The sequence below is a fragment of the Eleutherodactylus coqui genome, chromosome 11 (assembly GCF_035609145.1).
Source record: "Eleutherodactylus coqui strain aEleCoq1 chromosome 11, aEleCoq1.hap1, whole genome shotgun sequence".
Taxonomy (NCBI): domain Eukaryota; kingdom Metazoa; phylum Chordata; class Amphibia; order Anura; family Eleutherodactylidae; genus Eleutherodactylus; species Eleutherodactylus coqui.
In genome coordinates, this window is record NC_089847.1 from 39042278 (window position 1) to 39169101 (window position 126824).

At 45.8% G+C, this 126824-nt stretch overlaps 1 protein-coding gene and 1 pseudogene across 3 annotated transcripts; one reads left to right on the forward strand and one right to left on the reverse strand.

Moving 5' to 3' along the window:
- Positions 1-41192: 41192 nt before the first annotated feature.
- On the reverse strand, positions 41193-41276 carry LOC136582932 (small nucleolar RNA MBII-202; annotated as a pseudogene).
- Positions 41277-54653: 13377 nt separating this feature from the next.
- On the forward strand, positions 54654-121452 carry LPCAT2 (lysophosphatidylcholine acyltransferase 2). Of its 3 annotated transcripts, none has more exons than XM_066583889.1 (15): positions 54654-54750; positions 61840-61959; positions 64263-64402; positions 66890-67107; positions 67780-67892; positions 68141-68201; positions 68344-68402; positions 70914-70948; positions 73840-73894; positions 74346-74428; positions 75687-75812; positions 77810-77963; positions 94037-94135; positions 111649-111790; positions 118317-121452. In XM_066583889.1, the coding sequence occupies exons 2-15, from the start codon at positions 61846-61848 to the stop codon at positions 118517-118519; spliced, it is 1602 nt and encodes a 533-aa protein (XP_066439986.1). In that variant the 5' UTR covers positions 54654-54750; positions 61840-61845; the 3' UTR covers positions 118520-121452. The 3 variants fall into 3 exon arrangements, with proteins under 3 accessions (XP_066439986.1, XP_066439984.1, XP_066439987.1); XM_066583887.1 differs by lacking the exon at positions 54654-54750 and adding an exon at positions 55368-55458; XM_066583890.1 differs by lacking the exon at positions 54654-54750 and adding an exon at positions 57083-57101.
- The last annotated feature ends 5372 nt before the right edge of the window (positions 121453-126824 follow it).

The window sequence follows — 126824 nt, forward strand, 5'->3', positions numbered from 1 at the left end:
CGGCGGCTCTCCTGCTGTTCTGTAACCGCAGTGTGATGGGAGTTACATATCACAGACCACTTTATGTAGTAGTACAAGTATATTGTTAGGGTTTTATATAAATTAAGCTTCAATGATATAAAACCCTAACAATGTACTTGTACTACTACATAAAGTGGACTGTGATATGTAACTCCCATCACACTGCGGTTAAAGAACAGCAGGAGAGCCGCCGGCTGCAGATGGCTGATCCACCATGTTATTGGTGACTGCGAGTGACATTATATTTCCTGCCCACCTCTGATCTCTTTCCTTTGGGTTTCTTCGCATTTTTGATGTTTTGTAGCATGCGACATTGCGAGTCAAGAACCTTGCGGGCTTCGCGAAATGCCCGCAACTTGTGATGTTTTGCAGCCCATGTTTTCCTAAGGAGCCTTCCTCTCTGTTGCATCGTATGAAAATGTGCGGTGTGATGAACCTTTTACAGTAGGAAATCCTATTGGAAGAGCCCTAAACTAAGCCCTAGCTGCAGAAAACAAAAACACTTACATCACCTAAGAAGCGCTGTCAGCTCCACTGCATCTTCTCCCCGATCCCCGACACTTGTCTTCAGGCAAGTCTTCTGGCTGGGGATTGGAAATTCCCCGCCTCCAGGAAACGCTGGCTCTGATTGGCTTAGCACCACACAGCAAATTATCTTCCTATGTATAATATGACCAAACGGACTGGGACAGAAGACCTCTTGGGAGCGGTGGGTTTGCGTGGAAGATGACCACTTTGCTGTCTCTGTACGTTGGTCTGCAGGGATTCTGTAGACTTGTTGCATCAATGATGATCTCTGATGAAAACAAGTGTAAGATTGACTCCAACAACCATCAGAATAAAGGATTCAAGGAGGCAGTCATCACAAAAAAGCAGAGATTCGGGACAATGTGCCAGCACGCTGCTGTCAGGAGCTGCACACCAACTGTGGACAATATAAGGACCATTATCTGCTTTGCAACCAGTGATTACGACTGCGGAGAAGACAAATACATTGAAGGAGCAGAGCTGAATTCACTGAACACACCAACGTGTTGTGCGATTAAGGCTAGGGCCACGTGGCGGCACGGGTGGCAAGTTGCTGCGAGCCGCAGATCGACAAAAGTTCCAGTCTTGGTGTCTATTGTTTTGCGAGCTGCAAGTGGCAAGAACTTGTGAGATGTGCTGCAACCGCATTGGCACTAATGAGAGACTGAAGTGGAAGGGTTACACAAAGATCTTTGGTCATGTGACCCATGCTGCCGTGTAACCATAGCCTTAATATTGATAACTCGCTTGGCTCTGCTACATCTCTACACAATAATCACGTTTTGAAACCTTGGAGACCATGACGACTTATTCCCTAAGAGGAAAATCCCTTAGTAGGCAGCCATATGTGTTTTCACGACCCCCAATACTATTTCTGTACGCAGCCCACTGTGTGTGTATAAAGCCTAGGGCTCCAGTGGCCATCTATATCGTTAACTGCTGAGCATGCAGCAAGACGTGACAGCTCTCACCTCCCAAGTAAAGAACTTTTACACGGCTTGTCCCACAATTGGGCAGTGTAAGAAGTACAACCATCAGCCAACAAACAAGTCAACGCTCATTTGTCCGCTGATCCTTGACTTTCAACAAGCATAAAATTGCTGACTGGTCATCTGTATGTCTCCCTGTGTGAGCGGGTTTGGTACACAAAATGGCCCTGGAATAAAACTATAAAGTGGGCCCATATTGTAGCTGGGGCCAAATTAGCAGCAAGTGGGATGAACACAAGTAGGCAGGCGTCAGCAAACCGCCAGCTGCAGCACTGCTGACTGTAGGAGGGGAGAAATCTATGCGGCGTGGATAGCTCACTGCAGCAGATCTTCTACGAAGCACAGAACATGTTAGAGCTGCAGGTATATATTAAGGTGCCGCCTATTTCTACCCTTTAGGCCTCCACCACATCAATGATCATCATCGGCTGGCTTCTCTTAACCCCTTATTGTTTTCATGTCCTGGGTGTTTGGGCTTCATTCTGCAGGGCCGTGAAAACACACTGGCCCTGTAGAGCAAAGCCCCGGGGTTGGGATTGTGACAGCTCCCGCCTCTAAGCTACCGGAGGTACTGAATAAAACCACTACAAGGATTAATATAACTAATAACAATATATGACAGCCAAAAAATACCTACAGACTGTGACCACATAATACCCCTAAAGTGTTACTGAAAAAAAGTATACAAGGACCAATGTTACACCCATACTGTGGCCATAGAGAGGTAGATACCAGTTCACAGCACCAGTATAATGGATCTCGACAGGCTGTGTAAGTGATTATAGTATATTAGCTCCCTTAATCACTGGTGATGTCCCCTTTAATTGGGGTGTTTCACTTTTCCTTTTCTTCTCCATCCCGCTCAGACCACAATCATGATTTCTCCTTCACACATATTTGTCTCTGCAGAATTTGACAGACAACTTTAACTCTAATTTTACCTTTCCATATCTCTACACAATGCCACCATTCATGTTGCTCCAGACAGTAATAATGCCATATCTGCCACTTAGCAATTTAAGCTCCTTTTTGTGCTCATTGTAATCCCCACATAGTAGTGCCAATATTAATGCTCCCCACACAGAATTTGTTCCCCCTGTTATGCCACCACTCAGTAATAATGCCCCTCCTGGTGTCCGTTTAGTAATAATGACTCTCCCGGCCCCCTTTCAAAGGGTTTGTCTGCCCATTTTTTCACTGATGGCCTATGCTCTGTATAGATCAGTAGCAGTTGATGGACGGGGTCTGCCGCTAGGGAACCCCGTCCATCAGCCCTCTGCTCAGTATAGCAGGCCGGATGCTGTAATAAGAGCACAGGGAGGTAGTACTGGCAGAAGAGAAGCAGGAAGTGAAGCCTCAGTGTGGCTCTCACATTGATTTCAATAAATAAAGCCAGCGTTCGCACTTTCTTCCCCATCATCTTATGACAACATTTGGCCCGCTGCACTGGACAACAGGCGGGATGAATAGCTGATGGACAGCAGTAGACCCTATCTATCTACTATGGATGACTTGTCCAGAGCAAACTTCAACAGTAAAAAAATGGGCAAATAATCCCTATAAGTAATAATGACCCTGGCCCGTATTTATTAATAATACTCCTCCTGGTGTTGTTATAGTAATAATGTCGTTTGTGTCCCTTTTGTGGTAATAAGAATGCCTATTAGCCCCCTTGCAGTGCTGCCCGTTATATACATTAAAAAAAACAACACAATTACTTACCTGCGTCCCCCTCCTCCGGCCTCTGCTGTCTGCATCTGTCTGCAAATCTCACAGTTTGGCCGCACCGAAAAACTGCAAGATTTCTGTGGGAGAGCCGCAGCTCCAATGCCTGCGGCATTTTGCCCTGGCTGCTGGCATTCCGCTGCGGCTTTTTCTCCCCATAGAGAGGAGTGAGGCTGCAGTGGGGGAAAAAAAAAAAGAATTGAGATGCTGCGGCTGTCAATTTTGCCCCGCATCTCCAGTTCGGCCCGGTTTTGCCGCAACGGATTGGCTGCCCCATGTGGACGAGATTTTTGCACAATCTCGTACAGATGGCTGGCTAATCCTGGGATTAGGTGCCGCAGGCGGACTTGTCGCACAGAATTTCCGCATGGAATTTCTATGGCAAATCCGTCTCTTGTGAACCCAGTCTTACAGCACAATTACCTCCAGGGATCACAGGTGATGTCATATCTGATTAGTGTTGTTCACTTTTGGTTTTCATCTGTAGTCGGCCCAGAACAATTTGACAATTTCTTCCAGCCATCATTTGTTTCTGCAGAATTTGCAACAGACCTCTTTAGCTCCACGCTTCCCCAGCACATGCGCAACATATGCGCAAACCCCAAATTCTGCTGCCCCCTTTTAACAGTGCCAACCAGCGGCTAACCCTAATAAATAATCTCACACACTGTTCACCAGCCTCTCCTACCACAGACCACTGCATGTACCACGCTTTCTCACAGACTGCTGAAACCCCTTAGGGTTCTGTCCCCTCCACATCACACAGCACTCTCATGGTACCCCACTTATCACATAATGCAGAAAGGAACAGAACAAAAAAGGGTCTCGGCGCTCCAGCAGGAAAGACCCGATGTAATCCTCCGAATCAGCAGTAATGGTCCTTATTCCATAATAACACAGCACAACGTGTTTCGTTGCAAGAACCGCGACTTTCTCAAGTACAATGAACTTACACTTCTTTCATCTATTTAAACAACATTTAGAAACTCATATATCCATAAATATTGTTTGTGGCAAATAATAAGGATCTTGAAGGAATCTATGTGACATCTATCCTCCATGTGTTTGAGGGCGATTTAGGATGGACTATTGAAACTTCTGGCTCATCCTTACCCAAGGAAGCCTATTCTCTGAAAGGCTCTGTATATGATACATGGAGGCATACATTGGATTGGATATTTCTTAAGGTTTATAGAGAGAATCATTTGACCCCTAGAGGCTTGAGAGTGCCTATAGGGTCAGATTTCCCAGGGATGAAGAATTCTCTGGTGAATGGAGTCTAATGTTGGGCACTTTTTCATCATTAATGTTAGATAAGTCGATTGCAAAAAGAATAGACTTGTCTATTTCTGGTTTTAAATCAGTCCTAGATTTTGGGATGCGCAGCAGTAGAGAAGAAATACTGTATGCTATTAACCATATGTATAGAACTGAAAAGAATATATGTATGTGTAAGATGAAAAAACTAATCCGTGATTTGAGAGATTTCAATACCAAATCTGGACTCTCTAAGGATTTTACAAAGAAAAAAGTACAAAGTAGCCGACCTCAGAGGTCACATAGATCTAGAGATATGATTATTGAAGATCCTAATGAAAGGAGAACTTCTGCATTCTTTCCCCTGCATTTGGTTAGGGTAAACTCGGGTATATACTAATTATAATCACTCCAATAGGAATCCATACTGGAAAAGGAAAGACAAAAGGTATGATCATGTAGGAAGGACTGAGAATAATAGAGAGAATGAAAGAGAAGTAGATTATGGTAAAGATAAAAATCTAAATTTTTCCATAGAGAACAAGGTAGTAGATTTAGATTAAGACAAATAGATAAATTACCCAAAGGTAACAATAGGACAAATAGAGATAATATGACACAAACGGGGTGGAGTAACTTTAGAATATCAGAAGAACCTATAGCTAAACGTAACTTATCACAAACTGTGGACAATTCTTTATGCAATCCAGAGGTTAATTTCCATTCTATGGTTACCATTGACACCATTGTGTGTAGTACTATTATTAATGAGAGCCCTATCCCTATACCTGAAACTATAAGAAGTCCTTTAAGAACCCCCCAAAGACAAAATAGTGATTATATATATTCTACTCTGGAACTTATATCTTACCCGATAGAAAGAGCTCTTCTAAAGGGCGGCCGATATGGGAGTCTCTAAATTTTGTATAAATAGATGAAAGAAGTGTAAGTTCATTGTACTTGAGAAAGTCGCGGTTCTTGTGACGAAACGCTTTGTACTGTGTTATTATGGAATAAAGACCATTACTGCTGATTCGGAGGATTACATCGGGTCCTTCCTGCTGGAGCGCCGAGCTCCTTTTTTGTTCTGTTCCTTTCTGCATTATCCCACAGGTTGACCTTCTCGAGGAGGAGGGACGACTGGCCAGGCGGCTCTCCTGTTTTTTCAGGATATAAGGAAAGGATTTGTGGATCTTTTTGTGCATTTTTCATATGCTATAAAGGACGTGGAGGGGTCAGTGGGGGACCTAGTGTATGGTCATCACACTGACACCGGGTAAGTCCTGTTCCCTTTTCTATACATTTGGTGTGGAGATTGTTGGAGCGCTGTCCCTCATATATGGTTTCCTTCCACTTATCACATAGGATGCCCCTTCATGGCCTTCCCCCTCGTGACAAAGAACGCCACTTATGGTTTTCCTCCCTCTCATAACACATGATGGCCCTTATGGTTCTGCACTCCCCTATTTGTCTCACAGAATGCCCCTCACGGTTCGTTCTCACATAGCAGAAATAATGCAAATTTTAAACAGGGAAAAATCTGCGTAATTTCTGTGTTAAAAACCACATCACAAGTGGCGTGGCCAAACCACCATACTGCGTAGACGCACAGAGAGCGAGCTCCGCAGGAAACGGCACAACCAGAGAATTTAGCACGCTTCCCTACACAATTACAGTTAACTTGTCCCTTACAAGCTCTCTCAGCAGAACCATCACCAGCCGGAAGCAGGCACTGCCGGCCGGAGGGAGCAAGAGGAGAGCTGGTGCAGTAACAGCTGCGGGAACCAGGCGGTGGAGTCTGATCCTGCTAACAACATGGAGACTTCTGTCTAACTGCCAGCGCAGACCGCAAACAGCGCCCCATGCTAAACAAAGAGCATCAGATACACTCCGGGGCTGAATACCTCCACACATCGCAGTCGAGCGTTCTCACCTAGGGAGAAAGAAAATACAACCATAATGAGTAAAAATCCTATCAAAGACAAGAGAACAGAAGTCGGAGGCACCAATATCAGGATCGAGGGTCCACCTGAGTCTCATGCTCCAGACGGGTGCTCATGCTCCTTTCCTTAAATGATACACAAGCAATATTACTGGAGACAAAGACCCATTAAACTACCAAGGATCGACTATCCAGCTGTATCAAGACTTAGTCCCTTTTACATTAGCTAAAAGAAGGCAAATGAGACCGCTTCTGAAAGCCCTCAGGGCCAAAAATCTACAACATGCATGGATGTTCCCATTTGGGCTAACATTTCACAAAGATGGCAAAAGCATCATCATACACACCCCGGCCGATCTGGAAAGGGCTTGGCCTATCCCGGGCCTAACACCGATCCACATTGCCTCCTGGATGTCGCTGAGAGAAAAGGAAGCCTGCCCAAAAACAGTAATGGAGACGCCTTGGAAGGAGATATCTTGCTCCAAATCTCCCAAAAAATAGGAGATCAGCCTGTCTTGTATTCGTCACCACATGCCACTTGAAGCTCCTCAACCTTCCACCCATACTGGCGACGGGGCATCATTACCATCTTTACTGCAGGACCTGATCTTTAACAAGACTTCCCAAGGATAGCAACGTTGCTGTCAACTTTTATTGTCATGGGGGAATAAAGAACATTTTCTACTTTGCTAAACTTGGATGCTGCCGCCTCTTCTTGCTCTTTGGAATACGTCTTGGGAATAAGTTCAGATCCCTAGCGGCTCTTGCAATCAGTAAGTCCTACCACTGATGTGGACAAAAGTGACGCTGTTGGTACTCTGTTACTATTGATTATATATAACAGTCCTCATCATAATATTTCTTGTTTACGTTTTATATTTGAATGACCACTGCTATGTCATACTGGAGTTTATCTTATGTACTTTGCTGTCTGCTTTGATCTCAACTAATTGAAGGGATGTTGCCTGGATCTGGCCTCCCCCTTATACGCATTATAGGTCAATGGATCAATCTGCTAGTACTATTCTAGTAGTTATGTTCATAGTTTGTTTATGGTTGGCAGACACACGACCCTTGCGCGTATGATTGCCATAGATGGTTTAAGCGTGCGGAGGTGGGGCTGAATACCACCCCCCCTGCACTCCCCAGCCCTTGCTGGTATGCCCTGCCCCTGTGGCCGAGATGCACCTAGTCTCTCTTCCCTCAATATCAATCGTTAAACTTCTAAGTACACTTGACCTGCTTAATACAATAGATTAGAATAAATACAGCATTACTAACAATAAAATACAATAAAAGTGTCTTAAGTTAGGGTAGTGGCTGGTTGCATCAAGCTGGTGCGCACCACCATGGTTCCAACTTTAACCCATCGTTCTGACTGTGTTACTGTGAGTAAACGTTGCAGTCCGTCAGACTTTTAAAATTGTCTCGAGTTTATAACGGTTTTACCCTTCTTCCCCGTTTAACCCCCAACTAAACCCCTGATTTCCTGAAGAGAGGTAAGCAGGCTGGGCTGTCCCGGCCCGACATACTCATCCGACTCATCCTACGCCGGCGCTAGTCTTCACCTGAAAACTAAAATGATAAATGGACTTACCGTCACAGCCATAAACACTAAAGGTCTAAATACCCCACAAAAACGAAGCCGAGTAATATGCCTCCTAAAGAAGCTAAAAACGTCTATTGTGTTTCTCCAGGAAACCCTCTGGAATGCAACGGCCCTTTGTTAGGTGGTATTTTAGCAACCACCCTACCAGCGCAGCTAAAGGGGGTGGCTGTAGCGCTGCACTCCTCCGTCCCATCTGTATTAGATGGCCATCTGTCTGATAAAGGGGATAAAGGCTTTTCTTAAAAGGCAAAATTTTAACAGAAACTGTCACATTGGTAAACCTAGATGTCCCGAACAAAAATCAGGTGGCCCGGCTTACAGACGCCCTGAAGAAACTTTCACTCTTTGCAGAAGGCAAAATAGTAGCAGGTTCAGACCTTAATCTCACCCTAAACCTCATATTGGACTCTTCCTTGGAGAAGTCTCAGAACTTACAAGAAGCATGTAGAAAACTCCATAAAATGCTGCAGAACCTACAGCTCTCTGATGGTTGGAGACAGAGGCGTAACTTAAAGCTCCTGGGCCCCAATGCAAAATGTGTAGCAGGGCCCCTAATTATAATGTTTTATTAATAGTACTGGGCTACCTATATGGAGAACAGAGGCCTTATGGGCCCCCTAAGGCTCCTGGGCTCGGGTGCAACCGCATCCCCTGCACCCACTATAGTTACGCCCCTGGTTGGAGAACATCAAACCCTTTAGATAGGGACTTCTCTTTATATTCCCCCCCGTACACGATACATACCACAGAATAGACTACATTCTTATTTCCTCCTCATTGATTTAGCAAATTAAAAAATCTACTATGGGAAACTTAACGGTCCCTGACCATGTCCGGTTACAGTCCACAAGGCCTGGAGCTGGAGGCTGAACAAGTCTCTTCTAGACAATCAAAAAGCAATTAAAAACATAACCAACCAACTAAAAAACTTTTAAGGAAAACACACAGACTCCAGATAAACACCCATTAGTGTGGGGAACGCACAATGCATGTATCAGGGGCATATTCATAGCTATAGGAGCCGCACAGAAAAAACAAAAAAACAAGCAGAAAGAAGTCATTCTGACTGAAATCTCTCATTTAGAACAGCTGTCGAAACAAAAAAAGGTGAAATTACCTGAATTAAGAGAAAAGCTTAAAGATATTTTAAACAGTAGATTTACAAAATCTCTTCTGTACTACAAACACCAACTTCATGTACGCGGTAACAAAGGAGGTTGGCTTATGTCCTCCTTAATAAAGGAAGCTAGAGGAAAAACACATATCCCAGAAATAAATGACCCGATGGGAAAGACCCACAAGGAAACGACGATGATAGCTCAAATCTTCAAAGCTGAACAACTTGACCTCACCAGACACTTGGAAGAAATGAAATACAAAAAACTGGAGTATGTTGGCTTTGCTTGATCTCCCTTTGAGTCACGATGAGGCGGCCTCTCTGGCCTCTCCAATCTCCCTGGAAGAGTCAACATCCATACTAAATAGCTTCCCACTACACAAGAGTCCGGGACCGGAGGGACTTCCCTCAGCACATTACTAAAAATTCCAGGAAACAATCCTTCCATATCTGGCTCTGTCACTTAATGCTTTGCTGCAATGTGCACAGCTACCCAGACAGGGGTCAGAAACGCTATCTTTTCTCCTTAGGGAGAGCACCCAGACAGAGAGTGAGGAGACTCAAAAGGCCATTCATGCTAACTTTGGCTTGAAGGAATGCTGGCTACCCAGACAAACACAGGAAGCCTTCATCACCCTCATACACAAAGAAGGGAAAGATTCGCTCCTATGTGGAAGTTATAGACCCATTTCCCTCTTAAATTTAGGCATCAAAATATGAGCGAAACTTCTCTCAAGGCGGATTAACATCTTCATACCCAAATGGATTAACGATGAACAATTGGGTTTCCTCACTGGTAGAAAGGAAAAAAGATAACTCTGCACAGCTCCTTCACGTAATAAGATACGCACAAAACAACAAAATCCCACTAATCTTACTGAAATTGATGCTGAAAAAGCGTTCAATAGAGTAGATTGGAACTTCATGCGGTCAGTCCTGGAAAAATTCAGATTCCCACCATCTCTAATTAAAGCCATTTTTACATTATACTCCAACCCCTACGCTAAAATGAACGACTCCTTTTCACCTCCCTTCTCCATCACTAAAGGAACACGTCAACGATGCCCTCTTTCCCCGACCCGATTCATCCTCTCATTAGAAATTCTTCTCCAACTACTACGGCGGAGTAGGGGTATTGAGGGAATTAGTCTAAATCACCTTTCGCTTAACTCTGAGGCCTTTGTGGATGACACTTTATTCTAACTAACTCAGAAGAAGGCCTTCTGAATCTCAATAGCATTCTACAAACCTATGGCTCTGTGTCACATTTCAAAGTAAATATCTCAAAGTCAACTGCGCTCAACATAACTCTACCCCCAGATACTGCAAAAAAAAACGTCAAACATCAACTTAATACACCTGGGGTGAAACTTGCATTGACTACTTGGGGATCAAGATTGCTAAAAATCTAGCACACCTTTATGACAAAAATTTTCCACCCCTCCTCAAAGAAATAGCCTCACTTTTACAAATTTATAATCTACCGGTGCTCTTCTGGTTTGAGAAGATCCTTCTACAAACCTACATGGTCCCCAAAATTCTTCATAAATTACAAATGCTCCCGATATATCTCCCAGAATCCCAAGTCAAGCTTTTCTAGGTTCACATGGAAGCATAAAAGACCGTGTATAGCTCACCGTCTCCTGACAGAGTGGGAGAATAAACTTACCCGATGTGTCCCAATATTATAAGTCAATCCAGCCAATCAGATTGATGGAATTAACTATTTCTTCGCAAAATTGAATCGTAAGTCATTTAGCTCAAGCCTCTTATGGAACATCCCTGCTCAGGGACCTATGGCTCCTATCACAAAAAAAAAATTCAGAAAGTCATCCTTTGATCTCCTTTGGGAGGAGCATGCGAGGTCTGGGATGCCCTTCGAGGGCAGTTTGCCCCACATCCGTCACCTGTTGCCCCTCTGATCTTAATACTGGACTACTTAGGATTAAAACTGGACGATCATTCAAAACAACTGAGGCATAGCAGAGTATTAGAAGAATTTGAAAAAAAAAATTATGCAAGTCCCCTAAAGGGACAAAAAAAATAGTAAAAAAAATAAAATAATAAAAACACCACAACCCCACCTTTCTCCCTTTACTTTGTAAAAAATAAAGAATTAAAAATAAAATTACACATATGGTATTCTTGCATTCGAATGACCCAAACTGGGTGGGTGCTGTGTCCCCCAATGAACAAGACGAAAAAGAGATTTCACGCTAAGTTATTACAAAAATCTCGTTTTCTCGTCTGTATCATTGGGGGACACAGCAAAGACCTTGGGACCTTTTAGTACCCAAGGTGGGGGGGGGGATATAAGAAGGCGCAGGTGTAAAGCAGCGTATCAGCGCTTAAACTGCTACTAGCGTTAATGGATGCCTAGACATCCAGCATGCTCAGAGAAGGAGCATGAAGGGGCCTGAGTAAGGGTCCCATCCATTCTCCGGGAGGAAAAAAAGACTCCTGTTAAGGAGCTTCCGACGAGGCACCCGCCGCCCGAGTAATATGAGCCGTAACACGGCCTGCGAGTGTAACTTTCCTGGCACTGTAACCCTGTACTGCCACGAAGCAGAGCCATTGCAAGTAGTCCACCTTGGAAAAGCAGGAATCCACTTGGAGTTGCCAGGATTACCAGCAGTGAGCCAGCGCGACTGAAGAATGCTACCTGAAAGAGTTACTTTTGCGTAGTCAGACCGAGCCCCCTTGCCACCGGAGCATTCCTCGGGACGCAGCACTACAGAGAAAGGTGCCCACCGAATACTTCACTGAAGTGGATCCCAATACCATCGGCAGTGAGAGAATATACAGGTTGATAACGACAGTCTCCTGATGACAACCTTCGGTACAAATAGACATCCAAAACAGAGCTGTGGAGCCATCAGCTCCAAAACTTCAGGCAGTTGGGTGCCTTCCAACAGTCGACCTAGTTGTCGATATACCCCAGGTTGTCAATATCACCTTCACAGTCCTGCCACGAGGAAGCAAGCGGGTCGATTCCAGATGCCAATAAAGAAGTCACTCGTTGCAATTTACAACGGCTTTCCGTGTTGACCAAGGCTGAAAGGCTTGCGGCGTGAAGGTCCCGGTTCAATTATCTTGAAGAAGTCGTATACGCAGCGGACTATCCCCAGAATGTGGGAGGATCCAGGACTGATCTCTGGCCCCAGGACGCATAGCTGAAGCGCAGCATGACCCTGATGCTGGGTAACCCAACAACCCCCGTTCGTGATGGCGACTGATAGCTGAAAAGCCAAAAGAGACCTGCCTGAAGAGATCCTTCAGCTCCGTGATCCTGAGACAACATCCACAGCATCCACTTTCAGCATGAAACCATAGACTTTCGAAAACGTCTATCCTTTGGAATGGTTTCATTGCAACCGCCTGACTCCACTAGGCACCAAAGGATTAGCTGCCTAGCAGCAAGGCTACAAGGGTACACTGGTATGGGACTCTCGCTGGTCCCTTTTAGGAAACAGCAGCAGTAGAGAGGGACGAACCCTAAGAATTTACAGACAGTACCGACATAGACTGTTTCACAGTCTCCTGCAAGCAATACTGCAGGGAGAACAATGAAGGAGGATCGCAGTGTGCTTCTGGATCTGTCCGCCTGAACTCCACTGACCGTGGTAACTTAACTATACGATTCGTCTCACAAGGGAATAGGATGAACTAGTTTTGCTGAGGATCAGCTCCCTAAACCTGATCCGCAATTAGAGACTGCTCTGGTTCCAAGTACTCCTTACGGCCACCATCTCTCCGTCGGCAATATAGGAAAAAACCTGACCTGTTCTGCACCCATCAGGGTCAGCAAGAGACTCTGTCTCAACCGGTATCTTGCCTGTAGTCCAGACGACAAGCTACCCACGTCCGTACGGACACGGCTGATAGAACTAGCAGTCCAGGTTCCTAGAAACACAAGATGTCTTGTAGTTCCGAGACTGCCCGAGAGGGAGCGGACTCACAGTGGGTCGGCATGGAAAAGAGCTGACTGGAGGGGCGCCCCATAGACATACCTATAACCCCCATCTCCCCTTCGGAGTTGGGACCCAGAAACACCACTAGATGCCAACAAGTCTGGACTGTGTGGAAAAACAAGATGCTCTCTGGCTGCACGTCACTCTCGTCTGTGGGGGGAGCAATATAGTAATAATAATAATCTTTATTTGTATTGCGCCAACATATTCCGCAGCACTTACATAGACAGGGGGAATACAAAGAGACAAAAGTACAAAAGTTACAGAACCATGGTTGCATAGTAATCAGTTGATGGAGACAGTAGGGGTGAGGGTCCTGCTCCAACGAGCTTACATACTACTAGTAAAGGGGGGATACAGAAGGTAAAGGGCTGGACATGTGCACAGTATGGCGGGGTGGAGAGTGAGGGATGCTATACACAGACAATGGTCAGACATTTAGCCGTGTGACGGCAGAATCGTTATGACTGCAGGAGCGGTTTATGACGCCTAGCAGGGATTGCAGTCAGTAGGTCAGGGAGCATGTTATCAGGTGGCGTACAGAGGAGTTTGTTTAGGGAATGCGGTATGCCTCCCTGAACAGGTACGTTTTTAGAGCATACTTGAAGTTTTTCGAGTCCTGGATTGCCCGGGTAGCCTTTGATAGTGCGTTCCAGAGGACTGGTGCTGCTTTGGAGAAGTCTTGGAGGCGGGAGTGAGAAGTTCGAATTAGAGGGATGCACAGTCTAGTTTCGTTAGCAGAGCGGAAAGCCCAGGCTGGTTGATGGATTAAGATGAGGGAGGCAATATAGGGGGAAGCTGTGCTGTGGAGGGCTTTGTGGATGAAGGTAGTAAGGTTAAATTGAAATCTGTATTTAACGGGCAGCCAGTGCAGTGACCGGCACAGGGCAGAGGCATCTCAGTAGCGGCTGGACAAGAATATGAGCCTGGCTGCTGCATTCAGGATGGATTGGAGGGGCTAGAGTCTGGTGCAAGGGAGGCCGATCAGCAACGAGTTGCAATAATCAAGCCGAGAGTGGATGAGGGCAACAATAAGCGCTTTTAGCGTGTCCACAGTGAGAAAAGAGCGGATTCTTGTGATGTTCCTGAGGTGCAGTTGACATGTTCGGGCGAGAGATTGGATTTAGGGGGTAAATGAGAGATCGGCGTCGAATATGACCCCAAGGCAGCGGGCATGCTGTCTGGGAGTTATGGTGGCGCCACACACTGAGATAGAGATGTCAGGATGAGGTCGGTTAGTGGAGGGTGGAAACACCAGTAAGTCAGTTTTAGAGAGGTTTAGTTTTAGGAAGAGAGAGGATATGGTGTTAGAGACAGCAGACAGACAGTTGGTGATGTTTTGGAGGAAAGGTGCAGAGATAGCTGGGTGTCGTCAGCATACAGGTGGTATTGGAGGCCAAATCTCCTGATGGTTTGTCCAATAGAGGCTGTGTAGATAGAGAAAAGGAGGGGGCCGAGGACCCAGCCTTGTCCTTTAGGCCGATGGAGCGAAGCATACTGAGTAGGAGTTTGTAGTCGACAGTGTCAAATGCTGCGGAGAGGTTGAGGAGGATCAGTAGGGAGTAATCGCCCCCGATTTGGCTGTCAGTAGGTATACTGCTTCAGCCTGCGGCTCTCCTGTAATCGGAGGTCGCCCTAAAGTTGCCTGCAGGGAGCTGCAGGTGGTCATCTCAGGGGGGCTAGCCGTTAGGTAAATGCCCGTTGCACGAGCTTACCCGCTGCAGAGCAGAGATGAGGAGCGATGAGTCCAGAGACTCCCTGTGGAAGAGATCGCATACTGTCGTCCGTAAGACGAGATCTTCTCTGTTGGATGTACATCTCGTATGTAGCGAGAGCGCACTTGGTATGTGACTCTGGCCGTCCCCATGTTATCCTGGATACTGACACTGTGGTATGCCTGGCTGCAGGAAACTGCAGGAAGGTCAACAGGGGAGGAGGTGCTGGGCGCATATGGAGTGGTCAGCATAGCCATGAACAACCGCAGCATACAGGCGAAACGGGCCGTACAGTAGCAATACACACCAGTCGGCGTGAGAGCTGCCTCTGGTCACAGCGCTCAGCCAATCAGAGGCAGCCCATTCAGCTGAATACTACTGAAAGGAGTTCAGAAGAGCCGGCTGGATGCGGCTGAGCCAAGGCAGCTGCAAAAAGGTAAGTATAGATTTTTTAACTATTTTTTAGGTCTGTTTTCAGGGAAGGGCTTATATTTGAAGCCCTTTCCCCAAAATTAATACAGCGCTTGCCGGCAGTCCATTGCCATACAGCCGGCTCCATTGAATTCAATGGGAGAGCATCGTTCTCCTCTGTCACAGCTGTGGCAGAGGATAGCAGGCAGCGCTCTTTTTGAGCGTAAAAAAGCCCGTGTGACCAAGTCCTTTGGGCGGATAAACATTGCTAGCAGCATTTTTTTCTGCCATGCCGCTGGTTTCTGTCACATGAATTTTTGAGCGCATCCGTTATGCGCACAAAAAAATCGTGTGAAAAACGCCCGTGTGACTGGGCCCTCAATGTACAAAAATAACAAAACATAAAAAAACTGTATAAACTTGTTATCACCGGAATCGTGCTGACTCAGAGAATAATGTTATCACATGATTTATTCTGCACGCTGATCGCCGTAAAACTGAAAACCAAAAATCAAATGGCAGAATTTCCTTTTTTGTTCCCAATCCCCCCACAAATTTTTTTACAAACGTTATGCAATACATTATATATATACCCAAAAAATCATGCCATAAAAGAGTTCCCTCCCTTATCACACAGTATGACCCTAATAGTTCTCCCCCCCTTACTTATCACACAGGATGCCTCTTTATCATTCTCCAGTCCATTCCTTACTTGGAATGTAACTGTTGCCACCACCCACCTCTCATCCCACTTTATGGCGCTCCGCCTTCCCTCATGCTACCCTTCTACTGCAGTGTCTGGAGCTGGCAAGGCATCCTCTCTTTTGCTATGGCTGAGTTATGCGAGCGCTGTGCCATGATTGAACCTAACAAGTCATTGCAGAGCGCAGACTAATGAGGAACACAATGAAAGTAAATTCTTTGACTGACTGCACTATGACCAGATCCTTGGCGCGGCGCGGGTACCTTCAGCTGCTTGGTGATAAGACAGTGCTTCATCATCGGCCCGGCTCAGTCTCCCATCTTTGATGTTCTGAGTGGAGGAAATCAAAAAAAGGCAGGAGACTGAGTTGTGATGAGAAGTGGGCGCTATCTATCAACAAGCAGGAGAAGCCGCCCATACTGAGGACCTGATCATAACGTTGAACTATGTGGTCATTGAGTATTAGTATGCGACACCTACTACTACACCACTGTATGACTATATACCGGCTGTACATATATAATTATATACAGAAAATACCTAGGTTACACCAGCATGGTCCATATCGCCTCCCGCATACTGCAACCCCGGGCTGTTATCTGTATGGAAGTTGTGACATCTTCAAGTTCTGGGCCTTACTGTCTCACGCTGTAGCTAAGCGCCCGACTTCTCTACTAGTTCCTCCTGCACTGAAAATGCACTGCTGAAGGATGATTCGGGTGCTTAGCAGTAATAGACTGGAGTTGGGTGGTCGAATGCTGGGGGGGGGGGGGGGCGGGGGGCTTTCCCCTCGGTGCTGCGCTACAGTGGCAAGGAACATAAAAGGCTTGAAAAAGACATGTAGTCGAAACGTTGCCGGATGATAATAACCTAGCACAGTGGTGGCGAACCTATGGCACGCGTGCCAGAGGCGGCACGTAGAGCCCTCCCTGCTGGCACGCGCCGCCATCGGCCGATCACCACCTTAGTGAATGCCTGCAGGGGCCGCGGCTCCCCTGCTGACATTCACTCAGCGCTGCTTTCTGTGCTGATCCCGGCGCACACTGTGAGTCAGTGTGCAGCTAGGATCATTCTCCCCCGTCCCCCGACGTCTCCTACTTTGGTTCCGCAAGAGCAGGGGGAGAAGGCATCCAACAGCAGCACACTGCCTTCAGTATGCACCTGGGACCAGGCATGAGAGGAGCGGCGCTCCCGCGAGGAGGAGGGGTACGTATGTGGGGGAGGGGGTGGGCATTCTGACAGCTGGGAGAATCGCTGGGGGGAGGGGAGGGGGGCATTCTGACAGCTGGGAGAATCGCTGGGGGGAGGGGAGGGGGGGCATTCTGACAGCTGGGAGAATCGCTGGGGGGAGGGGAGGGGGGGCATTCTGACAGCTGGGAGAATCGCTGGGGGGAGGGAGGGGGAGCATTCTGACTGCTGGGAAAATCGCTGGGGGGGGGGCATTCTGACAGCTGGGAGAATCGCTGGGGGGGAGGGGGAGCATTCTGACTGCTGGGAAAATCGCTGGGGGGGGGCGTTCTGACAGCTGGGAGAATCGCTGGGGGGGGGGAGCATTCTGACTGCTGGGAAAATCGCTGGGGGGGGGAGGGGCATTCTGACAGCTGGGAGAATCGCTGGGGGGGAGGGGGAGCATTCTGACTGCTGGGAAAATCGCTGGGGGGGAGGGGGGGCATTCTGACTGCTGGGAAAATCGCTGGGGGGGGGCATTCTGACTGCTGGGAAAATCGCTGGGGGGGGCATTGTGACTGCTGGGAAAATCGCTGGGGGGGGAGGGGGGGCATTGTGACTGCTGGGAAAATCGCTGGGGGGGAGGGGGGGCATTCTGTCTGCTGGGAAAATCGCTGGGGGGGAAGACTTTAGGACTGCTGGGGGAACTGTTGGGGGGTGAGGCATTAGTACTGCTGGGGGAACCGCTGGGGGAAGGCATTATGACTGCTGAGGGGGGCGCATTATCATTTCTGGGGGAACCGCTTGAGGGGAGGGGGGCATTATTGCTGGCAGACAGCTGGGGGTGGCATTGTGACTGCTGGTGGACCACTGGGGGGGGGGGGTAATATGACTGCTGTGGGAACCGCTGGGGGGGAAGCGGGCATTATTACTGCTGGGGGACCGCTGGGGTATGTCACTATTACCACTGGGGGGGGGTGTCACTATTATCGCTAGGAGGGCCACTATTACCACTGGGGTATGTTTACATGTGGCAGAAACTGGCAGGGCTGTTTCAAAATAGACAGGGTGCAGATTTTGACTGCTTTTTGGATGCAGAAATGCTGCAGAATTTTCCACATCCAAAAAGCAGTCAGAATCTGCACCCTGTCTATTTTTAAGCAGCCCTGTCCTTTTTAGAATGACGGGGGTAAAATCATGTCGTGATAAGCCCCGCCCCCTGACATGTTGGCACTTTGCGATACATAAGTTGGTTTTGGGTTGCAGTTTGGGCACTCGGTCTCTGAAAGGTTCGCCATCACTGACCTAGCATATTGTACATGAGATGAGCGACCGACAGCCATCACAGTGAGGACAGTAATAGGAGCAATCATCGCTTAGTGAATGGTGGCCGAGTGGGAGGGGACCACTCCGACCCATCTGCCTCCATCTACAGTATACAGGCGGTTGTTCATAGATGAAAGACTGCCTGTTCACATGGCCAATGCAGCGGCAGACCAACAATGATTTCTTGGCCTGCATGAAAGATACGATCAGTGATTTATGGCTGATTGGTCTTTCACTGCACAATTATACTGCAAACTGCTTGATCTAATGAGCAGTTAGTAGGATTATGATGCCATGTAAAAGGGCCTTTAGTTGACTGAAGATAACAGACATTAAGGCTGGTTTCACACAGGCGACAAAATCATGCGGGATATGTGTGGTACAAGACGCAGAAATATGAACTCCATTCATTTGAATGGGGGAATACACATGAGCGATGTTTTCCTGCATAGCACCGCGATGAGATGCTATGAGAGAAACACATCGCAGCATGTTCTATCTTCCTGCTATATCTCCCTCTGCTTGCAATGGGGGTGATGGCAGCAGCGCCGGCCCCATTGAGATCAATAGGACAACTCTGAAGTGGCAGGGAATCCCTTCATCCTTGTGGGGAAATCCCTTTAAGCACGTTGGGGGTGAAGGGATTACCCACGAGGATGAAGGAATCCCCTGCTGCTACTATGACAGAGGATTGCAGAGTTCTCTCTCCCATTGCTTTATAATGGGGCAGGCGCTGCTGCCGCACCTAGGATGCAGTTTCGGAGCAGCCACGCTGCGGACTTACTTCAGATGTGTAAAATTTAGCCATTAGTAATTTTGCTATATATGTACACTGTGTCCTTTGTCAGTTACCCCTTAGGAAGCCCTCCCAATGTGAGCTGGTGATATACGAGGGGTTTCTCTACCTCTATCCCCCTTCTTTGCTTCTCCGTAGATTCTATAGACTTTTTGCTGATATGTCCTCTGGCATTGTGCACTGCTGCTAGTTTTGTGGTTCTCTCTCCCCCTCTTGATGATATATGATGTTATACATAAAATATATAGTATGTTAGGCTGAATGAAGACCATGTCCCTCTAGTTCAGTCTGTTTCAACCCCCCCCCTCCCTTTTGGTCAAAAAAGGCAAAAAAAAAACAGCCATTTAGCTCACTTAGAGGAAAAAATGTCCTTCCTGACTCCATGAATTATCGTGTCCGTAAGTGGACATATATAAAGATATACTGGAGGGGTTTGTGGCTTCTTCTGCATCTGGTTACTGATGATATACTGATACAATTGCAGCTATCATACATCCAGATTGCGGATGTGGACACCCAGAACGTGTGTGCGCCAACTACAAGAAGATCTATTGAGGCACCTTGTAAAGAGACATTATCATTAATCACCATATCTATACAAGAGTCCCGGCCTGGATTTCAGGTATCCCCATGTCATATGGGGGAAATGGCGACATAACAGGAAATCTGCCAAACAAGGACACCACCGCAAAGCGGATTATTACAGGTGTTCATCTCTATGAGAAGCTTAATATGGTGGACGGATTGAAGTTTTTGTACAATGAAATGATGTTGTAGAAAATAATAGTAAATGGCAGAAAGAAAGACAACCTGTATGTATGTGAATGTCGCCCCCAAATATCACCCCCCACCAAGTCCTAGACGGCTTCAGCACACGGATATGACGAGCTCCCATTTTACTAATAAAGATTGTCATTAGTTTGAGGAAAACAGTGATAATATTCCTGTAAATGTCCTTCCTCCCATCTCAGGACCGGCGGACATACGCTTTCAAACTTATCATGGTTGGCTGTGATTGGTCAGTTACTGATCACATGACTGCTGCCATGGTTACAGTCAGGGCAATTGTGTTGTCACGGCAGTGGGCAGTTGAGAGTGTTGGAGACTGGCGATGGAGAAGGAGGCGATGTCTGCTGGACCAGGGCAGAGCGATTTTATGGAGCAAATTCGGAGGGAGAAAGGAGAGAAAAGACCAAGACGTGTCTTGGACTCAGAGATGGCTTCAACCAAAGGCCAAAGGAGGAAGAAGAGGAAGACAACATCAAGGGCCATGAAGTCCATCGTTCCACCGACTGATTCGGTGAAGAAAGGCCTCAGAGGGAAGCAGAAACCCAAGAAGAGGCATCTGGATTCTTCAGAGGAAGAAAAGGATCCACCTGTAAAGATACAGAAAGAAGACCCGGGAGGCTCAGGTACCGCTGGAGGTCTGGGAAGCGTTCACATGTGGCAGATATTGGTGCAGATGCGCTACAAAATATGTGTCCAAATCCATGTAAACGGTACAGATTGTGAGGCGGATTTTGGCATGAGGTTTGACACAGATTTTGGTGTGGTTTTCGGCACCAAATCTGCTGGTTGTGAACGCACCCTCAGGGTCCCACACACTGTACCCGCCATGTCTGAGGATTTATATGTTGTCTGCCAGGGAGAAAGAGGGGAAAGTGATACAAATGTTACATTGTATTATACTGTATTTATGTACATTGTATTATACTGTATTTATGTACACTGTATTATGGAAAATACCAGATATTACTGTGATTTATTAATCTGCTTCTGAAATGTACAGTTTTTGGTCAGTTGTCTTCTTCCAGTTCATGTTTAGATGACGTGTTTTTATGGTGTGTTCACACGTTGCGGATTAGCTGCGGATTTTCTTGCAGATCTGCCGCAGAATTCACCCATGCGATTTGAAGGCAATTAAAAGGATGAAATCTGCTGCAGATCCACACAGAAATCTGTGACAAAATCTTCACCAAATCAGCGACTTGTGAACGCAGCCTTACTGTGGGTATAAGGAAATGTGTATATCCATCCGTTGCTCCCCAACAGAGGTGATCACAGCGCCATCGCCGCCCGCCCACTGTGCTACTGGATACAACATGACAGCCACAGAGATTAGTGGAGTTTACAGACAAGTGATGACCCCGCTGTAAGTGCGGCAGAGGTCTGTGAATACCTCCACTAAGGAGCAATAGCAGAATACAGGCGGCCATTCGCCAAAACAACTACATGAACTCAAAAGACTGTAAAAATGAGAAAATGCGTCATTACTATAAATACAACATTTGTAAGTATTCTCCTACAGATAGGAGTATTACTACTACTGTTACTTTTAAAGGGGTTGTTTAGTTGCAAAATATTGATGGGCCTATCTGCAGAAAAGGCTACGAATTACAGATTAATGGGCTCCACCACCTGGGATCTCCACCAATCAGCTGTTTTTTTGAGCCGATGTGCACATGCATTTAGCAAGTTTCTGCAAAAAGCAGACAGCTACGTTCCCACTGCAGTGGCTGGACTTAGTATTACAGGCAAAGCTGCTATTTAATTTAATGGCAACTTAGCCACTGAAGTGGTAACGGAGCTGTCTGCTACCTCCAGAATTCAGCTCCGTGTATGAGTGAACTGACACAGAAGACAGCTGACCGGTAGAGATTTTGGGCAGCGGATCCCTGCTGATCTGCTATCCTGCAAATGGGTCTATCAATAGTTTGCAACTGGACAATTCCTTTAAGCACTGCGTCCAGGATTCATATCTACCGCCATGTGTTCATATAGATTGTGAGCCCCCACGGGGACAAAGTCCAATGTAAATGATAACTGTGTACAGCGCTGTGGAGTATGTATGTGCTATACAAATGAGTGAAATAAATACAACCATTTACTTCGGTGTGTTTTATCTAAAGTGCCCTTAATTTATGGACGTTAGTAATGTATGTTAAACAACAGCCTCCTCTGTCTGCTGGTCTGCCACTAAGGAAATCTATGTCTATAAGCTACATGATTGGTAATATATGGCATCAAACACAGGAGAGACTACAAGAACTACATTAACCCCTTGGCTTCTACCCATCACCCATTGCTTCGTTCTCCACCATACCGTCCCTTTTACCATTAATCTGTTTTTTGCTGTTAGTCAGGCAAACCCTCATTAAGACGATAGCTATCACTCCCAACTTCCCCATACATGTACACACTCGGCAGAGAGTGGAGGAGTTTCCATTGGGGAGAAGAAGAACTTTGGGCCCTTTTATGTGGAACGATTATTGTTCAGATTGTCGCTGGATCGGGGTAACCTGAAGATAATCGTTCGCTGTAAATGCTGCCGGCGACTGAACGACAAGCGATAATTCATTCGTTTATTGTTCGGTATTTGTAGGTATAAAAACTAACTGCAATCGGCCCGTGGAAACAGGCAGCTGCTCATCTATGAATGACTGTCTGTTTACTGTCAGTGGAGGGGGATGGAAGCGATCGCCGGCCCGCTCCGCCTTCAGTCACTAAGCCATCATCACTCCTGTGTAAAAGCAAAGGAACAATTATTGCTGGGACGAGTATAAGAACGCTTCATCACCTGAAAATTATCCCATGTAGAAGTACCATAGGCTGCTGCCAAACACCACTGGCAAGGCTTATCTCCAATGGGAACATACAACAACGGAAACAAGATTACTGTATAAATACAGTACCAGCACCAAGCTCATTGTATAGATGTCATAACAGAACTAATCTTACTCCATAAATACAAGACCAGAAGCAAGCTTATTATATAGACATTACCAGCACCAAACCTACTATATAGACACAGTACCAGAACCGAGCTTACTACATAGATACAATAACAGAAGTAAGCTTACTAAATAAATACCATACAAGAACCAAGATTATTACCTAGACCAGGGTTTCCCAAAGTGTGCTCCGCAGAGCCCCAAGAGCTTCTTAGCAGCTCCGATGGAGGGTCTAGGTCCCCGCTATACTCACCCCTGGAGCAGTGTCTGGGTAGACTGTACAGAGTAAATCAGCATGCAGGACCTGAAGTCGGCGTAGCAACACGTATCAATGAGCCGTCTCCGGTCATGTGATCCGTGTTGCTATGCCGACCACAGGTCCTGCATGCTGATTTCCTTAGTACAGGCTGTCGAGACACCGCTACAGGGGTAATTAGAGCTGGGATCAATGGCGGATTACAATAGGGGCGACCCGAGACTCCAAGGGAAGGGGGCCCATGGCTGTCCCAATCACTCCTATTGTAATCTACACTGCTAAACATATCCCTGCATCTAAAGAGCATAGCGGAAATGAGGAACCCTATTACTACTAGGGCCGCAATAGGGGACCCTATAACAATTCGGATGGCAATTGGGGACTCTATTACTACTGTGGTGACAATGTGGGGTGCTATCACTACTGGGGCCGCAATGGGGGAGCCTATTACTACTGGGATGGCAATGGGGAAACCTATCACTACGGGGGCCAAAACATAGGTCATTATTACTACTGGGGCCAATATAAGGGACGGTATTACTATTGGAGCCAATATAGGGGACACTATTACTACTGGGGCCAAAAGAGGGGATGATATTACTACTGGGATGGCAATGGGGCAACGTATCACTACGGGGGCCAAAATATAGATCACTATTACTACTGGGGCCAATATAAGAGACGCTATTACTATTGGAGCCAATATAGGGGACACTATTACTACTGGGGCCAAAAAAGGGGATGATATTACTACTGGGGTGGCAATGGGAGTCATTATTACTACTGGGGCCAATATAGGAGATGTTATTACTACTGGGGCTGCAACAGGTGGGCACTATTACTACTGAGACTGCATTGTGGGAGCCTATCACTATGGGGGCCGCAGTGGGGGTCACTATTACTACTGGGGCCAATATAGGAGACACTATTAGTACTAGGGCCAATATAGGGGACACTATTACTACTGGGTCCGCATTGAGGGTGCCTATTACTACTGGGGCCACAATGGGGGTCACTATTACCACTGTGGCCAATATAAGGGATGCTATTACTACTGGGGCCAGTATAGGGATTGCTATTATTACTGGGTCCACTAATATAGGGGATCACTATTACAATTGGTTCCGCAATGGGGCAGCCTATTAGTACTGGGGCCGCAATAGGGGACATTATTACTACTGGGTCTGCATTAGGGGATACTATTACTCCTGTGGCCAATATGGGGGAAGCTATTACTACTGGGTCAATATAGGGCATGCTGCTACCAGTACTACTGGGACCACCAATATAAGGAGTCACTATTACTACACGGGGCGGATTTGCTGCAGAATTTACAGTAGCAGCAAAGTGGATGACATTTTAAAAATCTCATCCACACACTGTGGAAAAAATGAGCACAAAACCCGTGTGGATATTGACATGCGGTGGGGGAGTTAATTCTGCAGCATATTAATTTTAAATATAATGTATATCAATAGCCCTTCCAGCACTCCAGCGTTCCTCCCTAGTTGTTTTTTTAAACCGCCTTTTATAATGTACTTTTTCTAATGATGGAGGTAAAAATCATATGTTGTAATAAGCCCCGCCCCCAACCCCTCCCCAGACCACACCTTGGGGCTCCACGAGAAATTTTTCATTCAAAAAGGGCTCCATGGCTAAAAAAGTTTGGGAACCACTGACCTAGACATTGCCAGCACCAAACTTACTATATAGCCACAGTCCCAGAACCAGGCTTACATTTGCCTCCTTCAGAAAAAATATTATCCACCATCATAAGCAGGCTTTTATAGTAACTAAAGTCACATGACCAGCGTGCAAGGAACAGATGAAATGCCTAGTTTTAAACCCATTAATATGACGGCCCAGCAGATGTACGCACACCAGAGAACAGCTGACGCACTTTGGACATCCTGAAGCTACGATTAAGGGATAATGCCCACGCCCGAATTTCTGCCGCGTTTTATGCGGCGGAAATCCGCGGTATTACCCCAGAGCTATTAGGTTCTATTGAACCTAATAGCTCAATGTTCACGATGCGGAATTCCACCGCGGAATTTCGCAGTGTGAAAGAAAACGTGGCATGCTCTATTTGCCGTCACGCTAGCACAGCGGAAGTATTGCGTGAATCTGCGACCCTAACCCCCATCACGTCATCCAGCCGATCATTGCTGATCTTTATTGCTACATAAATGATGAGCGATGAAGCTCATGACCCCATACAGTATCCCCAGTAGTAATAGAGCCGCCCCATATACTTACCTTCTCCTGGTCTTAAGAAAGCCACTGCTCCTCTTCTCAGTGCCCGCAGCAGCACCTCCTCCCCTCTCCTCTTCTCCTGCGGAACTAAGGAGAAGAGGTCAGGGGAGATGGGGACATAAGATCCTGGAAGCACACACTACAGTCAGTGGAATCCAGCAGCGGCACAGCAAAGTAATTACCAGCTGGGAAGCTGCGGCAACCCGGCTGGTAATCACTGTAATGGTGACCAGACGTCCCGAAAAATTGAAAAAGGCTGTCCCGCTGGGGTCCCGGGAAAAAGTGGGATACAGGGTCCCAGAGTGGGATTGTACTGCCTATATCGCGTTGTCTGGACAGCTTACCTAAACTGTGAAAATGCTGTGTTATTCACGGACTGAAGCTGAATACGCTGTGTGAATGACACCTGATATTTGTAACTGTAATCTGTTTATAAACGGGAAGGAAAGTCTCTAAGAAGTTCTAGAACAATAAGGAGCTGTGATGTTATTGGCTGCCGGTCTGTAGGACGTTTACACCGGGATATGCTTTACAGCGGAGAACCTTTGGAGGTTAAAATGTGTTTTAGGGTTCAGTCACACATCATGGAAATGGTGCAGAGTTTCTGTAGTGGGAAATCTGCACCAAAATTTGCATTAAAAACCACATGAAATTCTGCAGTGTTTTATGCAGATCTGATGCAGATTTCACCTTTTCAATCGAAGGGGTGAAGTCGGCTTTAGATCCGCACTGATGATACGCGGTTTAATGTGGATTTTGGTGATGGGGTTTTCATGGAAGTGCAATCCAGACAAAGTGCCGCTCCCTTCAGGTGCCTACAAGCATGTGTCCCGGCAGCGGTCACACCTCATATATCCCTCTATGGCAGAACATAATGTGCACAACACCGCTGTGTGTTATAGTCCTGCATCATCTACTATGTACATAGAATTATTATGCACTGGCTGCTCGTTAAATACAGAATACAATTTAAACTCGCTACCCTCATCCACAAAGCCCTCCACAGCGCAGCGCCCCCCTATATTGCCTCTCTCATCTCAATCCATCACCCAGCTCGGGCTCTCCCCTCTGCTAACGACCAGACTGAGCGCCCCCTTAAAGGGGTTGTCCCGCGAAACAAAGTGGGTCTATACACTTCTGTATGGCCATATTAATGCACTTTGTAATGTACATTGTGCATTAATTATGAGCCATACAGAAGTTATCAGAAATTTTTCACTTACCTGTTCCGTTGCTAGCGTCCTTGTTTCCATGGAGCCGTCTAATTTTCAGCGTCTAATCGCTAGATTAGACGCGCTTGCGCAGTCCGGGTCTTCTTCTTTTCTCAATGGGGCCGGAGACCGGCTCCTGGTAGCTCCGCCCCGTCACGTGCCGATTCCAGCCAATCAGGAGGCTGGAATCGGCAATGGACCGCACAGAAGCCCTGCGGTCCACCGAGGGAGAAGATCCCGGCGGCCATCTTCAGCAGGTAAGTAAGAAGTCACCGGAGCGCGGGGATTCAGGTAAGCGCTGTGCGGTGTTCTTGTTTAACCCCTGCATCGGGGTTGTCTCGCGCCGAATGGGGGGGCTGTTGAAAAAAAAAAAAACCCGTTTCGGCGCGGGACAACCCCTTTAATTTGAACTTCTCATTCCCGCTGTCCTCTGGAACGCACTACCAAAGGCTACCCGGGCAATCCAGGACTCGCAGAATTTCAGGCGTGCTCTAAAAACGCACCTCTTCAGGGAGGCATACCGCATACCCTAAACAAACCCCTTTGTACTCCGCCTGATAACATGCTCCCTGACCTACTGACTGCAATCCCTGCTAGCCATCATAAACCGTTCCTGCAGTCATACCGATTCTGCCGTTACACGGCCAAATGTCTGACCATTGTCTGTGTATAGAATCCCTCACTCTCCACCTCGCCATACCATGTACATCTCCGCCATACGGTGCACATCTCCTGCCCTTTACCTTCTGTATCACCCCATTATCTGTAGTATGTAAGCTCGTTGGAGCAGGACCCTCACCCCTATTGTTTCCATCAACTGATTACTATGTAACCGTGGTTCTGTAATTTTTGTACTTTTGTCTTTCTGTATTCCCCTTGTCTATGTAAGCGCTGCGGAATATGTTGGCGCTATACAAATAAAGATTATTATTATTATGTCTTGCTCTCATAGACAATATTTTATGAACTCAATATCGTGTATCTGAATATTATTCTGTTTTGTCTTCTTCTTCTCCTTTCCTTTTATGCAATTATAACTCTCCCACTTGTGGACCTATTCATGGAATTGTTAGTGCGCCCCCAGCTAAACTGAGGAAGGGGTCATTTACCCCAAAACGCGTTCTGTATGCTGGGCGGTCACCAATAAAGGAGAAGTTTGGACTAATTCTCTCTAGTCTAATATCAGTGTTTTGGCAGTTTGTGTCGCTACCAGTTTTTGTCTTTCCTTTCATGGTCCACCATTAACATCCAGACACTTCTGATTCGGTGAAGTTCTGCATGAACGACATTGGTTACAGTTTCCGCAGGGATTGATCTGCATGACGTCACAATTTCTCCCCAGAGTGCAGCCAGTGTAGCGGGTTTTCTATGATATATCACATACTTTAGGGTTTCCCACAGATTAACATCGAGGGGTGTTACATCACGGGAATGGGGAAGGAATTCAACAGCACCTCTCCATCCTACCCAGCATCCTGGCAGAGCGCCATGGAGATTGTCTCTCACAGCTCGGTGGTAGTGCGGTGGTGCGCCATCTTGCTGGACATAAAACTGCACAAAAAATTAGGCCCCTCTCTATCTTTGTTGCATCAAAGGTCCCCATAGAATTCCACAGGTGATGTGCAAAGACTCTAGACGATGCGTGAAACACAGTGCAAAACGTAACAAAAAGAACACATTTGGATCTCATTAGGCTAAATAGCTGGTTAATCCATGGAAGAGGGTGTAAGGAACGCATGTAAACTGGCACCACGTGCGCAATAAGTACAGTACTGTGCGCAGACACGCGTGTAAATCAACCTCAACAATCTTCTTCATGCAAAAATATGTTGTACTGGGGTGTTCGTTTTTGTACATACGGTCGTGTGAAGCCGCCCTTAAGGTAACAGTTGTTGCTTCTATATATATTCAAAACTATCTACACCACATATACATTACACGTGTGCATTATTCCGGTCAGTGTGAATAATGTGCAGCGCATGGTACATCATCACTTCTACTATTCTGCCCCCTGTTAGGAGGACCCAGTGGTGTTCGGCCAACAAGATCAGGAAGCACCACCTCTAAGACCATCCGAAAGAGACTACGATTCCACCATGTGCTCGGCCGGGGAGCCTACGGGGAAGTCGTGCTGGCAGAAGACACCGTTACGTGCCAGCAGTTTGCTGTAAAGGTCATCAAGAAGAGAGCCCTGCTAGCGGAAGTGGAGCTGGCGGATGTGATGGTGGAGCACCGCGTGTTGCAGCTGACGTCTGGGAGTCCCTTCCTCGTCCATGCAGAATTTGCATTTCAGACCAAGGTATAGTTATTATCACACATCTCCAAACTCCACCGCTATGTGCCCCGTAGATGTGGACATTGTAGTATATCTTCCTATTAACCAACCTCTTACATATCTCTTCTACATTACAGACACACGTTCTGCTTGGATTGGAGTACCTGAGCTGCGGGGACCTGGACCAACTCCTGCAGGTGAAGGGACGGCTTGATGTCAACAGCACCAGATTCTACGCTGCGGAGATGGTGTGCGGCATCCAGCACCTCCACACCATGGGGATCATCCACAGAGATCTGAAGCCCGAGAACATCCTGGTGGCTGAGACGGGCCACGTGAAGATCACCGATTTCGGTCTGGCCTTAGAGAACATGTATGGAGACCGAACGGCCAACGATTATGCTGGAACCGAAGACTATGTTGCTCCTGAGGTGAGAGGAATAGACTCTTCCTACCATTTTTTTTACATAAATGTAATCATGTTCTTGGGTTGTGGATCGTGGAGACAGCAGATGATGTAGAACGTATTTACCAGCTTACTAACTGTTTTCTGTTTATGGCAGATGGACGCCAGAGAGGAATATAACGCCGCCGTCGATTGGTTTTCATTTGGAGTCATCATGAATCAGATGATTACCGGTGAGCGTAAGTATCATCACAAACTCTTCAATGAGTCCACCTCCGGAGCGAAGAACATCATCTTACAGGTGAGCAGGTCACTTTTATTTATTCTTTTTGCTAATGGTGTTGGAATAATTTGTGATGCTTTTATTGTCTTTTCTAGTCAGATTCTTGTAATTATAGTCTGTAATCACAACTACATTTCTTATTTCAGCTCCTTAAGAAAAACCCAGCAAAGCGTCTTGGAGTCAACGGAGACATCCGAAAGCACCGCTTCTTCCAGCAAATCGACTGGATCTCTGTGGAATCCCTGAGGGTGCCCCCACCGCACATCCCTGAGGTAAGTAAATCAACAGAAATTGAACATCTAGAGCCATTCCATCTGGACGCCGTGGAAGCAGCAGAGGCCAAGGACTTCCATCCGTCATCTAAAGAACAGGCCATGTTCAGAGGGTTTTCATTCTCCACCTTGAAGACCCTCTTAGACACCGGCTCTACCACCACCAGAGCGAGCGGCCCTCCTGAGCCCCCGTGAGAACATCAAGAGGAAGGACGCCGAGGGACCCCTTAGGAGTGTGCCAGCAGTACCACCCAGCTGGCGGTAAGTACAGGCGCCACAACATCTGCGCCCTGTAGAATCATAGGCATGTGCATTATACTAAACACCTTAAAAAAATTGCTTTTGTTTTTTTACCAGTAGATGGATTTCCCCCAACCAATGACAGCAGCAGCTGATGGTGCTGCCACGGGTGAGGGGGAAACACATTGGTGTGCGATGGCCGGCTATTAAGGGGTGGAAGGAGGCCGGATTTTTTTTTTTTCTTAGTGACATCGTAGCACATGTCTATGATTATTTCACATTTACTGGTAATTGCATTTCCTCCCGTCCATCACAGTATTGTAATGAGCGATGGGGAAATGAGGTGAGTGATGGCCGGCTATTAAGGGGTGGAGGAGGCCGGATTTTTTTTTTTTTAAGTGATCCAATGATCACAAGTTCAAGTCTCCTGAGCGGCCTAAAAAAAAGATTTAAAAATAAGTGAAAAAGTATTTTTTAATAAAAATATATATATATATTTACTAAAAAAAATTATAAAAAGCAGTCAAAAAGTCGTTCATACTCCAAAATAGTAGAAATAGAAACCGTCGGTCAATGACAATAAACAAGCCTCCACACAGCTGCAGCAATAGAAAAATAAAAAAACTCAAAATTATTTTTAAAAAACTATTTCATTTTTTAAATGTCGCCCAACAAAAAGCTATTTAAATTTAGTATCACAATCATACCGACCCACAGAATAAAGTCATCATCTCATTTTTGATGCAATGTGTACATTGTAAAAAACAGACAAAAATAGTGTAATTGCTTTTTTTCCATTTAACTTCACTTAAAAATCTGCAGGAAGTTTTTCAATACATTTTATGGTCCACTAATTGAAAAATAAAAATCGTCCTGTAAAAAACAAGCCATCAGACATCTACACTGATGGAAAAATGGATTTCAACTTAGACCCCAAGCATCAGTTAGATCATAAGTTACCAAAAATATCAATATTGTAATGTGTTTTCCTCTCCCTGCCACAGTGAGAACTTGAAGGGGTTAGCCCAATAGGCCCAAAGAGAGGTTAGTGTAGTGTAGGTCCCATCTACAAGAGGTCGCCTTGTCGTGGCAGATGGGCTCACATGTTTTGATCAAAATGTGTGCTAAGAACCTCACGAGTTTATGTGTCAGTAGATATAACAATAATGTCATTTAAATTCAGATATTAATTACTTGCAGTAGTGCTGCAGCTGCTTGTATTGTCGCAGCCACGGCATATATGAACCTGCGCGTTCAATTTGTTGGTAGGAAGTGCAGAGTAAATCTGTTTTTTGATATATTTAAAGCGGTGGCTGCCTCCATATTTCTCATGCACCCTCTCCACCCATGTGTCCCACATCCTCATTAGAGAAAGTAACTGAACCCCACTTTCCTGAATGCATTTGGTCTATGCAGCATTTAATGTCTGTACAGTATATTTTTGGTTCATATTGGGTACTGGGTAAAGATTGGTGTAATTATTAGTCAGAAAAGCTTAAGTGGTTCGGGTTGTTTGCTCTTTTCTAACATGCTTAAGTTGGACAATCCCTTTAATGTCTTCCTATTAAGCCTTGCTACATGCAGGACTTTGAAAGGAAGAAATCCATAGCAATCCTGGGAGACCTTCACAAGGCCCAAAGCTATCCTGGTTACCGAACGGTACCCCATGATCTCATCACAGGGGCCATTCAGGATACAGAAGGAGCCTCCTCCCTATTTAGTAACAATGCCCCTCGTGACCCTCTTACAGTTATAATGCCCATTAGACCCCCTTGCAGTGCTATCTGTTATATGCATTTGGAAAAAAAAAAAGCACATACTGACGTGCGTCTCTTCTCCAATCTCTCGGCCTCTGCTGTCTGCGTCACACAAGACTCATTCCAACTTCTAAAAAAAAAAATATATACTCACCTTGTCCTGGCAGACACCCACTGCAGGCCGGCCACGCTGAACTCCGTCTGCCGGGACAAGGTGAGTATATATATTTTTTTTATTTTTACACATTTCTGGATGAATTGCAGGGAAGGGCTTATATATTTAAGCCCTTTCCGACAATTCATCCCGCGATCGCCCGCAGCGCATTGCTTTCAATGGAGCCGGCTGTATTGCCGGCTCCGTTGAATTCAATGCGCTGGACAGCTCCGGCCCGTTTCTATTGAAACGCGGCTAGGAGCAGTTTTTTTGGGTGATTTTTCGGCCCCGGTCACGTGATTTGCGGATGTGCATCCGTCATGCGATCCGCAAATCGCGGTAAAAAACGCCCGTGTTACTAAGGCCTAACAGAGATATTCGGCATGTGTAAAACAAAAGTATACAAATGCCAATCAACCTGCTTCGGGATCAGAACTTGTTACATCTGGTCAAAAATTTGGCCGAAGTAAAAGGACTCCAACCATCTAGGATTGGCAAAACCAGTTGGTTGGACGGTACTAAGCAACCAATGTACAAAATAATTCCCTAGTGGGGAACTTATTAACACTAGACATGTAATTCTGTATCCACCTGGATATTATAAGGGTAAATGTAGTTGTGGTCGGCACTCTGCTGTCGCACAGAGAAACCAAGCATAAGGAACATAAGTGTCAGCACTGACGCCTGGTGGGAACTTGATTATTCGCGCATATGGTAATTTCTCAAGGTTTAAAAAAAACAAACAAAAAAAAACAACAAGATTTTTGTAAGAACTTATCATAAAATCTCTTTTTTGTCTTTTTCTTTGGGGGATACAGCATGACCTTGGGTATAGCTTCTGCCACTAGGAGGCGACTCTAAGCATAAAAAGTGTTAACTCCTCCCACGAGCTATAACCCCCTCCAAGCATCATGCTAGCTCAGCTTGTATGCAAGCAGTAGGAGCGGCCAGTAGGATATGATAATAGATAATAAATAACAATAATCAATCTAACACCAAGTGCGACCGAACTGAGAACACTCCAACCAAGAGAAGCATACGTTACCGTTCTAATACCAGACTGGGTGGGTGCTGTGTCCCCCAATGAACAAGACGAGAAAGAGATTTTATGAGAAGTTCTTACAAAAATCTTGTTTTCTCATCTGTATCATTGGGGGACACAGCAAAGACTTTGGGATGTTCTAGAGCAGTACCCAAGGGGATGGGAAAATAAAAGAAGCCGCAGGTGTCAAGAAGCATAACCAGCTTCTTCACCGCGACCAGCGTTAACTGAAGCCTAAGCATCCAGCAAGCTCAGAGACTGAGCATAAAGGAGCCGGAGTAGCGGTCCCAACCCCCCACCGGGAGAAAGTTCTCAATGCAGAGTTTCAGACGAGGCACCTGCTGTCCGAGTAACATGTGCCGGAACACGGCTAGAATGTGCCTGACATGGTGATCCTGTACCGCCGCGGAGCGGAGTCAGTGTGAGGCGCCCACGAAGGGCACGACTTGAACTGACAAGAGGGCCAGACGAAAGCCAAGGCGACTCTGACACTGCGTCAGGGCTGCCTGCAGGGAGCTGCAGGAGGGGCAACGGGAGCTACCGACAGGTAATGCTCAACCCAGTCTGGAGCAGACGAGGGAAACTATGTGTCCATCCATAAGGAAGTTACCACAGGTCTCAACAAGGCCGGAGTAATGCCGGCAAATAGTTTGAACGTTCTTGTTCAGAAGACGAGATAATCTCTGCTGGATGTAATCTTGTACTGTAGACAGCGTACTTAGTAAGTGGCGCTCGCCGGCCGCTGTCCGCGTGTCATCCTGGGCTCGGACACTGCGGTACGTCTGCCTGCAGGCAACTGCAGGAGGGACAACAGGGAAGCTACTGACAGGCAAGGCTCACCCTGGTGTGGAGCAGACACGAGGAGCGATGTGTCCCAAGACTCCCTGTGCCAGTACTCTGTCCGTATGGAAGGTACCACAGGTCTCAGCAAGCCTGGAGTTAAGCTGACAACCAGTTCTAGCACTGTTGTCCGTGACACAAGATATTCTCCGTCTGGATGTAAATCTCGTATTGTAGCGAGAGCGTACTTGGACCGTGGCTCTGGCCCTCCCTGTCCATGTGTTATACTGGAATCCAACATCTGCGGTGCGGCTAGCTGCAGGGAACTGCAGGTATGGGAGGAACTACAGGCGACAGCAAGCCCAGAATCACGCTGAGGTTGGATTGGGCAGGGAGGAAACGAGACTATGGCGTAGTAGTAGGGGGCCATAGTGTTTGGGGTGGGGGAGGAGAAGCTACCTCAGAGCATTGCCCAACACTGGCGACTTTGGAACACACACAGGCTGCCTCCTGGTCTCCGCCATTGACAGCAAAAAAGACCGCAGGCGGCATTATACAGGAGACACGCGCGACCGAATATCAAGCTGCGCAGCAAAACCTATAGATAAGTCGCATGGTGGCAAAACACATCAGGCACACAGTATGGAATGCCAAATGGTAGCAAAATAACGCACGCTGCGCCACACAGCGGCATACCTCACAGGCTGCTTGGCGCTACGCCTACATGCCGCTTAATAAATAGGGCACATTGCAGCGGCAATATAAACAAAATGGACCGCAGCCATAGAAACATGTCGGCCCACGGCTATAGAACCTGGCGGCTGACTGTCAAATGAAATTTCCGTCTCGTGCAACCCAGGGTGCGAGGTGGCGGTAAAGGCAAGCGATTAAGGCATGCTGGAACGGCGGCGAAAAATTAAAAATGACCGCTGATGGAACACAGACCACGCAGTAGCGGCAAAACGGCTACTGCACAGAAGGCCCAACTAGGAGCCCCTTTTTTATTTATTTATTTATTTTAATTTAGTAACCGGCCACCCCTTACACCAGAGTGGGGGCGCCACTCATGAGGCCCACAGACCTGCCACGACAGCTAACCAGCCTGCCGCGGCTGCAGAAGTTTCAGTAGGCCCATAAAACTGAGCTAGCTTATGCCTGCAGGAGGGATGTAGCTAGTGGGAGGAGTTAATACTTTTTATGCTTAGTGTCCCCTCCTACTGGCAGAAGCTATGCCCAAGGTCTTTGCTGTATCCCCCAATGATACAGATGAGAAAGAAAGGTTTGGGATATTTGGGTTGGACTGCCTGGCGACAAATGGTTTCAATAAACTACTGGAAAAAAATTTGAATATTCTTTTTTGCAATTATATTGACTTTTTACTGAATTCTAAATTGTCCATTTTTTAAAATGTATTTTTATTAGCCATGCGTCATTTTGTGATCCTTCTATATCAGTCTATTAATTAGGTTTTTTGGTTAGGTTATAAATCCCAATAATATATACCTATCTAATAATATATGTAATTAGTTATGTGCAGTTTTCATATTCAATGGTTCTGTATGTTACAACTATTCATATTTAACCCCTTAATGATGCGCGGCCTTTGTTTCCCCCTATTTTCGTTTTATCATCCCTTTTAAAAAATATTAACTCCTTTTTGAATCCATTGACATAGCTGTATGAGGGCTTGTTTTTTACGGGGTGAGGTGCATTTTTTATTGGTACTATTTAATGTACCAAATAATGAACTGAAAAATGTAAAAAAAAATCCTTGGGTGTGTCCTGTTTCTACGGCGCAAAAACTGCAACAAAATGAGACGATACCTTTATTCTATGGCTCAGTACGATTACTATGATACCAAACTTGTATGGTTTTTTTTGCTGTACTACTTGTATTTTTATTCAAAGACATTTCATTTTTTGATATTATTTTCTTCTGAGTGCGATAACTTTTTTATTTTTCCGTCGACATAGTTGTGCGAGGGCTCATTTTTTGCTACTTCCTGTAGTTTACGTTGGTACCACTTGGGAACAGATACGACCTTTTAGTCGCTTTTTATTGCATTTTTTCTTGGAGACAGGGTGTCCAAAAAAGTACATTTCTCGCTTACTTTCTTTTTTTTCTTTTTCTTGGACGACGTTAACCATGCGGGGTAAATAATGCGTTACTTTGATAAATCACACTTTTACGAACACAGCGATACCAAATATGTAGTTTTATTTCATTATTTAGATTCTTTTATTGAAAATATGGCAGAAGGTGTTTTTTTTTAAAACTTATATTACTTGTTTTTAAAAAATTAGTAAAACTTTATTGTTATTTTTGCTTTTTTTATAGTCCCCACAGAGAACCACAACATGTGATGTTTCCATCGCTCCTGCAGTATGATGTAATGTAATAGCATTACATCATACTGCGATTGGGCAGGCAGTCTATCAAGCCCCCCCATGGGGATAGCTTGACAGGCATACTGCCAAGACAGTTACGGGGCCTTTCAGAAGGCCCCGGGCTGCCATGACACCCGCACGGCTCCCTGCGATCATTCGGCGGATTTAAATGCCTTTGTCAGAATTGACAGTGGCATTTAAATGGGTAACAGCCGGGATCGGCCACCTGGCTGATTGCAACTCTTGCCGCCGAGCGTCAGGTGTAATAAGCAGCCTGCATCTGAGATGTATTAAAAGAGATAGCCGTGCGATCTCTCTTCATACATACCCCGACGCCGCAGGACGTAACTGTACATCCTATAGCGGGAAAAGGTTAATGTTTCCCAAATCCTCAGCATTTTAACAATGTTATAGTTATTGGACCAGGAATGGACCATACCGGTATTAAACATATTGTTTTACTTATCAATGCTGTACAAACAACAACAGTACAAGTTTTAACTCTCAGGATGGCTAAATAGCTAAGAGATATACACACCCCGCTGGAACGCACCGTTTGGAGTTCATGACGCTCCAGGGACGCCAGTCAATGTTCAGTGGAATGCACGCTGGAACGCAGCATCATTCTAAGGCGCCGTGTGACGTGATCTAAGAGCGCCCACTCGGGATAATGTTCCATATGTCTGATATCAATAGTTACATCACAACTACATGCCGCGACAGTACCCAGGCGAGCGAGCTCGGGGAGACACCTCGTTCATATAAGGCTAGCAGTAACGGATGCCAGCGTCACCATGTTATGATGCGTGGCATCATCAATGTGGGACGTACCGCGAGAACAGCGCCAGTACACCACTCCCCTATGAAGGAAATACCAACTAGTATAAAAGTAAGTCCTGTTACCCTCTTTAGTATGCTTGATAAAGGGGCACATACCGCCCTGAACCACATTGCATCGTCTGTTTTATTACCTGTACCCAGTGATTTGTCTACCTACCTGTATTTATTGCTATTTGGTCAATTAAAATCCCCCTTTCTGGATGACAATTGTTTTGGATAAACTTACCTGGCCTGCAGTCCATTTGGAGAGGTCTCAAGGACATGAGAGCTCCCATCTAAGTAAGTTTTCCATTTATCGGACTGTTTTTATGTTATCCTTATGAGCGCCGGACAACCAAACTAAACTAAATTATAGAGCTTACAGGGCAGGTTCTGAGGAGTCCGGGGGTGTCGTTTTTAAACTCACCCGGCTTGTTTCTGCGCCATCATATGTGGAAGTGGCACAAGTAGACTCATGTCTGCAGACTGTGCAAGGAAATACATATTGCTCTCTATGGAAGTGGACACACAGCTGTAGAGATGAGTCCGCTGGTGCCGACTTCCATGGGGAACAGCAGGGGAACAGGGAGCTAGGTAATTATATCATTCTTGGGCCCCTCGGAACCTACCCTATGAGTAGTAGAACTTAGTTTATGGTGCTTTTAGGTGGTGACAGATTCCCTTTAAAATGTTCCCATACATATTATATGAAGGTCAATTTTAGCAGGACCAGACTACTATTTCATGTGTACGGGGATGTCCCAACTCTACCCTGACAAGGGTAAGTGCGATCAGGCATGATGGATCTCAACATAGCACTTCCTACGTGTGTCAGAAGGAATAGCTGTCACCCAGGCAACCATTTGGTCAACTACTGTCTAAGGTGTGAGACCAGCGATAGCCTTCATCATAAACACATGCAATACGTAATTGAATTGCAGACATGAAGAATATGCAAACTTTCCACAAGAAATAAAAGAACTCACCAAGCCATAGAAATCCGGGGATCCAGATAGTTCAGCTTGGAGGACGAGGCCATCTGTTTCTTGTCTTCTCTGTCAGTCTCCTGTACCTCCAAGTTCAGCAGCTGCTCTTCCATTCTCATGACAACTTTCTTCTTGCTTTCCAGAAGTCTAAGATGAAAGGAAGTCATCAGGTGCCGCATCCATAGAAAGATTTCTCCAAGTGACTGTTAGGGTAAAGCCGTACATTACGGATCTGACACTGATTTTCCGCAGTGGCAAAATCTGCACTAAGTAGTGCCAAGTTTTGTGAAGTCCCATCTACACTGCTTGTACTGTGACACACCGCAGATTTACCGCACACAATTCAGCAGCAGTAAATGCGTATTCTACGTCTGGCCTTACACTGAGGGTGGTTTGCCACACAGCGCTTTTTGGAATAACTCAACTGCAGTTCTTTGAGGCCAACCCAGTAATGGATTCCAGTAGAAAGGAGGAATCTAAGTCCTTCATTTAAAGGAATTGTATCAAGACCTAAAGTTATCCCGTGTCTCCTGGATAGGGAATAACCTTATAACTGCAGTGGTGGTCCAACCACTTGGACTCCCACCCAGCCCGAAAATAGAGTTTCTGAAAGTCCCTACATGAATGGGGAGGAGATTGCGCATGTGCAGCACCATTCTATTCATTCAATGACAATGCTGAAATTGTTAAACACCGAGCAATCTCCAGTGCTGTCATTTAAATGAATTGGTAGTAGACATGCAAGATCTCTGCTGTGGTGGGACCATAAGGACCCCAGTTCTTGAGATCAGTGGAGGTCCCAGTGGTTGGATCCCCACAGTCAAAGTTTTCACCTGCACCAGTTTTGATGAATTTTCCTCCCAGCATCACATGTCGTCATTACAGCTCGTATGAACTGATCATAATGGTAGCTGATATACGGAATCCTAAGGATTAATACACAGGGGGATCTGGAAGGAAAAATTCCATTAGAAATAGCTGCACGCTCATTTACATGGTGCACACCACAATCGTAACCCTATTATGATGACAATTAGGGCATCCTACATACTACACCAGCTTCTCCAGGCCGTTTTCTTCAGCATCTTTCAGCGCCTTCTTTGTTTATGAAATTTGTTCTTTTCTGGCCTCAATCTGTAGAAATAGAAGAGAAGACAAAGGGGTTGTCCAGTTGTAAACCACTGATGACCCGTCCTTAGGATAGACAATCAATAGTAGATCAGTGGGGTTTGCTGCCCAGACCCCCACCAATCTCCTGTTTGCTGGGACGGTATTCTTGTACACTAGCTAATCTCTACAAGAAGCAGACAGCTCTGTTTCCACAGCAGTGGCCCAACCTCATATTGCAGGCCAAGTTCCCATTGAAATGAATAGCCTGTAATACCAAACCTCACCACTGCAGTGGGAACAGAGCTGTCTGCTTCTTGCAGAAGTCATATGAGAACAGGTGAGCATCGGCCGCTGAATAGCTGATCAGTTGGAGCCCCATCAATCTACTACTGGTGGCCTAGCTCAAGGATAGGACAACAATAGTTTACTCATGGACAACCCCTTTAAGTAAATTGCACTACGTTATTGGTATAAATGATTGAAAACCAAAGGCTAAAACCCGTGCAAACGCAACATTTCCTACAGTTGAGGCTTCGCTACAGTTAAATTCAGTCTATACAATCCTCTGCAATCCAAGTCTGGACTCCAAGATGATACATTGTAGCAAACTGTCAGCACAGAAGATAGATTGATACTGACATTTAGGACACAGAGGATTGAGTAGACTGGATACACAGCTGTGGAAAGTATTACGTTTGTACATGCTTTTAGTCTTTGGATGTAAAGTAGGAAGATGGAACAATACCTCTGCAGCGCCACCTATTGGATGGCAGCATTCTTTTAAATGAATGCTTGACCCGTAATATATAGTTATATAAAGGGTTAAGCATTGATTTAAAGGAATGCTGCCATCCAATAGGTGACGCTGCAGAGGTATTGTTCCATCTTCCTTATGTACATATTACCCAGAGGAGCATGGATGGCCTTATGCATCTCCTCACTCACCTTTTTGGTGCTCTCTACCTAAGGAGTGATGTTACCCCTTCCGAACTGGATGTAAAGAAGAATGTTCCCCTTTGCTGACAGCAAAACGATGATCTGACACAATGAGTTAGTAAACAAATTGTAGAACTTTCATTACACAATGGTGGATCAGCAATCTGCAGCCGGCGGCTCTCCTGCTGTTCTGTAACCGCAGTGTGATGGGAGTTACATATCACAGACCACTTTATGTAGTAGTACAAGTATATTGTTAGGGTTTTATATAAATTAAGCTTCAATGATATAAAACCCTAACAATGTACTTGTACTACTACATAAAGTGGACTGTGATATGTAACTCCCATCACACTGCGGATACAGAACAGCAGGAGAGCCGCCGCCTACAGATGGCTGAGCCACCATGTTATTGGTGACTGCGAGTGACATTATATTTCCTGCCCACCTCTGATCTCTTTCCTTTGGGTTCCTTCGCATTTTTGATGTTTTGTAGCATGCGACATTGCGAGTCAAGAACCTTGCGGGCTTCGCAAAATGCGCACGACTTGTGATGTTTTGTAGACCATGTTTTCCTAAGGAGCCTTCCTCTCTGTTGCATCGTATGAAAATGTGCGGTGTGATGAACCTTTTACAGTAGGAAATCCTATTGGAAGAGCCCTAAACTAAGCCCTAGCTGCAGAAAACAAAAACACTTACATCACCTAAGAAGTGCTGTCAGCTCCACTGCATCTTCTCCCCGATCCCCGACACTTGTCTTCAGGCAAGTCTTCTGGCTGGGGATTGGAAATTCCCCGCCTCCAGGAAACGCTGGTTCTGATTGGCTGAGCGCCACACAGCAAATTATCTTCCTATGTATAATATGACCAAACGGACTGGGACAGAAGACCTCTTGGGAGCGATGGGTTTGCGTGGAAGATGACCACTTTGCAGTCTCTGTACGTTGGTCTGCAGGGATTCTGTAGACTTGTTGCATCAATGATGATCTCAATGATGATCTTGTTGGAGTGTAAGATTGACTCCAACAACCATCAGAATAAAGGATTCAAGGAGGCAGTCATCACAGAAAAGCAGAGATTCGGGACAATGTGCCATCACGCTGCTGTCAGGAGCTGGACACCAACTGTGGACAATATAAGGACCATTATCTGCTTTGCAACCAGTGATTACAACTCCGGAGAAGACAAATACATTGAAGGAGCAGAGCTGAATTCACTGAACACACCAACGTGTTGTGCGATTAAGGCTAGGGCCACGTGGCGGCACGGGTGGCAAGTTGCTGCGAGCCGCAGATCGACAAAAGTTCCAGTCTTGGTGTCTATTGTTTTGCGAGCTGCAAGTGGCAAGAACTTGTGAGATGTGCTGCAACCGCATTGGCACTAATGAGAGACTGAAGTGGAAGGGTTACACAAAGATCTTTGGTCATGTGACCCATGCTGCCGTGTAACCATAGCCTTAATATTGATAACTCGCTTGGCTCTGCTACATCTCTACACAATAATCACGTTTTGAAACCTTGGAGACCATGACGACTTATTCCCTAAGAGGAAAATCCCTTAGTAGGCAGCCATATGTGTTTTCACGACCCCCAATACTATTTCTGTACGCAGCCCACTGTGTGTGTATAAAGCCTAGGGCTCCAGTGGCCATCTATATCGTTAACTGCTGAGCATGCAGCAAGACGTGACAGCTCTCACCTCCCAAGTAAAGAACTTTTACACGGCTTGTCCCACAATTGGGCAGTGTAAGAAGTACAACCATCAGCCAACAAACAAGTCAACGCTCATTTGTCCGCTGATCCTTGACTTTCAACAAGCATAAAATTGCTGACTGGTCATCTGTATGTCTCCCTGTGTGAGCGGGTTTGGTACACAAAATGGCCCTGGAATAAAACTATAAAGTGGGCCCATATTGTAGCTGGGGCCAAATTAGCAGCAAGTGGGATGAACACAAGTAGGCAGGCGTCAGCAAACCGCCAGCTGCAGCACTGCTGACTGTAGGAGGGGAGAAATCTATGCGGCGTGGATAGCTCACTGCAGCAGATCTTCTACGAAGCACAGAACATGTTAGAGCTGCAGGTATATATTAAGGTGCCGCCTATTTCTACCCTTTAGGCCTCCACCACATCAATGATCATCATCGGCTGGCTTCTCTTAACCCCTTATTGTTTTCATGTCCTGGGTGTCTGGGCTTCATTCTGCAGGGCCGTAAAAACACACTGGCCCTGTAGAGCAAAGCCCCGGGGTTGGGATTGTGACAGCTCCCGCCTCTAAGCTACCGGAGGTACTGAATAAAACCACTACAAGGATTAATATAACTAATAACAATATATGACAGCCAAAAAATACCTACAGACTGTGACCACATAATACCCCTATAGTGTTACTGAAAAAAGTATACAAAGACCAATGTCACACCCATACTGTGGCCATAGAGAGGTAGATACCAGTTCACAGCACCAGTATAGTGGATCTCGACAGGCTGTGTAAGTGATTATAGTATATTAGCTCCATTAATCACTGGTGATGTCCCCTTTAATTGGGGTGTTTCACTTTTCCTTTTCTTCTCCATCCCGCTCAGACCACCATCATGATTTCTCCTTCACACATATTTGTCTCTGCAGAATTTGACAGACAACTTTAACTCTAATTTTACCTTTCCATATCTCTACACAATGCCACCATTCATGTTGCTCCAGACAGTAATAATGCCATATCTGCCACTTAGTAATATAAGCTCCTTTTTGTGCTCATTGTAATCCTCACATAGTAGTGCCAATATTAATGCTCCCCACACAGAATTTGTTCCCCCTGTTATGCCACCACTCAGTAATAATGCCCCTCCTGGTGTCCGTTTAGTAATAATGACTCTCCCGGCCCCCTTTCAAAGGGTTTGTCTGCCCATTTTTTCAGTGATGGCCTATGCTCTGTATAGATCAGTAGCAGTTGATGGACGGGGTCTGCCGCTAGGGAACCCCGTCCATCAGCCCTCTGCTCCGTATAGCAGGCCGGATGCTGTAATAAGAGCACAGGGAGGTAGTACTGGCAGAAGAGAAGCAGGAAGTGAAGCCTCAGTGTGGCTCTCACATTGATTTCAATGAATAAAGCCAGCGTTCGCACTTTCTTCCCCATCATCTTATGACAACATTTGGCCCGCTGCACTGGACAACAGGCTGGATGAATAGCTGATGGACAGCAGTAGACCCTATCTATTTACTATGGATGACTTGTCCAAAGCAAACTTCAACAGTAGAAAAATGGGCAAATAATCCCTATAAGTAATAATGCCCCTGGCCCGTATTTATTAATAATGCTTCTCCTGGTGTTTTTATAGTAATAATGTCACTTGTGTCCCTTTTGTGGTAATAAGAATGCCCATTAGCCCCCTTGCAGTGCTGCCCGTTATATACATTAAAAAAAACAACACAATTACTTACCTGCGTCCCCCTCCTCCGGCCTCTGCTGTCTGCATCTGTCTGCAAATCTCACAGTTTGGCCGCACCGAAAAACTGCAAGATTTCTGCGGGAGAGCCGCAGCTCCAATGCCTGCGGCATTTTGCCATGGGTTTTGGAGCGGTTTGGCTGCTGGCATTCCGCTGCGGCATTCTCTCCCCATAGAGAGGAGTGAGGCTGCAGTGGGGGGGGGGGGGGGGGGGGAGAATTGAGATGCTGCGGCTGTCAATTTTGCCCCGCATCTCCAGTTCGGCCCGGTTTTGCCACAACGGATTGGCTGCCCCATGTGGACGAGATTTTTGCACAATCTCGTACAGATGGCTGGCTAATCCTGGGATTAGGTGCCGCAGGCGGACTTGTCGCACAGAATTTCCGCATGGAATTTCTATGGCAAATCTGTCTCTTGTGAACCCAGTCTTACAGCACAATTACCTCCAGGGATCACAGGTGATGTCCTATCTGATTAGTGTTGTTCACTTTTGGTTTTCATCTGTAGTCGGCCCAGAACAATTTGACAATTTCTTCCAGTCATCATTTGTTTCTGCAGAATTTGCAACAGACCTCTTTAGCTCCACGCTTCCCCAGCACATGCGCAACATATGCGCAAACCCCAAATTCTGCTGCCCCCTTTTAACAGTGCCAACCAGCGGCTAACCCTAATAAATAATCTCACACACTGTTCACCAGCCTCTCCTACCACAGACCACTGCATGTACCACACACAGACTGCTGAAACCCCTTAGGGTTCTGTCCCCTCCACATCACACAGCACTCTCATGGTACCCCACTTATCACACAATGCAGAAAGAAACAGAACAAAAAAGGGTCTCGGCGCTCCAGCAGGAAAGACCTGATGTAATCCTCCGAATCAGCAGTAATGGTCTTTATTCCATAATAACACAGCACAACGTGTTTCGTTGCAAGAACCGCGACTTTCTCAATTACAATGAACTTACACTTCTTTCATCTATTTAAACAACATTTAGAAACGCATATATCCATAAATTGTTTGTGGCAAATAATAAGGATCTTGAAGGAATCTATGTGACATCTATCCCCCATGTGTTTGAGGGCGATATAGGATGGACTATTGAAACTTCTGGCTCATCCTTACCCAAGGAAGCCTATTCTCTGAAAGGCTCTGTATATGATACATGGAGGCATACATTGGATTGGATATTTCTTAAGGTTTATAGAGAGAATCATTTGACCCCTAGAGGCTTGAGAGTGCCTATAGGGTCAGATTTCCCAGGGATGAAGAATTCTCTGGTGAATGGAGTCTAATGTTGGGCACTTTTTCATCATTAATGTTAGATAAGTCGATTGCAAAAAGAATAGATTTGTCTATTTCTGGTTTTAAATCAGTCCTAGATTTTGGGATGCGCAGCAGTAGAGAAGAAATACTGTATGCTATTAACCATATGTATAGAACTGAAAAGAATATATGTATGTGTAAGATGAAAAAACTAATCCGTGATTTGAGAGATTTCAATACCAAATCTGGACTCTCTAAGGATTTTAGAAAGAAAAAAGTACAAAGTAGCCGACCTCAGAGGTCACATAGATCTAGAGATATGATTAGTGAAGATCCTAATGAAAGGAGAACTTCTGCTTTCCTTCCCCTGCGTTTGGTTAGGGTAAACTCGGGTATATACTAATTATAATCACTCCAATAGGAATCCATACTGGAAAAAGAAAGACAAAAGGTATGATCATGTAGGAAGGACTGAGAATAATAGGGAGAATGAAAGAGAAGTAGATTATGGTAAAGATAAAAATCTAAACTTTTTCCATAGAGAACAAGGTAGTAGATTTAGATTAAGACAAATAGATAAATTACCCAAAGGTAACAATAGGACAAATAGAGATAATATGACACAAACGGGGTGGAGTAACTTTAGAATATCAGAAGAACCTATAGCTAAACGTAACTTATCACAAACTGTGGACAATTCTTTATGCAATCCAGAGGTTAATTTCCATTCTATGGTTACCATTGACACCATTGTGTGTAGTACTATTATTAATGAGAGCCCTATCCCTATACCTGAAACTATAAGAAGTCCTTTAAGAACCCCCCAAAGACAAAATAGTGATTATATATAGTCTACTCTGGAATCTTACCCGATAGAAAGAGCTCTTCTAAAGGGCGGCCGATATGGGAGTCTCTAAATTTTGTATAAATAGATGAAAGAAGTGTAAGTTCATTGTAATTGAGAAAGTCGCGGTTCTTGTGACGGAACGCGTTGTACTGAGTTATTATGGAATAAAGACCATTACTGCTGATTCGGAGGATTACATCGGGTCTTTCCTGCTGGAGCGCCAAGCTCCCTTTTTGTTCTGTTCCTTTCTGCATTATCCCACAGGTTGACCTTCTCAAGGAGGAGGGACGACTGGCCAGGCGGCTCTCCTGTTTTTTCAGGATATAAGGAAAGGATTTGTGGATCTTTTTGTGCATTTTTCATATGCTATAAAGGACGTGGAGGGGTCAGTGGGGGACCTAGTGTATGGTCATCACACTGACACCGGGTAAGTCCTGTTCCCTTTTCTATACATTTGGTGTGGAGATTGTTGGAGCGCTGTCCCTCATATATGGTTTCCTTCCACTTATCACATAGGATGCCCCTTCATGGCCTTCCCCCTCGTGACAAAGAACGCCACTTATGGTTTTCCTCCCTCTCATTACACATGATGGCCCTTATGGTTCTGCACTTCCCCATTTGTCTCACAGAATGCCCCTCACGGTTCGTTCTCACATAGCAGAAATAATGCAAATTTTAAACAGGGAAAAACCACCATTCTGCGTAGACGCACAGAGAGCGAGCTCCGCGGGAAACGGCACAAACCAGAGAGTTTAGCAAGCTTCCCTACACAATTACAGCTCACCTGTCCCATACAAGCTCTCTCAGCAGAACCACCACCAGCCGGAAGCAGGCACTGCCCGCCGGAGGGAGCAAGAGGAGAGCTTCTGCAGTAACAGCTGTGGGAACCAGGCGGTGGAGTCTGATCCTGCTAACAACATGGAGACTTCTGTCTAACTGCCAGCGCAGATGGCAAACAGCGCCCCTTGCTAAACAAAGAGCATCAGATACACTCCGGGGCTGAATACCTCCACACAACGCAGTCGGGCGTTCTCACCTAGGAAGAAAGAAAATACAACCATAATGAGTAAAAATCCTATCAAAGACAAGAGAACAGAAGTCGGAGGCGCCAATATCAGGATCGAGGATCAGCCCCCATATACTGTCCTATCCCCCTCATCACATCCCTCATATACTGTCCTCTCCCCTCATCACATCCCCCATATACTGTCCTCTCCCCTCATCACAGCCCCCATATACTGTCCTCTCCCCTCATCACATCCTTCAAATACTGTCCTCTCCCCCTCATCACATGCCCCATATACTTTCCTCTCCGTTCTTCACATCCCCCCATATACTGTCCTCTCCCCTCATCACATCCTCCATATACCGTCCTATCCCCTCATCACATCCCCCATATACTGTCATCTCCCATCATCACATCTCCCATATACTGTCCTCTCCCCTCATCACATCCCCATATACTGTCCTCTCCCCTCATCACATCCCCCATATACTGTCCCCTCCCCTCATCACATCCCTCATATACTTTCCTCTCCCTCATCACATAACCCATATACTGTCCTCCCCCCTCATCACATCCCTCATATACTGTCCTATTCCTTCATCACATCCCTCATATACTGTCCTCCCTCCTCACATCCCCCACATAATCTCCTCACCCCCTCATCACATCCCCTATATACTGTCCTCTTTCTCATCACATCCCCCATATACTCTCCTCTCCCTCATCACACACCCCCATTTACTGTCCTCTCCCTCATCACATCCCCCATATACTGTCCTCTCCCCTCATCACAGCCCCCATATACTGTCCTCTCCCCTCATCACAGCCCCCATATACTGTCCTCTCCCTTCATCACAGCCCCCATATACTGTCCTCTCCCCTTATCACAGCCCCCATATACTGTCCTCTCCCCTCATCACATCCCCCATATACTGTCCTCCCTCATCACATCCCCTATATACTGTCCTCTCCCTCATCACATCCCCCCATATACTGTCCTCTTCCTCATCACATCCCGCATATGCTGCCCTCTCATCAGATTCCCCATATACTGTCCTCTCCCTGATCACATCCCCCATATACTGTCCTCTCCTCCACAACACATCCGCCATATATATTGTCCTCTTCCCCTCATCACAGCCCCCATATACTGTCCTCTTCCCCTCATCACATCCCGCATATGCTGCCCTCTCCTCATCACATCCCCCATATAGTGTCCTTTCCCTCATCACATCCCCCATATACTGTCCTCTCCTCAACACATCCGCCATATATTGTTCTCTCTCATCACATCCCCCATATACAGACCTCTCCTCCATCACAGCCCCCATATCCTGTCCTCTCCCCTCATCACATCCCCCATATACTGTCCTCTCCCCTCATTACATCCCCCATATACTGTCCTCTCCCCTCATTACATCCCCCATATACTGTCCTCTCCCCTCATCACATCCCTCATATACTGTCCTCTCCCCTCATCACAGCCCCCATATACTGTCCTCTCCCCTCATCACATCCCCCATATACAGTCCTTCCTCATCACATCCCCTATATACTGTCCTCTCCCTCATCACATCCCCCCATATACTGTCCTCTTACCCTCATCACATCCCACATATGCTGCCCTCTCCTCATCAGATTCCCCATATACTGTCCTCTCCCTGATCACATCCCCCATACACTGTCCTCTCCTCAACACATCCACCACATATTGTTCTCTCTCATCACATCCCCCATATACAGACCTCTCCTCCATCACAGCCCCCATATACTGTCCTCTCCCCTCATCACATCTTTCAAATACTGTTCTCTCCCCCTCACCACATCCCCCATATACTGTCCTCTCCCCTCATCACATCCCCCATATACTGTCCCCTCCCGAATCACATCTCCCATATACTGTCCTCTCCCCTCATCACAGCCCCCATATACTGTCCTCTCCCCTCATCACATCCCCCATATACTGTCCTTCCTCATCACATCCCCTATATACTGTCCTCTCCCTCATCACATCCCCCCATATACTGCCCTCTCCCTCATCACATCCCCCCATATACTGTCCTCTTTCCCTCATCACATCCCGCATATGCTGCCCTCTCCTCATCAGATTCCCCATATACTGTCCTCTCCCTGATCACATCCCCCATATACTGTCCTCTCCGCTCATCACATCCCCCATATACTGTCCTCTCCCCTCATCACATCCCCCATATACTGTCCTTCCTCATCCCATCCCCTATATACTGTCCTCTCCCTCATCACAGCCCCCATATACTGTCCTCTTCCCCTCATCACATCCTGCATATGCTGCCCTCTCCTCATCACATCCCCCATATAGTGTCCTCTCCCTCATCACATCCCCCATATACTGTCCTCTCCTCAACACATCCGCCATATATTGTTCTCTCCCATCACATCCCCCATATACAGACCTCTCCTCCATCACAGCCCCCATATACTGTCCTCTCCCCTCATCACATCCCCCATATACTCTGCTCTCCCCTCATCACATCCTTCAAATACTGTCCTCTCCCCCTCACCACATCCGCCATATACTGTCCCCTCCCCTCATCACATCCCCCATATACTGTCCCCTCCCCTCATCACATCCCCAATATACTGCCCCCCCTCATCTCAACCCCATATATTGTTGTCTCCCCCTCATAACATCCTTTATATACTGCCCTCTTCCTCCTCATCATAGCCCTCATATACTGTCCTCTCCCTCCTTATTATAGCCCTTATATACTGTCCTCTCCCCCCTCATCACATCTCCCATATACTGTCCCCTCCCCTCATCACATCCCTATATACTGTTCCCTCTCCTCATCCCATCCCCCATATGCTGCCCTCTCCCTCATCACATCCCCCAACTACTGTTCTCACCCCCCTCATCACATCCTCCATACACGGTCCTCTCCTACCCTTATCAAGACCCCCATATACTATCCTCTCCACTCATAATAACCTCTATACTGTCCTCTCTCCCCTTATCACATCCCCCATGTACTTTACTTTCTTTCTTATCACATCCCCACATACTAACCTCTTCCTTTATCACATCCCCCATATAGTATCCTCTCTCCCCTTATCACATCCCCTATATACTGTCCCCTCCCCTTATCATATCCCCCATATACTATCCTCTCCCCTCATTATATCCCCTATACATCACAATTATCATATACTGTCTTCTCCTTTCCCATCACATTTCGCATATACTGTCATCTCCCCCCAATTACAGACCCCATGTAGTCCTCTCTCCCTTTATCACATCCTGCATATACTGTCTGGTACTGAATTACCTTGACGCCACTGGAAGTGGTGGATGTACACCACTGCTAGGCTGCTTGAAAGCCTTATCACATCTCCCATATACTGTCCTCTCCCCTCATCACAGCCCCCATATACTGTCCTCTCCCCTTCATCACATCCCCTAAATACTGTCCTCTCCCCCTCATCACATCCCCCATATACTGTCCTCTCCCCTCATCACATCCCCAATATACTGTCCTCTCCCCTCATCACATCCCCAATATACTGTCCTCTCCCCTCATCACAGCCCCCTTATACTGTTCTCTCCCCCTCATCACATCCCCCAAATACTGTCCTCTCCCCTCATCACATCCCCCAAATACTGTCCTCTCCCCTCATCACATCCCCCATATACTGTACTCCCTCATCACATCCCCCCGTATACTGTCCTCCCTCATCACATCCCCCCATATACTGTCCTCTTCCTTCATCACATCCCTCATATACTGTCCTCCCTCATCACATACCCCATATAATGTCCTCTCCCCCTCATCACATCCCCCATATACTGTCCTCTCCCCTCATCACATCCCCCATATACTGTACTCCCTCATCACATCCCCCCGTATACTGTCCTCCCTCATCACATCCCCCATATACTGTCCTCTCCCCCTCATCACATCCCCCATATACTGTCCTCCCTCATCACATCTCCCATATACTGTCCTCTCCTCCTCCTCACATCCCTACATATACTGTCCTCTCCCTCATCACATCCTCCATATACTGTCCTCTCTCTCATCACATCCCCATATACTGCCCTCTCCCTCATCACAATTGCCCCTATATACTGTCCTCTTCCCCTCATCACATCCCACATATGCTTCCCTCTCCTCATTACATCCCCCAATATGCTGTCCTCTCCCTGATCACATCCCCCATATACTGTCCTCTCCTCAACACATCCGCCATATATTGTCCTCTTCCCCTCATCACATCCCCCATATACTGCCCTCTCCCTCATCACAATTCCCCCTATATACTGTCCTCTTCCCCTCATCACATCCCGGATATGCTGCCCTCTCCTCATCACATCCCCCATATAGTGTCCTCTCCCTCATCACATCCCCCATATACTGTCCTCTCCTCCTCAACACATCCGCCATATACTGAACTCTCTCATCACATCTCCCATATACAGCCCTCTCCTCCATCACAGCCCCATATACTGTCCTGTCCCCCACATCACATCCCCCCATATACTGTCCTCTTCCCCATCACAGCCCCGTGTACTTCCTCCTCCCGCGCTTCACCGCCCTGCGCTCTTGTCCTCTGCGGCCTGATAAAGCGGGAAAACACCACAAGAACAAGCAAAGCACCAATTACAGAGCCTCCAGTCAGCGCTTCCCATGTACTGAAGGAGCTAAGCAGTGATTGGCTAGCCTCCTGTCAGCTCTCCCCCATGTACTGTACAAGCTGAGCAGTGATTGGCCAGCTCCTGTCAGCGCTTCCCTTATACTGCAGGAGTTGAGCAGTGATTGAGGATGAGTTGTATTTTTCAATGGCGCGATTTATGGTACCATATAATGTACTGAAGAACTTTTAAAAAATTCAAAGTGGAGTAAAATGAAAGAAAAATTATATTGCACCATCCTTCGGTGCGTTTTGTTTCTACGGCGTAGAAACTGCAACAAAAATGACATGATAACTTTATTCTAGGGGTCAGTGCGATTACTACAATACCAAACGTGTATAGTTTTTTTTGCTGTAGTATTTTTTTTTCAAAGACATTTAATTTTTTAAAATTATTTTCTGCTGCATCTTCTGCGCACAATAACTTTTTTATTTTTCTATCGACATATTTGAGCAATGGCTCTTTTTTTGCGTGACATCCTGTAGTTAAAGAGGTTGTCCCGCGGCGAAATCAAAATTATTATTTTTTCAATAGACCCCTGCATTATGCCCTGTTAAAAATAATGCATTTGTTAATTTTTAAAAATAACATTTCGCTTACCTGCATCCCCGTTCTGCAGCTTCTTCTTTTAAAGATGGCGCCGCTGGTCTTCTCCCACAGTGCACCGCGGGTCTTCTCCCATGGTGCACCGTGGATTTTCTTCTCCTCTCTTGCGTTCCACTGCCGATACAGCCACCTCGTTGGCTGATCAGCACCACGTGACGGAGGCGGAGCTACGATGACGACGCGCAGACCAGCTCTCCGGCGCGAGCGAGCCGGAGCGGCCCCTTTCACCAGGCAGAAGACCGCACAGCGCAAGCGCGTCTAAAGCAGCCAGAAGACACAGAAATTAGACGGCACCATGGAGACGGGGACGCCAGCAACGGAGTGGGTAAGTGAATAACTTCTGTATGGCTCATAGTTAATGCACGATGTACATTACAAAGTGCATTAATATGGCCATACAGAAGTGTATAACCCCACTTGCTGCCGCGGGACAACCCCTTTAACGTTGGTACCATTTTGGAATACATACAACTTTTTGTTCACTTTTTATTGCATTTTTTCTGGGAGACAGGGCGACTGATGAAATAAAATGAATACGGCTCTTGGAATGTGGAGACACAACAGCAAAGCTTTAAGAAAAAAAATGTTTTAAATGTACAAAAATAGCAAAACATAAAAACTGTATAAACTTGTTATCACCGGAATCGTGCTGACTCAGAGAATAATGACATCACATGATTTATTCTGCACGCTGAACGCCGTAAAAATGAAATCGAAAAAACAAAATGGCAGGATTTCTTTTTTATCCCCCAATCTCCCTACAAATTTTTTACCAAAAGTTATGCAATACACTATATATACCCAAAAATGATGCCATCAAAAAATACAACTTGTCCCGCAAAAAACAAGCCCTCATATGGCTGTGTCAATGGAATAATGAAAAAGTTATGGCTCTTGGAACGCGACTGGAAAATTATATGAAATTAAATGATTGGCCCATTTGAAAAACCTGCCCTGGTGGGTACGACAGAGTGGTAGGAAACCCACCACTCAAGGGGTTAAGGAGGCCAGATTTATTTTTTTAAACCCAGATGTTGCCAGGAGGATAAAAAAAAATCTAAGGGTGGATTGTATGCAGTGGGCTTTAGTGCTTAATCCCATGAGCGTACATTGGCCGGCATTTTCACAGCCGTCCGATATACACTTTCATCTAAGCAGTCCCCTCTTCCCTCCTCCTCACCGACTCTCTGCCCCTCTCCTCTACTCCAGCTGTTTGCAATGGGAGGGGGCTCTCCATCCTGCTTACTCCCATTGCTGGCTGTGGACAAGGAGCAGGGAGGGGACCGAATCTTGGCTCCGCCCCTGTCCCACCCACTCCCATTGCAAACAGCCAGAGGGGAGGAGAGATGCAGAGAGCTAGTGAGGGTTAGGGAAGAGGCTGCTCAAATGGTAGTGTATATCATCCGGGCTGTGAAAACGCCGGCCGATATACGCTCGTGGGAATAAGCTATTTGGCTGCTTTCACACGAGCTACAAAACCGCGTGATTTTACGTCGATGCGACATCGCTACAAAACGCATGTATGTGAAGCCCATGGTTTCCAGTGGTTTCCTTTACATTAGCTAAGTTTTGTCTGATGCTATGTTGCTAAAAAAAATATGCAGTATGCTCTATACATTCGTGGTTTACAATGTTTTGTAGCCCATTTTTCCCTATGGAGCCTCTTGTTTATTGCATCGCATAGTGCGAAATATTTTTAGCATTAGAAACTCCTATTAAGTTTCTCAAAAAGCATCAGATGCTACAAAACCGCATGTACAAATATCGCAGCGTTTTTGTAGCGCCGATATCGCTGTTGCCTGTGTGAAAGAGGCCTTAGCGCCAAGCCTATGGATACATGGCGGGTGTCACCTTGTTTGACAGCTCAAACCTTCAAAAATTCTATCTACTGCAACACTGAAGTATTGCAGCACATTGTATAAGTGATCAAACAATTGCAGCTTCAAGTTCAATTAAAAAAAATTAATTGCAAAAATTACCAAAAAAAACCCAAAACAATTTCTTATATTTATTAAAAAAAACCACATTATTTATCCCGCACAGTGAATGTCTTCAGAATAAAATATACAAACCATCAGAATGGAGCCATTTGGTTTGCCCACGAAACAACTTAATAAACAGTCATTAAAAAGTTGCATGCACCCCGAATCATACTAATAGTAACCACCAGTCATCATGTGAAAAACAAGCTTGCACACAGCTGTTGCATTGACAGACAATGTAAAACGTTCTTGTGGTCAGAAGAGGGCGACACAGGGCTACTTTTTTTTAAAGATATTTAATTTTTTTAAAGTAGTTCAGCAAAAAACGACATAAATTGCGTATTGTCATAATAGTACCGATCCACAGAATCAGGCTCCCACGTCGTTATCACAGTGAGTACGGCGTAAAACAAGACATCAAAAATGGAGCAAAAACTGCAAGTGAGATTCCAGACTGAAATTTTAAAAAAAGCCCGGCGGAAGCTAATACACAGGCAGCATCATTTTTACTAATGTTGATCTATAAATCCCTTCTGACGATGTATTTATATCTGAGCGCGCCATCAGGAAAGAGCTGGAGTATCTGGGGGATAAAGCCTGGGCTTAGGAGGTAAGGAGCAGGTTAAGGGGAGGAGAGAGCCAGTGCTTAGAGGAAGTAGAAGGAGGAGGAGAGCGATACCAGGAGAATGCTTGTACTGTTACCAACAAACTCACACTTGGGTTATTCGCTTCGTTGCAGGAGATATCTCTGTCCGTAAGTGCCGTACAATGTGCTTTGTATCATACGTTGCTTCATTTGTCTTGAGACTCGGGTTGTATTACTAGCTTGTCTATATCTGCTTTGGGTGTGTCTGTGATTGACCAATTTTAAGGACTGTGAGGCACACTCTGTGTCGCTCAGTACTTGTCTGTCCCACGCAGGGACATAATCACACGAGTGCAACTACATTCTTAGAGAGTCACAGTGTAAAAATAAAATGTGTCGGATTTGGATGCCTCTAATTATACAGATTGTATCCCAAACGAACGGCCCTGACCCATGACGTAGTATAATTTTGCACGTCCAATTCATTTGTTACACTCCATAATGATAATGATTTATGTTTTCCCTAATAAGATGTTTTGATCAGTTAGACGAATCTATGTGAAAACAGGATCTGACATGTTGGACTTGTTCTGCTTGTTGTCAGAGGAGGTCATTACACACATTGTTCATTCCAGCGTCAAGCTGTGATTCCCGGAGCCTCATCAGAGGAAGTGATTGATGGTTTCCGTCTTTCTAGAACGCAGGCACATTCGCTTTTAATTCTATCGCAGATTTTTTTCGTTCTCGTTCTTATCTAGGGACATTATTAATGAGGCCTACGGCTCCTTTTACACGGAATGATTTATCATTCGCATGAGTGAACGACGACAGTTTGTTCTGCTTATACAGACAGATGAATCTTTCGCTCGTTCGCTGGTAAGTCGTTCAGTCGCTCGCACTGAGTCTACCTGTGAATGTCTAAATGATCGCTGTCCACATGCAGCAACGTATAAACGAGCGAACAATGTTTTGTGCTTGCATATAACGAAGGAGAAGCGAATGAATTCCCGTTCAGTGTTCAATCGTTGGCCATGTTTACACTGAACAATTAGCATTCAAATTCGCACGATCCGGCGATTATTTTGAACGACAATCATTTCGTGTAAAAGGGCCCTAATGGATTTATTTGTGACCCATACCGTAAGAACTTAACGCGAGTGACAGGTGAATTGCTTCAGACTCCTCTCCGAATGGGGTTGTCTTCTATCGACCTCCTAGTTCTATTATTATATCGGGCCCACCGGAGCATCGTCTGATACTCTAGCAATGCAAAAAGGAAAACATTTAACACTTGACTGTGGGTTAACAAATAATTCTTTATCTAATGAAAAACCTTTACAATTAGACATTAGTGGGCCAGTCCGACACTGCATGCACCATGTCAATAGAATCCTGAGCTCCGCTTACTGACCAGTCCAGTATGCCATGACGCCGCAGCAATCCCCCTACACTGAGGCAGGGGCTCTGCTGCCTCAGTGCTCCGATGTCTCCTGCCGACCCTTGTCGCTGCTGTAGGGGGATTAGGAATGCCTCAGAGTCTCCTGCCACGGATGGGTGTGCATATGCTGCCGGTGCTGCTGGCGCTGTGAAATACGCCTTAGTGGGCTGTCAGGACCTGCAGGGCACCTTGCTTGGTAGCCAATTAGCTACAGGAGGCGTAACTGGCCTGTTACAGTGACTCCACCAGGACGTCCTGGTGGTGACAAGATACAATAATACCTAGAAGCCTAACCACAGATACAGGTAAAGGTGGAGATTGATCGTTTATCGTGTTATCGGTCGCAGACTAACCATGAAGGACAAGGACCACAGAACTCTCTAGTGTAGGACTAGTGTAAACTATTTCTAGACCGTATTTAATTAAAGAGGACCTGTTCGCTCCGGTTTCATAAATACTTGCATTCCCCATGAAATAACAATTGTGGAGCATCTTTGGTTGGATCTCAGTGTTGTGCCGTTTCTGTTATTCCTCTTAGAAATTTATGAAAAAATTGACAATTGGGTTTACCGTTACACCTGTAAAAAGGGGTGTGCCCCTACAGAATTGGACACTGGCACATCCCCAACTGCTAATACCCAGTTATCACTTTATTCATACATTTCTAACGGAAATAACAGGGGAATCTCAAAACACAGAGTTCTAAGAAAAAAATGCTCCAGTATAAAAATCTGTTGTGTCCATGTGATGGCCACGCAGGACTGAGCTTGTTACAGACAGGATGTGTATCAGGACCTGACTAGAAGCCCTGGACAAGCATGGACAGGACTACCGCTGGTTAGTGGTGCAGCTCTGGCCCCTAGAAATACATCTTAGTAACAGCTGCATGATGAACTCTTCGGTCACACAGTAAAACTCTTCTATTTTTGGACTCCTGCTTTAAAGGGTAACTCAGCTTTTAAGAAAAGTTTTTGACGTGTTATAAGGACATGTTAGTGGTTTTGGTGGGGATCCAGATGCTGAGCCCTCCATTAATCATTGAAAGGTATCTGTCAGGTGTAACAGGCTGTCCAAGCTGCAGGTATGATGGTATAGAGCGGGAGGAGCTGAGCGCATTGATATCTAGTTTTATGGGATTCAGCAGAACGTGTATTTTATACATTGATATCTCTCCCCATTTGGTGCTGAACAGTCTGGTGGGCGGTCCTATCAGTGATTGACAGCTGTGTAGGACTGTACTTACTGGGTAGCTGTCAATAGTGTGTGTGTGTGTGTGTGTGTGTGTGTGTATGTGCGCGTGTGCGCGCTTATTACTACCGGGGGCCGCTGGGGGATGTCGTTATTACTACCGGAGGCCGCTGGGGGATGTCGTTATTACTACCGGGGGCCGCTGGGGGATGTCGTTATTACTACCGGGGGCCGCTGGGGGATGTCGTTATTACTACCGGGGGCCGCTGGGGGATGTCGTTATTACTACCGGGGGCCGCTGGGGGATGTCGTTATTACTACCGGGGGCCGCTGGGGGATGTCGTTATTACTACCGGGGGCCGCTGGGGGATGTCGGTATTACTACCGGGGGCCGCTGGGGGATGTCGGTATTACTACCGGGGGCCGCTGGGGGATGTCGGTATTACTACCGGGGGCCGCTGGGGGATGTCGGTATTACTACCGGGGGCCGCTGGGGGATGTCGGTATTACTACCGGGGGCCGCTGGGGGATGTCGGTATTACTACCGGGGGCCGCTGGGCGATGTCGGTATTACTACCGGGGGCCGCTGGGCGATGTCGGTATTACTACCGGGGGCCCGCTGGGCGATGTCGGTATTACTACTGGGGCCCGCTGGGCGATGTCGGTATTACTACTGGGGCCCGCTGGGCGATGTCGGTATTACTACTGGGGCCCGCTGGGCGATGTCGGTATTACTACTGGGGCCCGCTGGGCGATGTCGGTATTACTACTGGGGCCCGCTGGGCGATGTCGGTATTACTACTGGGGCCCGCTGGGCGATGTCGGTATTACTGCTTGGATATGTTCACACGAGGCCGAAATGCTGCAGAAAGTCCTGAGCAGAAATTTCTGTGTCAAATTCCACACAATTTCCGCATCCAAAAGCAGTCAAAATCTGCACCCAGTCTGTTTTGAAACAGCCCTGTCGTCTTAAGAATGATGGAGGTAATAATCATACGTCGTGATAAGCCCCGCCCCCTGACGTGTTGGCACTCTGCGGTAAATAAGTGGGTTTTGGGTTGCAGTTTCAGCACTCGGTCTCTAAAAGGTTCGCCATCACTGCTCTATAACATTGATAATTAGGCACTGTATAGTTATTTTAAAATTAATTGTTAGTACCTGGTGGAAAGGAGCGACATAATACACAGGGCACCACCACATGTAAGTCTGACCCTGGCTGGAATAACTGGGAGGATTGTGTGCTATTGGCTCTGGGAAACCCCCCTATTTACACTCCAAATAATCTGGCCCTGACTGGAAAGCTGTAAGTGGGACAACACTGATATAAAGCATGCTGGTTTCTAATTAGCTGCCAATACAATGAAATGTAAAGGCCCTTTTAGACAACGATTTTCGCTCAAAAATTGCTCCAAGCCATCTTTTGAGCGATAATCGTTGTCTAACTGCTGAAAGATCAACGATCACTTGTCAGGAATTCACAGCGGGATACAGCTGATGATAATGTTTTAGTTGTATCCCGTTCCCTGATAACAGACTGGGTATGAAGAACACAGCGGTCCAGTTGTATTCCTCATACCCTGCTGGGAGCGCTCGGCTGTATAAAAGGAATGGGCAGAAGCTCTCATCTGAGTGCTGTAAACATTCGGCTGCCATTGGCAAGCGGTATACGGACTCCATAGACTTTTTATGGAGCCTCCATTTACTGCAAACAGGTAGTCACTCAGAGATTGAACGACTCTTGTTTACACTGAGCAAGAACGACTAGCAATTACTAAGTGACTTCAGTGCCTGTCAGGGGCCGAAAGTCGCTTATAATCGCTTGTTTGAGAAACTCTTCGGGCGACTATCCGCCTTTGTAAAGGTACCCTAATCTGCATTGTTATCCTTTCATTCCTGCAAAGTAGATATTTGCATGGCCATTAGAGTACAATACACTTCTTGTAATATCGTTGCCACTGAAACACAATATTTGCTTGGTATATTATTGTATGATCTGAAGGACCGGTCTACCAATATAAGTCTGCAGCACAGAGTGTGTAAGGTCATGTTAGAGACATTTTGCAACGTGTTAGCCAATTATTACATGTAAATTCAGGAAATTCTTTATCGCGCTGCTATTTTTTAAAAATGATGCAAGTCAAGAACATTACATAACCCTAAATGCTCATACGACTATTAACCCACGCACTGGATTTACAGATGAGCTGCAGATTGTAGTGTACTAAAAAGTGCATTACATTGCATGTGAATGAGGTATAACATGTTAAACCCCATGGACATGTAATGGAAGAGAACAATGCATGCCCTACTTCATGTCTACATTGGATGTGCATGTCACCGATTACTATGCAATGAGTAAAGTTTGCTGTTAATTCTATGGCCACGTCTGCAAGTAGCAAATGCAGATTGTGTTCTTGATATTCCGCTGCTCCGCAGTGGATACAATCTTATGGTTGTGATAAGAGCTTCAACTGAGAATATTTTAGCTTCACCACTTCCTTATATTGCGAAACAAGTGAAACTGTTACACTGTAGCAGTCCTTCAGCTGTGACTGTTCATTTTGTACTCTCTGGAAACTCCAGAAAGTATTTGTTGCGCCTGTTAATGTGTTTGTAGTTTGTGTCTCTAGTAAATAATTAGGAAAGACGGGGTTAAGTTATGGAGAGAAGTAAAGGGTAAGGTTGGGTGTTAGGAAAGGGGCGAAGGAGAGGAAATAAACTGTACAGATTTTGACACAAGGACATGAGGGCTTAAACAGACAAATGTATGCGCAAATATGCTGGCCGCTACGGAACATATTTGCGCATGAATAAGTTACATTTTGTTTTTTAACAGTTCAAACCCCGTGCTGTTGTGTGCCCCAAAAAAATGTAGAAAGATGGGGCGGGACCTACCTTTTTCTTGCTCGTGAGAACGAAACCACTGAAATCAATGGCTTCGCTTTGTCACATTTTGCGGGCTAGATTTCACGTGCGCAAAACCTTCTGCAAACATGTTCATCTGTTTAAGCCTCAAGAATGAATAGACATAATCTCCAGCGTACATTCTGCAGGCGTCTTTCTGTGTCAGTCTGTACAGATGATATAATATTAAGGTAGACGTGTTCTTTCCTGAAATCCCCCTTTATAACAAAAAAAAAGAAAAAAATCACCAAGAAATAACAATACTGGAATTCTATATATACTGTATAACTTTGCATTGTACAATTCCTTTGTCGTTGCTCCTGAAAATGAATGAAAGCGGAATAGTAACGTCCAGTTCCTACATTTCCAGAAGGAGTAACAGAGGGACGGCACAATACATGTATTTACTACAGCGGTCGTGTCGGGAGAGCTGATGGATCCTCTATAAGCTCGCCTGGTTAGGGTAGTTTACAGGTAGCTATGGAAGAAAAAAAAGTCAGGGTTAGGATTGCATAAACATTGGATCATACACACACACATGTCCTCATTTGACTATCCAGTCTGGAGGTACGGGTAAGGGTCTTTTCACACAAGAGTTTAGGTTCGCTGTGGGTTTCTCTTTCAGGGTTCCGTCTGAATCACCGAAAATCGAATTCAGACAGAACTTTGGCGGAACCATAAATTTTAGGTGTTCTCCAGTAAAATACCATTGATGACCTTATCATAAGGATAGATCATCAATAGTTGATCACTGGGGTCTGTCGCTCAGGAGCCAGACTGATCAAATGAGCGGGTGTGTGCTGTCAGGGCCGCACATACACAGAGGTCGGATCCAAAGCCTCTGTGCTGACCTCTGTATAGTGACTGGTGCTTGTAACTGCAGGCACGGCTCCCATTGATTACGATGAAAGTCATGCCTGCAGTTACAGGCACCAGCCACTACACAGAGGTCAGTGTGGAGGCTTCCGCCCCGCTGACCTCTGGTGTCTGTCGCTCAGCTGATTGGTCGTGGTCCCGAGCAATGGACCCCCGCGATCAACTATTAATGACCTATCCTGATGATAGGTTATCAATAGTTTATCACTGAAAAAACCCTTTAATGTGTGAAATTGAGACCACCTTGTTTCTGTCCTGTTTCGTCACTTCGGAAGGGCAGAGAAGAGTAGCTGGGTGCACCTTTATTTTTTATCCTATCAGCTGGAACCGTAAGAGGGAAACCCACTGAGGAAGCAAAAATGTGGTGTGAAAGACACTAACCTAAGTGAAACAACTGAGAGAAGTGCTTACAAAGGGAAGTGAGAGTATGTGGGTGAGAAGGAGTTAATCAGCAGGAGTTGAAGCCTTGGGAGATGGTGGTTTGTTTGCAGATCTTGCTGATCTAAATGTCTTGTAAGGAACGTCTTCTAAAACGTGGCCATTCAGTGTACTGTGCTGCTTGCTTCATCCTTCGGCACACAGCAGAGCTACAGAGACTGGATGAAGTCCTGCCACTCCGTACCAGGGAACTGTGTGCCTCCATATGGTGGCGCTCTAAGGAGCTGTTCTCCCCCACAGCCATGATTCTAGGGCTCCACTATACATCATGCAATGAAATCTGGAAGGTTTTATCCATATGCCGCTCATAGATTGTGCTGAGTAGTAATACAAACGTGTCATTAGGTGATGGGGAAAAAAATAATAATTTGTACCTCTAAGTATATCCTGATGTGTTTTGTTTCTGTTAACAGGTTAGAATGGTATTACAACAGCGGACGCCATTACTGCCGCGGCAAAAATCCTTCATTCCACCGCAGATTCCAAACCCTTTCATCCATGAAATCAACTTGACTGTCAATGACAAGATCCGAGTAAGAACATATATTCTAAATCAATCTTATTATAGAATTTGCCATTTAACGATGTCTAATAGTATTATTAATTGTTAGCTATTATTATTATTATATATAACACCTTTTTTAACCCTTTCCAATCCACTGTCTGACGTCTGAAGGCTGTACAGCTCCGATGTTGGAAGACGTCCGGCAGGGTATTCTTACTGTATATTACTGGCTGCTCTGTTGTCGGTCTCTCCAGCATGTTCCATAGCGCAGTACTGTCGCTAGCCAGCAGATGGCGCCATTGTATAATGGCAGAAAGAGAAAGCCCCCTAGGAAACCCTGAATCCAAAATTGGATTGCAAAGGGTTAATCCACCTGTTTTATAGGATTGCTTTCACTTACCAACAATATTAGATGCACAGAGTATCATAGAGGCACATGATTGAAAGTTCCTACAGTTACGTTACAATTTGCCATCTGTACAGACTTTCACTTTGGATGCACTTTGCTAGAAATTTTGTAACTCCCTATTGTAGCAAATAGTGTTCTGTAAGGCTTACTCTTATGTCAACATGTCTCACCCAGAGTATGCACCACAACTATTTTCATTCATTTTGGGCTATATTGCAAAGTTACCAAGGGGTTAAAGGGGTTATCCCAAAATCTAAAATTATCCTTATTCACAAGATAAGCACTCACTGCAGAGACCCCCCCCCCCTTCCCCACTGATACTGCATTGCATGTCCTCCTCTTATAGTCTCTGCAGGGATCGTGTGTGCGTGTGCGTGTACACACACCGGTTACTTATGTGGCACTCACACGGTTGGTGTGACTGGACTGCTGCCCTTGGTAAAGTACTATTTGCCTGATACGCACCTCTCCTTCTGTCTACTACCTGCCTTTCATCTCATTTTCAATTAACAGTAGTTCAGTGTTTTGCAGCTTCCTTTACGGACACCGGCGCTCACACTGAGTGTATTTACCACTAACTGCTAATTACACACAGTTTCATAAACAGTTCACTGAGGGCGGCTTTACACGGGACAACTATCATCCCAAAAGTCACTGAGTAGAGCGAATATAAGCTACAGTTGTCCTGTGTAAACATGGCCACCAACCGGGTGACGAGCAAGAATTCGTTTACTAGTCTCTTTGTGTCAGCTCACTGGTTGACTATCATCTGGTGTGAGCAGGTAATCCTTTATTCTTCAGCAACTAGCCAACAACTTGTTTAGTGTGCCCCCACCACCACCACCACCGAACACTGATTGGCTCACACCTTTTTTTTTTTCTTTGAACATTTTGCCCTCCCACTTAATGCTTATTGGCTCCTGAAAACACATAAATGCATGCAAGTGATCTTCGACAGAACAGTCCACGCTGGTCTTAAAAAAGAGGACTCGCTGCCACGGTCTTTGGATAGTTTTTGTCTTCGAACATAGACTCGCTGCAGCACCAACTTCTCAGTTGAACCAGCAGGAGACCACATCAGCCCGCTCGCATGTATTCATGTGCGTTCAGTGGACTTGGCAACCAATGAGCGTGCGTTTGGCAGCGGTTGAAATAGCAAATACACACCCGCCAAAGAACATCATGTCCCCTAAATAGTCGACAAATTATATTTTGGCCCATGTAAACTCATTCAGCAATCTTGAAATTGAACAAAATTCACTCGGTGTAAAAACAAAGTAACAACAGTTGTTGGTACGCTGCAGCGACTATTTGTGTTCACTGCGGAAGTATCGCGGGATGGACGGCTTTCATTAACTGCAATGGAAGCCATCCATGCAATTTTTTTTATTTTTTTTTGGCACAAATTAGAGCATGCTGCGATTCTTCCCCGTGAGCGGAAAATCGCCATTGACTTTCGCTCATTGGCATGGGAGAATCGTCTACCACAGCATGTCTATGGACGTACAATTCGTGGCGGGCATCTGGCCGTGAATTCCGCAGCGATAATCTGTCCGTGGGCATTAGCCCTTTCAGTGCGGATCCCGTGCAGATGGGCTCAACAGAAGTCAATGGGTGCGGACGATCCGCAATTCAATAGCAGATGCACTACGGAGTTGAAGATTAAAATAAATTAGGTAGATCGGCAAAAGGCGGGGAGGTGAGGTTGCAGATTTTTTTTTTTCACTCAGATGATCCGCACGGAAAAAAACATTACAACTGCAATCTTCCGCAAATGAGAATCCGATCCGCCCGTGGACATGAGGCCTAACTATTCAGACGATCGTTGCCCTGTATAAAGTCACCCTTCCAGTGGATAACCTTCTGGAAGGAGTTTCTATATTTTGTTCTGTGTGTCTATAAGCTTCTCTCTTCTCTTGCAGATGGTAATATGTGGCCTGTTCATTCTACCTTTCCGGATTGTTCTCTTTTTGACTGTACTATTAACGTCCTGGTTAGTAGCAACCATTGTCACTTGCTGCATTCCAAAAGACAATGTGGAGCCGATAAAAGGATGGAGGAGGTAATTGTGGGAAAAGTGCTAATTAAATATTGTAAAGAAAACCTGTAAGGGTGATGGGCATTGTGTCCCATCCAAATATAATACAGAGGTACAAGGTTTATAATGCCCAGAAGTGCGCGTTCCCATTCCTCCAAGTACACTGCAACTGTCCGATCAGTGAGGGACACGTTATATTGGGAAGAGGGGAAGGTAACACTCGTATATTTATTCATATATTACCTGGAGTAACAACAGAGGAACAGCACAACACAGAGGTCTAAGAAAAGAGGATCCAGAATTCCTATATATTGTGAATAGTTACTAAAACTGTCGGGAGTTGTTATTAGTGTCGAGCGACCAACCTGATTTTAACCCCTTAAGGGCGCCTACCCACTGGCGTTGCCGATTTTCGTGCGTGAAAAACGCAGTGTTTTCCGCGCGTTTTTCGTTAATTTCCATGGACAATCATGGGTGCATTAAGAGAAAAATAAGGACACATATGCAACTGACAGTTCCTATGTTAAAAATTGCAACGGACCGGAAAAAAAAACCCCCAATGGACAAGAACACATTCTATACTAATTGCTCTTCAGAAAAAACGCAAAACGCAATTTAGCATCGCAGGAAAAAAAACGCCAGTGGGTAGGCACCCTACGGATGCAGTCCCCCCCCCCCCCCCTCCCATTTTCGTTTTTTCCTCCGTCCCTCTAAAAAGTCCTAACTCCTTTATTTATCCATCGAAGTGGAGTAAAATAAAAAAAGACATTCCACCATCTTTCAGTGCATCTTGTTTCTACGGCGCACAAACTGCAACAAAAATGACATAACTTTTTATTCTATGGGTCAGTACGATTGCTACGATACCAAACTTGTATAGGTTTTTTTTTTTTTTTTTTTTGAGGTACTACTTTTAAAGACATTTAATTTTTTAATATTATTTTCTGCCGCCATCTTCTGCGCACAATAACTTTTAAATTTTTTTTTATTTTTCTGTCAACATAGTTGTGTGAGGGGCGGGCTCATTTTTTGCAAGACATCCTGTAGTTTACGTTGGTAACATTTTTGAATACATACGACTTTTTGATCACTTTTTATTGCATTTTTTTCTGGGCAACAGAGTGACTGAAAAAAGTGCATTTCTGACGGGTTTTTTTGGAATGTTCACCGTGCGGGGTAAATAATGCGATACTTCGACAGATCGGACTTTTATAGACGCGGCAATACCAAATATGTATTTTTCTTTTAGGATTTTTATTTTATTTTTATTATAGACATGGCAAATGGGGGGTGATTTAAACTTATTTTTAATTAATTTTTTTTTTTTCTTCTCACAATTAGTAAAACTTAATTGATCCTATTTTTACTGGGTTTTTTAGCCTCCCCATGTGACCACAACTAGCGATGCTTTGATCGCTCCTGCAGTATGATGTAATAGTATCACATTACATCATACTGCAATCTGACTGCAGTTTATCATCAAGCTACCTCACAGGAACGGCTTGATGGGCAGTCTGCTAAAGCAGCCCTGGGGCCTTTCAGAAGGCCCCGGCTGCCATGACACCCGCACGGCTACCTGCGATCTCATCGCGGGGGGGCCTTATAGGACCCCCGAACATCGTTCAGGGCATTTAAAGGGTTAATAGCCGCGATGGGCCGTAGGGCTGATTACAGCTATTGCCCGTGGGTGTCAGCTGTAATAAACAGCTGACGCCCGTGCTGTATGAAGAGAAGTCGCCTTGTGATCTCTCTTCATACATACCCCGACACTGCATGACGTAAATGTACGTCATATAGTGGGAAGGGGTTAAAAAATAATTGTGAATCGGGGCTCCCTAATTTGGCCTCCAAAATGTCCCTTGAACAACAGTGGTGGCCCAGGGGTTAGCGCTGCTGACTTGCACTGGTGGGCTTCCAAGTTCAAATACCCATCATGGTCAGATTCAAACCTTGAGACTCAGCAAGGCAACAGTGAAGCCAACACACCCGTCTCTTCTGCTCAAAGCAGAGATCCAAAATTTTGGGGTTTGCTTTTTTTTTTCTTTTCTTTTTTTAGCTAAATAGATAAATCAGATTGGATGATCCGATTTACGAAAAATTGGCCAGATTTTTTTTTTTTTTTTTATTATCACCCAGCCAATCTAGTAACACTAGTTGTGACAGATCTTCTTTAAAAAAAGATATATGGATAAATAGAATACGGCTTTTTAAGGTGTATTCCCATCTTGGCTTTTGATGACTGAGATGGGAAAACCCAGAACTCTAATCCAACCACCTGATGGAGAGACCTGAGCACTTAGTGCAGCACCGTTTCCACAGCTCTCATTGAAGTGAATGGAAACTACGGAAACGGCACTGTGCTAAGCGCTCTGCTCTCTCCGTGGGCTCTGGCCGGGTGGCCTGTAGCTATGGCAGAGGTTGCCCATCCTGGCTATGAAAAGTAGAGATGGGAATACCCCTTTAAGTTATTTCTTGAAATCACTGAAATGACTTTTGTGAAATCTCTTTCAGAACGGTTACAAAGCACTTTATTAGCTGCCTCGGACGCCTGTTTTTCTTTTCCATGGGATTTCATGTTCGGGTCATTGGAAAACGTGCGAGCTCCTTGGAGGCACCCGTCTTCGTTGTTGCTCCACACTCTTCCTTCTTTGATGGTATTGCGGTGATCACATCTGGGATGCCTTCCATAGTATCCAGAGAAGAGAATATTTCAGTGCCCATTTTTGGCAGTAAGTGGCCTTCTGATATTTTATTCATTTTCATATTTATTGACTATTGTAATTAAAAGAATTATCTGGGATTAGAAAAAAGTGTCTAATCATTTATTCCTGGAAACAGCGCCACTAGTGGCCATGGGTTAGGTCAGGTAATACAGCTCAACTCGAAGTGATGGCAGTGACGGATTGCCATATGGGTGGTTTGGTTCAAGACGCCTAAAGGGCCCATAGCCACCAAAACTGTCTGCGGCCAAGTCAGGCCACACACAGACAGAGGAGGAATTTCGGTGGGGAGAATAGGGTCGGGAGTGTGGCTCGGTGCCTGCTGCTTCCATTACCTGGACTTCTCGGAGCTGGTTGCCTTCATCCTGGACCAGGTAGAGCTGCAGACCGCTCTGATAGGGTGGAAGAGGGTCTGCTATACCTGGTATACATGAGGGTTGACAGCGTACATAAGGGTGGGTGAGCCACAATCTGTATAGAAGGTGAACTGGCTATATATTTAGAGTAGAATAGGGTCTATATGGCTAGAGGCTATGCATATAGAGTGGGTGGTATCCATGAAGGCACATGACATAGATACTGTATATCACTACGTTTCATATGTCAATATTTTCAGTATGTACTACAGATTGGGCCTTTTACTATATGGCAGCAGCATATCTTAGCATTCTTGCATTGCAGGTATTCTTTGTGCTCTTCAGCCTGTGTTGGTATCACGAGTTGATCCTGATTCTCGGCGGAACACTATAAATGAGATCACAAAGAGAACAACATCCAAAGGCAAATGGCCGCAGGTATGAAGCTCTTCTCTTGTACATTGCACATCTGTACCTTGTTAGACTGCATTCCGATAAAACATCGCTGGGGTTCTGTAGGTTGCATTCTTTTTTTGGCGTCCTTTTCTTTGACTTTCCTTTCAAGCCAACACTTGTCTTCACACTTTTCTTTGTGGAAGATTTCCCCTCTGTTGCAGTTAGGTGTTGACTATACCAGCTGTATTTCCATTACACATACTCACATTTCTGTACACGTTCCTTGACAGGTTTTAATCTTTCCTGAAGGAACTTGCACGAATCGCTCCTGCTTGATTTCCTTCAAACCTGGTAGGTAATTGTATTGTATCCCGCTGCGGTACTCTCTATGGAATGGCAGGAGTATTACTATGTAGCGAACGGGAATTACCATGTTAGTGCTAAAATGCATTCTGAATTTCAATCTTTTTTATATATACATTTGTGTTTTTAGGGGCATTTCTTCCTCTGGTGCCTGTTCAGCCCATTATTCTGCGATATCCGAACACCCTGGTAAGAACTGAAGGACATTGATTGAAAAAGCATGCTGATTATATCATTAAAATGGTCGCACCAAGATTTCAAGCCACAAAGGACTGTAGAGTCCTGGTGATGGCCATTTGGAGCAATGACCGTGGTGCTCTCCACATGTTGGGAAAGCAGTACAGTAGGAGGCCACCAATGCAATTGAGTACACTGATGAGCCAGGGGCCGACGTTGACAAGCTGCATGAAAGGAGAGACTCCATCCCAGTACAGGACTCAGGTCCAAGAAAACACCGCAGGCACCATGGATCTAGATACAAAGCTGCCAGACATGTGAGCCCAGTCTCCGACGACTTGGGCCGCCTGCAGACGGCCTGGTCGATTCCCGCTGCGAGAATTCTCGCAGGGTGACCCGACCCGCGACCCTGCAGGGACCAGTGCAGGTCTCACCTGCTGCCGCGGCTCCGGCTCTGTGATGTGCCGGCTGCCGGCCAGCCGGTGCATGCGCAGAGCCGGGCTGCGGCCCGGAAGTGACATTTCTGTGTGAGCCTCTGCGAGACCCGCACAGAAATAGAACATGCCGCGATTTGTTTTCCGTGTGTGATTTCACGTGGAAAAATTGCGTCTGTTTGCCTAGGATTGCGTTTTCTAACGCAATCCTATGGCAGCTTCCATGGGTGGAAATTCTGCGGGAAATCCCGCCGTGGAATTTCCGCCCGTGTGCAGGGGGCCTAAGTGTGTACACACCTTTATGGACAATGATGGAAGTATATGACTGTTCGTTTTAGGATAGAGGATATGCATTTATATGTTCTGGTGGTTCTACAAGGGTTAAAGGGGTTGTCCCGCGCCGAAACGTTTTTTGTTTTTTTTTTTCAACCCCCCCCCCCGTTCGGCGCGAGATAACCCCGATGCAGGGACGTAAAAAAAAAACCGCTCAGCGCTTACCTTAATCCCCGCGCTCCGGTGACTTCTATACTTACCGGCTGAAGATGGCCGCCGGGATCCTCTTCCTCCGTGGACCGCAGCTCTTCTGTGCGGTCCATTACCGATTCCAGCCTCCTGATTGGCTGGAATCGGCACGTGACGGGGCGGAGCTACACGGAGCCCCATTGAAGAAAGCAGAAGACCCGGACTGCGCAAGCGCGTCTAATTTGGCCATTCGACCATTTTAGACGGCGAAAATTAGGCGGGCTCCATGGAGACGAGGACGCCAGCAGCGGAGCAGGTAAGTGAAAAACTTTTTATAACTTCTGTATGGCTCATAATTAATGCACAATGTACATTACAAAGTGCATTAATATGGCCATACAGAAGTGTATAGACCCACTTGCTGCCGCGGGACAACCCCTTTAAGTGCAGTGTAAAACCTATGCATTGGCGTCGCAATGAACTTTATAGAGGTGCCAAGGGGAAAATGGAATTGATGTACCGCATTCTGTGCTTTTAATGTATTCTGGCACCTATGGTGCATTGAGACCATGGGGATCGTGAAATACCATGGACCTCTGGAAACAAAGCATGAGGTGCTATGATGAAGATGGACAATTACAAAAGGGATTGAAGTGCCTTGCCAGACCGAGATTGAGACGCATCATTATTGTGAGATTCTGGTAACGTTGAAATACAAAGAACCCTCCTTTTGGAGTGAATATATGCCCTATATGGTTACAGTTCAGTAAAGTCCATTTTTATAAAAAAAAATTTGCTCTCCATCTCTCAGCTGCTGTGCATTCCTGAACCGGTGTTGCAACACCACCCGCGACACTTGTGCGCCGAGCTTGGAATTACAGGCAAAAATCCCATTAAAATGAAGGTGAACTTGAACTGCAATACCAAGCCAGACCACTGCAGAGGGAACAGAGCTGTATGTTTCCTGCAGAAATTGGCTCAGTGTATGAATGCATCGCCCTGCAAACAGCTGATCAGCAGGGACTCCGGAGCTCCACCAATTTACCATTGATGGCATATCCTGAGGACAGACCATCAGTAGTTTACAACTGGACAACCCATTTAAGATATTGTGATTTTAGAGGCTATTGTGAGTGGCATAGTGATGTTGAATAATTTGCTGTGGTGCACATGTGCACTCTTCCCATCTTGGCACCGGTGTCCCCCCATCGACGAAGTTATTAAAAAAATAAATCTGGAACTGCATGAAGCAATGAAGAAGTTATACTGACCCGCTATATCTTCCTGCTCCAGTTCTCCCAGCACGCCTTTATTGGCCTTGTTTAGATGACTTTCTGTATTAGCTTGCAGCTAATACCTGCTCTCAGCGGTCTTGTGGTCTCGTACCATATACCACTAATGATTGGCTGCAGCCGTCACATGGGGTATATGGAATGTCATTGCTACAACCATGTAAACAAAATCCGACTGGGATGACTGGAGCAATCGGGACTGAACAGGTTAGTATAGCTTCTTCTATTGTTACATGGCTTTCCCTTTAAATTGATGACAATCTATAGTGAGCAATAATTCTGGGAAATAATCTAAAGAAATGTTTAAAATAGAATCTCCTCTTTGGTTTCCGCAGGATACAGTCACCTGGACCTGGCAGGGATACACCGTGTAAGTGTCACCTTGTAGAAGGTAACAGCACAAAGTGTTTAGACATGAACAGAGTAACATTCCTATTTCCTGACTAATAATCACTAATCTCTAAGTCATAGTTTTCAAAATCTCTGCTTGCTGTCATTCAGTAGGAACCTTTACTGTAGTTAATAATGTCTTGCTCAGGTGTTGGCTTATGAGAAGACATGGCTCTGATAGGGATACTATAATCAGTTCTGCACCTCTGTGTCCTCATGACCCGGACAGATTTATATTCATTAGAAGTAAACAATGAAGGTTCCTATTGCAAGCAGAAAAATTGATACAAAAATACTATTTTATCCCCTTCCTGATGTGAGCTATACCAGTGGCATGACGTAATAGAATACTTGGTAAAATATAGTATGATGCAATCTAGAAGTATTGCAGTACATTGTGTAAGCGATCAGATGCATGAATGGCAACCAGCCCCAGATCAGCGCTGTGGCCCAGTCTTTTTCAGGATCAGTTGGGGTCTGAACTCCTAGAGATATGCCATCACTTTATAAAATACCCCTTAAACCATCGGATGGTTGGCTCTGAACCGGTCATATGTGTATCTCATGTACCTTGAAGCTTCTAGGGCCCTAACAGGGCTTTCCCCACCATGTGCCATTCATAATACTAGTGTGGCAGGAGAATGACTGACTGCCAACTCTGTACCCCTATACCTCCATCAAGGAGTACAGTCATTGCCTCTAGGGAGTACTTAGTCTGTCCTGGTATTGTGATGAAGGTAGGTACAACACATAGTGCGATGATAACTTTTGCTGAATTTTTAAGTAATTTATTTGAGAAGGGAATACTTGGCCAAGGAATGTTGGAAAACCCTATTCTAGATGCTCATGGTCTGCTTGTATCTTGTGCGCACTCTTCTCTGAACACACACCCTTAGGGCTAATTCACATGGACATATGTCTCCCAATGTGAAAAATACATGCGTAGTAAGCAGTGCTAAAAGCCCACTGATTTGTCTAGGGCTTCTCACACCAGCGTTTTTTATTCACGTCTGTGGAGAAAAAAAATTTGCAACGTGTCCTATTTTGGTGCGGAATATGCACCTATCTAGTTTTTGGGGATTTAACAGGCGCAGTTAATGTGCATGTGAAAAATACGTGGGACACATACTCCCGTATGAGTGAGCCCTTAATCTATGGGGGTTTGCCTTTGTTTCCGCAGGAGAAATCAGCTTGTCCAGGCCTGTCTGTTTCCTTCGGAGATGCTAGGATTCTACATTAACACATCCTGTCCTCTAAAAAGGGAGAATGGGAGTAACTACCCTGTTTCTCCAAAAATAACACCTACCTCAAATAAGCTCTACCATTATTTTCCAAGGGGGCTTGAAATATAAGCCCTACCCTGAGAATAAGCCCTAGCTGCATTGCATTAAAAAAGGAATACATTACCTTGCAGGCTCAGTCCGGATCCCTCCTGCTGCTCTCCACAGCTCAGGCGCAGTTCCCACGGTCCTCGGCCACCCATACAAGATTACTTCCTGGTTATAGGATTTATAAATCCAGCCTCCACAAAGCGATGGCTGTGATTGGTTCTTAGGATGCTGTTCAGCCAATCAATGCTGCGCTCGATGAACCAATCACAGCCATCGCGGTGTGTAGGCGGAATTTATGAATTGGCTGAGCCGCAGCAAATAATCAGACGTAATGCAGGATTTATTATGCCACGGCCGAGCCAATTCATAAATCCTGCCTCCACAACGTGATGGCTGTGATTGGTTCATCGAGCGCAGCATTGATTGGTTGAGCAGCACCCGAAGAACTAATCACATCCATCGCTTTGTGGAGGCTGGATTTATGAATACTGTAATCAGGAAGGGATCTTGTATGGGGGCCAAAACATGCAGGAACAGCAGGAGGGACCTGGACCCAGCCTGCTAGGTAAGTAAAATAAGACATTCCCCAAAAATAATATCTAGTGCCTCTTTTGGGGCAAAAATTAATTTAAGACGGCTGCATAATGAGGCAAAGTCACGCCCATTTGTTTAAGCCCTAATAGAGACATAAGTGCTGTTTTCCACTCTCTAATGATGACACAACTCTAATCATTGTATCCCAGTCTATACAGCAACACTGCCAAGCAAGTTACAAATAGATATGAGAATATTGTGACTGCTTTAGTGCCCAGTATGGAAAGTTGAATATTCCAAGATTCCTTTTTTACACAGTCATAAAATGTACAGCCATATGTTTACAATAAAACCAGGTTACAATGTCACTTTCTGCTGATACATTTCCTGTCTCCCAAAAACATTGTATTACAGTTGCACAGTGTACAATAGCAATCATGTTTAAAGAAGTTTATCTGCAACTTCTTCATAGGCCCAATGCCCACAGATGGATTTTCACAGCGAAATTCGCGGCCAGACGCCCGCCGCGAATTCCACTGTCATGTCCATCCATAAGATGCCATGTTGTTTTTTTTAAATTTTTTTTTTAGCGCGGCTATCTGAGCGCTTAAATGATCGTGTGAAATAGGCCTTAGGTATGAGATTTAGGGAAAGTCTGGTAAAAAGAAAAGCCTGGTTGCTATACTGGTAGAGAAGGGAAGATCTACCAAGCAAGTTTTTGTCTTTGGCCATAGTCTTAGCAGCTTCAATGTCCAAAAGGCCTGTATGTATACAGTATTCTGGGAGTACAGAGCTGTATTAGTGTTACTGACCAGTACATGAATGCCATGTATTACATAGAAGGCCAATGTCTACCTGAGCGAGAGCTATTGCTTGATGGCATCTCTCCCCTCTGGCTAAGTGGAGTAGGTATCCCATACGGACATGATAATGCTATGGGAAGATCCCTTATTATATTTATTTACTTATTTATTTATTCATCTTTTCTTCTACTTACAATTCTCAGGGCAAAACTTTTACTCATGACCGTGTGTCAAGTCTGTACCAATGTAGAAGTAGAGGTAAGGCATACTATATGAAATGTAATGTTCCCAAAACGTTTTAGCAGAGATCTGTAGTAGAATCATCCCTGTTTATTAAAGTAAACTATGCTATGGGGCTGAAAGGTGAGGAATTGGGGGTAACAGGGAGCTGCTCCTTATACTCACCAGGTTCCTTTTCCAGCACTGTGTCTCTGAGAAATCAGAACACGCGCAGCGTGACCCTTTTTAGAAGGTTATGGGCATGTGCTCTCTCATTGAACTCTATGCGAGAGGGCATGCTTACAGAGCCGTCTGCAGAGTCGTGCTGTCTGCTTCTCCGATTTCTCAGGGTTACAGCGCTGGAATAAGGGACCTGGAGAGTATAAAAAGCACCCCCCCCCCTCCTCTACAAGTTCCTCCCTCAGCTTTGAGCCCCATAGTGTAGGTGCTGACATGTTCCCTTTAACTTGACCTTATCTTTCCCTTTTAGTTTCTGCCTGTTTATGTTCCCTCTGAGGAGGAGGAGAAGGATTATTTTTTATATGCAAACAATGTTCGGGATTACATGGCACGGTATGTAACCAAATCTATATAGGATTGTATTTCATTTTTTGAATTGATCAAAAATATGTCTACAATAAAGCGTGTCTCCAAATTTTAAACATTTTGTAGGATATTTACTTAAACCAGCGTTTTATACACCAGTCTAAGGCTTCCCTCACACAGCTGAAAAAGCAGCCAAGGATGCTGGAAAAAAAAAAAAAAAAGCAGGTGCCGTCCAGGTCCCGGCCACCGATCTCTGCCACTACTCCGGGCTTCCCCTGCACTGACAAATGATCTATTGCTGTAAACAAGGTTTGAGAACTCGCCTCCAGCAATAGACTGCTGTGATTGGTTCTCGGCTCTGGCTCGATGCCCAATCACAGCCATTCATGGACTGTCTCAGACAATCAGAGTTTGCTGGCTCTGAGTGCCTGGGACAGCCAAGAATGGCTGTGATTGGGCATCAAGCCAGTGCCGAGAACCAATCACAGCAGTCTATTGCTGGAGGCGAGTTCTTAAACCTCGCTTACAGCAATAGATCATTTGTCAGTGCAGGGGAAGCCCGGACCGATGCCCATTCATTTCAATGGGCGACACAGGGCTGAAAACGTCCAAAAATAGAACATGCAACGCTGTTAAAGCGCAGCGTTGAAGACACAGCGTTTTCAGCCTTGTGTAAGCAGCCCCATTGAAATGTATGGGTGCGTTGTACAGCGTTTAGCGCAGCACTAAAAACTGTACAAAAACACCTGTGTGAGGGAGGTCCAAGGGTCCTTTTACACAAAACGAGTGTCAGGCAAACAATGCCTGACATTCATCCCTGTGGTGCTCGTTCTGCACAGGAGCGAGCATTGCTGGATCGCTGACAGCGCAGCCAGCAGGGAGGCGGGGCAGCTGGAGGAGAGTTCTGCCCCCTGCTCACCTCACTGTAAGCAGCAGACGTTCAGTACTGGACGGCTGCTGCTTACACCGAGAAATGTGTTTGGATTTTAAGCTGCTTAAAAGGGAACAACTGGACGATTCTGATCCAGTCGTTCAGTTTCTGCATGCTTTTACATGGGACGATTATCGTTCAAAACCCAGAACACAAGCTACTTACTATTGACCTCGTGTGACATTAGGCCGGTCTGTTGATCAAGCGCAGATCTTAGGAACGAAAATGTCCAAGTCACCTAAAAATAAAAAAAAGTGTTAGAATGGGAGAGTACAGAGCTTTATTTTTGTGTCTTGGATCTGGATTTGGAGCCTTCCTTAGCAGCTCCTACCAATGATTTACTGTCTTTTGCAGGTCACTTGGAATACCATTCACTGATCATACCTATGAAGACTGCAGACTAATGCTAACAGCTAGAGACCTGACTTTACCCATGGAGGCTGGGCTTGTGGAGTTCACAAAAATCAGCCGGAAGTTAAAGTGAGAAGCAGTTGTTCCCTTTTCTCTTTTGTTTAAAAGTTGAATTGAAGTTCTCATTATTTGACTCAATTTGAGCTAGATGATGAGCGCAGGTCGTCAATATCTGGGCTAATTTAAATAGCCTTCACACAGGCCAATGCAGATTGTATAGGAGATGAGTAATCCTTAATACTACCATCCGACCCCCACACACTTTCATCATCGTCGCCACCTGTTGATGCATGTAGGTGTGTTGCTGATTGTTAAGGGCTTCTGCAGGCGAGCGCAAGCGCAAATATGCTCATGCGCAACGTATTTGGGCAATGAAAGGCTTATATATATTTTTTCCGTTCACACGCTAGCAATACGTCATGCTGTCATCAGTCACCCAGCCCCCTGTAATCACCCATAAATGGTCAATATGTGTGGCCAACAAAATAGCGCGACATCTGTGCACTGCGAGACACACAAATCTCACACGAATATGAATTGCAGTGTGGGAAAAAAAATCGTGGCATGCTCTAACTCCTCACATTCCTCAGAATGCATCGCCACAGCTTTAATGCCTCGCATTGCTCTTGCATTACATGTAAAAATCAATGGAAAACGCTTCCGATCCTCTATCGCACCTGAAATTCATGCAAGAGGATCGGAACTTTACCAATGTGTTTATGCCTGAAGAATGCCTCATGAGCGCGGTATCGGGCAGCTTCATGGCCCGACATCTCACTTGTCCTTGTGTAGGAAGTCTAATGCAAAGAAAAAACAAGGAAGTTTGAACAAAGCCACAGATTGCTAAAAAAGTATTTTTTTTTTGTGCCGCTTGACTTTTCTTTTCAGTGTACAGATGCCTTGGTCTTAAGCTTGACTGTTAGCGCGGCACACCGTCATCACATTGCATTATCAGGGTGGTTTACTGACACTTGGAATTGATTCTAATAGGTTTTGTTGTGTTAAGATAAGAGAACAATAGGTTTGTCATGGGCAAAAACTTCCCAAATCTTTAAATAAGCTCTTTGCTTTAGACCGCCTTCACACTGGCGAGAAAATCATGCGAGACGCACAAATATAAATCCCGTTCTTTTGAATTGAGTCCTACACATGAAGGATGTTTTCCCGCATGGCACCACAATGCGCTGCAGGTAACCAACTGCAGCATGTCCTATCTTGCTGCATAAACTTGCATAGCAGCCCCATTGTTTTCAATGGGGCCGGCGGCAGCATCGCACTGCATGCTAGGTGCACACGATGCAATGCGAGGTCTCCCATTGAAAACAATGAGAGAAACTCTGCGATCCTCTGCAACGGCTATTAGCTATCCTCCGGCACGGCTACTTACCCGAAGTGATGCCAGGCGGTTTTAAAATAAAAATGCCTCACATCCGCGGGGAAATCACATGTCGGTGAGCGAGTGATTCACGGCCCGAGATCGCACTCGTCCGTGTGACGTTAGCTTTATAGTTTGGGGGATAGTTCTGGTATACACGCTGATTTTGTAGCATAGATGCGCTGTGAATTGAGGCGAATATATATTTTGGCAAGTAAGTCAATGGAGATAAAAGAGGAGTCAAGGCATGATCTACTGACTTAGGGCTAATGCCCACGGATGGATTTCTGCCGCGTTTCATGAACCTAATAATAGCTTACTGCCATTAAATGTTCACACAGCATGAAAGAAATCGTGCCATGTTCTAATTGCCACGGGAAAATACGCAGCCGGCGTCCATTGCAGTCAATTGAAGCCATGCATCACGTGATACTTCCGCTGTGAGCACAGCGGAAGTATCGCATGATTACGCGTTTTTTTTTTTTCAGCCTCACTGCGGCTGTAGATCGCTGCGCCTATGTGAGTCCTAAAGAATATTTAACATTAAGCAAAAACTAGTGCCAGATTCTTGACAAGCACACAAGCTAGCGCTAATCTCTGTGCCAAAACTATGCCAAGTGATTGTGCCCCAATACGTTTACCTTACTTATATTTGTTACTGTATTACTTACTTTCATCAATTTGTTTTCAGCCTAAAATGGAACAATTTTGAGAAACAGCTGGAAGTGTACGCATCTATTGCCGACTTGTCAAAGGGAGGAAGGATTGGAATAGAAGAGTTTGCCAATCATCTCAAGCTGCCGGTGTCGGATCTACTAAGAGAGCTGTTCGCACTGTTTGACCGGGTAAGTCTTATATTATAAGGCTTACTATAAGATGTCACAACTTGAGACGTGTAACTTTTGGGAACTTGGTAACATATACTGTTAGGCTGCAAAATGTCATCTAGTTCAGCCTGCTATCCTGCAATGTTGATCCAGAGGAAGGCAGAAAAACCCAATGAGGCCGAAGCCAATTATACTCATTTTAGGAAAAATATTCCTTCCCGACTCCAATCTGGCAATAGGAATAATCCCCGGGTCACCGAGCCTTCTGAAGTAATCAGTGACTATAACATAATATTGTAACGCCCAAGAAAGGCGTCCAGGCCTCTCTTGTACTCTTATCATGTTCACCGTCACTACATGCTCAGGCAGAGAGTTCCATAGTCTCACTGCTCTTACAGTAAAGAACCCCCTTCTTTGTCGGTGTAGAAACCTTCTTTCCTCTAGACTTAGAGGGCGCTCTGTTGGCACAGTCCTGGGTATAATCAGATGATGGGAGTGATCTCTGTATTGTCCCCCGATATATTTATACATAGTTATTAGGTCCCCCCCCCCCCCAAATGTCTTTTTTGCTAAACTAAATAACCCCAATTATAAATCTTCAGCCTTGTGCAAAATTCTGCACTGATTCTGACCATATTATATCTGTATAATGGCCGAAGCTCATTTTTCCCGATATAATGCTCCAGTCCCCCTGTATAGACATAGTCCTTTTATTCGATAATTTCTGGTGTTGTCATTGAAATGAATGGAGCAGTGGTTTGCATGCATGTCCTCCATTTCTGCGGGGACTGTCAGGACCGCCATATTCAGGACTCGTGGGAACCCCAGTAGTTGCACCCCACTGATCAGAGAGTTACTCCCCATCTTCTGGGTAACTTTAGATCTCTTTATATCTTGGTCCACCCCCTTAAAGCACTCCCCCTCTGGTACTGGACAAACCATGAAGGCTGGACCGCTTCTTCGATATCTGATGCATACTGTGTGCATGCAGATCTCACTGGCCAGCGCTGCTCATGTGGGCGGCACTAGTCAATCACAGCAGGCGTAGTGTCTTAGGGATCCGGCACACGGGCGTATTAAAACGCGTGGATAAAATGTACGTGTGCAAAATGCAGAGACGCATGGGTTCATACAGCAGAAGTCTATGCAGGGTGGACAAATGTACAATGGGATCCGTGAAAGAATGCGCATTTAAATCAGGGCGGGCGTCTGTCTTGTGCCCATGTGAAGATGCCCTGTGTGTGCAAAAAAGTACAGAAAAATGCGCAAACACGCTCACAAAAGCACGTTGTTCACGACGCAAATGCCTTGTGCTAGCAAAAACGCATTGCGCTCCAGACTACGCGCTTTATACGGATAGCATAAACGCCATTGATTTGCATTAGGATCGCAGTACATCCCATTATGGTCTGTATTACTGATGGAAACTGTTCATTCAAGTCAATTGAATTTAGTGAATCTGTGGGAGATTCCTGGTGTGTGTGTGTGTGTGTGTGTGTGTGTGTGCGTGTGCGTGTCGTAGTTTTATACGCCTGCGAAGAAAGACCACTTACAGAGTGAGGGCGGTTCCAGATGAGAGCGGGCACAACTACACTCAGCAGTGCGGGGCGACTGAACGAGGGGAATTTCTTCCCATTCGTTGGGTTTTCAGACTCCGCGCCCGAGTGCAGAAGTTTGAAAATAATTGCGGGAAGTCTGATGATGGTTTTGTGGTGCGTCCTGGAGGAATTGTGCCCCCCCCACCCCCCTGTGAAAGCTCCCGAAGGGCTCCTGTACACTGGCGATCGCAATATCGTGGCAAAATCGCATTTTTTTTTAAAGCATCGGCGCTGCTTTTTTTTGGCTAAAGCATGGCTGCCACTTGCGATTTCTGAGTCAATTGGACTTTCTAATGTCAAAGTCATCGCATGGAAATCACCAGTTGGTGCTTTGCGATGTGATACAAAGGAGGCGCCATAGGGAAACATGGGAGATAAACAAAACGCTGAAAGATAGAACACGACGCGATTTTTTTTTTTTTTCTCGCAACATCGCATGAGTGAAAACATTGAAAAGAAACCATTGAAAAGCGTGAGTTTCATAATTCCGCATTTTCACTCGCTTTCGCCTCGTGTGAAAATCGTGCGGTTTTTTTTTTTATTATTATTGCCAACTTAAAGGCGCCCTGAGGCTTATTTTGACGCAGGGTAGGAATATTTAAAAAAATAAAAATCGCATCTATGGTTTTCTGTTTTTTTTTTTTGTTTTTTTTTCTTCAGATGAACGATTTTTTTGACGTGCCATAGGCATGATTGTTTTTACGCTGAGATTTCTCTCTGTCAAAAGATAAGACTTGTTCTATTTTTGATGGCACAACGCCCGCGACTACATAGACTTCTATAGGAGACTATGCGAGCCAACCGGCAAGGGGCGGGGGGGACTGTGTTTAACAACCCCATGGAAACCCCCTTTATTCCCGCAGGGATGTTAATCTCTTTCCCCCTTCCTTTTGTCGATGAAGGTCGTCCCCAGCCGCAGGGATTCCCTTCATCCCTGCGGGGATTCCTTTCAATGAGGTAGATGGGAGATGCGATGCGAGAGCTCACCCAATGATGGGACGTACCGCGATGCGGAAAAACATCGCTCATGTGTATGAGCCCATTCAAAAGAATGGGGGTTCATATTCGTGCGAGATCTGTATGTCTCGCAACGCACAAATCTCTTGGCCGTGTGAAAACTGCCTCCGGCTATGTACACATGGGCAAGCATGATATTGGGCAGAGAGATTGTGCTTGCCAACGTGCAGTTTTTAATGTGATGCGTTTTTGATTATTATACACATCGTTTCTGTGAAAATACGATCTTCGCGCACATATTTCACGCAAAAATAGAAGATGCTGCCTTTTTTTCCCCTCACAACATCGCAAGGAAAAAGCAAAATCACTCAAGTGAATACATCTATTCAAAAAGAATGGGGTTCACATCCGTGCGAGTTTTGTGCGCATCGCATCACACAGAAATTGCACAAGTGTCTCGTTCATGTGAATAAAGCCTTAAAGATCAGTGAGGTCTCTTTCACACAAGTGCTTTTGCGTACGTTTTTGCGCGCAGAGAATCTCCCACGGGAACTGCACACCGCTGGTCGTGTTCCCACTGATGTGAACAGGGCCGGCAGTGCAGAAAAGGACACTTACCTGCGCAGGAACGCTCGCAAGACGAAGTGGCTGCGCTCCATTTAGAGTGCAATAGCGTCACACACTCGTGTGATTGCGTCACGCACGTGTGAAGGAGCGCTAAGGGCTTCACATGGGCGTATGCGTTTTTGCACGCAGTGAACAAGTATTTTTTACGTGTATTTTACTGTAATTTCTGTGTCACAGGGCCTATTCATTTGCGTGCACCAAACGAGCCCTACCCGACTTAAAAAATGGTTATTTACCCTAATGAGTTCCAGGTGTGTTATTTTTCTCGTGGAATTGAACAGTGTATTGCACGCACATTTGCGCACCCCCATAAACTTCAAATGCGCAGAAAAGTAGAGCATGCAGCGGTTTTTTTCGCATTTGGGCAAAAGAAAAAAGGAAATGAAAACCAATCCGTTGAAATCAATGGGTTTTATTCTCTGCGTATTACGCTCAGAAATTTTGCGCATGCTAACACACGCGTGTAAATGTCCATGTGAAGGAACTCTTAAGCCTGGCTTCACATGGTTGCGTTTGCGTGCGCGTTTACGCAGCGAATAGAACCCTGTAGATTTCAATGGGTTTGTTCACAAGTGCGCATCTTTACATTTCATGCTAAAAAAAAAATATGCAGCATACTCTATTTTGCGGCACTTTTGCACACCAAAAGCAGCAATGCTGCGCTGCCTCGATTCTTCCACGCGATGCTTTTGCGTGTAAATGCAACGCTTGTGTGAAAGAGGCCTAAAGCTGCGTTTTTGTTTTTTTTTATTTATTAATTTATTTATTTTTCTGCTATTTTGTATATACCGTGCACGCTACTTTCACGCAAGTGAAAAAAAAATCATATATTGCTCCAATATGACGGAAAAAACGCATCGCATATAAATCACTTGCCAAGCCAGTGAGGCACAATTTTTCTTTTCATGCACACAGAATTAGGGGCTTATTCACACGGGCGGATTTTTATCAGTATTTTGTGAGCCAAAACCAGAAGTGGAGAGAAAGTCTAATTGGGAAGATTTTCATTTCTTCCGTATTTTGCGCCCGTTCCTGGTTTGGCTCACAAAATACTGATGTATAATTCGTCGTGTGAATAAGGCCTAAGGCTTATTCAGACTGGCACAGGCGTAACTACGCTCGGCGGCACGGGCAAATCATGCGTACAAATCACGGGCAGGAAAGGAGGTGGTGAAAACGAAACCACTGAAATCCCATAGAGATCCGCGGTTTCGTTTTTTTCCCTTTTTACATGCTTGTGATTATAAGGGGACTAAAGTACATTCGTGTGAAGGAGCCCTCGGCGCAATTTTATGCATATGAGAGCGCATTTGCTTACCCCCTTAGACTCTAATGGAATATCGGGAGCGCAAATGCACGTAAAAATCATTGCGGTTTCTGCGACCGCTTTTCTGCACAGAAAACAGCGTGCTAAATCGCAATGCCAGTTCACACGCGCGTTCACCCCTTTCCGTGGCATACAGTGGCGATGGTCATCTTCTCCCTGCGACGTCCGCCGGGTCACAACCCTTTCCTGTCATTTTTGTATGTAAAACGCAGAAAGATGAGGTGAGAAACACGCTTATGAGAACGAACCTATGGAGATCACAGGGAGCCGTGCGGGTGTCATGGCAGCCAGGGGCCTTCTGAAAGGCCCTAGGGCTGTCAAAGCAGAATGCCTATCCAGGCATTCTCGTGAGGTGGCTTGGTAGACCGCCTGTCAATTCGCAGTATGATGTAAGGCTATGGCATTTCATCATATTGCAAGAGCGATCAAAGCATCACATGCTCATGTTCACTCTGGGACAAAAAAAGTGAAAATAAGTAAATAAGTTAAAAAAGTCTTACTAATTATATAAAAAAATAAAAGGTTATTTTAATTAATAAATTGAAAAAAAGTAAAAAAAACCAAAAAAACCTGTGTTTCCGTAAAGGACAAATCTATCAAAGTAACACATTACTTACCCCGCACAGTGAACGTCATCAGAAAAAAAAAAACACCAGAATTTTGCTTTTTGGACACCCCGTCTTTAGGAAAAAAAATGTAATAAAAAGGGATGAAAAAGTCACATGTGCTCCAGAATGGTACCAACGGAAAACTACAGGATACTGAGCCCTCACACCGCTATGTCAGCGAAAAAATAAAGAGGTTATGGCCATCAGAAAATGGCGGCAGAAGATGATAAAAAAAAAATTAAATATCTTGGAAAAAAATAAAAGTAGTACGGCGAAAAAAAACAAAACCTAAATTTGGTATCAGTGTTCGTACTGACCCATGGATTAAAGCTATCATGTCATTTCCGTTGCAGTGTGTACAAAAATGGCGGAATTTCATTTTTTTTTTTTCCACTTACAATTTTTTTTCAGCCTGCAAAAAACAAGCCCTCAGACGGCGACGGCGATGGAGAAATACAAGTTATGATTTATTAAAACGGGGGAGCAAAAAACAAAAGGGCCCAGTTAAGGGCTCATTCACACGAGGACCTACGTGTGCAAAAATCACGCATGTAAAAAACTTGCAGCTATTGGAACCGATTGTTTTCTATGCAAACGTTCAGATGAAGGAATGTTAAATGCGCAAAAAAGATCTGAACGTTCCCGTAGGAAACCATTCCTCCTAATAGTCGCGTGATTTTTGCACGCATAGGTCCGCATGTGAAAGAGGCCGTAGCCTTTACTGTGTGATGAAGCCCATTGTTCTCTATGAGCGCATAATTAACGCTTTACATACACTGTTACACTGCGCATGTGCGGCGTTTATACGCGCCATTGCAAAGCGACAGAGCTTGTAAGTTAAACAAAAAAATAAAACCAAGAAGGCTGCGCACGACAGTGTGAGCGAGATACATCGTCATGCGCAGTGCAAAACCGCTGCCATACGCAGCGATCGGCCGGCTCCACAGCAGTAACACACAGCGTTTTACGCTTACGGTCGTGTGCGCCGGACTTATAAATCAGATCGTATACAGGCCGATTCCCTTCCTGCGAAACCCAAACGTTTCTTATTTAGGGCTGAGGACGGTTTCACACTTGTGATAAAATCATGCAACTTTTGCGCCGTGCGGGAGCTCGTAAAAATGCAGAATTATGATTTTTAATGTTTTCCTTCACATTGGCAATGTTTTCACTTATGCGATGTTGCATGAAATAAAATCACACGACGCCCTATCTTTCTGCCTTTTGTGTTTTTCCCTATACAGCCTCCCTTTTATCGCATCGCAAAGCACGACCGGGCAATGCATTTTTATCATTACAAAGTCTTATTGACTTTTATGCAAAAATTACTACAAAATTGCGTGGGGGAAAAAAAAAAAAAAAAAAATCGCACAAGAAAATCTCAAGCGACATTGATCTTTTTGTGAGAAAAAAGCAGCGCTGACGTTCTAAAATTGTGGGGAAAAAAGCCGCAATTTTGCCGCAATTGCCAGTGTAAAGAAGCCCTAAGACCTCCTTCACACGACCGTATGGTATGTGCTTAACGTTCGCCCGAGATGAGCGTTTGTTCGCATGAATGAATCAAGTCCTGATCTGTATTCGCTGCCGTTTGAATGTAAAAAAAAAGCACGCAGAGGTGATGAAACCAGCGATCGCTGTAGAATCCTCAGAAGGTCGATGAACGCCTAGTTGGGGTGAGCCGCCTTCTTTTCCCTGCGTTGTACACTGGTAACTCCCTGAAGACCTGTCTTTTCACGTGACGTATAAAATGCCTGACTGAAAACGGTCGCGTATGTCCTATTTTTTTCCAGGCGCAATATTTTAAGCATCCAAAAATCGAACACCTTGGAATCCAGCGCTTCGCGGGGTCACGCTTCTTGTTTTTTTTTCTTTTCTAACACAGCTTAGAAAAGAACTGTATAAATACGGCCGTCTGAATAAGCCCGTAAACAGATGAACGCGGTTGTGGAGCTTTTTGCGCACGCACAACATGATAAAGCATAGTTATTGATCTTAATGGTTTAATTCTGACGACCGTGTTTCTCGCGTGCAAGAAAAGATAGACCTTGCCCCTTTTTTTTTTTTTTTTTAACACACGCGATACACGGGTTTGAACAGTAAACAAGACTTCTAACGTGTTCATGCACCAACACCCTCCATTGCGCTGAGTATATTTGTCTGTTTAAGCCCTAACTTTGTACTTTTTTGCCTTATTCCCTCTGAAGAGTGCAGACAATGGCGCTGCAGCATCCATGACCTCTTGTATGTGAGTCAGCATATGGCCGGCCATCTGCTAGTGTGACACCAGTGATGGCGGCAGCCTCCCGCCATCACGTCTCTGAGGCTAGTTACACACAGGCGGGCGCAATTTTTGGCCCAATATCACGCTTATCAACTTTTTACTCCGCTGCTGCGAGGCGACTTTCAGGCAAAAACGTCTCATATCGCTTCTGTGAAATTCCGATCCTCTGGTGCGAGTCTCACACATAAGAGCGGATCAGAAGTGTTTCTCATTGATTTCAATGGGAATCATCCCATCGCATGAGAGCCATGCAACGTATTTAAGGTCCCATTGAAATCAATGGGCGAGGCGGACTGAGGAACGCGGAAAAAAAATAGGACCTGCTGCGTTTTCTTTTATTTTCCCCTCACAGCATCGCTCGTGTGTATAGATATAATATATAGTTCATAGTCACATGTGTTTTGCACGTCTCGCATCCTTCATAGATCTATTCTGACACTGATTAAATGAAGCCGTTTGCCACGAGACGCTCACCGGAGTACATGTCTGTGGCGCACACCTGTCTAGCGGTCGTGTCACGGCGTCACGGGAACGGCCAATGTTGCTGAGAGTTGATGGTCTGACGGACATGGTAGGAGATTTATGAAGGGGGCTAAAACAAAAACTGTCCTAAACCAGAGTTGAGGGAAAGCGAAAGCTGCTCTGTGATTGGTTGCCGGGGGCAACAGCCTGCGGGCCGCCTCAGGCATCGGCATCTTCCTCATGAGGAGCCAGACAAAAATGGAGAAGTTACTGAGGAACATTCGGGTTTCCTAGCGAGTGAATCGCTCTGTAGTTCTTAATAGTTCACAGTACAGAAGGCCGGCAGACGCCATCTTGTTATACAGACCCTTCTATTCCACTGATTATGGCAATCGGCGGCCATTGTCTGACAACAGGGGAGAAGCAAGCGGTTTTATACCATGTATTACGCACGTTTTTCATGCGCGCGTATTACTCAGAGACTGAAGCTCTACATATTTCATGGGGCCTCACATTGGTGTTTTTGCACCATATTTTACACGCAGCGTGTCCCATTTTCGGCGTTTCGGCACATATTTCACCCACTAAATCGCCCTTTGAAATGAATATTGGGCGTAAAAAACGTGGCGACATCATCCTATTGTTTCTGTACAAAATATGTCGTAAAAACGCAGGCAAACGCGCACAAAAACAAAATGCATAAAAACGCAGCTCTGCGAGCAAAACCCTTCATAAAAAACGCTACGTTTTTACAGACACTTGTGTGCGCCCCCGAGGGCTCCGTCACATAACGTGTTCACGCCTGCAAGAGCTTGATGTCATTGCATTGATGTAATTGCACAGTTGACAGACCCCCGTGCCGTGGTTACCCCAGAGGGTGACAGGCCCCCGTGCCGTGGTTACCCCAGAGGGTGACAGGCCCCCGTGCCGTGGTTACCCCAGAGGGTGACAGGCCCCCGTGCCGTGGTTACCCCAGAGGTGACAGGCCCCCCGTGCCGTGGTTACCCCAGAGGTGACAGGCCCCCCGTGCCGTGGTTACCTCAGAGGGTGACAGAGCCCCGCGCCGTGGTTACCCCAGAGGTGACAGGCCCCCGTGCCGTGGTTACCCCAGAGGTGACAGGCCCCCGTGCCGTGGTTACCCCAGAGGTGACAGGCCCCCGTGCCGTGGTTACCTCAGAGGTGACAGGCCCCCGTGCCGTGGTTACCTCAGAGGGTGACAGACCCAATGCCGTGGTTACCTCAGAGGGTGACAGAGCCCCGTGCCGTGGTTACCTCAGAGGGTGACAGAGCCCCGTGCCGTGGTTACCTCAGAGGCTGACAGACCCCCGCGCCGTGGTCAGCTACCTCAGTGCAGTGCTCAGCCACCTCAGAGATGTCACCATTAATAAAACTGGAGCAGCCCTTTCTTTACAGCCTAGTAAGCGTTAACACTAACACATTTACATCTGACAATATACCTTTCACACAACGGCCCCTTCGTCCGGCCCTCCGAGAGCCAAAACCAGGAGCGGAGAGGAAGTATAATGGAAACATTTGCATGTCTTCCCTACTTTGGACCCACTCCTGGTTCTGGCCCACAAAAAAACAAACACAAAAAGCGGCGAGCGAATCGCCCCCAACTGGTACACATGTTAAATCCTTCTATGCACACGTACCAGGTATACCACCTGGGTACCAGAGATCTCACCAACTTGGAGAGCTTCACCTGTACGCTGTGCCTGCAGCAGCACAGGACTTGGTGTTGGCATCTGGTGGGCACTGTTCCCGCTGGTGTTGTCGTCATCTAGTGGGCACTGTTCCCGCTGGTGTTGGCATCTAGTGGGCACTGTTCCCGCTGGTGTTGGCATCTAGTGGGCACTGTTCCTGCTGCCATGTCTCAGTTGCCTCCGATCGGATGAAGGTAAAAGATGTCTCTCTCCTTCCGCGTTCACTTCGCTGGAGGTATTCTACTGACAAGTCTACCTCAGATACAAGTGTTCACCTATGTCCTCTGTAGCTCCTCCTGGCCGGCACTTCTGACAAGTCCTAAGCTGAAGCGCAGGGGATTCCAGGCATCTGTGAAACTATTCCTCCCCGTCCAAACAGGGAACTGTTACTTGGGTGCTGCTTCCTTTCCAGATAATGACGGCCCCACAACTCTGCACCTCCAAATATCTGGGCAATCACCAGCCGCTGTCAGACCACCTGATTCTGCCTCACAACCACAGGCATTTCCCGCCATTTTCCTTCAGCCAATCATCTGCCGCTGCCAGCCACTCCATCACTGGGCAGAACTCACTCTCTGCCATCTCATCTGACCCAGTAATGACCTTTGTAACATATCTTGGTTAACCAGAAAACCTCCTCCATAGAGGGTGACATATCATCCATCCATCATGTACATAAAGCTCCCAGATCCCATGAGGCTCCATAGAGGGTGACATATCATCCATCCATCATGTACATAAAGGTCCCAGATCCCATGAGGCTCCATAGAGGGTGACATATCATCCATCCATCATGTACATAAAGCTCCCAGATCCCATAAGGCTCCGTAGAGGGTGACATATCATCCATCCATCATGTACATAAAGCTCCCAGATCCCATAAGGCTCCGTAGAATGTGACATATCATCCATCCATCCTGTACATAAAGGTCCCAGATCCCATAAGGCTCCGTAGAAGGTGACATATCATCCATCCATCATGTACATAAAGCTCCCAGATCCCATGAGGCTTTCCCTCCTAACTGTCCCTCAAGCCTTACAATATAGTCTATGTACCCAAAAATGGCACCAATAAAAACTAAAGTTCGCCACGCGAAGCACAAGCCCTTATACGGCCGCGTCGCCAGAAAAATAAAAAGCTATGGCTTTTGAAGAATGGAGGTGAAAATCAGCCACAAAGCGTTACGTCCTTAAAGCTCCATCCATGGGGAAAAGGTTTTCATTGCGAAAAATCCTAAAAAAATTATAATTTTGATATTGTTGTAATTGTATCGACCTGCAGAAAAAAAAGCGGTACACGCGATTTTGTAGCGCCGATAGCGCTGTCACCTGTCGCCAACTATATTACCCAGCATGCTTCCTATGTCTCTACACACCAAGCGGCTCTGTAACAACACAAGGATAACGTTTGATTTCTTGAACCCTGTCACGCTGAAGGGGTAGTCCGACTTCAGAAAATAAAGGTTATTTTCTGTATAACAAATGAGTTATGCAATTTTCCAATATTTTTTTCTGTTTCTCACATATGTCAAGATCTCTGCTTGCTGTCACTCAATTGAAACTTTTGTAGGGGGTAAAAATCTGGTTATGTGGTGGTGGGCACTCAAGTGTATGGCAGATACAAGACACAACTGTACGGACGTTCATCACATGACCAGAAAACTGTTTTATCCACTGGAATGTTTCCTATTAAAATGACAGCAAGCAGAGTTCTTGAAATCTCTGAAGATCTGATGCAGAAAGTATATTGTGAAGTTGCACAACTTTTCACTATGCAAAGAATAGCATTCATTTTCTGAAACCAGAACTCCCTTTTACAATAGTAAACATGGATGTGACGTGTTCAAAATGTCTAACCGTTTCATTTAACCCCTTCCCACCCCATGATATATATGTATGTCACGGTAGGGATGGGGTTCGCACAAAATTCCGTACGTGTACCATAATGAGATGGCGTGAGCTCAGGACTGAGTCAGCGCCAACTGCAGGGCAGTAACGGATAGCGGAAATACCTCTATGATGGGGATTACAGAGAACTTTGATTTCAGCTGTTAACCCTTTACAGGCCGCAATGTAAGCTACCAACAGAAGACGTGAGCTCCCTCTTTAATGTTATTGGCCCTCCACCATCCGCTTGCAGAGGGCCGATGGGTCGTCATAGCGTGTTATCATTTTTTTTCCTATAATCTGAGCAATCATTGAATCATAGGTTAAAGTACCCTACATACCCTGCTTCCCTGAAAATAAGACCTAGCATGATTTTCCAGAAATTTTGAGGCTGCTAAATGATTTTTCAGGCTTTTTGAGGATGCTTGAAATAGAAGCCCTACTCCAAAATTAAGCCCTGCTAACAGTTAATTTAAAAAGTCCATTTAAATAGTGTCCAGGCAGCTATACATGTAAAGAAGTTAAACCTTTTTGAACAAAAATTAATATAAGACACTGTCTTGATTTTGGGGAAACACGGTAGAAAAAAAGCAAAATTAAAAATTTAAATCCATGTAAAAAAAAATTACAGGTCTTTTGTGTGCTTTCCCTTTTTTTTGTAAAGGAACAAAAAAAAATGGAGTCAAAAATGTTTTTGTTTATTTCGCCCCCCAAAAAGATGTAATAAAAGTGATTAACCCCTTGCCACGACATGGCATAAGTGTACGTCCTGCCAGGAAGGTACTTGGCTCAACAGGGTGTACAGTTACGCCCTGAGGATAGCGTGAGATCGGAAGAGATCCCGCGCTATCACGCTCTGTAAGGCTGGGGTCACACGGGCCGGATTCCCGGCGGAAATTTCTCGGTTTTGCCGCAGTGAAAAAACATGACATTTCTGCGGGATAAGCATAGCTCCAAAACCAGCTGCACTAAGCCGCGGGTTTTGGAGCAGCTTCGCAGCACGCTTTTCCGTTGTAACCAGCTTTCCCACAGAGGAGCGGGGTCACAACGGAAGACAAAAAATTGACATGCTGCGTCCCGGGAATGACCTGCAACTCTGCCCTCATCTATGTCCTGATCAACAGAACTACCTCAGGATAGGAAATAAATTAACTCATCAAACCCCTTCACAGCCGAGTCCCTTGGACTCATGCACATGTGAGGCTAGGTTCACAAAGGACTGATTTGGCGCGGAAATTTTGTCTGGAATTTTTCTGCGGCAAGTCCGCCTGCGGCCGCTAATCCCGGTATTAGCCAGCCATGGGGACGAGATTTGTCCACACAGGACAGCTGTGGTTACCACAGAGGTGACGGACCCCCGCGCCGTGGTTACCACAGAGGTGACGGACCCCCGCGCCGTGGTTACCACAGAGGTGACGGACCCCCGCGCCGTGGTTACCACAGAGGTGACGGACCCCCGCGCCGTGGTTACCACAGAGGTGACGGACCCCCGCGCCGTGGTTACCACAGAGGTGACGGACCCCCGCGCCGTGGTTACCACAGAGGTGACGGACCCCCGCGCCGTGGTTACCACAGAGGTGACGGACCCCCGCGCCGTGGTTACCACAGAGGTGACGGACCCCCGCGCCGTGGTTACCTCAGAGGTGACGGACCCCCGCGCCGTGGTTACCTCAGAGGGTGACGGACCCCCGCGCCGTGGTTACCTCAGAGGGTGACGGACCCCCGCGCCGTGGTCAGCTACCTCAGAGATGACACCATTAATAAAACTGGAGCAGCCCTTTCTTTACAGCCTAGTAAGCGTTAACACTAACACATTTACATCTGACAATCTACCTTTCACACAACGGCCCCTTCGTCCGGCCCTCCGAGAGCCAAAACCAGGAGCGGAGAGGAAGTATAATGGAAACATTTGCATGTCTTCCCTACTTTGGACCCACTCCTGGTTCTGGCCCACAAAAAAACAAACACAAAAAGCGGCGAGCGAATCGCCCCCAACTGGTACACATGTTAAATCCTTCTATGCACACGTACCAGGTATACCACCTGGGTACCAGAGATCTCACCAACTTGGAGAGCTTCACCTGTACGCTGTGCCTGCAGCAGCACAGGACTTGGTGTTGGCATCTGGTGGGCACTGTTCCCGCTGGTGTTGTCATCTGGTGGGCACTGTTCCCACTGGTGTTGGCATCTAGTGGGCACTGTTCCCGCTGGTGTTGGCATCTAGTGGGCACTGTTCCCGCTGGTGTTGTCATCTGGTGGGCACTGTTCCCGCTGGTGTTGGCATCTAGTGGGCACTGTTCCGCTGGTGTTGGCATCTAGTGGGCACTGTTCCCGCTGGTGTTGGCATCTAGTGGGCACTGTTCCTGCTGCCATGTCTCAGTTGCCTCCGATCGGATGAAGGTAAAAGATGTCTCTCTCCTTCCGCGTTCACTTCGCTGGAGGTATTCTACTGACAAGTCTACCTCAGATACAAGTGTTCACACGATGTCCTCTGTAGCTCCTCCTGGCCGGCGCTTCTGACAAGTCCTAAGCTGAAGCGCAGGGGATTCCAGACATCTGTGAAACTATTCCTCCCCGTCCAAACAGGGAACTGTTACTTGGGTGCTGCTTCCTTTCCAGATAATGAAGGCCCCACAACTCTGCACCTCCAAATATCTGGCCAATCACCAGCCACTGTCAGGCCACCTGATTCTGCCTGACAACCACAGGCATTTCCCGCCATTTTCCTTCAGCCAATCATCTGCCGCTGCCAGCCACTCCATCACTGGGCAGAACTCAGTCTCTTCCATCTCATCTGACCCAGTAATGACCTTTGTAACATATCTTGGTTAACCAGAAAACCTCCTCCATGGAGGGTGACATATCATCCATCCATCATGTACATAAAGGTCCCAGATCCCATGAGGCTTTCCCTCCTAACTGTCCCTTAAGCCTTACAATATAGTCTATGTACCCAAAAAATGTCACCAATAAAAACTAAAGTTCGCCACGCAAAGAACAAGCCCTTATACGGCCGCGTCGCCGGAAAAATAAAAAGCTATGGCTTTTGAAGAATGGAGGTGAAAATCAGCCAAAAATCGTTACGTCCTTAAAGCTCCATCCATGGGGAAAAGGTTTTCATTGTGAAAAACCCTAAAAAAATTATAATTTTGATATTGTCGTAATTGTATCGACCTGCAGAAAAAAAAGCGGTGTTAGGCTAACTTCACACGGGCGAGTGCGATAATGGGCTGTGAATCATGGTCCAATATCGCACTCGCCAACATGCAACTTTTTGCGTATGTGAGGTGTTTTTATATCAAAACCGCCGCAGAACACTTCACATGGCAGCCACGGCGATGGATTGCGGAGTGTCTACCGTTGTTCTCAATGGGGAGACCTCGCATCGCCCTGCGTGCACCTAGTACGTGGTATGTTGCTGCCGCCGGCCCCATGAGATGCGAGGGCACGCGCAAAGATAGGACGTGCCGCGATTTGTTTCCCGGATCTCATCGCGGTGCAATGCGATGCAGGATAAAATCGCTTTTGGTTATGACCCCATTCAAAAGAATGGGGTTCATATTTTTGTGCCCCGCACTGCACAAGTCTTTGCTTGATTCTCTTGGCCATGTGAAAATGGCCTAATTTATACTAGATAGTGAATGCCATAAAAAAGGCTGATGTGTTCTTTTACTCTATCCCCTACCAAAAAAATTAATAAATTATAGAATACGTAAGTACCCCAAAATGGTACCAATAAAAAAAAAACTACAGCTTGCCATACAATAAACAGGCCCTCAGGGCTTTTACCCACTAGCGGTTTCTTTTTCTCGCTGCAATTTCGCAGCATTTTTTTTCCAAATCTCAATGGGACTTTCCAATGTTAAAATCACAAGTTTACGTTGCTGCGATTTTTGTGCGATGTGATTTTAACATTAGAAAGTCCCATTGACATTTGGAAAAAAAAACGCTAGTCTGTAAAAGCCCTCATACTGCTATATGCTGGTAGAAAAAAAAAAAATATGGCTTTTAAAATAGAAAATCCCAAAGAACCGTTGTGTCTTTAAGTATCGAACAAGGCCGCGTCCTTTACGGGGTTAAAGGGGTTGTCTCGCGAAAGCAAGTGGGGTTAAGCACTTCTGTATGGCCATATTAATGCACTTTGTAATATACATCGTGCATTAAATATGAGCCATACAGAAGTTATTCACTTACCCACTCCGTTGCTGGCGTCCCCGTCTCCATGGCTCCGTCTAATTTCAGCGTCTAATCGCCCGACTAGACGCGCTTGCGCAGAAGGGTCTTCTCCCTCCTGGTCGGTCCGGGCATGAGCGGCATTCTGGCTCCGTCATCGCGTAGCTCCGCCCCGTCACGTGTGCCGATTCCAGCCAATCAGGAGGCTGGAATCGGCAATGGACCGCACACAGCCCACGGTGCATCGTGGGTGAAGATCCCGGCGGCCATCTTGGAGGAAAAGAAGGAAGAAGTTGCAGAGAGGGGATTCGGGTAAGTACATTTTTTTTTTTTTATTTCAACACATCCCTTGGGTTTGTCCTGCGCTGAACGGGGGGCCTATGCAAAAAAAAAAAAAAACCCGTTTCGGCGCAGGACAACCCCTTTAACTTAACTGTATTTCATTTCTTCTTTTCTCTGTTATAGAACAAAGATGGCACCATAGACTTCAGAGAGTATGTAATCGGCATAGCAATCCTCTGCCATCCTGCCAATTCTGAGGATACTATCCAGATGGCATTTAAGGTACGTTATTTTATCTTGTGCAACGGTAAAAATGATGATTTCTATTTTTCATTACTTTAAATAATGTATTAAAGCTAGAAAAGATGATATTGAAGAATCTTCTACTTTCACCACAGTCTGAGTCTCTTTGCCCTTCAATGACATATTTGGAAAACCCTTGAGAATTCATTTGCATTCTTGGGCTTTCCTTCATCAGTAGGCATAATATGTGACTATGGGAGTGTTGTGGTGGGCCAGGCATCGGTTGTCGCTGGGTATGGGTAATGTCTTCCAGAGGAGAGGCGTACAGCATGTCCACCAAGTTTCACTCTTTTTGTCTACTTTTGCCCAAAGATAGTGCAACTTCTCCTTCCTGTGCGCTACCAAAATGACTTCCCTCCCTTTTGAGGCCTCCTTCAAATGACTGTGTTTGCGCAGGCATTTCCGCACACAAAAGTCGCACAAATAACGCGAGCAAGCAATGCATTTGCGTTCAATGGCATCGATCAGGGGAACGTGTTTTTTTTCCGCGCAAAATATTTGCGTGAGAAAAAATAAGACCTGCTCCATCTTTCACGGCCGTATATTTTATACTTTCGCTGTGTAACACAGCAAGCTGGCATAGACTTCTATGGCAGATGGAAAAAAGGGGGGGGGGGAGGCAGTAACCCTGCGTACAACGCTGGGAAAAGACAGCTCGCCCTAATTAGGCATTTCATTACCATTCCAAGCATTTCTTCCAAATGTTGCCAGCAATTGCTTCAGCGTGTTTTTTTACATGCGTGCTGCAGTGTCCGGGGTGAATATCTTTAAAAACGCCAATAACAGTCGGGATTCCATTGTGTCAAAAATTCATTCATGTAAATATACGTTGCGTACAGGCGAACGTGTATACGCATACGCTCGTTTGACTAACCCCTTGAAGACATAAACCCATCACAGGAAACCTCATAAAAGGAGGCGAGAATCACACTTCTAAAAGGGTAACTTGGAGGGAAAACCCCCTCAGGCTAGTTTCAGACAGGCGAGTGAGATATCGCCACGAGAAAATCGCGGCAATATCGCATACGTGCCCATGAGATGATTAAGCATCAGCGGTGTTTTTCCTGACAAATAATCTCGTATTGCATCGCTGCCGCTTGCAATTTTTGTCTTGCGGTAGACAACAGAAGTGTCTAATGTTAAAAACGTATCGCATCACACAAAAATCCCAAGTTCATATGTTGCAATGCAATAAAACAAAAGCTTCATTGGGAAACGAGGGTGATAAAAAAATTAAAAAAAAAGGTAAAATGCTAAAAAAAAAAAAAGGTAGGGCAGGCAGCGAATTCTAAATCTTGCAACATCGCATGAGAGAAAACATCGCAGATGTGAATGAAACCATTGAAAAGCATGGGTTTCCTAATTCTGCGTTTTCACTCGCATTGCGCAATTTTATCGCCCATGTGAAAATAACCTTTAACCCCTTCCCGCTCCATGACGTACCGGTACGTCATGGGAGCCTGGTACTTCGCGCAAAATGACATACCGGTACGTCATCGGGATAGCGCGAGATCTCGCGCTATCCCGCAGCGGGAGCCGGCTGTCAGTCACAGCCGGCGTCCCGCTGCAACGGAGATGCGCCCCCCGCTGTTAACCCTTTCCCTGCCGCGATCTAAGTAGATTGCGGCAGGGAAAAAGTTCACAGAGGGATCGCGCTCCCTCTGTGTCTCCAGCCGGCTCTCGCGATGTTATCGCGAGAGCCCGGCCTGTCACCATGGCAACACTGGCGTCCTGTATTGCCTATGCCTATGCTCACTGTATAAGCGATAAGGCATGGCAGAGCAGTAGCTCTGCCACGCCTTATCACAGCGATCATAGGCACAGTGCTGCAAGTCCCTCAGAGGGACTCAAATAGTGTAAAAAAAAGAAAAGAAAAGTGTAAAAAACACCCTTTTTTATGCTTTTTCCAATTGCATAAAAAAAGGTAAAAAAAAATTAAAACCCCACATATTGGGTATTGACACGTCCGTAACGACGTGTACAAAAAGTTGAACACGCTTTTTATTTTGTACAACAAAAAGCGTAAAAAAAACTGCTAAAAAACAGAGGCAAAATGCTAATTTTTAGCATTTTGCCTCACAAAAAATGCAATAAAAGTGATCAAAAAAGCCGTACATTCCCCAAAATGGTACCAATAAAAACTACAGCTCGTCTCGCAAAAAATAAGCCCTTATAGAGCTCCGTACATAGAAAAAAAAAAGTTACAGGACTTTGAATGCAGCTATATAGAAAAAAAAATTTCCAAAAAAAAGGGCTTTTTATTGCAAAAAAGTGTAAAAACCTAAAAAAAATAACAATTTTGGTATCGTTGTAACCGTACCGACCCGCAGAAAAAATTTAGTATGTCATTTATGCTGCATGATTAACGCCGTAAGAAAAAGAAAAAAAAAATCTGTCAGAATTGATGCGTTTTCTCTCCCTGTTATCATAAAAAAAATAATAAAAGTTTTACGATATTGTGTATGTACCCAAAAGTGGCACCGATAAAAACTACAGCTCGCCTTGCAAAAAACAAGCCCTTATACGGCCGCGTCGACGTAAAAATAAAAAAGTTATGGCTTTTGAAAAATGGAGATGGAAAAATACCAAAAATCGCTTGGTCCTCAACGCCAAAATAGGCCGTGTCATTAAGGGGTTAAAAAAGCGTAGTGGAGAGGGGAGATGGAGCAGGACAGTTTGTATGCGGCCAGTGACTTAAGTAACACAGGGACTCGTCTCCAAAGCATTTAAAATGGTTGACTGTGGTTGTATCTTTCTTATCACACTTAGGGCTCATTCACACGGGCATATTGTCACTGTGTATTACGCACGCGCATTTCCTGTATGTAATACACGGTGAACGGAGGCAATGCAAATCTATGGACTTTCACTCTTCCATTCACACCTGCGTGTGGTCACTGCGTATTGATACGCAGGAGAAATGGCAACTTGTTCTATTTCTCCGCGTATCAAACGCAGCCATTAAATTGGGTGCATATGAAACGCTGTCAATACAGAACAGAGCGGGTATTTAAAAAAAAAAATAAAAACCACACTGCACATGTCCGTGACATCAGATTCCCGGGCATGCGCAGTGCCAATCGCAGCCCTACACAATCTCTGCCAGCAGAGTGTATGGGCGTACAATTTTGGAGTATACTTGCAGTGTTGTACGCATACGCCCATGTGAATTGGCCCTAATAGCGCAATGACAGCTCTGGAAGAAAACTACTAAGAATCTACATAGATTCAGGCCTCGTTCACACAAGTGTGGTTTTAGTGCAGAATAGGCGCGTGGAAAAAAACCCTCATGTAATAGAATCAATGGTTTCCTATAGAAGCGTTCAGCTGAAGGAAATCTAGACGCGCAACAAACCTTTAAAAGGTAGGAGATGCGCCGTTGCCATACACGCATCTAAGGTCTGTAGTGCGTGAAAAGATAGGACATTGATCCTATCTTTGGTGCGTGATGTATGGGAGTTTCCATAGACTCCTGTGGCAGCTGGATAACACGCAACACGCAGCTCCAATTGTGTGAATAGGCAATTTCTCTGCTAATTAAGCCGGAGACTTGATAGCTGGAAATCACCCGTTCACGCTATTTTTCGAGCAGTTAGCCGCAATTTTTTTACGTGCCTTATCTGCACTAAAACCACGCTCGTGTGAACGAGGCCTAAGAACAACATTGCCTTTTTTATTTCAGCAGGGATGAGTGGGTCTAAGTATACATCCGGGTCATCAGTAATACCTACCGTGTTTCCCTAAAAAGACCTACCCCAATAATAAACCCTACCCAGATTTATTTTTTTTTGGGGGGGGGAGAGAGTGGTTTGAAAAAAAGCAATATTCACCTAGTAGACGGCATTTGGGTCCCTCGTGCTGGGCTGCAGCGCTGTTGCAGGCTTTCGTGTAGTCCTGAACGCCGACAGAGCATTTCTTCCTGGTAGCAGGGCTTGAATACTCCGCCTCCAGCCAGTGATTGCTCTGATTGGTTCATTGAGCACTGCATCAAGCAATCAGAGCCCGCGCTCGATTAACCAATCACAGCCATTCAATGAATGGCTGTGATTGGCTATAATCAAGTGCCAGTTCTGATTGGCCGACGTGGTGCTCGATGAACCATTTAGAGCAATTGCTTGCTGGAGGCGGGGTATTTAAGCCCCGCTACCAGGAAGTAATGCCCTATCAGTGTCCAAGAGTCCACGGAGGCAGCAGGCCCAGAGACCAGCGTGAGGGACCCGAACACAATCTACTAGGTGAGTATTATAAGACATCCCCTGGAAATGGTGTGTCTTTTTTGGGGCAAAAAAAATATAAGACAGTGTCTTATTTTGGGGGAAACACGGTACCTATTCTGTTTTCTACAGTTGCATAATCACTAATGTAAAGATATAAAAAGTCAATCTAGTATGACCAATTATCATGGAGTGTTTGTAATGACAGAGAAGGCAAAAATGCTATTCTGTGAGGCAATTACAATACAAGTCTTTTTACTATAATTTATATGGCAAGAAGAATATACCGTATATTCCGGCGTATAAGGCGACGGGGCATATAAGACGACCCCCCAACTGTCACCTTATACGCCAGGAATACAGTAGAGCAAAAAAAAAAATCATTACTCACCTTCCCCGGCGTCCTGCGGCGCTGCTGCAGGCTGTCGCTCCCTCCTGGTCCCCGGCAGAGCATTGCTTTCTGGACGCAGGGCCGTCAGCCAATCACAGCCATTCAATGACATCATTGAATGGCTGTGATTGGCTAACACACGTGCGCCTTCAGCCAATCACAGTCATTCAATGATGTCATTGAATGGCTGTGATTGGCTGACGGCCCCGCATTCAGAAAGCAATGCTCTGCCGGGGACCAGGAGGGAGCGACAGCCTGCAGCAGCGCCGCGGAACGCGGGAGAGATGAGTAATCATTTCTTTTTTTTTTTGTATTACCGGCGTATAAGACGACCCCCGACTTCAGAGCAGATTTTTCGGGGTTCAAAAGTCGTCTTATACGCCGGTATATACAGTAGCCATTAATTAGTTACCTACGCAAAGTATTGCGGATTATGTATTACTAATACAAAGTAAGGTAAATCTCTGCTCTCATTACATGCATCTAGGCCTGTTTAACACAGCCCATGACTTTTTTATTTTGCTTGGCAGAAGCTGCCTGGCATTGGTTGCTTCAGTTCAGCTATTTTCTAATTTCACAAATCAATTTCCATGTTTTTTTATTAATAATAACTTATATAGCGCCAACTTCTACTGCAGCACTTCACAAGCTGTAAAACTAAATCAAAATTGAATAATGACTGAGGGCGCTGCTCTCAAGACTTACAATCTATAAGAAAATTGGGGTGACACGAGGAAAAAGTGTTTGTTCTGTACAATTGTCCATGTTCTTCTAAATAGTGTAGTATAAATAAAGCTGTATGGGCCGATCACCAGCCGGTATCTGCATATCCATGTGGCAGCAATAATGCATTGGCATGCTGTTTTATTTTTTTTTCTATCACTGAGAAAAAACTATTCATATATGCAAATCTAAACTGTCCGCGGTGTTGCAGTATCCCGTAGCGAAGGTCCACCGCGGGAGCCGCCGCCGAATCTCTGCCGGTCAGCCCTATCTGATAGGCTGACTGCGGAGAATCGGGGCAATTCGCAGCATGCTACGACTTGCCCGCCGCGAGCGGAGAATCGCAATGATTCTCCACTCGTGGACATTGTGCCGGCGCTTTCCATAGCAGTGGCTATGGAAAGCTTCAGAGGGCGTGATTCGCGGGCAAATCGCGCCCGTGGACAGGCACCCTAAATCTCATTAAAATATTGTAGTCCGAGCCAGTGTTAAATGCTAACACAAGGATGGATGGACACTGATAAAAAAAACATTAGAAACAATTGACTGAAGGGAGAGAAAGTACTCGTACTCAACAAAAATAGGAACTCTTCCTCTTCTAACCCAATCGTCACTAGCAAAAGTCCAAAAACCCAACAGATCACATTGCATTCTCATTCACACCGCATGGCATGTGGAGGCAAGACCATGTTTTTAACGATCTCATAGAAACTAATTGGTGATTCCATGTGAGGAATTGCCCAAAGATTTTTCAGTCTCGCAGCATCGCTGAGAGAGAAAATACCTTCTTATTAAAAAACACATTGAATAATACACATGAAAATAGAACATGCTGCATATTTTTTTTTAGGGGGAAAATGAAATGCGCACGCAAAATACACTTGTGAGCGAACCCGTTAAAATCAATGGGTTCTATTCACTGCGTGTTGCATACACTGCGCAAATGTGCTTGTGTGAATCAGCTCTTAGTTTGAGGAACTGAATATACTGTAGACAGAGGGGACAGGACTGAAACCTTTAATTACATTAAACAGGTTGTGTTGCCGTGACAACATCCTTTAAAATGAAAATGGCGCAGTGATCCGTTTTGCCTTCTGAAACCCCCAGTGATCCACAGTTATCTCTAGGGGAAGTTGTGGCCAGCCATATACCGTATTTTTCGCTCTATAAGACGCACTTTTTTCCCCTCCAAAGTTGGGTGGAAAAAGTCAGTGCGTCTTATAGAGCGAACGTGCCGAGATCAGTCCCGGCCGGAGCTGAAAAGGTTCGCCTATCCTTCTCACTGAGCTGACGGCCGTTTGCATACAAAGCCGGCACAGCAGTAGAGCAGAGCGGCGGCACAACAGCTGATTGCTGGGGGCGGGGAGGAGCAGGGAGCAGAGCGGCCACACAACAGCTGATTGCTGGGGGCGGGGAGGAGCAGGGAGCAGAGCGGCCGCACAACAGCTGATTGCTGGGGGCGGGGAGGAGCAGGGAGCAGAGCGGCCGCACAACAGCTGATTGCTGGGGGCGGGGGAGGAGTAGGGAGCAGAGCGGCCCGTACAGCAGCTGATTGCTGGGGGCGGGGAGGAGCAGGGAGCAGAGCGGCCGCACAACAGCTGATTGCTGGGGGCGGGGAGGAGCAGGGAGCAGAGCGGCCGCACAACAGCTGATTGCTGGGGGCGGGGGAGGAGCAGGGAGCAGAGCACCTGTACAACTGCTGATTGCTGGGGGCAAGGGAGAGCAGGGAGCAGAGCAGCCTGTACAACAGCTGATTGCTGGGGGCTGGGGAGGAGCAGGGAGCAGAGCGCCTGTACAACAGCTGATTGCTGGGGGCGAGGGAGGAGCAGGAAGCTACTATACAGACAGGCAGCTCCTGCTATATTGCTGACAGTGTGATAAAGATAGCAGGTCCGCTGCACACCAGCACCCATACAACAGCTGATTAGTGAGAGGGAGCTGCTGCTCCCCCCTGCCTCAGCAGTCAGCTGTATGTACAGACACTCTCACATCTGCAAGCTACATAGGAGAGGGAGAAAGAGCTGCCTGTATGGTGTAAATATTTGTGCCTAGTTATTCATAACCATAATGAGACATGCCATGCAGGGTTCCTGGAAAGTTGGGTGACAACTAATGGAATCATTACATTGTCACTCAGCTCTTCCAGGATCCGGAATGCCAACTGCAGAGTTATGCAAGCATGCATACCACATGCATTCCCATAACTATTCAACGTGGGATTCAGGGCTCCTGGAAAGCTGGATGACAAGTAATGAGATCACAATTACATGTATACTCAGCTTTCCTGGGTCCTGAATGACAGCTTCACCTAGTGGCATATACTTCATTCCGAGGCGGTACTACTGATGTTTATTTCTCCTGTAATACCTCCCTCACTGCCTGGTCTGGGGAGTTCAAAATATTTTTCTCCTATTTTCCTCCTCTAAAACCCAGGTGCGTCTTATAAAGCGAAAAATACGGTACGTCCCTCTGTAGTATTACGACCAGCGTAATTCGTACCTCTCTGCTTTGGCCCATTAGTGAGGGCTGTCATAAGTGGAAGGTCCCCCTTTTATGATGTCCTGGAGGACATACGGGAAGGCTCCAACCATTTTACCAAGGGTGTAAAAACCTCAATGACCATGAACCCATCAAAAAGGACAGAAACCAAATCCCAAAACTGATGGGGAAAACGGGGCAGACTAGTTGGATTCTGCAGCCGTACTTCTCTTCTAATCTGTGTGATGGAGTATTTTCTGTATATTTCATGGCTACGGTTTCATGTCTATTAAAAAGTCCATGTTTAGCCTTTTTACCCAATCACCTTGCTTTAATCCATTGGACTTTTAGTTTTATTTAGAGCGATATAGCTTTCTATTAATGGAGAGTCCGTCTGCTTTTTCCATATAATATACCTAATGATAACCTGAAGGTTTGGGTGACCTTTGTTTCTAATGTGGTAATACCTGTTTAATCTGGACCTTCCATCTGTTGTCTGGGCAACCTTCATACATTGCTTTAGGCCTTCAGGCAGGTAGGTTTTTTTCCTTCTAGGTAATGTGCATTTCCTTTTCTTCACACATTAGAGACATACCGAGTCGCGCACTGAAGTATCAGGCGGGCATAAATTCCATAGTGCAAAAAGAATCCTAGACTGTGGTGCACAAGGTAGGACTGACACCTTTACATAAGGCACCACGGCTGAAAGTGTCTGTATGTAACTCATGGGTACGCCCATCCTATGCACAGGCCCTAGTGGAGTGTAATGGGGGTCTGACCGTGCAGACTGGGTGGTGGATGGAACCAGGTCCAGAAGTAGGAATATTCCAGAGGTGGATAAAACATACCTGCAGATGGCAGGGGCTCACTGAGCAAACTTTAATTGCTGCAGGCAGGTAATCACGTTTCTGTCAGGCTGACAGCCAGGGAAACGCTTTCATCTACCTCGGTAGGATGAGGATGCAATCACCTGGTACACTTAAGGCCGGCTGCACAACCGCATTTGAATTGTGGAATCCGGAGCGGGCATCTGCAGCAAATAACTTCCATAGCATGTTATGGAAAAGCGAATTTTCTGCACACGAGCGGAAATCAATTGTGATTTGTTTCCGCTCGCGGAGGAAAGTTTGCAACATTCTCTATTTTTAAACAGATTCTGCGTGAACGACTTCCATTGAAGACGGCGAGCCATGCGGGCCATCCGCTGTACAGAAGAGAAGAAGAAATGAGAGGTACGTGTGAACGCTGTCCGGGAACAGGATGCAAGCAGTGGAATCCGCAGTACAGAAGAGAAGAAATGAGGTACGCAAGGGATGCCATCTGCGAACAGGGTGCCCGCAGCGGAATCCGCAGGACAGAAGAGAAGAAATGAGGTACGCAAGGGATGCCATCTGCGAACAGGGTGCCCGCAGCGGAATCCGCACTACAGAAGAGAAGAAATGAGGTACACAAGGGATGCCGGCTGCGAACAGGGTGCCCGCAGCGGAATCCGTGCTACAGAAGAGAAGAAATGAGGTACGCGTGGATGTCAGCTGGGAACAGTGTGCCCACAGAGGAATCCGCAGGACAGAAGAGAAGAAATGAGGTACGCGTGGATGCCAGCTGGGAACAGTGTGCCCACAGAGGAATCCGCACTACAGAAGAGAAGAAATGAGGTACGCGTGGATGCCAGCTGGGAACAGTGTGCCCACAGAGGAATCCGCAGGACAGAAGAGAAGAAATGAGGCACGCGTGGATGCCAGCTGGGAACAGTGTGCCCACAGAGGAATCCGCACTACAGAAGAGAAGAAATGAGGTACGCGTGGATGCCAGCTGGGAACAGTGTGCCCACAGAGGAATCCGCACTACAGAAGAGAAGAAATGAGGTACGCGTGGATGCCAGCTGGGAACGGGGTCTCGGCAGCGGAAATCACAGTACAGAAAAGAAGAAATGAGAGATACCCGTGAATACTGGCCGGGAACAGGATGCTCGCAGCGGACTCTGCAGTACAGAAGACAAGAAGAAATGAGACTTGCGTGTGGATGCCAGCCAGGAACAGGGTGCCCACAGCAAAATCCGCAGTACAGAAGAGCAGAAGGAATGATGGGTACCCTTAACCCTTTCCAATCCACTGTCTGACATCTGAAGACATTATGATTTAAGGCTATACAGCTCCGATGTTGAAAGACGTCCGTCGGGGTTCTCTTACTGTATATTGCCAGCCTCTCTGCTGTCGGAGCCTATCCAATGTGTCACCTCATGCAGTACTGGCTTTAGCCAGCAGATAGCGCCGTTATATAACGGCAGAAAAAGTGTAAGCCCCCTAGGAAAACCAGGATACAAATTGGATTGGAAAGGGTTAAATGCCAGCTGGGAACAGGGTGCCCACAGCGGAATCCCACCCGCTCGTGTGCAGCCAGGCTAAGTCATGACTCTGCTAAGCGACACATAAAGAGATCAGGTCTGCTGGACTTCACGCCGGTTAACTGCAAACAGCAGTGCGTCTTCTCTATTTACACTACTGCGTACTTTGCGAAAAGCTTCACTCCTAGAAACTCAGTACCCCATGCTGTGACGTCCTCCCCACCGATATACCTCGCCGGGCAACGCCAAGTCGCTAAGTCCTGGACTCTTCTCAGCTACACGTAAAGAGGTCTGCTGGACTTCACGGGGGTCAACCACAGGCAGCAGTGTGTCTTGTCCTCCATGTACATTACTTTGTACTTCACTAAAAGCTTCACCCAAAGAAACTCCCCGTGCTGTGATGTACATCTTATTTATATACCCCACCGGGCAACAAATTCAACTTCCTTTTCACTTACAGCAGGGTCTCGCCAGCCTGCAATATTACATTACCACATAACAAACCTTTGGCATCTCTGGGGCAGAGAAGAGGAGTTGTCTTGGGCTGAATAGTAAATACACAATCTGATAAGCAAACAAGAGGTCTGTGCATAACTGTAGGGATATCTGCCACCACAGATGAGCAAAAAAATCCTCCCCTAATAATCCTAATCCACAGTCCTCCTAACAACCCCCATCATCCTCCACATAACTCCCATAGTCCTCCACAGTACTCCATACAGCTTCCATCAACCTCCACAGTCCAACCAACAACCCCAATCATCCTGCAAATAACCCCCGCTGCTGCGAGACCATGCATGCAAGCCTAGACGCAGAAGCCTGTGCAGACTCGCATGCAGTTTACAGCCATGGGCCATTTCTGACAACAGGGGACACAGCGTTGGCCGTCCACTATGAGACCACGTCTCTCGTCCTCACCTTGTTACTGGATTGGCAGCAGTCAGAACTTGCAAGGACAAGAAGGGGAATCACACTGGACCTGGAGGGATTCAATCACAGCAAATGCTTGCCACTGCCAGGTACCGCCTGCAGCCTCGCCTCCTCCAGATGCCTCCTTCCCTATGTGTTGGGCCACATTAATAGCCATCCTGGGACACAGATTCTACACCCCTGCCTTATAACCTAATGCTACTGATAAACACCAGACTTTATAGAAGTCATGCATTTACCTTGAAAGGTAGTGATGCCACCTGTTAGATTTATTTGCATTTCTTTACAAAATCATAAGGAACACAGTAGATCTTAAAATGGTTGTCCAGGGTTAGTAAAGATGCCGTGTGTGTCCCCCCCACAAAAAAACCCAAAAAACAGCCCATTCTTTGTCTATGACCCTGCACTATGACTGATACTGTAGATTAGGCCCATGAACTTGAATGGGAATGCACTGCAAAACATACAAGAGTGGTGCTGATGGGAAATAAAGTGGCCTTCTTACTCTAATCCTTGCTAGCCTTATGTCCTGTACACATTCTCCAGTCCCGGGACTTGGATGTGACTGCAAGAGGCTGATCTATCCCTCAATCTTGCACTCACCTTACATTCAGGATGCAAACTAAGCATAAAATGCCCCTCAACACACCCCAAGATTCTTTGATGCCAGCAAACATGACTATCCAGCAGTCAGAGGCTTAAAACTATCAAAGGCGATAGATTCAGAGCCACGAGGACTAAGCTTATCAAAGTTATCACATGGGCATGAGTGCAGTTATGTGCACATTTACGCCACATATTTGCAGAATTGATGTTGCATACTTGCATGCGCAAATGCATGTCTTACTGTACTACTTGTGTGCACAAATTGTGCAAACAAACCTGCAACCATACTCCTATTCATTGAAATGGGTAATTAGGTCTAATAGTTCTATATCTGCTATTTCCCTGTGCAAACCCACAGGAAGATAGAGCATGCAGCTATTTTGTTTGCAAATTTGCACGGCAGATATGCGCACGTGAACGAACCCATTGAAATTAAGGCGTTCTATTCATTGCATATTGGGCACAAAGAAAACATGGCAGGGCGGGTGAAGATTCTGGGTTTCTGGTCTTTGCACTCACCTGCTAGGTTGTTCTTCTCTCTCCCCCATCCCACAAGCAACTCTACTCTGCCTGGTGCCTGGCTCCTCCCACATTCCCGGGGATTGTGATGCCTTGCAAAAAACTGCTAGAATTTAGTTTTGCAAAAACTGATGCACTCTGCAAAACTTGCTGAAGATCTGCTTGGTAAAATCACATCCCTTCTGTACAGTTTAACCCTTAGGGCTGGGGTCACACAGGGCGGATTTGCCGCGGTTTTGCCGCAGCAGATCCGCCCGCGGCAAAACCGCCCGCGGCCGCTAAGCCCGGGATTAGCCAGCCATGTGGACGAGGTTTCTCAGAAATCTCGTCCACACGGGACGGCTAATCCGCTGCGGTAAATCCGGTTGAAACCGCGGCTGCGGCGGCCGCAGCCGCGGTTTCAAAAGAAGCAGCATGCTCATTCTTTTTTGCATTCCGCTGCGGCCGCGCTCTCCTCTTTGGGAGCGCCGGCCGCAACGGAAGAGCAAGCGGCCGGACTGCTTCAAAGCCGCCGCGGCTTAAACCGCGGCGGCTCTGCCGGCGGAGATCTCGCGGTTTTTGCTGCGGCCAAACCGCGAGATTTCCGACGGCAATCCGCCCCGTGTGACCCTAGGCTTATAATTGCAGAACCTTGCATAAGCTGAGGCTATGATGAAATATAAGTACAAACAATATTCTGCAATGCAAAGTACAAGCTATATATATTATGCATGTGAAAAATATGCGTTATGCAACCACACGACAAGCCCCCCCCCCCACACACACACAGACGTACAGTGGTCTCAGTTGTAATTTTCTGCTCTATATACAATTAAATCTTAGTCACCCAATAAATAAAAAGTTCTGAAACTTAATAATATATTTCCTCACCATTTACAAGATATTAGTTTGCTTTCGGTGAATGAGAACTCTTTTGTTTACATTAGAAGGAAGCAAAGCTGTTTATGACCATACATTGCCTCTATTGGACCAGATGATGTTCTGAGGGTGAAGTCACACGAACGTATATTGGCTCGGTTTTTACGCCGAGCCGATATACGTTGTCCTCGTGTGCAGGGGGGGGGATGGAAGAGCCAGGAGCAGGAACTGAGCTCCCGCTGTAATGGGAAGAGGTGGGGTGGGGCTAAATTCCAAGAATTAGCCCCGCCCCACCTCTCCCCATTGCAAATAGTGCAGAGGGGCGGAGAGGGGGGCAGGAGCTCAGTTCCTGCACTTGGCTCTTCCATCCTCCCCCCCCCCCCCCCCCCCCCGCACACGAGGACGACGTATATCGGCTCGGCGTAAAAACCGAGCCGATATACGTTCGTGTGACTTCACCCTCAGGGTGCGTTCACACGAGCGTAGGCGTATTTACGTTCGCACGAGCGCAACGTATAATCGCCCAAGAGAACGTTTTTCGCCGATCAAGACCAGAGCTAGAAAGCGTATTTTCGTTTCTTCCTACTTTGCAAACTATCTTTTCAGCCATCGAATATGCGTTGGCTCGTATTTCGGTCGCATATGTTCCGGGTTTTTTTCGGGTTGCCGTTTTTACGCGCCGTAAAATCGCCCATGTGAACGAATACATTCGAAACCATTGCCTCAGATGGTCGCAAAAACGCGCCGTTTATGCGCTCGTGTGAACGCACCCTTAGTCTGTAAGGGTTTTAGCAGGCCCAGAACAGTTCTACTTGTTATTAATGTCACCACAGAGGGCTATTTTGCCCTCTCTTTGGAGTTCCTAATGTTCAACAAAGCTTTTTATGACCTCAAAGGAAAATTGTGTGCAAATTTTTTTTCTATAAAAATTAGTAAACACATCTAAAATCTACAAAGAAAACCCAAAGTTACTATTGGGTTAAAATAAAAATAAAAAACCTGCCAACCCAAACCATAACCCGACACTATATGTAGATACTTCAAAAATCTGAGCCATTTTAACAATTTAACCATGTATATCCCTAAGTAACACTAAAATACAGAGGGAAAATTACTTTTGCACCCTTCAAAATCTTGTGACTTCTCTGTCACAAAAATCATTTCAGCAGCCTTACAAATGGCGAAATTGCAAAAAAAAAAGAATCATTAATGGAAATGTTAACACTTAGGCCTTAGTCAGACGGGCGTTTTTAGTCGCGATTTGCGCATGCGCATGCGTCCGGCGATTTATTTATTTATTTTTTTTAAACCATTGCTTTGCAATGGTATCGGACACATGAGCGCTTTTTATGCGCTCGTCCGATAAATTATAGAACAGAAATCGCAGATCGCACCTATCTGCGATCTGCGATTCCTGTTCTCTTCTCTATATGCGCTCAATGGGGCCGGCGGCAGCAGCGCCGACCCCATTGAGAACATATAGAAGACAAATCATTCTTCTCTGCCACAGCTGTAACAGAGAAGAACAATGTTTGCCCATTGAATTCAATGGAGCCGCCTCCATTGAAAGCAATGGGCTGCCGGCGTGCGCGGGGTGAATTGTCGGGAAGGGCTTAAATATATAAGCCCTTCCCTGCAATTCATCCTAAAATGTGTTAAAATAAAAAAAAATTGTATACTCACCTTTCCGCTGCAGCCGGAGTCCAGCCGCGGCCGCTGTCAGTCCTCCTGAACTGCTTCTCGGCACTATTCAGCCGGCGGGGCTTTAAAATCCCCGCCTGCTGAATGATCTGCCTCTGATTGGTCACAGCCCTGACCAATCAGAGGCAGGTTTCACTCACACACCCATTCATGAATTCATGAATGGGTGAGTGACTGCTGCCTCTCAGCGCTGAGCCAATCAGGGGCAGGTCTGACTCAAATCCATTCATGAATGGGTGTGAGTGAGACATGCCTCTGATTGGCTCAGCGCTGAGCCAATCAGGGGGCAGGTCTGACTCACACCCCCTTCACACCCACTGCAGGACGGCCGCGCAGAGCTCCGGCTGCCGGGAGAAGGTGAGTGTGTGTGTGTGTGTATATGTATATGTATATGTATATGTATATGTGTGTATATGTGTGTATATATATATATATATATATATATATATATATATATATATATATATATATATATATATATATATATATATATTATTTTTACACATTTTAGGATGAATTGCAGGGAAGGGCTTATATATTTAAAGGGGTTGTCCCGCGCCGAAACGTTTTTGTTTTTTTTTCAACCCCCCCCCCGTTCGGCGCGAGACAAACCCGATGCAGGGGTTAAAAAAGAACACCGCACAGCGCTTACCTGAATCCCCGCGCTCCGGTGACTTCTTACTTACCTGCTGAAGATGGCCGCCGGGATCTTCTCCCTCGGTGGACCGCAGGGCTTCTGTGCGGTCCATTGCCGATTCCAGCCTCCTGATTGGCTGGAATCGGCACGTGACGGGGCGGAGCTACCAGGAGCCGGTCTCCGGCACGAGCGGCCCCATTCAGAAAACAAGAAGACCGGACTACGCAAGCGCGTCTAATCCGGCGATTAGACGCTGAAAATTAGACGGCTCCATGGAAACGAGGACACTAGCAACGGAGCAGGTAAGTGAAAAACTTCTGATAACTTCTGTATGGCTCATAATTAATGCACAATGTACATTACAAAGTGCATTAATATGGCCATACAGAAGTGTATAGACCCACTTGCTTTCGCGGGACAACCCCTTTAAGCCCTTCCCGACAATTCATCCCGGGCTCGCCCGCAGCGCATTGCTTTAAATGGAGCCGGCTCTGTTGCCGTCTCCATTGAATGCAATGCGCTGGACAGCTCCGGCCTGTTTCTAATGAAACGCGGCTAGGAGCAGATTTTCGGGCGATTTGCGGGCGACTTGCGCGCACCGGTCACGCGATTTGTGGATGCGCATCCGTCATGCGATCCGCAAATCGCGTGAAAAAACGCTCGTGTGACTAAGGCCTTACAGAGCAAAACTGGAAGTTCTTAGATAAATAACATTCTGTATAACATTTGTAAGTCATATGAGTATTACTGCTGTGCTTACATAAGACATACAGGGGGTGGACAAAAATATGGAAACACTGTACGAAATACATGCCTTGGGATTATAAATCATATTTCAATAAGATATAAAGAAACCGATTTTTTTTTTGGAGGTAATATATATGCCCCATATGCTGCTGGGTAAAAGTGAACATCTGACCAAGCAACAAGGTTCCATGGGTCAGGGGTTTGAGCTTCTGTTACCAGCTGGCTCCCAAAACCACCCAGAGCAGGATAAGAGGTGAAGTAAACACAAATTTAGTGGAAAGCTCCCCACCAAGCAGGAGTCAAAAGGGCAGCTCGGTGCTAGTGATTAAAATCCAATGCATTTTGTTTGGTGTTTCCATATTTTTGTCCACTCGTGTACATGTGGTTGATCAGAAGTTCTCTCAAACCCTGGATCCAGTTTATTTGTGTAAAGCACTTGCTATAGGCTTGGAGATGATGAGTCCTGCAGTTTTTTTTTTTTTCTCTTAGGCTGGGTTCACACAGGGCAGATTTGCCGCAGAAAATCTGTCCGGAATTTCGCAATGGCAAATCCGCCTACGGCTGCTAATCTTGCAATTGACCAGCCATGTGGACGAGATTTCTGAGAAATCTCGTCCACGTGGGAGAGCAAATCCGTTGCGGCAAAGCCGGCGTTACGGCACGGATCCGCCGGCCAAAGCATGTCCATTTTTTTTCGTTGCGGCCGCGGGTTTTGAAGCCGAAATCTCGTTTTTTCGCTGCAGCCAAACTGCGAGATTTCCGCCGGGAATACGCCGTGTGAAACCCAACCGTAGAGCTCATGCCCACGGCCGTGACGGACTCTGCCAGCAGAATATCGCAGCGGAGTCCGCCACGGCGCCCCCCCCCCCCCAAATCCCACATACTTACCACTCCGGATCCTGTACGCGTCCCGCATGGAGGGCCGGCACGCATTCACAGTACAGCGCACGACGTGTCGGCAGTGTCAGATGATGCGGCCAATGGTGGGCGGGGCTGCGTATTCATGCGATACTTCCGCTGTGCTACAGTGGAAGTATAGCGTGACGGCTGGCTTCCCTTGTCTACAATGGAAGCTGGCCGTGCGTATTCCATAGTCATTTAGAACATGCCGTGGTTTATTTCACGCTGCGGAATTGAGTTATTAGGTTCAATAGAACCTAATAGCTGCAGGGCAATGCCGCGGAGTTTCGCCTCGTACAACGCCGCAGAAATCTGTCCGTGGGCTTTGGCCCTTATTACTTTTCTCTGCCTCTGTACAGCTATAATAATCACATACAGCTGAGTCTGAAGTAATTACAAAATATAACACATACCGAACCTTTATAATGCTTTGCTTTACCCTAGTTATTTGATATTGATGGCGATGGCAGCATCACAGAAAATGAATTCAGTTCCCTGTTACGATCTTCACTTGGCGTTCCAGACCTTGATGTTTCCAAACTTTTCCAAGATATGGATGCTGATGAGTCAGGAAAACTCTGTTATGGTAAGAAAGACCAGAAATAATACAATATCATCACAAAATGACACATTCAAAGGGGATCTGTCATTAATAAGGAGGAATCCCCCATGCTGGTCATGTCTGTGAAGAATGGAAGAACGGACAGTAGTATGAGCATGTGAGGGGAGTTGTCCCACTGTGCAGAAGTCTTTAGGCCTCATGTCCACAGAGACAGATCCGCAGCGGTTTTCCCGCACGCGTGATCCGTGCCCCATAGGGATGCATTGGACACCCGCAGGCAATTAACCCCTTAATGACATGGCCTATTTTGGCGTTGAGGACCAAGCGATTTTTGGTGTTTTTCTATCTCCATTTTTCAAAAGCCATACCTTTTTAATTTTTCCACCGACGCGGCCGTATAAGGGCTTGTTTTTTGCGTGGCGAGCTGTAGTTTTTATCGGTGCCACTTTTGGGTACATAGACAATATCGTAAAACTTTTATTATTTTTTTTATGATAACAGGGAGAGAAAACGCATCAATTCTGACACAGATTTTTTTTTTTTTTTTTTTAGAGCGTTAATCATGCAGCATAAATGACACACTAAATTTTTTCTGTGGGTCGGTATGGTAACAACGATACCAAAATTGTTATTTTTTTTTAGGTTTTTACACTTTTTTGCAATAAAAAGCCTTTTTTTTTTGGAAATCTTTTTTTTTTTTTCTCTATAGCTGCATTCAAAGTCCTGTAACTTTTTAATTTTTTTTAATGTGCGGAGCTCTATAAGGGCTTATTTTTTGCGAGACGAGCTGTAGTTTTTATTGGTACTATTTTGGGGAATGTACAGCTTTTTTGATCACTTTTATTGCATTTTTTTGTGAGGCAAAATGCTAAAAATGTGCATTTTGCCTCTGTTTTTTAGCGGTTTTTTTTTACGCTTTTTGTTGTACAAAATAAAAAGCATGTTCAACTTTTTGTACGCGTCGTTATGGACGCGTCAATACCCAATATGTGGGGTTTTAATTTTTTTTTTTTTACCTTTTTTTATGCTAATATTAGAAAAAGCGTAAAAAAGGGGGGTTTTTTAACTTTTTTTTTTACATTTTTCTTGTCTTTTTTTTACACTATTCGAGTCCCTCTGAGGGACTTGCAGCACTGTGCCTATGATCGCTGTCATAAGGCATGGCAGAGCTACTGCTCTGCCATGCCTTATCGCTTATACAGTGATCATAGGCATAGGCAACATCCCTTATTCTGGAGGTGTGGTAGACATGGGAAGAATTTAAATAGATGCCCATATATTGCAAGATTGCTCCATTTGTCTGGCTTTAAAGAGGAGCTGTCAAGAGGCCCGACATGCCCGTTTTTTGGTAAATAATTGTATTCCACATATTGTCGAAACCTTGGAGCAGCTTTTCTTATAGCTCTTTGTTGTACCATTCCTCTATTGTTCCTCCCTCTTCTATGGTATGAATAGCTTGACCACTTGGTGTTACTAGTTGGGGGCGTGTCCTTAGACATTCTCACACTATCCAATCAGTGCTTGACAGAGTCAGATTGTGTAGAGACACACCCATTTCACAAGAGGAATAACAGAGGAACAGCACAACACAAAGTTCTAAGAAACTATGTTGTAACATGTTTTATGGAGAATAAAAGTATTAACTAAAATGGACAAGTCAGGAGAGCTAACAGGCCCTCATTAACCCCATAGTGACCACCCATATGTGTTTTTACATCCTGGGTGTCTGGGCTTCAATCCCCAGGGACGTAAAAAAAATGCTCACGCTGGGGATTACGGCCTCGGGGGGCTGTGTGAGTGACAGCTCTCTGGTAAAGGCTGCCGGAGGTTGCTGATAGCCTGGAGTTGTCATGGGTCACACAACTGTGGTTATCCAATAATGGCAATCGCATAAAAGTAAAAGAAAAGTTAGAGAAGGTTAAAGTTTTATCTCCCCACACGGATTGGATCCATAAAAGGGGAGCTGAAAGTCCTTCTAGGACCTAACGCCGTCTTCTGCACATGTGCGTCAGTTTTCAAAATGTGGTAATTTGTGGGGTTTCTCCATCGTTTTGGCCGCTCTAGGGCTCTACAAGTGAGCAATGGAGCCTAAAACACTTTCAAGCAAAATTTCTGTTCTGAAAGCCTGTTCCTTTTAGTTTTGGGCCCCATTGTGCATACATATATAAGATTAGGGCCACAATGGGTATGTTTCTGAACACAGAACAAGTGGGGGTATCCATTTTGGGGTGCAAATCCTCATTTTCCTGTGCACTATAGAAAAAAAACTATCTTTAAAAATATGTTTGCAAAAATATAAAATTTTAATTTTTTCTCCTCTAAATTGCATTAACTCCTGAAAAGAAACTGTGGCGTCAAAATACTCCTAACACCCCTCAGTGAATATATTAATTATTAAGATGTGTATTTTTGTAAATGGGTCATGTGTGAGGGTATCTATCATTCTGACACCTATGAGCCTTTGCAATCTTGGCTTGGTGTAGGAAAACAAAATGATCCTCGAAATGTTAATGTTAAATTTGTATGTCTCCTAAATGGTTAAAAAACATATGTTTTTCCAATGTGCTTTCAGAATAAAGTAAACAGATGAAAATATATATCTTAGCAAAAATGTGTACCGTATGTTTGCACATATTTGACATATTGCAGTTGAAAATGTGAAATAATGACAATTAATTACAAAATTTTCCGAATTGTGGTGCTTTTAATAAATATACACAAATTCTATCGGTCTATTTTCACCACCTAAATGAAGTACAATACGTGGTGAAAAAACATCAGAATCACTTGGATATGCAAAACCTTTACAGAGTTATTCTATGTTAAAATGACACATATCAGATTTCCAAAATTTGGCCTGGTCATTAAGGCGCAAACAGACTTAGTCACTATGGGGTTAGGTTATGCCCCTGATAGAGAGAACCTTATTTTCTATTAAGCCGTTAAAGTTGGGTTTTCTAGAAATCTACTAAGGCAACTATATGATGCGCAAATCTGCTTCTTATTGAAGAGTCTTCAATTTAGAAGTAAAACGATGTATTTTTATATGATTGGTAAAGTAACCCTAAACTCATATGAGCGTTGTATACGGCGATACAATACTGAATGAGGTATGCAGCAGATTGTATGGATTGAAGAGCCTTGAAGTTTGCTTTTCCTGTGATGGTGCTGCAGGTAAATTGAATATTGCTTCCAGATGGACAACCATTTGCATTAGAAAATGTTTAAAAAATGACCATTTTCTCAAAATTTTCCCAATTGTGACGCTTTTAATAAATATACACAAATACTATTGGTCTGTTTTTAACTAAATGAAGTACAATATGTTGCAAAAAAACAATGTCAGAATTACTTGGATATGCAAAACCTCTTCGGAGTTTTTCTATGTTAAAGTGACACATGTCAGATTACCAAAGTTTGACCTGATCATTAAGGCACAACTGGGCTTTAACACTAAGTGGTTGAACTCTCAGCCAGTTTTCTAAACCAGACAACCCCCTTATACACTGTAAGCCTTCAACCAAACCAAGTCTTTAAATTTACTGCTGTCATAAATTAATGTCAGATTAATTGTGTTATCCAACTGGAAACTATTGATGGCCTATCTATAGTTAACCCCTTAGTGAAGAAGCCTGTTTGCGCCTTAGTGACGGAGCCAAATTTTGGAAATCTGACGTGTCACTTAACATATAACTCCGTAAAGGCTTTGCATATCCAAGTGATTCTGAGATTGTTTTATCGCCAAATGTTGTACTTCATTTAGGTGGTAAAAATAGACCCATAGAATTTCTGTATGTTTATTAAAATTGCCAATATTGGGAACATTTTGAAAAAATTGTCATATTTTTTTCATGTTTTCAACTGTAATAGGATTTACACCTCAAAATGCATACCCCCGTTTGTCCTGTGTTCAGAAACATATCAATTGTGGCCCTAATCTTCTGTCCGTATGTACAACGGGGCCAAAACCAAAAGGAGCAGCCGGTGGCTTTCAGATCAGACATTTTGCTTGAAGGCGTTTTAGGCTCCATTGCTCACTTGTAGACCCTTTGAGTGGCCAAAACACAGAGGACCCCCAAAAATGACCTAATTTTGGAAACTGCACCTCATAGCGCATTAATCTAGGGGTGTACTGCGTATTTTGACCCAACAGTTTTTGAATGACTCGAAGCAAAGCAGAAGTAAAAAATTACGATTTTTGTTTTTTTATCAATTATGTGATTTTAAAAACAGGTTTTTTTGGACAGCAGACATATGAATGGAGGCTTTCACCCAAAAATGGATATCCCCGTTTGTCCCGTGTTCAGAAACATACCCATTGTGGCCCTAATCTTATGTCTGTATGCACAGCGGGGCCCTAACCGAAAGGAGCAGTGGGTGGTTTTCAGAACAGACATTTTGCTTGAAGGCGTTTTACACCCCATTGCCCACTTGTAGACCCCTTGAGCGGCCAAAACGATAGAGAACCCCCACAAATGACCCCTTAACACATGCATCTAGGGGTGTACTGCGTATTTTGACTCCACCATTTTTAAATGAATCGAAGCAAAGCGGAAGGAAAAAATTACGACTTTTTGTTTTTTTGGCAATTATGTCATTTTAAAAATTAGGTTTTTTTTGTACAGCACACATAGGATTAAAGACTTTCACCCCAAAATGGATACCCCCATTTGTCCCGTGGTCAGAAACATACCCATTGTGGCCCTAATCTTCTGTTTGAATGCACAACGGGGCCCAAACTGAACAGAGCGTCAAACTTTAACTGTCTTTTAACTTTTACGTGATCGCCACGGCCCCCCATGACCTCTCCAAGCTCTTGGCTACCTTCAGTAGCCAGGAGCAAGGAGATTTTAAATTTCCTCTTGCCCTCCCCAGCTTCTGCGCTTGCGTCCATCATTTTGACGATGGGCGCATGCGCCAAAACTGGGGAAAGGTCCGTGGATAAGGATCCCGTCAGGGCACATCACCGGTGACCTTATTTAAGTAATTTCACCTCCCCTAACGGATCCGATCTGTGACAGGAGGTGAAAATTGAGCCTTTTTTTTTACTTTTATGTGATCACCGTTATCCATTGGATAACGGCGATCACGTGACTGGGAAACGTGTACCATGGCACCCCATGAAATCTCCAGGCTCTTGGCTACATTTAGTAGCCAGATGCCGGGAGATTTTAAATTACCCCGCCAATCTGCGGCTTTTGCGCCTTTGTCCGCCATTTTGGCAATGGACGCGTGCGCAGAAGCCGGGCAAGGTCCGCGGATAAATCTGGGGGCTTTAGGTACGTAATTTCATCTCCCCATATGGATATGATCCATAAGAGGAGATAAAACAAACCTTTTTTTCTTCTTTTTTTTTTTCAACGTTTTTTTAACTTTTACATGATCGCTGCTATTCAATGGACCGGGAACCGCATACAGGGGCTCCCGGTGACAGCTCCCTGCTCTCGGCTACTTATACTAGCCGGGAGCAGAGAGTTTTTAAATTTTCCAGGCTTCCCGGCCCTCTGCGCATGCGCGTGACGTAATGCGTCTGGCGCGCATGCGCAAACACCGGCCGCGAGTCTGGGGAGAAGAAGGAAGACGCCAGACAACGCGGAGGACCAGAGGAAAGTACTCTCATCTCCCCTTACGGATCCGATCCGTAAGGGGAGCTGAAACTTTAACTTTGATTTACTTTACATTGACTTTAACACGATCGCCGGTATCCACTGGATACCAGTGATCACGTGACCGGCAGTGGGGTCCTGCGGCCTTGGATGACAGCTCCATGCTGTCGGCTACCTCCGGTAACCGGCAGCATGGAGCTATCACGTCCTGAGCCTGCAGGGCTTTCATTCCCAGAGGAGGCATGTTTTTACGTCCTCTGGGAATTAAGCCCAGCAGGCCAGGACGTAAAAAGGCAATGGGGCCGTCACTAAGGGGTTAATAGTAGACTGGTGGGGGTCCGCTGCACGGGACTCCACCGATCAGCTCTTTGCGGGGCTGCTGCATTCAAGTACTGAGCTGTTTTCTAAAATAAGCAGACAGCTTCAGTTTCACTGTAGTGAACCGACTTGGTATTACAGAAAATGTTTCTACTTACTTTAATGGGAACTTTTCCTGCAATACCAAGCCTCACCACTGCAGTGGGAAAGGAGCTGTCTGCTTGCTGCAGAATTCTGCTCATTGCATTAGTGCAATGGCTTAGCAAACAGCTGATGGACAAGGATTCTGGGCTGCAAACACCCATTGATCTACTATTGATGGCCTATCGTAAGGATAGGCCAATGATAGTTTACAACTGGACAACTTCTTTAACTATATATGCACCAACCTACAAATCTAGAAGTACAGTAGGCAAAATATGTGACTTTATTATAAAAAAATAAAGGTAGTACAAGTATGTTGAAAAGCAGTAGCCACGGGTAAAAATCATTTTTTTTTTTTTTTTTAGCTCTGTCTTCTAATGAATACCATGTTTGTCTGCCTCATGTACATGACATGCTGCAATAATATGTATATGGTTGTGCACCAAAATTCTTCATGGCTTATTTTATTCTATTTCTTGTAGAGGAGTTTAAAAACTTTTTCCTGAGTCATCCAGAATATTCAAAATTGTTTACAACCTACCTTGACCACCAGAAATATTACTTGCATGTACTGCAGCAAGAGGAAGAGGAAGACAAGAATTTAGAACCCTTCATAGCCGGAAACCAGGACAACAACAGCAGCATAGAGGAAGCTACTAGTTCATCAGACAAAAAAGTAGACTGAATGAGACTAAAAAGAATAAGGATTTTTTTCATAAAGCTGTGTTTTATATCTGTGTTAGGATGCCGGGGGCTTTTCCCCACTTTTTGCCTGTGTGATACATTACTCATTGAAGATGATTATCATAGTTCGCTGGTTTATATTTAGTTTCTCCTTTTGAAATTTAGGGAACCATGTCCACAATGAAAACTGGAAGTTTTATGCAGAGCCCAATGCATGGGGCCTGTATGGTAGTGCATGAAGGGCAGGTAGGTCTTTAGTATGGAGTCGCCCCACCTCTGAGCACTGTCATTCAGTCTCAATCAGACTCCCTATGTAAGGAGAAATAAGCTAAGGCAAAGCTATAGTAGAAAATCTCTGCACACACATCCATGTAATTTGGTTTGATTGTTCCTGCAGTATGTGCATGGGGCTTTTAGAAACCAAATTCACCTGCGGAATACATTTTTACTGACGAAAATGTTCTGCAACAGATCTACCTCAAGTGAGCATACATTTAGGAGCCGATTGTTCTTTTTGAGGAAGGGAGGGGCAAAATAAGAAGTCGCCAGCAAATCACACCAAAACAGGGCTAGGCGAGCAAGACCTTAATTGGCTGTCTCATTACGAGTGCCCCTTTCGTTATGCCCTTTTTACTCTCTTTTCTAGGCATATGGTTTTCTCTACTGGAGTTGTTCCAGATTAATCAAGTATTACATGGATGGCTCTGCATTTTAACGGCCTTAATTGAAAATATACAACAAGCCATAGTTCCTGGGGCTGGCCTCAGTCTAAATTGTTTTTTTAACTGTTCTAATACACCTGAAACTAAAAGCAAAGGTACTTTGCATAAATTTAAAGGGGTTTTCCAGGAAGAATATTACTGATGATCGGTCATCAATAGTTGATCAGCTGGAGTCCGTAGCTTGGGGCCTGACCGATCTGCTGAGCGGGCACAAGCTGTCAGCGTCGCAAATACAGAGGTCGGAGCGGAAGTCTCTGAGCCGACCTCTGTGTAGTGGCTGGCACTTGTAACTGCAGTCACAGCTCACATTGATTTCAATGAGCCATGCCTGCAGTTATGAGCGCCAGCCACTAGACAGAAGTTGGCGCGGAGACTTCCACTCCGACCTCTGTGTATTTGCGACGCTGACAGCATGCGCCCGTTCAGCTGAACGGTCGGGGTCCCAAGCGGCAGACCCCAGCAGATCAACTATTGATGACCTATTACGAGGACAGGTCAGCAGTAGTATTCTCCCTGGAAAACTCATTTAAACATTTCCTACCATTTTGTTTCTGCAGCTCTTATATAGTTCTATGTGTCTCTATGGTAACAGACTACAGATATGCTCTGTGTAGTCTGATCCAGCTGTCATACTTTTTTCTGTCTCCTTTTTCATGATTATCTACTGAATGTACTTTACCAAGATGTAGCGGACATATATAAGGATGTATGGCATCAACAGAAACATCAGACAACGTAGGTTGTATTAGTTGTTTGTTACCACGGAGAAGCATAGGTCTACATAGGAGCTGTAGAAAAAAATTGTTTGCCAAGGTGGACATAGTCTTTTAGCACAACATAACCTTATGTCTGAACCCTGCCAAATATTTCTAATTGTACTGTGAGGTTGACCCTAGTGAAATACATCATGTTTTTTAAATAAAAAGGGATTAAAAGATGTAAGTAAAGTGAATATTTCTCCATATTTTGTAAATATACTGTGTATGATTCTCCTTTAACGTTATTATTCATGGTGCCATGGTCCAAACAAAAGTTCACAAATTCCACACCAAGTGTTCAGCTCACAGTATCCAAATAAGAGCGCTGGATCTGGAACCTATACATTTCTTCATACCATGGTCCAAAGCCTCCCATGGCAGCTGTCAATATAAAAAAAAATAAAAAATCACAGTTCTTTCAAATGGAGAATATTACATGCAATAGCTATCTACACCAGCGATCTAATTGACTGACAACTGCCGCCCCAGCCTCGTATATTTCACATCTGCGTTAGTAGGGCTTTAGTTATAATTTCATTCCTCTACTCCATTTTTGGAGCATAGAAACAGAGTTAAAACCGAAAGACACTGATTTCAATGGGGTTTTTAAAAATGGAAAGAAAAGTGAAAGCTTTTGTTTGCTTCCATTACATTAGGGCTCTGTTTTTTAAATGGAGCAAATAACGCTGCACGCTGCTCTATTTGTTGCATTTAAAAAAGGAACGGAAGCAAATAGAAGCGGTTTTTTTTTGGTTTTTTTTTTTGCTTTCTGTTTTTAAAAACCCCATTGATATCAATAGTTGAAAAAACAGATCAGTTCATTTCCGTTTTAATTCAATTTCTTTGCTCTAAAGACGGAGTAGAGAAACCAAATTATAACTGAAAACCTAAGACCCGGCTCACACAACCAATCAGATTCCACATGTGAAAGACCGGCAGCGAATTCCGGCTGTGAGCCCGGCCATCGACCCTGCGTATGGCACTAACCTGTATTGCGCAGGGCCTCCTAGGCTTGGAGGCGGTCATGTGTAGTACAGGGGGGGGGGGGGGGGAGGGGGTTGTTTGTATTTCTTGGGCAATCGCTTAGCAGGTTAATTGCATGGGCTGCGAGTCGAACACCTCCTTTGACTTTAATAGAGGCTGTCTGCACAGAGAGCATGCTGCGATTTTTCTTCTGCTTGCAGAATACGCAATACGTATCCATGAGTGTGAGGGAAAAGAAAATCGAAACCACATGGCTTTTAATGCCTGTGTTTTGCTGCGGGAATCCACGCAAGCGACCATCCCGGAATCCGCAGTTCAAATCTGGCTGTGTTAGACTGGCCTAACACAGATGTGAACTGAGCCATAACTGTTATTATAATGCTAGTTTGTTTGTATCTTTTTACTTTATATACAATGTTTATATTCTTCATACTGCACCAATAATAAATATTATACATTTTTGTATTGTACTTTGTGTTGTATATTTTCTATGAAGGTTCTTTTAGTTCTAATATATAAGGCTCGATTCACACGGGCGTATATCGGTCGGGTTTTCACGGCCGACCGGTATACGCTGCCCCTCTGATGCATTGGTTTACAATGCATCAGTGCACATGGGCATATTTCCGCCATGTAAAAACACCTGGCTGGCCAAGATAGGGCATTTTGGCTGGGCGTTTTTACGCCTCCAGCGGCTGCATAGACTCCTATGGGGGCCTATGACAGCGGCCGGAGTAGGTAGGTTGGAGGGAGTTTAGCAGCATGACTGCTAAACTCCCACACCCTTCCCTGCTCCTTTCCGCCCCTTGCTGGCTGTTTGCAATGGAGGGGCGGAGCTAAGCTCAGCCTGATCCCGCCCTCTTCCATTTCTAGCTGCGACAAAGGGCGGAGAAGGGGCAGGAGCTTAGCACAGTAGCTCCTGCCTCCTACCCTTGCAGAGAGCCGGTGAGAAGGAGACAAGGGGAAGAACAGTTTAGCTGAGCTCGGTGTACATGCGCAAGGCTTAGGCCGTCTAAACGGGCGCACAAACGTTAACCTTGTGCGCCCATTCACGCGTTTTTACTGCTCCGGCGGCCGCACATAAAAACGCCAACGGCCATGTGAATAAGCCCTTTGATAAACCAAAGGGGCAGTTTTCTAATTGGCTCAAAAAAAAATGTTATTGTCCCTATGTGCATCCTCTAGTTATATCAACTAAACACCTAGTAAGTAATATTACTGTTATATAGTATATAGTTTGTAAGACTGAAAAGAGACCTAAACCAACCATAATATACTATAGTGCTGATCCAAACGAAAGCAAAGACCCCCATGAGTCAAAAGCTATTTTTCATCTTGCCCCATGGAAACTGTTGCAGACTCTGCTGTTCAGTGAGTTCGTCAGGGGTTAATCGCTTCATTGACCTCTTGCGCACAAATGGTATTCAAAAATTGGGAGCCGCCTTATAGTACAGTAATGAGGTAAAAAGAAAAGTTTAAAATATGGTGCATTAGGGCTTAAACAGACGACAGTGATTTTGTGGTGTGGTGTGGTGTGAAAATCGCGCAGCAAAACGGAACAAAATGAAGTCATTAGTTTCAATGGCTTTGTTCTCACAGATGTGTTTCTCGAGTGCAGGAACTGCGTGTGAGAAAAGATAGGACTTGCCGGTATTAGTGTATCTTGATGCCACCAGGAATCTCTGGTGGAGTCAAGATTGACAGAGAGTCACGCCTCCTCATGCTGATTGGCCGCATAGTTTCCTGGGCTGCAGGTCCTGGCAGCCCAGTAACATACACGGTACAGCTTCATTAATGTAACGTAGAGCGAGTGGTCGCAGCTGTAGCGGGCCATCTTCCCTGTCCGCTGGCTCCCAAGCCGGCACCCCCCTCTGTCTTCATGCGCACAGCGTGGTCGGCAGCAGGGAGCCCACAGTGGCCGTTAAGCGCCTTTTGGCAGCGATGCTGCCCCATGAGCACCCCCCTCCTCCCCACATGGAACAGTAAAGTCTCCGGCGTTGACAGCAGGGGGGGGGGGACACAGTGACAGCCGGCGGCACCAGACTGCAAGCTGTCACTGCGGGGAGACAACAGCGCCGCGGGATACTTAGGCCTCCCTCACACAGGGCGTTTGCAAAACGCTGCCTTTTCAGCTGTGTTTTCAGCCCAGCTGAAAACGCTGCCCATTCATTTCAATGGGAGACTCAGCTGAAAATGCCCAAAGATAGAACATGCAGTGCTTTCAAAATGCTGCGCTTTTCACAGCAGCGTTTTCAGCCCTGTGTGAGTAGCCCCATTGAAATGAATGGGAGCCTTGTACAGCGTTTAGTACAGGGCTGAAAACGCTGCTGAAAACGCCCTGTGTGAGGGAGGCCTTGCTGACATGCCTCCTCGCTCAGGTGTAGGACACCATGGAGGCAACTGCGGCAGGGTACTGTCAGTAATACGCAGCGGCCAAAGACAGCATGAGGAGGACAGCAAAGAGGGCAGAGCGCCAGGGGGGTGGAAAGGGGGAGCCGGGTACCTGATGTCACAGCGCTACAGCTCAGCGCTTCTAGCACCTTCAGCTCTTGAGCCAATCGGGAGCTAGGGGTGTGACAGGGGGTGTTCCTCATGGAAGCCCTGTCAAACCCCTAGCTTCCGGTGGCGTGAAGATACACTAATACTGGACTTGCTCACACGTTTTGAGCGAACTTGGCAGGGGGGCTGTTCCAAACATCTTGGGGAACGAACTACAGATCTTCTGTGGATGTCGGCTTGTTCCGATACTTCTGTCTCTTCATGTAGTCCCAGACAGACTCGATGATGTCGAGATCAGAGCTCTGTGGGGCCATATCATCACTTCCAGGACTCCTTATTCTTCTTTACACTAAAAATACTTCTTGGTGACATTGGCTGCATGCAGGGGCGTAACTATAGGGGATGCAGTTGCACCCGGGCCCAGGACCCTTAGGGGGGCCATAAGGCCTCTCTTCTCCATATAGTAAACCTAGTAGTATGAATAAAGCAATATAGTTGGGGACCCTGTTACAGATTTTGCATTGAGGCCCAGAATCTTCAAGTTATGCCTATGGCTGCATATTTGGAGTTGTCCTACAGCAGGAAAAATTTGGAGCCAATCAGACGCCTCCCTGATGATACTGCATGATGGATAAGTATTTGCCTGTATTTCTGAGCATTGAGGACCCTATTAATCCTGACCAAATCTCCAACTCCATTTCTGAAGTGCACCCCAAACTTGCAAGGAATGTCCACCTTGCTTCACTGTTGCTTGCAGATACTCGGTATTGTACAGCTCTTCAGCCCTTCGGAGAACAAACGTCCTGTTACAGCCAAATATTTCATATTTTGACTCCTCAGTCCTGAGCACCTGCTGACATTTCTCTGCATCCCAGTTCCTATGTTTTCCCTTGATCTTGTTTCTATGTTGAAGTTATGGCTATTTGGTCGTGATTCTTCTATGAAGACCAATTCTGGCCAGACTTCTCCGAACAGTATATGGGTATACCTGGGTCCTACTGGTTTCTAATGTATCTCAACGTAACGTCTGCCAAAGAGACATCCTTTTGGTGTACATTTTGTTATTCGCCTAGAGGCAAATACGTGTAAAATTTAGATTTTCCCAGCGTATATATCACACATGCACCACAAATGTGGTATAAATGAAACCTTATTGTTTTATCTCTTGAGCAACTCATGGATATTACATGCAATGTCTATGCCACAGATTACCACAGCAATTGAGTGCAGATTAGAAAATCTGTGAAAACTCTATCCCATAATTTTCTATTATTGTTCTGCTGCACAGAAGACAATGGAGACTGAACTGCCTCCATTGTCCTATTTGTTGATAATACAGCTCTATAGCATGATACAGTGTGTTACTGATGATAGAAGGATAGAATCTCTAGCACTTGTAGCTTTATTTAAAAATACTAGATGGACCCGATGTCCACTATCCGAACATAAAATGTTTGGAAAAATAGTTGATGGGAATATCCTACTCTCCCGCCTTCTCTCTCCATGCCGTTTGCTTTTCTCTCTCTCTCTCTCCCTCTCCCTCCATGCCACTTCTGTCTCTGCCCCTTCATATGCCACTTCTCTCTCTACCCCTCCCCATGCCGCTTCTGTTTCCCCCCTTCATATGCCGCTACTCTCTCTACCCCTTCCCATGCTGCTTCTGTCTTCCCCCACTCTCCATGCTGCTTCTCTCTGCATCCCTCTCCATGCCGCTTGTCTCTCCCGCCCTCTCCATGCCACTTGTCTCTCCCGCCCTCTCCTGCCGCTTGTCTCTCCCGCCCTCTCCTGCCGCTTGTCTCTCCCGCCATCTCCTGCCGCTTGTCTCTCCCGCCCTCTCCGTGCCACTTGTCTCTCCCGCCCTCTCCGTGCCGCTTGTCTCTCCCGCCCTCTCCGTGCCGTTTGTCTCCCCACCCTTCTCCCTGCCACTTCTCTCTCTACCCCCTCTCCATGCCGCTTCTCTCTGTGCCGCTTGTCTCTCCCGCCCTCTCCGTGCCGTTTGTCTCCCCACCCTTCTCCCTGCCGCTTCTCTCTCTACCCCCTCTCCATGCCGCTTCTCTCTGTGCCGCTTGTCTCTCCCGCCCTCTCCGTGCCGTTTGTCTCCCCACCCTTCTCCCTGCCGCTTCTCTCTCTACCCCCTCTCCATGCCGCTTCTCTCTCCCGCCCTCTTCGTGATGCTTGTCTCTCCCGCCCTCTTCGGGATGCTTGTCTTTTCCGCTCTCTCCATGTCGCTTGTCTCTCCCCCCTCTTCATGACGCTTGTCTCTCCCCCTCCTCTTCATGACGCTTATCTCTCCCCCTCCTCTTCATGACGCTTATCTCTCCCCCTCCTCTTTATGCTGCTTGCCTCTCCCCCTCCTCTTTATGCTGCTTGTCTCTCCCCCTCCTTTTCATGCTGCTTGTCTCTCCCCCTCCTCTTCATGCTGCTTGTCTCTCCCCCTCCTCTTCATGCTGCTTGTCTCTCCCCTCCTCTTCATGCCGCTTGTCTCTTCCCCCCTCTTTATGCAGCTTGTCTCTTCCCCCCTCTTCATGACGCTTGTCTCTTCCCCCTCTTCATGCCGCTTGTCTCTTCCCCCCTCTTCATGCCGCTTGTCTCTTCCCCCCTCTTCATGCCGCTTGTCTCTTCATGTTGCTGGTCTTTCCCCGCCCTCTTCATGTTGCTTGTCTCTCCCCGCCCTCTTCATGTTGCTTGTCTCTCCCTGCCCTCTTCATGTTGCTTTTCTCTCCCCGCCCTCTTCATGTTTGTTTTCTCTCCCCGCCCTCTTCATGTTTGTTTTCTCTCCCCGCCCTCTTCATGTTGCTTGTCTCTCCCCGCCCTCTTCATGTTGCTTGTCTCTCCCTGCCCTCTTCATGTTGCTTGTCTCTCCCCGCCCTCTTCATGTTGCTTGTCTCTCCCCGCCCTCTTCATGTTGCTTGTCTCTCCCTGCCCTCTTCATGTTGATTGTCTCTCCCCGCCCTCTTCATGCTGCTTGTCCCTCCACGCCCTCTTCATGTTGCTTGTCTCTCTCTGCCCTCTTCATGTTGCTTGTCTCTCTCCCCCGCCCTCTTTATGCCGCTTGTCTCTCCCCCTCCTCTTCATGCTGCTTGTCTCTCCCCCTCCTCTTCATGCTGCTTGTCTCTCCCCCTCCTCTTTATGCAGCTTCTCTTTCCCCCTCTTCATGCCGCTTGTCTCTGTCCCCCCTCTTCATGCCGCTTGTCTCTTTCCCCCTCTTCATGCCGCTTGTCTCTTCCCCCCTCTTCATGCCGCTTGTCTCTTCCCCCCTCTTCATGCCACTTGTCTCTTCCCCCCTCTTCATGTTGCTGGTCTTTCCCCACCCTCTTCATCTTGCTGGTCTTTCCCCGCCCTC

What these genes read in the sequence shown, in the direction of transcription:
- LPCAT2 (XM_066583887.1), top strand. Translation starts at nt 55,396, where the DNA reads ATGAGTGAACGACGACAGTTTGTTCTGCTTATACAGACAGATGAATCT. An exon ending in AATCTTTCGCTCGTTCGCTG is followed by an intron (nt 55,459 to 61,839) that starts GTAAGTCGTTCA and finishes TTCTGTTAACAG; the next exon opens with GTTAGAATGGTATTACAACA. An exon ending in CTTGATTTCCTTCAAACCTG is followed by an intron (nt 68,202 to 68,343) that starts GTAGGTAATTGT and finishes TTGTGTTTTTAG; the next exon opens with GGGCATTTCTTCCTCTGGTG.